Raw genomic sequence first — 144179 nt, forward strand, 5'->3', positions numbered from 1 at the left:
ACCAGCTCCACATGTCCAGCTAGCAGAATCCAAAATAAATTTAGGGGGCTCAGAATGGGGATATGGGCAACTAGCAGTCATTCTGCCTTTCAAAAGCTGTTACTCTACCTGTTGAGAGAATCAGCTCTGGAAAGAATAATATAATGTACAATTGGTGGAAATCAGTAAGGGGCAAATCAAATTCAAAACATGGCTTGCAGTTACAGTTAAGAGGGCAAGCCCAATTTGCAGATTTCCGGTTTGGATGTGATAATAAATTACAGTTTGCCACAAGCAAAGAAGTACATAATGAAGCAGAGATAAGGGGAAGCATTAGTCATTAAGTCAGACGGGGGTTTATGTATTACTCTAATTATGAGATTTGTATGGTTTTAGGGTAGCTGTGTGTGAATACACCACTATGGCTTGTAAGCCATGATTTATGGCCTCTTTGCTCTAAAGAATAGAACATGAGTCCTCTAACTATGGCTACATGCGGTCCACCAAAGCCATTACTCCAGCCCGCACAGGACCACGAGACTGCCCCATCCACATTGCTCCACCCATCCTTTGGCCGAGCGCTAGACTTGCCTTCATGATCCCTGTAGGCTGGAACTGAAAGGTAAGGCCAACAATTTTGGCCTGCAGAGACGTTCTGGAGGTGGAGAAGGTGAAAAATGGGATGCATGGATGCCCCAGGAGACCATAAAACAGGTGAAAATGGCACATTTCTGGCCAAAAAGTGGGTCTTTTGCCCATTTTTTTGCCTACAAAATGCTTCTGGAGGTGGGGGAAGTGAAAAACGGGGCACACAGAAGCTCCAGGAGGCCAAAAACTGGGCCCATTTTTCACCTTCCCCACCTCCAGAAGCATTTTGTAGGCAAAAAAGATTTATCTAGAAGATAGATAGATAGATAGATAGATAGATAGATAGATAGATAGATAGATAGATAGATAGATAGATACTGACAGACAGACAGACAGACAGAGACAGAGTGAGAGACAGGGAGACGGGAGAGAGAGACAGAAAGAGAGAGAAACAGAGACTTGTCGGTTTTAAGAATTGTTGCAAAACTGAGTTTCCTGAGTTTCCACTAGACTCCTAAACAACTGAAAAAACGATCTAGTAAAAAGAAAAGTCAACCAAAAGAGCAACATGCAAATAAAAGCAAATAAAACACCCCCAGGAGCAAAACAAATTAAAGTTTAATTTGTGTGCATTGTTTAATGGACTGTTAAATTGGCCACACTCACCTAGTCACATGACCTAGTCACGCCCACCCAGTCACATGACCACCTAGCCATAACCACCCACCCAGTCTGCCCCAACAGTCAAGGGACCATGAATTGGCCCCGTTTAAAAAGTTTTGAGGATCCCTGGAATAGAAGGTCTGCTAGACCAATATAATCACATTGCTGACACATATTCAGCTTGCTCTTTTCTCCCACCCCACCCCAATTCAGAAGCGCTAGCTTGTTTTCCTATGTTGTATGTGTATGAATTTGGACCAATGGAGGGGGGGTGTAGATTCATGTGGATGCTTTCTGATCAATTGACTAATTACGGTTTGTTTTTATTTTTTTTCCCTTTCAGATTAAGAATTACAGTGTGTTTCCCTGGTAGAGACATTTAAAGCTAGGTTTGCTGGCTCCCATAAAGAGTAAATGGAGGAGAAAAAGAGTACAAATGTTATTACTTTTATTGAGTGTACTTTTTATGTAGAAAAAAAAATAACGAGAGAAAGTAAAGCACCAAAGGAAATGGAAAACTTCATGCAGGTAAGACAACATTCACTCCTTCTCTTCTTCCCTGTCATCCTATAGAGGAAAAACAGAATTATTTCATTTCCCAAATTTTTACTAATCATAATGACCTATCAAAAGGAAATACCGTGTTTTGAGTTCTAGATTAGTCACAAATTTTTCTGAATTTTCCATCATAAAAAAACTCATCACAAAAAGAAAATTAGAAGCCACAAATGGTTTTTATCATCTTTTAAGTGAGAGTTTCCAAATAAAATTGTTTTAAAATGTGAGCAGCAATACACTGAAAAATGAAACACCCGGAGCCTTAGATAATACTATCTTTGATGTTGTATAGGTAGTTTCACCTGACTTAGCTGAATGTGCTGTTCAGACTTGAATGACCACTGGGGCTATATTAATAGGCAGAATGGAAACAATACTAAGTATAGGTAATCCTTGACTTGCAACCATTCGTTTATTGACTGTTTGAAGTTACAATGGCACCGAAAAACACGACTTATGAATGTGTTTCACATGGCCATTGCAACAACCCCACGATCAAAATTCAGGTGCTTGTCTATTTTAAACGTAAAAACAATAAAAATATATTACAAAAAAATTCAGGTGCTTGTAACTGGCAGGTATTTATGATAGCTGCGCTGTCCTAAGATCATGTGATCACTATTTGTAACTTTCCCAACTGGCTTTGAAAAATCAAGGTCAGTGGGGGAAATTAGATTCACTTAATGACCAAAAGATTCACTGAACAACTGCAGTCTTTCAACTGTGGCAAGAAAGATTGTAAAATGGGGCAAAACTCATTTAACAACTGTCTTGCTGAGCAACAGAAATTTTGGGCTTAATTGTGGTCGTAAGTCGAGGACTACCTGTAAGTTAATTCATACCAAATTTCCAGAAATGAGAGAATAAAAGGGCATTCTCATCTAGTGTAACTGTTAAGATATTGGGTCTGAACTGTACACACAAACCCATACATGTAGTATATGCATCTATGCCCACATGTAGCTGTATAAGCCTGTATATACATATGTGTATATAGACATATCAATTTTGTACAATTAAATGGCACTCTTTTCCTCCCACTTACTCACATGCCTAATCTCTCCCCTTGCTTTGAGAAATCCTGGTCCTGCCTATTAACATAAAACTTTAAGAAGTGTCAAACCTACTAATAAACGGTTGTCTCCTGTACCAATAAAGGAGAATATTTGCAGCTCAGAGTGTGAAATGAGGGGTCCTTAGTGCTCTCTGAGCTTGCTTGTTTTCTTGCAGACCTTTCATTACCCAAACTAGGTAACATCATCAATGCTTGTTGTCTCCTGTGTTCTAGATACCCACCAACTGATACAAATCTGTATCCTAATCAGGGTGATACATAGTGTATTGATTCTACTTGAAGTAGTTTTTATTATTTGGTTAGTCGGCCTATCTTCTAAAATTCTGTAGTTATTTTCTGTAGTTATTTTTTGTTAGAAAGAGCCACAACATAGTCATACTCCACTTTGTATCAAGGCTGCAGTTGTGGAGGTGGTATTAGTATCTGGGGGTGTAGATAACTAACAATCTGACTTGGTCTCTTCATACATTATCTTTAGTGAAGTGTGCAAACCAGCATTTGCCTGAGGTGGCGCAGTGGTTAAATGCAGCACTGCAGGCTACTTCAGCTGACTGCAGTTCTGCAGTTCAAATCTCATCGGCTCAGGGTTGACTCAGCCTTCCATCCTTCCGAGGTGGGTAAAATGAGGACCCGGATTGTTGTTGGGGGCAATATGCTGACTCTGTAAACCGCTTAGAGAGGGCTGAAAGCCCTGTGAAGCGGTATATAAGTCTAACTGCTATTGCTATTCCTGTGTCGGATGAGGAGAACATCCTGTTCTGGCCACTTTTTACAGAGGCACGATTGAGAAGGTTTTAACAAGCAGCATCACTGTTTGGTTTGGTGGCAGCAGAGCCTCAGACAGAAAGTCCATACAGAGAGTGGTAAGGACAGCTGAGAAGATTATAGGAAGCTCGCTTCCTGTCATTCAGGATCCTGCTTATAAGGGCTATGTGCTTAGAGTTTTATTAGAGACCCTACACACCCACTTCACAATTTGTTTGTTTCTGTACTCCACTCTGGGAGGAGTTTCGAAGTATTCCTAGCAGGACTATTAGATTCTGTAACAGTTTTGTTCCCCATGCCATCCATCTTGTAAATTGACAGGTTTCTTTCTTTCTTTTTTGGGGGGGGGGCATGGGTATGTGTTGTGACTCAGCAGAAGTCTCCTGTGAGTCTTTTCGGGATGCAAGAATAACAATGCAGCTGGGGCTCGTTAGTGGCGTCTTCTGGTGATAAAAGGACAGATGGTGCCACGCCTTGGTTGCAGGAGTCAACGTTCATTCAACGTTCATTGATCATTGGTCGTAGTTTGTGAGAGACACTTGGAGAAGTGATTTGCTTTCTGTAACCCTGATTCAAGGAGACACTTGGAGAAGTGAATTGCTTTGTAAGAGTTTTGTTTTGTATTCTGTTATCTTGTCAGAGACTTTATTTATGTTTATTTTTGGGCTCGCAGCCAGTCAGAGCTGAGGACTGATAAAGTTCTTTCCTTTTAAGTTTGTCTGCCTGTCATCTGTTAACGAGCAAAGAAGTGGGGACAGAACAGGTATGTATACTTTCGAACGAAACTGTGATGTTTCTCTTTGTCATATATGTATGTGTATGTGGGTATTTGCATAATGGTTATCGTTTGAGAACTGAATGCAATGAAATTTCATTTTAAGGTTTGCTGATTACTGTACATTTAAAAAGACAATAAAGTATTCTATTCTATTCTATTCTATTCTTCTGGAGATTTGAAACTGCATGAACAGAATCTATAATCTGCTTCAACATAATGTCCTTCAGAAGTTTTGGAGTGATCTCCAGGGAAGGTTCTCAGTTATTAGAAGACTGATTTGTCACAACATATGGAAAAGGATACCAACCTTAGGAAAAAATATTTCACTGTCATCATCTTCAAACTCCCGCTCCTAAAACATAAAGAATTTTCAATACATGAAGTAACATGAAACTGATCCATACATTTTTCTTCATACACAGCACTTTGTTACCCCTGAGCTGCCAGGAACCTCACTGCCTACAGGAATATCTTCGCCCACATGAACTTGCTCAAATTTTAAGACTGCAGTCCCTCCTGTTTAATCTCCAGTTAAATTAGCCCTGTTTGGTGAGACCTAAAGAACACATTACCCAGATTGCAGAACTAACTCTTTGGGAAATCCAGCCAATCCATTATTTGGTGCTTTTAAGCAGGCATAAATTTAAATAAAACTCCCAAAGATGCCAAGCATTAACAAATGAACAAAGAAATAATTGAAGATAAAGTATTTCCAGTTTTGCTGAGAGAGATGAAGTTTTAGCTGATACATATTGATGCTTTTTATAAACTTTATAAATTCTTTGACACTGAGACATCATCTTCTCTCATATGAAGAGTTGCCAAAATCATCAGTGTAAGCTGTTCATGTTTACAGCACAGGAGAGTGCCTACTGGAAACCTGATTTTTTTTTCCTAAGTGCATCCTGATATTAGAATTCTGTCCAAAGGGAGATTTGTTAGATGCTATATTTTGCTAACGGACAAAACACATCCTGTTTTTCTGAGCTTTAAAGTGATTTATTGTGTGATTTGAATTACAAAATGGTTTAATAATAATAATTTAATAATTTATAATAATTTATTTAAGCAAATGCCACAGCCATTAAGTTAACTCATTGTCTCCAATGAGTGTTTTTTTTGTCAGAAACTGAATGTTAATGTTGGGTTTTGGCAAAAAATCTATAATAAATTGTGGTCACATGATTGTGGGATGCCACAAATAGCCATAAATGTGGGCTGGTTGCCGGGTGCCCAAAATGCAGTCACATAATAGTGGAGGAACTTTGATTCTGGGTTGTTTGTACCTTATTTTTGGCTCCGTTGTAACTTCAAATGGTTATTAAGAAACCAATCATAAGTCAAGGACTACCTGTATACAAATTCTCATCTTTCCTCAAGAATATATTTAAATAGTTATCATAATTATGACTATCTTTAGAGTTCTACCTTTTGCTTTGCAAAAATGCTCCTGTATCATACAGTAATCTACGGCAGGGGTGTCAAACTGAAGGCTCAGGGCCACATCCGCCCCCCAAGGTGCTTAGATCTGGCCCGCCCTGGAAACAGCAAAGGACTGGCCCACAGTGCCTCTGGCAGTGAAAATGGTGCTCAGCCCAAGCTCTGTTTTAATTGGCAGAAGGTTGCAGGAGGCTGTTGCAGCTGGCAGTGGAGCTCACGAGAACTACAAGCAGCCCTCCCTAGCTCCGTTTTCACTGGCAGAGGGTTGTAGGAAGACATCACAGCCATAAATGGAGCTTGGCAGCCTGTTTTTGCTGGTGAACGCTCGGGCTGCCACAGGTGCCCCTGAAACAAGTGACATTGAGCTGGCCATGCCCACCCCAACCCCCCAAGTCCAAACAAAACCATGATGCAGCCCTCAATGAAATTGAGTTTGATACCCCTCATCTACAGTATTGGGAAATTGCCTTTCCCATTTTCATTCTGAGATGGGATTAAATACATTATAAGTACCACCCAACAAATATTTTTGTAAGACTCTCCTTCTTTTTTGGGTGTTTTGATTTGTACCAGTGGTGGGTTTCTACTGATTTGGACCAGTTCGGCTAAACCGGTAGTAGCTTGACGGCCTGGGTTGCTGGAACCGGCAGCAACCCAAGCCTGCCACGACCCTGAACCAGTTCTCCTGGCAGCACTGTAGGTGCCGCCATCTTGTTTTTTGCTTCTGCGCATGCGCAGAGCCATTTTAGTTGCACAGCATGCCTCAAGCATGCATGTCGCATTCCTGAGCAAACCAGCAGTAGTCTCTGCTGTAACCCACCCATTTTGTACCCATTACATCTGCCACTCAGAAAGGCCTCCTTTCCCCACATCCCACCAAGCTTCCTGTTACCAGTTGCACAGTTACCTTTTCTATTTTTAATTTGGCTTGAGCTCGCTCCCGGCGCCGGAGTTCTCCTTCAATTACTTCAAAGAACTCTCTATGCACTCGTTTCAAAACTTCCTGTGGCTTTTCTTCCTCAACATCTTCTTTGGCCTCTTCATCCTTGCCTTCCAGCTTGGTTTTCTCCTTAAGACGCATTTCACGGTGGCGTGCCTCCAGAATCTTCTCTCGCTTCGTCTCCCGTTCAAACATCTGAGATGCACATTGTTACGGATAAAAAGCATTCAACTAAATTCTGCCCATACTTCTATTCTACAGGGTACCAACGAAAGGTAGATAGTGGGAAAATTGCCTGTCTCAATAATATATTATTGAATGTTTGTATTCCACCAGCATCAGCACTCGTATCAATGGAAGGGATCTGCTGCTCACTTACTGCCTCATAAAGCAATAATTTGATGAAACACTGTTGCTTGTATACAATGGCTTAGTTCTTTTGAAGTACAGTGTTAACAGACTACCTTGGCCAGTTTATATCAGTAAAAGTAAAGGCTTCCTCAAGCCGAACTTGATACCTGATAGCCACATAGCATTTCCCCCCCCTTGGGAGCAAGATGGAAATGTTCATTTCTCTTCCAAATATCAATCAGCTCTGACTCTGTTTAGCTTTTTTTTTTTTTGAGATCCAATCCAGATTGGCTAGGGACTATCATATGTTATGGCATTTATGCTAACAAGAATATTTTTTTAAAAAAAATATGGATATAGAATACATAGATGGAAAACTAGAATTCAACCCAGAGAAGGAACAATCTCACTCCAGTTCTCAGAGGTTTGCTTGCCTGGCACTTTGCCCATTTGTGACAAGCAGGAGATACTCACTGCTGAGGCCAGGTTCTTCTCATTCCTTTGCAGAGTACAGAGGCCAGAAGAAAATTCCAGAAGCGTTACGGTGCCCAACTTGGATCCACAGCCAATAAAACGCCCATTATCTTGCAAACGCAGACTGAAGAGAGGCTCATCGCAAACCTGGTGGGGGGTGGGGGGACCAATCCAGGAAGCAAAAATATATATATCCACGTCAACTCTTTCGCATCTTTAAGACAACATGCAGATTTACCATAAAATATATGTACAGGGCGGGGCATAACCTTTTTCTAGGGGGTCACAGCAACACTTGTAATAACAACACAAATAATTCATACACCATTCGAAAGCCCATCAAAAACTGAGTTTATTGACACGATTTAATAGTCAGTATGACCACCATTAGCCCTTCGAACAGCATTCAAACGAGGTGGATAAGAACATAACAAATCTTCAAACAGTTCCGTTCGATTTTCCAGATTTTTCAACACAGTTTCCAAATTCATTCTCAAAGTTTCAACCGAAACAAATTTAACATTTAATAGCTCATTCAATTCAGTTTTTTATGGGCTTTAAAATGAGGTGTCGCGGAAGTTGTAAACTGCTGTCGATCTTGCTGTGACCCCCTAGGAAAAGGTTATGCCCCGCCCTGAAAATCGAACGGAACTGTTTGAAGATTTGTTGTGTTCTTATCCACCTCGTTTGAATGCTGTTCGAAGGGCTAATGGTGGTCATACTGACTATTAAATCGTGTCAATAAACTCAGTTTTTGATGGGCTTTCGAATGGTGTATGAATTATTTGTGTTGTTATTACAAGTGTTGCTGTGACCCCCTAGGAAAAGGTTATGCCCCGCCCTGTAATTCTCATTAGAAGGAGTCACATGGGCCATTGAGACCAACTTCCTACTCAGTGAAGGAATCCTAATTAAAATTATCCAGGCTCTGTTTGTGTCAGACCTGGAAACCATCTTTTACATTTGGACCTTCAGGCCTGGCACATTTTCTACTGTGGGAAAATGGGAGGGGGGATTATAAGGAGTATGGGGGATATACAGCCATAATAACATTCTTTCTCAGAAAGTCAATGTCGACTGGCCCTGCAGATGGTGCCTGATTGGACCATGTGATGGACATGTGGGTGCTGGGAAAACCTGGAAACTTTCAGATTCGGGTTTTCCCAGATGTGCCGATATGACATTTCTAATAAAATGGAACTTTGAAGAAACTCAAACCTCAGAGTCTTCTTTCATTGGGGGTGTTGCTTAGAACCATGACAGTTTCGAGATATCCAGCGAGGGATAATTCACCACCTTCTTAGGTAACTGACTTGATATTTGAGTAGAATTTGACTTTCTGTTAACTTTAGTGCACTGAGTACTAGAGTGCAATTTCAACCTGTTTTGAAGACCTCGGATCTTATTCTAATTCAATTGTTAAACAAAAGGGGTTTCCCTCCCCATATCTTTCTTCTATAAAGTTGTTTTTTATATTATCTTTTGATAGTAAGATGAGTGGCATATACACTTAATAAATAAAATAAATAAAAATAAGGAAAAAAACCCACAGATTTATAAATTGACATTTCTATTTCAGCAGTGATTATTATTCTTTGCAAATGGTCTTACATTGAAACTTTAAAGCACGCACACTAAAATATGGATTGGGGCTAGTTTCAGTTATGATGATGCCCACTGGGCTGCAAAATTTTCAGGATCCAATTTTGCTGGGACCGGAAGGTTAGTCTTTTGAGCTTTTGCACTTGTACTGGAGCCCATCTTCAGAGTCTGAAAGATTGGAAGACTACAACTTGAGTCCTGGTGACTGACCAAGATAGGATCCTGCAACATTATCCTGGGACACATATATTTGCCTTCATTCGTGCAAAATTTCGCGTCAATGAGAAAGTGGCAAATTGTATGATTGACATCCTAGTACAGCAGCATCAAAACAATTGTACTTGGTATGAATCCCTACAGAGCCAGCAAAGTGACCTCAGTAGTATGAGTTGATACATCAAATCAGAGAAATCTTGTAATTAATGCAACTTAAGAGACAAGATCTTACAACAAAAAGATCGGGATACAGAAACTTGTGGGACAAGGCATGTGTCATTGTTTCCATGTCCTTAAATTACCTTCAAGTTGAGTGTAGGATCATTTTGTTTGAAAAGGAAGTCCCAAACATCAAGGGTCCCATCCATTTTAGTAGTGAAGAAGACAGCTGGTCGAGTTGTGCTCCAACACCCATCTGTGAGATAAGCCATATGGTATCTGCCGGAAAACATATTGTGTTTTTTTTGTGTGCTAGTCTCCCTATGAAGATCCTACTTTGAAAGATGGCCTAGAAATACTCAAAATAAGTAAATGTTTGTTCTCTTCTGTTACAAAGGATTCATTTAAGATAGCTGCAACTTGTAAGTCCTTTTGTACAAAGTACATAAATGTTGAGGTCTGAGCTTGAAATACCTGCATATTGTCCTTGACTTACAACAGTTCATTTAGTGACCATTTGAAATTACAAAGGCACTAAAAAAGTGACTTATGACTGTTTCTCACACTTAATGACCATTGCAGGATCCACATGGTCATGTGATCAAAATTCAGACACTTGACAATTTACTCATGATTTTTGCAGTGTCTCAGGATTTATATGATCACCTGACAAGCAAAGTCATTGGAAAGCCAGATTCACTTAACAACTGTGGCCAGGAAGGTCGTAAAATAGGGCAAAATTCACTTAACAAATGTCTCGCTTAGCAACATACATTTTGGATTCAATAAGTCGAGCATTACCTATACCAAATACTTCTATAGACATTTCTTTATTTCTGATATTTATAGCTCTCCTTAATCCTAAGAGACCCTGCAGCAAATAATGGCAAATATACATTGTAAAAACTAAAAAGGTAAAATTTGTAACCAAAATCAACTATCAGCCAAAAGGCACATTTAAACAAGATGGTTTTAACTTGTTTATAAAAAGCATGCAGGTTTGGGATCATCTGCTTTCCCAGGAGAAAAGTGGAAGATATTCTATTCATTCTTCCTTTCATCTAACCAACCATATATGGTACGTGCATATGTATATCATCTATCCGTGTGGATATGAGAAAAGTGAGAGAGAGAATGAGGCAGATCATGCTAAATAACAACCACTAAATTCTGTAATACCAAGTGGGAGCAGGGAGGAGAGAGGTTTGGATAGAAGGGCAAACCATTACTGCCATTATTTCTTCCTAATTGGAAGTGTTGAAATTTATGTAAAACAATAGCCTTCCATGTGTTTTCAGTAAACAAAAACATTTCTGATGGAATAGTTGTAAAAGTTCTTCATCCAAAGCAATGAATGTCTGTAACCCGAGTTTCAATTCATGAAATCAGCCAAATGGTTAGCTTTGATTTGAAAGGAAACACCCCCCCCCCCCCCCCCGTCAGCCTGGATTTCTGGTTTCTAAATAGAGGATTGAAAAAATGGTTGCCATAGGGATTAGGTTTCAGTCAACCTATGAGACAATGGACCAGTGTGAAGAAGATACAAAGTTGGAGACTTCTGATGGCTCTGAGCCCAGAATGTACTCTGATAAAAAAAAAAAGAATTAGGATTATATGGCTACTGCTCAGACAAAAGGGAAGCTGTTTTGGGGCAGTGAAAAAAAAGAGATATGATACCATCTCCTAACACAGGACCTTCTTTTTAGTTACTGTAATACAGGATGAGGGGTGGGAGTAATGAAAAAGCAGAAAGTATCAGAAATAGAAAGAAATTAAGGAATGTGAGAAATAGAAATGATCTCTTCTTTACCAGCTCTTTTCTCACTATAATTAATGTGTTAATTACTTTTGCAGATTTCACTTTGTTATTGTAACACATGCTTGTGATTTTTACTTAAAGAAGCATTTCTTTATTTAAATCTAACTTGGCAGATAGAATCCATCTAAATTTAATTGCCAGTCTCACTGTTCCATTTCCTACCCATGAAGAATTTTCAAGTGAAACTCAGAATTGACTATTTTTTTTAAAATAGTTTCTTCATTTGCTACATGGATTAAGCTGGATACTTTGCTTTGAACCTCCACGTAATGCCCCTTCTTCCCTTTAAATAGGAATATATGTAAAACAAAGTTATGCTATCAAGACAGTGGTGGAATTCAAATTTTTTTACTACTGGTTCTGTGGGCATGGCTTGGTGGGCATGGTGTGGCTTGGTGGGTGTGGCAGGGGAAGGATACTGTAAAATCCCCATTTCCTCCCGATCAGTTGGGACTCGGGAGGCAGAGAATAGATGGGGTGGAGCTAGTCAGAGATGGTATTAACTGGTTCTTTCAACTACTCAAAATATCCGCTACCAGTTCTGCAGAACTTCTATTAGATGCCTCTACTATCAGAGCTGGAAACCCCAAAGGATGAGGAACTAATGAGGTGGCTGCATTACTACAGACATCCTCCATTTGTTATTCCCATTTAACTGTTTTTATAGTTTTTAAAATGCTTTTAATATTTATTGATGAAATTTATTTTAAATATTTATTGTTTTAGCTTTGTTATATGCTGCCCAGTGTCACTTGCACGTGAAATGGGCAGCTCTATAAGTTAGATAAATAAAGAAAATGTAAGGACTACTTCACTTTGCTCTTCAGTGCAAGCAGTTCCCCACTTTTTATTTAATATCACATTACATTTTATATGAAACACATTCACATATGAAGATGCTAATAACACCTTTGTGGTTAAAAATGTGTCATTACATATGTTTTTGCGAATGAACTTCAATCCATTTTATCAGATGGGCTGTGATCCACAAAAAACTATGCAAGAATAAAATGTTAAGACCTCTTTGATATTCTTATAGAAAGTACCGGTATATGAAACAAATATTTTACTTGCCTTTTTGCTTTCTGTTATCAGTATTATTGACAGGATCTAGGAAGAGGGCCTTTTATGCTGCTGCCCCTGCATTTTAGAATACCTTGCCCTCAGAGGTGAGGAAAGCCACCAATTTCTTGGCCTTCTACAAAGGGGTCAAACTTTGGCTGAGTAGCCTTGCATGGGGGACACAGTGGCCCACACAACCATAGGGATGGTTGGCCCCATGAGAACACCTCCCCCAAGTACCTGTATTCTAATCCCCCATCTTGGAATACTTCATCTTTTAAATGTTTTAAAATGTTTTATAATTAAAAACAATAATAATCCTAAATTTTTCTGATTGTAATGTATAATTTTACTGATTAAACTATACATACCCAGAGCCGTTCTTCTAGGAAGAGGGTCGGTTAAGAAATATGAACTATAAATAAATTAAATGAAAAAGAATGGCTTTGCAGAGTTACCTACTTAGTCCACATGATGCATGATTCTTTACTCTCTTCTGACCAAATGCGTGCTGTCCAATCCCCAACGGTCAAAAAGTTCTTGGGGTAGAAAGGATTTCTTGACAGAGAATAGATGGGGCCGTGGTGGCCACTGAACGTGCAGACAATTTTTTCAGCAGGTGTCTTTGCCTTGCGGTTACAAGAAATTACAATCCCTTGCTCTGTTCCCACCATGAATTTGGTTGGCTGTGAAAGGCCAATGAAACGTTACAGATTATTTACATGTTTGGAACTTCTATTTGCTTGACAAATAAAACTTCCTAAAAAGGAACAAACTGCCCATCTAAAACCAATATAAGCAATGAGATATTGGTGGATAATCAAAATTTGAGATGACTGACTACTATATCACACTGCTAATATATTCTAATACACCTTTAAAACCTTAAAATACTATAAGATATTTCATACTTTATAGTCAAAACATTTTTTCTATTGAGCTTTAAGATATTAGTACACATATTGCTATCCTTAGTTTCTGATGCTATAAACAAAAAACTTGTGGGAAGGACCGGGCCTGAGAGATTTGGATTGAGTAAAGACTGGACCATACAGATGTTTAGATTTACTGGAAGTCAAGTGTGCTATAAAACAGAACCTTGCAGGATCTGAATAAAATAAAGTTGAGATGAGGCCTGAATTGGAGATTTATTTAAATGAACTTGAAAATCTTTCTTTGCAAAGTCAATGTCTAAACCAGAAATTGCTGTAAAGACTCCATATCTTGTTTCTGTCTACTGAACAGCAAGATCACAGCAATGTAAATAAAAGCATGTGGTTTATATTCACATGAGGATTTGGTAGACAATATTTAATCAGAGAAATATATATGTTGAAGTCTGAAGGTAACATATCTGCCTTTCTTTATAATTAAAATGAACAAGTGAAATATATTTTAATTTATAGTACCTCCATCTGACCATGGATGAATACTACATTTGCTACAATATATTGGACTATACAATACTAACAGACAGAATGAATATTAAGAAGAATTTACATTGCTGTTGCTAAATTATGTTTAATGGTGTGTCAACACTGTGAAATTACCTTTTTCATATTGTTCTGTAGGACTCTAATATTGTGTTATTTAATAGAACATTAAAAATACAAGTGTAATTTTATCTTCCTTCAATAACTTTGAAAGCCTCAGCTTTGCAATACTTCTCTCATAAGCAATCCATACCAGTTCATTGGGGCATTGTTCTATCCTGCACTTACGTTATTTTTAGTTTTAACTATCACAGTCCGAACAAGGCAAATTGAATGAGGAGGGTTTGGAAATCAAAGACAAACCAAACTAGATTGCAGTGCTTCTTTTGATTAATCTTGCTTTGCAAGATTACACAATATTCTTTATTGTATGCATGCTATTCTTTATTATGAACACAATATTCCTTATTACAAAATCATGATTTTCCGTGACTTGCTACCAGTTCATATATTTTTATTTTATTTTAATCTTAATTCAATTTTATTTTTTTTCAAAGGAAAAAAGAACAGAGCTTTCATTATTGCAATTTCACTCAAGGTTGATATATATATATTTCCTGTTCTAGTCACCTATGCTTTTACTACAAACTAGGAATTATGATGGATATTCTACTGGCATCCAAAGCTTAAGAACCAATGAAAGATTTCAGAGAAAACAGAGAATATCCAACAAATACTTACCATTGTTGGCTCAAACTCCAATGCAATGGCTCCTAAAGCATTTTCTAGGATGCCTTTTCTACTGATATCCATAACAAGTGTCTCAGTGGGCTCAGATAGTTTACGAATGTCCCACCACAAAACCTGGCCAAAGAGAAATGCATGTTAACTGCTATTGGATTTCTTGAATTGGCCCATGTTTATGTGCGTAGCTTAAACTGAGGCGGCAACAATGTGATTGCATGAGAATTGTTTGCTATCCTGTACACACCTATTGATTTACTCAATTTTACACCTGGAACTAGGTTGAAAGCTGAACTTATTGTAGCCTATTGCTTTTAAGGTTGGTTTAATTATTTTCTACATGACTATCATCATAGATATATTTAAATTCACATTTTCAGCAGTCTAAACTTTAAGGAATATCGACTGTATAAAACTATGTCCTAAAATGTCCAATGTGGCTTTATATCCCACAATTATTCTAGAGTATTTTATGTGCTTAACAATTACCCTAGTTTTTACTTTAATTCTAAATTCTGCTATTATTCTCCCAGCTCAGAGCTTTGTGTGAAAATTTAATGTTTCATAGCTGAATAAATATGTGATGGATAAAGACACAGAAACTTTATTTACTGCACTTGGTGTGTACAAATCAGCTAGATTCTCCTAGACACTGGTATTGTAGGTAATTTATCAAATTATAATCAAATGCTGGGATCAAATTATTAACAAATGTCATTTGTCACCGAGTTAGCCAAGACTATGTAATGAATAATAAGTGCACAAGCTATTTTTAAAACAACAGAGCAAAGAGTCAAACTATTGCAAAGCAAAATGGCTCTTATTTCTCTGAGCTCTGGAACCATTGTTGCACATATTTTCTGATTAAAAGACTACCAATTACGTTACAGGTAATTATGACAAGCCACATGATCTATGCCTAGCTTTCTTCATTGTAACCTGTCCGTCAGTGGAGCCTGAGAAGCAATCGGTTCCTGTTTTTGATTGCAGCCAGATGGCATTATACACAGGATCTCGATGACTAAGCTCAACTGCAGTTAATTCCACGGGTAGTGATCCTTTCCGTGTGTCCCAGTAAGCTGAGGGATAATGAAAAACAATTGAGAAACATTATTAGTGTTTCATTTTTATTTTATTCATTGCAATTATTTTTAAATAAAAATAATTGAAAATTGCTTACAAGTAATACAAACAATTGCAGCTAAAATTGCAGTAAATAACACAGTAAATAGCAATAGCATTTAGACTGATATACTGCTTCACAGTGCTTTCCAGCCCTCTCTAAGTGGTTTACAGAGTCAGCATTTTGCCCCCAACAGTCTGGGTTCTCATTTTACCGACCTTGGAAGGATGGAAGGCTGAGTCAACCATGAGCCAGTGGGAATCGAACTCTTGGCATTGAGCAGTGAGTTAGCCTGCAGTATTGCATTCTAAGCACTGGGCCATCACGATTCCTCACAGAAAGAAAAATCCTGGAAGCGTCCTCTTCACACAGCTTTGAAAATAGCCTGATGGATCAGTAGCAGTGATGATGGCATGAAGAGCTCAGCTGAGCAGACTCCAGGAATGATCTTCACCTTTCTTCTCTACTCAATCCTGTTATTTATTTCTTAAATTTATATGCCACCCATCTCGCCAAGAGGCGACCTGAGGTGGCTTATAACCAAGTAAAACCAGATAAAACACTAAATATTAAAATAAGAAATATCAACACTAAAATTTATTTTAAATTAACAAAGATTGCAAGGAAGAAAACAGGGTGTAAAAAAAGCCGTATTAAAGCTGCCTCTCAGCTATCTTCCTTTAAAAATTATATTAATACAAGTGTCAGGGCTGGAAGCCATCTTTTGCATTGGGCCTTCAGGCCTGCCACATTTAGTTTGAGGGAAAATGGGAGGGGGGATTATATGGAGTATGGCAGATATATAATCTAAATAACATTCCTTTTTCAGAGAGTCAAGGACATCTTGCCCTGCACCTGGAGTGGTGTGACTGGGAGGCATCTCCAGTTGGGGCAGTGCCTGATTGGATCATGTGATGGACATGTATCTATTGGGCAGGGACTTGAATTTTCATTTGGGTGAGGAAAACCTGGAAACTTTTAGATTCAGGTTTTCCCAGATGTGCCAATATGACATCTCTAATAAAATGGAACTTTGAAGAAACTCAAGCCTCAGAGTCTTCTTTTGTTAGGGGTGTTATTTGGAACCCTGACAAGAAGTTTATTGCATCTGATTATTTCAGAATAACTACATCAAAACATGGAATGAAGTTAAAAAAAAAAGTCAAGATGGGACGGATAATTGTCACTGTTGGAGAGAATTTATGTGATCAGGTTGAATATTTTACCTAGTATATTACTTTTGTTTCAGACAATACTTGTTTTGATAACTGATGTACCATTTAACCAATGGCAGAAGGAAAGATCTATATTTGAATGGCAGTGGAACAAATCCTGACTTAAATATAAGTTACTACAAGTTGCAAAGGAAAGAAGAAGATTGTAAAATTTTTGCATTAGAGGTCCTCTTTTCTGATGTATGTAGGCTGGGTTTCTGCAGATGCATCGTTGAAATACTTTTGCTGTCTGCAGCTTATATGGCATATAGTTTGGCAACTGGAAGCGACAGAAATCCTTCTCATTGGGCTGTTACTGATTGTGTGGGGAGATCTATGAAGAATGAAGTAAAATCATCTCTCTGTTCCTAATGTCAACAATAACTTTATAAAATGTGATGGCAGTTGAACATGGCAAACATAGGAGCCATCTTTAAGTCAAAAGCCACATGTAAGTAAAGAATTGGATTGAAATAGATACCGTATTTTTCAGAGTATAAGACACATCTTTTTTCCTCAAAAAAGAGGCTGAAAATCTGGGTGCGTCTTATACATTGAATACAGCATTTTTTTACCTCCTGAAGCCCCGCTCCCTTCACAAAAATAGCCGTGCATATCCTGATGAAGGCTTTCAGAGAGCTCCTGGGGGCTGGGGAGGGCAGAACTGAGCAAAAATGGACTGTTTTTTGCCCCCCCCCCAGCCGCCAGCAGCTCTCTATAAGCCTCCAAAAGGCTATGCATGCAATTTTTTTGACAGAAAATGGGCCCGTTTTTGTGAAAAATGGGCCATTGTTTGCTCATTTTTGCCCCCCCCCCCAACGCCCAGGAGCACTCTGCAAGCCCTCCCTATGGCTATTCATGCCTTTTATTTGAAAAAAAAAATGGGCCCATTTTCACAAGAAATGGGAGGTTTGCAGAGTGCAACAACTTTTTTTTTCCTTTTGGAAAGCTCTTTAGTTAGAATGGTTGATGAGAATTACATTGCTCAAGTGCTGTGCCAGCAGAAACAAGTCTTAGGTGCTGCAGATTGTCAGTGATCTCCTTCTCCAGCACATGGATAAATACACCTGGAAATATCTACCTACCTACCTACCTACCTACCTACCTTCTCTCTCTCCCTACCTACCTACTGTATTTATCTCTCCCTCCCTCCCTCTATCTACCTACCTACCTACTACTCTCTGTTTCTACCTACCTACCTACTGTATTTCTCTCTCTATCCCTCTACCTACCTACCTACCTACCTACCTACCTACCTACCTACCTACCTACTCTCTCTCTCTCCCTACCTACCTACTGTATTTCTCTCTCTATCCCTCTATCTACCTACCTACTTTTTTAAAAAAATTGCCTCTTCAAAACCTTGGTGTGTTTTATACTCTGGTGCGTCTTATACTCCAAAAAATACGATACATCAAATAGGGGGCAATTCATCCTGTTTTCAGCAATTCATCAACCAAGGGTACAATTATTTTTTTCTTTAAATTCATTATCAGACTTTTCTTACCGATCTGTCCATTGTAACATCCTCCAATTAGGATATGTGAATCTTTGGGGTTGTACTCTAAGCAAACCAGAGGTGAAGCAGGCTGGATAACCATATCTGGTTTATTGGGGACTTCTAATTAAAGAGAGAAAAAAGATAGATATATGAAAAAAAAGAAACAAGCATAGCATAGTTGTCTCTACGTTTCCAATTATCATGAAATGGGGGATGAAGTATCTATTTTAACTTCCTCTTCTCACATTTCATCTTTCCTTCCTAGGTGTTATAGGCAATCACCTCTGTTCCCCAGTCTGCTTGCACAAGAAAATAGGGAAAAGTCATCTGAAAAATGAATGTACTTCAAAAGGCAGAAAAGAAAGGGTGAGACTGGTTTGCATAGCTTATTAGATGAGTTTTTACAGTACAGGTAGTCCTCGACTTACAACTACGATTGAGCCCAACATTTCTGTTGCTAAGCAAGGCAGGTGACTTTTGCCCCCATTTTATGACTTTTCTTGCCACATTCCTTAAGCGAATCACTATAGTTGTTAAGTTAGTAACATAATTGTTAAGTGAATCTGGCTTCCCCATTGACTTTGCTAGGAGTGTGGTGGTTCACGTGGTAAGGATTAGGAGGTTACCAAGCTTGTGATGGAGACCCAAGTGGTGCTGTGTGGCGTGGTAAGCTCCTGTCACTTGCTCCCGCTCCTTGATGGGGACATATAAGGAGCCCTCACTGGCATCCCCCAGAAAACAGTGATGTCACCAGCTAATCTTTTCAACCCAGAAGCACCTCAAATGGTATCTCCAACATGATGGGATGGAGATTGACTTTGCCTGTCACAAAACAGGACACTGCAACCAATATAAATACATGCTAGACCATAGGGATGCTGCAGCGGTCATACAGTAAGTGTGAAAAATGACCATAAGTACCTTTTTCAGTGTTATTAGATGGTCACTAAACAAATGGTTGTAAATCAAGGACTATCTGTATATACAGCCATAAAATCAATAGCTGGTTGAGAAGTAGCATGCATTTCTGTACAAGCAAAAGAAGTATCCAATATGGAAATTGGGATATCAGCCTCTAACAGGACTGTTAAAAAACTGCCTTCTCCCAATGGAGCTGTGAAAGAGGGATGAAGTGATCCAATCCCTCCTTGCCTCTTCTATTGCTTTTTGGAGCATTGGTTACAAAGAAATATTTCCCCCTGTCCGCTTTCTTCACACCAGGTAGGGTGACCATAACAAGAAGACAGTATTCATTCCTGGTAGCCAGAGGTACTACTCAGCAGGTTCTGACCAGTTCTGGAGAGCCGGTAGCGGAAATTTTGAGTAGTTCGTAGAACCGGTAAATACCACCTCTGTTTGGCCTGCCCCCATCTATTCTCTGCCTCCCGGGTCCCAGCTGATCAGGAGAGAATGGAGATTTTGCAGTAACCTTCCCCTGGAGTGGGGAGGGAATGGAGATTTTACAGTATCCTTCCCTTGCCATGCCCACCAGGCCATGCCACGCCCACCAAGCCATGCCCAGAGAATCAGTAGCAAAAAAAATTGAATCCTACCACCGCTGGTAGTGAAGGAATGGCTCAGTAAATTTAAAATAAAATAAAATAAAAAAGCTGTATAATTTTTTAAAATACTGTATACAAATCATAACCGCAGTGTTTTCACCACTTACCAAGGTCCCATATATATGAGTCATAGGACATATCTTTTGAACTCCGTTGGAACTCAAGGTTGGAATAAGCCACAGCCAACTTCCGGCTTCGGTCAGGGTGCCAAGAGAGGTGAGTGGCAGTTCTTTTAATTGGGTTCGGGTCCCTTTGATACAAAAGCCCAAAAAATACACACTGAAGATGCATTCATTTGGTAAGATAAATTGTACTGTGACATTTCTCTGGGAAATGTGTTTCATATACATCTGTCGTAGCAGATCATGCTTTAAAAAAAACCCCAGGAGTACATTCAGTGGGGAAAAATACATTAAAATGTCCTTTTAAAAGTCCCAAATGCCTATAAATTCTTACCCTGAAAAGAAATTATTTAATTACTTTAAGACCACAGGACTTGAACATAGCATGCTGCCATATAACATAAGAATATTGATGTATTCTTTTTGATATTTTCTATATGCTGCCAACAACTCTTTTATGTAGTCTACATTGAATAAATATATATGAGATTTTCTATTGCAATAAATTAGCACAAATAGGTGCCAAAATGGAAATTTTCAAAAAGCAGTAAGAGAAAACATTACGAATGGAGTTTAATATAATTATCTTGAACAAGGGAACTTTCCTTAGGAGATTATAGTGCAAAACAACTGAATCATAGTTTAAGGATAGAACAGCTGAAGTACAATTGTCCAAAAGCTTCAGCTCTGCATTCTAAGAGCTAAATTAAAATAATGCAGAGTTATCCCACTGCATGTGTCAATTAGTCTTTCATTTCAATACAAGACTGTAACAGGATACATGCTCCCACTACTGGCAACCAAATGTCAACATGAAGTTCTAAAGCAAGAAGTACCTTGTACCCTCATTTTCTTTTGCAACCAATATTAAAAATATGGCCTCTCCTACTTGGAGGTAATACCTAGGCAATTTGACCAGTAAGCTATTATTTTTCTAAAATGTGTGTGATCAATGTGCTTTTATTGATTATCACTATTAAACTATCTATTTAATATGCTACTATCTGTTCTTTCTATATTTCATTTTCTTCTGGCCTCATTCATAATCCATCTGGGTGGCAGCAACTAGCTGATCTTGACTGACCCGGAAAAGCTAACTTGGGTCAGATCTAGTAGTATTCGGAGGATGAATCACCAGGAATGCCCAGCTGGACTGGGAAATTGAAAAAAAAAAACATGGAAGAAGGCAGTAGATGGTCTATATCATTGCTAAGAGAACGACATGGATTAATTCATGCAGCCACCAGGAAGTAAGCTCAGCTTGAGGGAAGGTTTATCTCTCACTGTTCACAATTTTCTCCATCCCTCATACATTCTGCTGTCTGTTTGTATCTATAAATAAATCAGACTGTGAGAGCTCCATGCATCTATAAAAATTGACCTCACAAATGCTTGTGCTACTGTTTGTTCATCTGTATAGGGTCACTTTTTGGTTACAGTAGATTAGCATGGGGCTCTAACCTTTTAAAAGAAATAGCAGAGATTCTTCAACTTTATTTATTTTATTTTATTTATTTAGTTTGTCAAATAAGTACAAGATAACAGGTATAAGTATAAACATGGACATGAACACAGGAAATGGGTACAAATAAATGGGGACAATAGGGCAGGGACGGTAGGCACGCTGGTGTGCTTATGCACGCCCCCTACAGACCTCTTAGGAAAGTGGTGAAGTCCACACTAGACAATTTAAGGTCAAAGTTATGGTGATTTGGGGATGTAACAACAGAGTCGGGTAGTGCATTCCAGGCATTGACCACTCTGTTGCTGAAGTCACATTTTCTTCAATCAAGTTTGGAGCGGTTTACCTTGAGTTTGTATCTATTGTTCTATTTAGTTCTATATCAAAAGTTGGAAGAAGGATAAATGAAGAATCAGTTTTTTAGTATGCCATTTTTTTATCTTCCTTGGTTATTCTGAATTATTTGCTAGTAAAAAGGATTTCCAACTCACATATCCTTATGGCATGGCATTTCAGAAAACTAACAATTTGAAGTAACTCGCATTCTACGAAGAGTCTCTCTAGATAATTTAGTATGATCAATGTCCACTAACCATATTAGAACAACAGTCTGCTGCTTTTTTCATGATATCAACAGCTATAACAATCATTCTAGCAACAGCTTCTCTGATGGGATTAAAGCAAAATTTGAAAACATGTTTTTAGCCGTTACCTGAAAAGATTAACAGTTTTTGCTGATGGTGCCTCATCGGTAACTGCTGCTGTCTCCTCCTCCTCAAAATATTCCTCGTAGATATTGATGGCATTGTTCTGTTTGATGCAGTGATCCATCAACTATTTTAATAAAGCAACAGAATCAATCTATGGATGGCCGTGTAATTATTTGGTAAATGTAACAGGAACAAAGATGGAAAAGAGGATAAAATAAAAAAGGCAATATTCAAGGTTTTTTTTAAACAGAGCAATACATAACTAAATGGAATCAAAGATGCTTACAGTGCCAAGTTGTGTAATGACATTAATATAATTCTCATCCTTTTCCACTTTTTTCCGGAAACGAATGGTCTGTTCCATTTCTAGTGGGTTGACATCTTTAGGCCAGCCACCTTCCAAGTGATTAATACCTCGGGTTTCCATTTCAAACCTTTCTGTGTTAACCTAAAATGGAAGAAAGTCAAAGCTATTGGAGTTGTTTTTATATTTCATCATGAAAAGCTTCAGATCTAAAACTATTATAAATTATGTTAGTTAACACCACTAACATATTGCATATCTCCAGTATTTTTGCTTGCTTTTTTTACAGCAAAGCTTTACAGTGATTGTTATAAATGTTGCAGCACAAGTGGAACATCTTGATGGCTCATTGGATTTTCCATGCATCATACGTGGAGAAGGAACAGCAGTGTATAAAGAATGAATTATGAAGTATGTGAAAATATTAGATGCAACCATACAGCACATTGCAAAAATATAAAAACATCTGTTTATCAATGATTATCAAAACTACCTTTCATCTTACTTTATACTTAACTATTTTATACATACTAATATTCTATAGGCAGGTTTGTACCCAGAAATGGCTGTTTATTTTTGGAACCTGACTTTCCAAAATAATGTCTGGAAAGTGTTTACAGAGGGTTTAGCATGGAGTGTGTCAAATAAAGATTATTTCATTTCCTGTCTGAAATTCTTTAATAAGTTCTAGCACAACGTATATAAATGCCTAGTATATATTCGGCTTCAGAACTAGGGGTTCTCTCCAGAGATATGTGATGTACATGGCTATGGACAGCTATATGAATGAAAGGAATCTAATGAGGAAAACAAATAGTCAGTTCCTCCAAGTGAACATGTACTATATGCTCTTAAGAGGAATTTTATTTGTGTTCCTCTCTCTGTGTTTTTGTGTACAGTATCAATGAGCTGGTTAGTTCTATGAACAGACTAGAATCATCTCGCTTCTCAGATTTTAGTAGTTTTATAATGCACTAAAGTCCTACACTATGTACATTTGAAAATGGAATAAAGGACAACACAACAAATCCTCTCATCTTTAAATGTCATGAAACCATAGTCAGCTGTAAGAATTTACATGGTAAGGACTGAAAATAACACCTTTGATTGGATTTAATCTTTTCTATGACTGCATAAAACTTCACGGTATGAAAGTAAACCTTGAACTTGCTTCTCTATTTTTTCTGTTATAGATGGACAGTATATAATGATTATGCTTAACTATTAATACTAGAAGAGAAAATATAAAAGCAATGAAATCTTATGTGATTGCTTTTGTTCAAGCTATAGAGAAAAAAGGAGTATAGTACCTTGAGTTACTTATAAAAATAATCAAGTCGGATAATAAATAAATAATGTCTATATTATGGGAGCCTATTCATATACAGTATGGCAGATAAATTCAACAAATGGAATTCTTCTCAGTTCTGTGTTAGAATAAGCTACATATCTTGAAAGTATTTTGACCATTTTCTGTGTTAAAAGATATTCTTAATGATCATATAGGTAGCAAAATCCAGCAGGGCAAGTATATCCTTAACTTTCTCATCTTTTCTCTTTTCTACAGTTTCAAACGTTCTCAAATGGAGTATCTTTCTCATCTTCACAGGCCGTTTCTTATAGGAATAATAGCCACACCACCTACGGTAACAGTTACTTGCTGTTTTTGAGGGTAGCTACATGGCTTCATTATCATTGAATTCCAGTCTAGATATTATATCATTCCCATTCTTCCTGGAAAAGTGCTTCTAGATGAAAACTGTTTCTCCAAATGGACACTTCTACATATGTGGAACACCACTCTTACAATCTCATCCTACATTTAGTCTACAATATCTGGAAATTATGGAAAACCATCATATCTATGAAATGCCTAGATAGGGTTGATCAATGGCATTAAATTATCTCCACATTTATATCAGATGGAAGGTGGATGGAAAAACACATATTTCTGGATGATAATGTTGCAAAATGTTGCTATTTATTAAGAAGGCTAATAAAGGATTCGAATTTTCTGGTCCTATCCTTTGAATAATCCTATTGCTTAAAACAATAACAACAACAACTCACATTGTACTGTCGGCAGAGTTTACAGTGCATAAAAATCACTTTTTTAAATGGAGAAAATCTATCTACGTGGTCACTAGGAATTGAAAACAACTGGATAGGATATACTCAATCAATTTTACATGCATGGGTGAACAATAACCTTATATTTCTTGCTTATACAAATTATGTAGATGAGATTAGCTCTGGATCTTGTCAGATGATTTCCTTTGAGACAAAAAAAAGGGAATTGGAGAAGTTACTCATTCAAGATCAAGCAATTTACCTCATGTTCTGACATGTCACTAGCACATTGTACTCCCGTATCAATGGGATCTTTTTCAATAAAATTTGCTGCTAACACTGGATCTGGCTGAATGTCGACATTGATCTCTGCTGCCCGATCGGAAAAGCTGCATTGTCGACCAAATTCACTGCGCTTCTTCAAATAAACATAGACAATCTCCATGCTGCTCACTTCAAACAAAAGAAAAAAGTTAAATGTTTTCTGGTATTACTCAGATAATTTTCTACCTCAAAATTTGTCAATTACTGAAGTATAGGAAGCTTGGCTTCAGGTTATGGTAAAAGCTGGATCAGATATGAGATCAGTATAGCATGTTATCTTGACTATTTTTATGAAATTATTTGAAATGGTCACAACACAACTCTGAGCATCATCATCCAAGACAACATTTCTGTTAAAGTAACTTTGTATTTTCCCAGCAGTCAAACTACAATGTTTTGCTACTAGGAAACAGCTGGAGAACCAATTAATCTAGCAATTTCCAAGGGAAAAAGTAAGTTATTTGTAGGCATCACCTGGATGATGATTACGACTTCATTGGCAAATAATGATGCAATATCTTTAAAGATGTTCCTTGAATACTTACAAGAGTACAGTACTCTTGGGAAATTAAGAATTTTGATAGTAGCTGAGCAAGTTGATTTTTTAGTCTAATATAAAAAAGAGGCAGAACAGAAATAGCTAAAGCAACTAAATCTCCTAATATTCTTATCTTTTAACAAGATAACAAATGTAAGAAACAGTATGGTAGAACTTGGGGGCAGAGTGAAAAAAGGAATCAACCTAGAATCCCTATGTAGCCACAAGTGAACTAAGCCCAACCCTCTCCTCCCAGTGCTATTGACCCTTATATAACTAAGGTGCTGATTGTTAGTTGAGAAGATTCCCATGCATAGGTTTTTAGCAAGAAATCAGCTATTGAACCTACAGTGCATGCATGGACCTGGTCTTTTGCACCTGACAACAAAGGAAGAAACAATGAAAAGGAACAATGCTTTTTTGTCCCGGAGAAGAGCAAATCAGGCTAAAAGTCCTGGAAAGAAAAATTTCAAATTTGGACAGGTTTCTTAAAACAAAGCTTTTCAGAGAGGGTCACTAGTTTTCCTCTGTTAGCAATGGCAGTACCTACTTTGGAACTGTTACCAAAATAATTATATGGATGTATTCATAATTCAGGAGGAAAGTTAACTTGAAGATTTATTATAGTTATACTATCCAGTTATTAAAACTTCTATAATCTTCTGTTTATGTGCCATAACTTTTGGTGGATCACTTCATGGGATGAAAGTCCATTACTCCATTTAACAGACTGATCGTCAGAAGATTATTTCATACCAAAAGTAATATTTAAAAAGCCATAATATTGTACTTGGGTACAGAAATCTGTTGTCTAGTTGATTCAAACATTATAATGTATAGGATACAAAGCTAAACAATATTTAAAAAAATCATTGAAATGTGGTATTCAAAAAGTCTAACTTCAAAGACCTATGTCATATAAGTTAAAATTCTTGTAGTTTTGGAATTATTTTGTCAAAATAATTATACAAGATATATCAGGCTCAGCAGTGAATAAACTTTAAAAATGAAATATAAAAATATAAAATAAAATGATAAAAATTATGTCTATAAGCGTAGTTTAGTTCATCAAATTCATCATGATTCTCAAATACTGTGAGGAAGAAATACTTTATCATTATCTGAATGCAACCTTCCAAGGGAAAGAAAAAAAAGATAAACATTATATGGATATGTGTGTGTCTATACTGTGTTTGTGTGTATCGTCAGGCTTAGAAGCCATCGGGGGATAGGGCCTCAAGCCTGCCACATATTCAAACTTAGTTACTATGGGAAACTGAGAGGGGGGATGGTAGGGAGCTTGGGCGATGTGTAGCCATAATAACATTCCTTCTCAGAAAGTCAAGGTCATCTTATCCCTTGCACCTGAATGGATGTGGATGGGAGGAATCTTCATCCACGGCAGTAACTGATGGACTTGCGGGTGTTGGGGCAGGGTTTTGAATTTTCAACTGGGTGGGGAAAACCTAGAAGCTTTCAGATTTGGATTTTCCCAGATGTGCCAACATAGCTCTTCTAATAAATTGGTGTTTTGAGGAACATTAAAACTATGCTGCTTCATTTGCAATAGATATGGCTTCAAAGCCATTGCATAATGGCAATTTCCTATAGTGTACTGTTCGGTAATCAAGAACAATACAATATTTGAATTTTCAGAGGCCTTAGGTCCTCATATTTTCAGCTCTTGGAGCTTTCCAATATCATGCTGCCAAATTACCAAATAATAAAATTTCCTGCCAATTCCAGCAGGAAATGCAATAAAATTAATCCCCCAATAGATCCAATGCATCTTTTATATCATAAATAGGCCCCCAACTTCCATCCTTTGCCCATTCTCAAGTGACATCACATAACCTCATCTGCCCCTTTTGACAAATTTAAATGCACTCGAGGCCCAAAGGATAAGGAAAAGTGGCAAAATTAGTTTAACAATTCGATAGAGGTATGATTGCACAGGAGGAGGATTGGGATTTAAAAAAAAATATTGTAATCATAATATAGTAGTATCCTGTTTCCAGCCATGGTCTGTCAGACAGATGCCTTGGGAAATATACAAAATGGCAATGATGCAATTGCTCTGTTTTTGTTCATCAGCATCTGATGTTATGAGGCATAATTGCCTCAGCATGAAGTTCTAGTCATGATTCATATACGTGCTGTAGTAGGCAATCAAAGCTATTTTGAATTTAGAATATTTGATGAGCAACTCTAATAAAAGAACAGCAGAACAAGAAATGGAGGGATTAGAGAATTGATCCTGAAAAAAAATGACCGAAGGCTACTGAAGAAAAAAAAAATCAAGAGCGTAAACAAATGATTTGTTGGGTTTCTTTTCTTCAGAATTTCAATTATTATTATTGTTAAATGCCTGACTCAATTTTGAGATGGGCAACTATATGAATCATATATATATATATATATATATATATATATATATATATATATATATATATATATATATATATATATATATATATATATATATATATATATATATATATATATATATATATATATATATATATATATATATATATATGTTCCTAAGCTTCCTGTATTGTTTTCCTTAATTATTGTGGGTACTATAGGATACTGTCATCATGCAATGATCTTGAAGCTATAGCTAATGTGAATGAAAATATTATAAATCTTACAAGACCAAATCTAGGTTGGTCACCAGGACCAGAGGTTTACTCTTCCACAAATCTTAATTTGAGCTAAGACTCCCTTGAAATTGAATTCTGGTTATTTTGTTTGTTAAAGATTAGAGTTTATCTTTGAAAGATAAACTTTGATGTCCTTAAAGGATAAAGTATCAGATAAAAACAGTATCCCCTAAGTATATATGGAGATTCTCAGTCATCCAGGTCATGGTTACCCCAAAGGTGCTTGCCCCCCACTTTAAGAGGCAACTGAACTTTTTGGTTTTTCTTTGAAGATGTTTCCCTTTTCATCCAAGGATAAAAGAGTCAAAAATAGGGCCGTGAAAATATTTACAGACCCCTCGCATCCTGTACATAAATTGTTTCAACTCCTACCCTCAAAACGACGCTATAGAGCAGTGTTTCCCAACCTTGGCAACTTGAAGATGTCTGGACTTCAAGTCCCAGAATTCCCCAGCCAGCGAATGCTGGCTGGGGAATTCTGGGAGTTGAAGTCCAGACATCTTCAAGTTGCCAAGGTTGAGAAACACTGCTATAGAGCACTGCACACCAAGAGAACTATCACCCATCTCCTCCACTTATGACTTCAGGACTGTAACTTTGTGGCTTGTATCCTTATGATTTATATTGATATTGTTTCCTGATTGCTTATTTGTACCCTATGACTATCATTAAGTGTTGTACCTTATGGTTCTTGACAAATGTATCTGGTCTTTTTATGTACCCTGAGAGCATATGCACCAAAGACAAATTCCTTGTCTGTCCAATCACACTTGGCCAATAAAGGATTCTATTCTATTCTATTCTATTCTATTCTATTCTATTCTATTCTATTCTATTCGAAGCAAAACGTCTTCAAAGAAAAACCAGAAAGTCCAGTTGCCTCTTGAAGGGGGGAAAAAGCACTTCTGGGAATACCCCCTAAGCCTGTACAGAATCCACATCCTTCCATCACACAAAAACTGGAATCAGCATCCTGGGATCAAATTTTGACAGGAACAAGATCTGATCCTGGAGATCATCCCAGCTAGCAAAAACCCTGGAAGGAGGGAGGAGTTTTCGGGTGGAAGGAACCCAGTGGCAGAGGCAGCGAGAAGGTAGGAGCATGTTCCCTTCTCCGGGATCAAACCCTCCATCACTCCCGCCACCCCGGTTCCCGCCTCCTTACCCCGTTCTTCTCCCAGACAGTCCAAGTTTCCACCTCGGGGAGGTAAGCGTTTACTCGTCTCCTAGCAACGGATTCTTGGGGTCACGTGACAGTGACCATTCATTTTTCCTTAGAAGCAGGGAGAAACCATTTGCAAACCCTAGCAGGGGGGGGAATGAACGAAACGGAAGAGAAACAAGACATCACACACCCCCTCTTGCCGCCCAAATCAATCCTCTCTTCAAATGTGGCCATCGGGGGGGGGAGAATAGAGACTCCCAGATCCGATAGGCAAGAAGTTTGTCTTCTGAGTAAGTGCAGAATACGTTAGCGCTATAGCCCAAGCTCTTAACAGCAGAGAATGGGGAAATGCATAATCAGATTAAAAAACCCACAGATATTTTGTAGCGTTACCTTTAGCTTAGTGCCCAGGCTTATTGCAAATATTAGGACAACCACCAGTGTACAGGCTTTTTGTCTCACTTTTTTTTGTCTTTGCCTGGTTATTGCAGCCCCCCCCCCCACTCCCTCATTACGTTTTTAGAATAGAATAACAGTTGGAAGGAATCTTGGAGGTCTTCTAGTCCAACCCCCTGCTTAGGCAGGAAATCCTACATCACTTCAGACAAATGCATATCCAACATCTCCTTTAAAACGTCCAGTGTTGGAGCATTCACTACTTCTGGAGGCAAATTGTTCCACTGATTAATTGTTGTCAATGTCAGGAAATTTCTCCTTAGTACTAAGTTGCTTCTCTCCTTGATTACTTTCCACCCATTGCTTCTTGTCCTGCCCTCAAGTGCTTCGGAGAATAGTTTGAGTCCCTCTTCTTTGTGGCAACCCCTGAGATATTGGAATACTGCTATTATATCACCCCTTAGTTGTTCTTTTCATTAAATTAGACATACCTAGTCCCTGCAACCGTTTTTCATGTTTTAGCCCCCAGTCCCCCAATCATCTTTGCTGCTCTTCTCTGCACTCTTTCTAGAGTCTTACCATCTTTTCTACATCGTGGCTACCAAAACTGAATGCAGTATTCCAAGTGTGGCCTTACCAAGACATTATAAAGTGGTATTAACACTTCACGTGATCTTTTATTCTTTTCCCCTTCTGTCTCACAGAAATATGGAAGGGAAAAACAATGCCCAACAAAGTGGGGACAGAAGAGGGAGCAACACTGTGCAAAACTCACAATTAGCACAATCTTCCCACCTTTACAAAATTTATTAACAGCGGAAACCATCAGATTCCTTCGAGCCTCAGCAAGCGGAACGAATCGTGGTGTCTGATTATTTTGTCTCACGCTGCAGACAATTTTTTGGGGGTAGGGGAATGACAACTTTTGACAACTTAAGCAGTGAAGTTCTGCTTAATAGAACATCGCACTTGGACTGTTCTCTGTAGAAAGAGCCATTTCTGAAATAACTACTATTTGCAACAGAAGAGAATGTCAGAAGCTCAGGGTTGAAATATGGAGTCTTTGGTGCTTTCTGAGCTTGGTAATTCGCTTGCAGACATTTTGTTACCCAACAAGGTAACATCATCAGGGACTAAGTGCAGGACTAGCATTGATAATGTTATCTAGTTGGTAATGAAACAAACAGGCATGAAGCTCAGAGGGCACCAAAGACTCAACAACCCTATATATTCTTTTCTATATTGTTCTGGTACAAGCCAGAATGTCATTGCATTCTTATGCAATGCTATTGACAACTGCATTTGTTGAAGGATTGTGTGTGTATATGTTCGTTTTGTGATATGATCTGGTTGCAGGTCTATGTTGTCATCAAATCCTGTGAACAATTAATATAATTGTTGGAATGGACTACAGTTTATTACAGATCACTGATAAGTAACAGATGACTGATAAATCACCTTTTTTTCAAGAGTCTTTACATGTCCAACCGGGTTGAGCAGAATGGGCATGCTATGGATCCTATCGGGTCAGGCCAAAGAATGTCAGTTGGCTGTGGCCAGAAGATAAGCCTTTTCAGCAATGGCTCCTGCTCTATGGAATATCTTCCCTTCAGATATCAGAATGGTCCCAATTCTGTTAGCCTTTCATAAGGCCTTAAAAACCTGGCTATGTTTCCAAGCCTGGCGTGCTGAATGTGCCAAGAGTCCTGTTTCCTGGCTATATTACTAATTGGCCAAGCCAGTCACTGATAGAAATGGGCAGCCATAGAAATTGAATGATTGTATGTATGAATGAATGAATTTATTGGAGCTTTGTTTGGAGTTGCAAGGGGATAGATTTTGTGTGTCATGACAGAATCAATAGGTGGAAAGTGTGCAAAGCAGATTTTGGTTAATACAGTCAAACAAAATTCTTGTTGGGAACTTGATGTTTGTGAACTTAATTTTATTCCTGAAATGTTTCATTACCAAAGTAGAGAACGTTGAACAATGCCGACATTTACTTTTGAATTGTATGACCTAATAGATTGTCATCTCTACCTTCATCATCCCAAAGGATTGACTCATCCTGACCCTGCTAGTTTTTATTTTTAAGAAGGCTTTGAAGATGTGGCGGATCCTTTGGGTGCTGAGCTAGGATGTTTAATGAGCTTTTCCTGCAAGGTGTAGTACAATATATTGCCAAAAGTATTCGCTCACCTGCCTTTACTCGCATATGAACTTACTGTAAGTGACATCCCATTCCTAATCCATAGGGTTCAATATGACGTCTGTCCACCCTTCGCAGCTATAACAGCTTCAACTCTTCTGGGAAGGCTGTCCACAAGGTTTAGGAGTGTGTTTATGGGAATTTTTGACCATACTTCCAGAAGCGCATTTGTGAGGTCACACACTGATGTTGGACGAGTTTATGTGGCCTACCACTTTGTGGCTGTGTTGCTGTCGTTCCCAAACACTTCCACACTCTTATAATACAGCTGACAGTTGACTGTGGAATATTTAGGAGCGAGGAAATTTCACGACTGGATTTGTTGCACAGGTGGCATCCTAATAGTTCCACGCTAGAATTCACTGAGCTCCTGAGAGCGACCCATTCTTTCACAAATGTTTGTAAAAACAGTCTGCATGTCTAGGTACTTGATTTTATACACCTGTGGCCATAGAAGTAATTGGAACACCTGATTCTGATTATTTGGATGGGTGAGCGAATACTTTTGGCAATATAGTGTATATATTGTGATTTTTTTTAAAAAAATGTGCATATTGTAATTCTGTTTTTATTGTTGCATGGATAATATGGGCGCAAAGACCCAGCAGAGAACTTGTGAGAGATTCAGATTTAGATGGAAAACTTACATTTTTTTTTTTACTGCTTTTTGTTCAAAGTAAAACAAAGAGTTTAAACATCCTTTGATTAGTGTTGTCATTTAGCACTATTGTGTATTGTTATTTCCATGTGCTTTCCAAACCACATTCCCATGGCCCCTATCTCTGGAAAAAGAATCACATTACCGTATTTTTCGGAGTATAAGACACATCGGAGTGTAAGACGCACCAAGGTTTTGAAGAGGCAATTTTTTTAAAAAAGTAGGTAGATAGAGGGATAGAGAGATAAGAGAAATACAGTAGGTAGGAAGGGAGAGTGAGAGAGTGTGTGTAGGTTGGTAGGTAGGTAGGTAGAGGGATAGTGAGAGAGAAATATATGTATAGAGAGAAATACAGCAGATAGCAGATAGGTAGGTGTTTCTGCTGGCACAGCACTTGATCAATGTAATTCTCATCAATCAGTTAAAGAGCTTTCCAAAAGGGAAAAAAAAGTTTTTGCACTCTGTAAACCTCCCAAAAATGGCCCGTTTCGTGAATTTTTTAAATTTTTTTTAATTTGGTGAATATCATTCGTTTTTTTCCAAATAAAAGGCATGAATAGTATTGGGGGGAGGCTTGCAGAGTATAGTGCTGCTGGGGGCTGGGGGGGACGGCCCATTTTTTGCTCATTTCTGCGCTCCCCAGCCCCCATGAGCTCTCTGAAAGCCTCCATAAGGGAATGCCAGTTTGAACTGAGATAATGGAAAGCGAAGCAACTGACAGTTGGAACAGAGTTCTTTTCAGGTGGGAAGGGGGAGTAGAACTCCTTAGCATCAGTGTGTGTTAATTAATGTATAAGAAATACTAATGATCTGATGGTCATTTTGAAAAATACTTTCTTAGCGAGCACCTAGAAGCCAAGAGGAATATATGTGCCAAATTTCAAGTTTTAGGCTGTACGGTTCTGAAGATTTCATGCTGACTGAGTAGTACTTGGCTTATATATATATATATATATATATATATATATATATATATATAGATAGATAGATAGATAGATAGATAGATAGATAGATAGATAGATAGATAGATAGATAGATATAGATAGATAGATATAGATATAGATATAGATATAGATATAGATATAGATATAGATATAGATATAGATATATATATATATATATATAGATAGATAGATAGATAGATAGATAGATAGATAGATAGATAGATAGATAGATAGATAGATAGATAAGCAATAAACCCCAGCACGGATGATGTTACCTAGTTGGGTAATGAAATGTATACAAGCAAACAACTAAGCTTCCATCAATACATCAAAAAGGTCAGTTGATGTAGTAGGGGTTTGTTGTCATCAAGAAACTAATCACATATTGTCCATTTTGGACAAAGCTAGATGATAGACTACACATGCATATTATGCTTTTAGCAACAATTATTGGACCCAGTCAGGACAAAAACTGTACAGGATCTTGCTTTTAACCCCTTTCCCCACTGTACAAAAGGTATGTTTAACATCTCATTCCAGTTGGGGTTGGGAAAAATTTTTGTTTTTTAAAAAAGTTAAGTACACTAAGTAATGCCAGGTTGCTTTAAGAAAACAGAACGAGTCCATTTTGAAAGTGTAACACGTGACATTCTTGGAAAGCCAAATTAAGACACAGTAAATAGCATTTATCAAGCTTCAATATTAGGAAGGTGAGTATGAAGGTCATGAAGTATAATTCAAATATTTCCAATTTGAGATTTAAATTTTGCTGCTCACTGTAAATTTTCTTATAAAACAACAGAATAATTCTAATGTTCTATTGTTGTCACCAAAGTATATTATGATATTAAATTGAGAGTCTGAAAGACAATTAAGACTTGCTGATTGTTAATTTATGCTCACTATAGTTTTAAACTACCATTTAGCATACTATTTTCCAAATCAAGGCAAGTCTTTTTTTGCTAGGCCTTGATTACTGTATAAATTACACACACTGCAGATATCTTCTTAAGAAGCATCTGCTCTGCTTATATATGCTTGCATTTTCAGGTTTTCTTTCAGATGTATAACACCATATACCATAATACTATTTTATTTAATAATGTAATTAAAATAATGTGTGCATCTACATACAGTGGTTTTTATTTTTGCCATCTGTAGTACTTAAAATACATCTAATAATAACTAATCCCAAACACAAAGCTCTGCATTGAAAACAACTGAAATCAAACTAAACTAAAAAAACACAGGAAAATGAAACTCATATTTTTAGTATGTGTTTATTATCAGTTTCCCAGTCAGTACATATAAATCAGGCACAGCTCTGAAGTTGTCTGTGATAGTTAATTCACATGCATTTTGTTTGTTGAAAAAAAACAATTTTAATTGTACTCTTATCAATAGCATTACTCATAGCATAAAATTAAGATTCTCTTCTCCCTCTGCCTTAAAAATGTAGCCAATCACATATAAGATGGATATATAAATTATGTCGCCATAAATGATAGGTACAAGTTATCCTTGATAGAAAGACACAGTATGTAATTGTTGTCAAGTAATTAAAAATCTCCATGTCACATTATGCATCTTGGAGGCAACTCTCTACCTATGCAGTTGTTAACACTGTAGTGGTTGTCAGTGGCAATTTTGAACAATGTGCAAATTGTCCAAATATTATGTTGACACCACTGGAAAAACGCATTTTCAGCAGCATGTGAAGATATTCTGAGTTCTTTGAATTTAGTTGAGGAAACCCACCTGTTTTATGTTTCCAAGAAAGTGCTCACATATTGCTTTCACTTCCAAGTATGCCTAAGTATAAAAAGGTAAGCATAACCCAAGAAAATGGAACTTGTTAACTTTAAAAGGAGTTGCTTTTGGCAAAAGTTAAAATCACACCAGTAAGAGGCTTTGATACTTCAATTTGACATACTCTACTTTGATTTCCTTCCTTCAGTGCTTCTCATCTCCTTGGAATGCCTTCTGTCGAAATGTTTTTATTTCTTTTACTTTCTCTCTCCAATAGAAGATACAAGAATCGGATTCTGTTTCAGAAAAGCCCACAAGATCTTCGTTACCTGAGGGAATGATATGACGGTCTCTCCTGCCCGTGATTGCTCATACAAATGGTGACTAGACTGGAAAATAAATCTTAACACTGGTAGTCCAAAATGGCTGCTGAGAGAAAGGACAAACCGCCTGGCACTGTTTTAACCTCCAACACTTTGTCATTGCTCATCTCCTGCTGGCTGAGATAAAATGAGAGCCAGCAGTTCTCAGGGCAACATACGTCAACAGCTGTTCTACTTCAAGGACACGAAGAGCAGGATAAAAAACAGTGGGAAAGGCAGAAAGAACAGCAGTGGCTATGAGAAGGAAACTACATCTCACAGTGACAGAGAGAAACTGACTGCTTACAGCAGTCTGGCTTCAGTTTAGTTTGCAAGGAAGAATCTTTTAAAAAATTAGACTGACTATCTGAAAGACTTCTGAGTTTAGGCCTGATTAGCAATCTCGCCAAGCTGTGTGAAGCAAGGGATTTCTCTTTGGTCTTGATCTGGGGAATCTGAAACTTGCCTCACAAGGCCCAATGATAGGACTTGTCCTAACAAGAGCCAAATGTGTGCAAGTAACAATGTAAGTTATGAACGGTTCCTAATTTCATGATATTGCAGTTCTTTCATGGATGGCAAAAGCAAAACATTATTCGGAAGAAACTGTACTGTCACCTTTTCAAGGTTATGTGTGTATTAGAGTAGCCAATTCAGCCCAATCCAACGTACCCTGGTATTTTTGATTCCCTCACATAGTAAGAAAAATGTATTTTTGAATATGTCAGCATTTGCCATACAAATACATTATCTTGGAAGGTTAATTTTTGCCTATACTTTTAATTCCCCTTTGGGAAAAAAAAAACAGTGCCAAAATCAGAAGTTGGCTTGCAAAGTACATAAAAAAATTGTAATCCTTAATAACAGAAAACTATAAAAACAGACACAAAAATTATGTCCTTTGGATAGCTAATATAAAACATAGACTTAAAAAAATAGCAAACCAAATAAACAGGAGTTGGTGAAGTTCATGTCAGTTCTTGATGCAAAAGAGTGACAAGTGGTAATATTGTGCATGGACTTTTGTATCACAAAATGCCAAACAGGTTCTATCAAAAAGGATGATGGATGATACAGTGCCAAGCCAACAGTAAAGTTATGTGCAGAGGCCTCTTCAGAGGACACTAAAAATTCACTCTTCTGTCAACATTGCATGTGATTCAGGAGTGAGGAGCATCTTCTCTCATGGCAAGCCCCTGCTCCCTTTCTCTGAGGTTAGCATTGTACACCAGGTGTCAAGTGTTCACTTTACTTGTACAGTGTACTGGTCTTATTATCTGCCTTAATAAAACAAAAAGGAAGACGGAACCACCCTATCAGGGATGAACAAAACTGCCCTGAAGTTGGTGTAGAAGGAAAGGAAACAGGACTTATAGCGTTAATTGCAAACCCGTGGCAGGCCTTATTCTAATTTCACATCTCCCGGCTTCCCCCAATATAAGAAAACAAAGTTTGGGGAGGCCACTGTAGTAGTGACAGGAAATGAGCAGGAAATCAATAGACCTCTGACCCTTAGCTCATTAGATGGAGGATCCGGGTACCATCCTGGGTCTGCAACAGAGGAAGACATAATATTGGAAGAAGAAAAGCTGCCAATCAAGCACACAAGGATAATCCTTGGAAGAGTACCTGGATTGCCAGCAGGGGTTTTCTTCAGCTGATCTGTTTTCAACACCTTTGAACACCTGACCAGTTTGCTAGGGAAGCAATCTTATTCCCAGCAGTCTATGTGCCTTCAGTTATTATTGGGTTTCACTATAGCATTGTGGGTGGCTTCTTCTCTATGATTTGAGTGCTAGGCTGGAAATTCGTTGCTAGGCTGTCGCCGGAAATCATCATTAACCGCAAGATAGGTGGCTCGCATACTTGGAGAATACTAGGCAGAGGAGAGAAAACGGGAGAGAAGTTATATGTTGTGGTTTCAATAACAAGCATAGGATTTTACTGATATAAACTACAGGAGATGAAATACTAGCTCCAGAACTAACCAGAAATAAATGTGCTGATGATTTTTGTACCATCAGGAACAGAAGAACATGCTTGACTATTAGCAGCAGAGGTGGAGTGGGATGAAATGACAATAGAAAGGCAACTAGAAAGCAAATGTTGGCAAGGCCTAAAGATCTTGTGATTCCAATGAGAAACTGAGATAGGCATCCAGCTGCTATTTTCCACTACTGGGATACAGAAGTAATGGAGAGAAGGAGAATCTTTCACAGGAAAGTTGTGAGTTGATTACACACACACCAACAGCAAAGTACACATTAGACCAGTATTGAGCTTTGTACTTTTTAAAATTCAACAAAAAGTGTAAAAAAAATTCTTTTCCATTATAGATATAGAATATAGAAGGGACCTGGGCGGTCTTCTAGTCTAACCCCCTGCCCAAGCAGGAAACCATATATCATTCTGGACAAACGGCCGTCCAATCTCTTCCTAAAAACTTCCAATGATGGAGCACCCACAAATTCTGAAGGCAAGCCTTGAAGGAGTAGAGTAGAACAGAAACAGAATAACAGAACTGGAGGGGGCCTTGGAGGTCTTCTAGTCCAACCCCTTGCTCAAGCAGGAGACCCTATACCAATGATGGTGAACCTTTCTGGCATTGAGTGCTCAATGAAACGCACGTGCATGCATGACAGAGGGCCAGAAACCCGAAGACCAGTTGGCTGGTGCACATGCATGTGCTAGCCAGTTGGTCTTCGGATTTCTGGCACACATGTGTGCTGGCCAACTGGTCTTCGTGCACATGGGAGCAATGGAAAATAGGAGGCCAGCTGGCTGGCACACACAAATGCCTGTTTTTGGCAGAGGGTTTGCCCATTTTCAGGCAGTTTTTCAGCTGTTTTCGGGCCAAAAATGGCCTGAAAATGGCCTGATAGATTTTGCCCATTTTGGGGGCAGTTTTCAGGCACTCCGGCACCCGCAAAGACCAGGTAGCCGGTGTGCACGTGAGTGCCCGAAACCAGAAGAGTAGCTGGAGACAGTGCATGTGCCCACAGAGAGGGCTCTGCGTGCCATGAGGTTCGCCATCACGGCCCTATACCATTTCAGGTCATCTCCAGACCCATTATCAAGAAAATGATAATCTTTAGGGAAGATGATAGAATTAAGTTCTTTTCACTATTAATTTCCCTATTCCTCACTACTATCTAGACGACCTCCAAGGAGGAGAGGTAAGAGTTGGGTTCATTAATACAGACAGTGATGTGCGGTGAGCTTTATGGCTGGTGAGGCAGCTTTTTAGACTTGTGGACTTCAACTCCCAGAATTCCACAGCCAGGCATGCTCAGTTCCGATTTAAAGCAACAGCATTTTCCCCCCTTGCAAAATAAGTTTTCCCATTCTTTTTCTTCTCCCTTCCCCTCCTTCCTCCTTCCCCCCTCTCTCAAACAGACACACACACAGAGAAGTTGGATCCCTCTCTCACTCACCCATTCTCAAACAAACACAATCACAGAAGTTGGATTGGATATATTTTCCAAAGGCTTGAAAGCAGCTCCTCTGCCATACCCCCCCCCTTCCCCTGCTGCCTTCCGATCTGAGCCTTTGGTTGCAGGTGAATCATGTTGCCTTTTCAAACTTGTAATCAGTGAAGCTGGGCTAATATACTTTTATCCAGCTGTGTGTGCGTGTGTGTGTTTGTGTGTTTGAAAAGGCAACGTGGTTCTGCATGCAATCAAACTTTTTGAATTTCTCCCCCCCCACACAAGCACCTTTTCCAGCTGTTTCAGAGAGGATTTCAACTCTGCTTTTGCCTGCCCTCATGAAAGGCCAGAGCTATGAGTCAGACTGAACTAGTTGCTCCCAGAGAACTCTAAAAAGCCTCTAAAAATGCCCTCTACAGGAGGCGAGAGAACACATGCCTCCTTTGCATACAAAATTTTTCGCTTTTTAACCCTTGCTTAACTCTTAAAAGGCGAAAAATTGCTTATGCACAGGAGGCCCCTAGTTCTCTTGCCTCCTCCTATAGTTAACACTAAGCACTGTTCCAAGTCACTATGACTTGGAATCTGGCAGCAACTACCTTGGCTTTAATTATTTTAAAATTCTTTCCTTTTCCTCATGACTGGTGAGGCCACGCCTCCCCTGCCTCTAGTGACTACACGTCCCTGAATACAGACAACCCAAAAAGTGTTAGGAACCCAATGGGATCACAAATTTCTGGTATACTGGAAATGCAATGCTAAAGAACAACTGTGTGCCTATTTACACACACTTTTCCTAATTGTATCAATGACTCATAATAAAATTAGAGAACAAAAACCTTCCCTAAATCTGTATCCTCCAAATGAGTTACAATCTGTAGAAATCCCTCCTCCCACCCAATTGCTGTACGGAATGGGACAACTCACCATGACCAACTTATCACAGCCAACTCACTGTTGCCAATTCTCCATGGGCAATTCAATGCAGCCAATTTGCCACAGGACAACTCGCCATGGGACAATCCAACAATTTTATTTAATTATTTAAAAGAATTTAAAACTTTTGCTCTTAAGCAAGTTGGCCCGCGGTAACTTGGCCATGGCGAATCGTCCCATGGCAAATTGACCATGGTGAGTTGGTTGTAGTGAGTTGTCTTAGACCAGGGGCATCAAAATCAAGGCCCAGGAGCCAGATCCAGCCCACGGGGTGCTTAGATCTGGCCCATGGGGCTGCCCTAGAAACAGCGAAGGACTGATCCACAGTACCTCTGCCAGTGAAAATGGGCTCCAAATCTCATTTTTTGCTGGCAGAGGGTTGCAGGAGGCTGTTCCAGCCGAAAACGGTGATTGGGAGCCCATTTTTGCTGGCAGAGCACTTGGGCCAACACATGCGCCCTCAACACAAGTGACGCCAAGCTGGCCACACCCACTCCCCCCCAGGTCAAACACAACCCTTTTGCAGCCCTCAATGAACTTGAGTTTGACACCCCTGTCTTAGACCCTTTCTGTAGTTTCAGGATATCTGGGGGACATTAGATTAGAGAATGCAGGCCTGGAAAATATAATTGGTATATATGAGTGCAAGAATTTATTATGAGAAAGTTACGTCTTTTCAGTCACAGAAAATTATTCACAGATTACTTTTCTGGAACAGAATAAAACTTGAAAGTGTTTCCTTAAGTCATTTAAATCTTATTCAAATTGGACTACTTGCTATATGGAAAAGAGCTACATTTAATTTTACCATCATCTTTGAGGTTTTTGCAATAGCAAATATCTGCAAGAGTGAAATTAAAGCCTCCAAAAACTGACACAGCCCCAACATTTAAATGCCCAAAATAGAAATAGTTCCTTGAATATTCAAACAACTGTTAGGCTTGAAAATAGATTGTGGCAGCTTGTAATACAAATATCAACTACCATATTTTTCGGAGTATAAGACATACCTTTTTCCCTTGAAAAAGAGGCTGAAAATCTGGATGCGTCTTATACAATGAATACAGCATTTTTTGCCTCCCGAAACCCAGCCTCCTTCACCAAAATGGCTGTGCATAGCTTGTAGGAAGCTTTTAGAGAGCTCCTGGGGACTGGGGAGGGCAGAAATGAGCAAAAAACGGCCCATTTTTTGGCTCAATTTTACCCCCTCCACCAGCCCCCAGGAGCACTCTATAAGCTTCCTAAAGGCTATTCATGCCTTTTTTTTCAAAAAAAGGCCCATTTTCATGAAAAACAGGCCATTTTTTGCTTGTTTTTGGCCCCCGCACCTCCCAGGAGCACCCTGCAAGCCCCCTAAAGGCTATTCATGCATTTTTTGGGGAAAAGGGGTGGTTTGCAGAGTGCAAAAACTTTTTTTTATTTGCCTTTTCAAAACCTTCGTGCGTCTTATACTCTGAAAATTACGGTAGTCTTCTTAATCATTCATCAAGCAGGCAGCCTTTCTACATATTCTTTCCACCTTTCAGGTTGATTGATATTAATTTTAATAGTTCACAACACAGGACAATTACTCCATGAAGCATATACATTTCTCAGAATAGTATACAAATTTGCAAATTTGCATTTTTCTAGGACATTGCAACATAAACCTGAGTATGCTTACACATTGGATGAGAACCCAGTGTCAGTGACTATGCAGAATGCAAGAATTCAGTTGTGGCATTAAAAGAGCAGCTGTTATTCTGTTTACATCCTAGTGGCTGAACTAAAATGTACTCACTTCTCTGTTTTATGACGCATGCAAAGTTCATCCATACAGAATGATGGTGAATGGCTTAGGTTTTGTCTGTCTAGGAAATCACTTGTCTCTGGAAAACTGGTTCCATTAACAGATCAGCAGCTTCAGCTTCCTGAGTGATAGAGTAGGATTATTCTGCTTTGTCACCTTAGAAGAGAAACTCAAGATCTTCCCCATTTGTGGCCGAGAGGGCCAGAGGCAATCTTTCTACATTCCTTCTTGAATAGCCTCTCCAAATGTACAATAGGTACCAACTCTGATCCATTTCAAGAAGGCTATTAAGACAATATTGCTCCCCAGAGTTATTAATAGCTAATTTAAATGTCACCACTGTGATGTGATGTTAGTAGGTGGATATTTAATTTATTGTAACTGTTTCATTCATTTGGTGTTTTGTTTTGTGTAAACCACTGGCAGTCACACCTAGAATATATAAAAAATTTAAATAAAGTGTCACCCTTTGCGGTTCCTTTGGCTAGTTCTTCTTTGGAACAGCTAACTCACCCCTCTCATATTTATTATCAGAACTGTTAAGACACGAATTAACCACAGAGGCATAATTTGTATTTGATGTTTCATTAACATTGAAGTCTTATTTTTAATAACTTATGAGAGCCTGGTCTGGGTTCAGTTTAGTCAACTACTTTGGTGGTCTCTGCAGCTAAATAGCAAATGACTGATTCACACATGGGGTTGTCATAACGTGTTTGGTTTATGGTTTATCATGAATTCATGGTTATGGTCTACACTCCATGCTTTTGCTATTGGGATGGATTCAGACATCATGTAAAGCCAACCCTTCCCTCCACTCCAACACCCCAGGAAAGAATTCAATGAAGTAAGGCTGTTTTTCAGGGCTCAGGAAACATGCCTACTTTTTGCAGTGATCTCCCCCCAGAGATTCATGTGGCTCCTACTCTTGTATCATTCAGGAAACTATTAAGACCTGGGTGTACTGATTGGGGACAGGATAATTTTGTCCTTCCGTTTTACTGTGTTTTGAATACTCTGAACTTCCAGTTAGTGGTATCTTTTATATGCTTTCATAGATCAATTAGTTCATGGTTGTAAACCGCTCAGAGTCTTTTAGGGCTCAGGTGACCTACATATTAAATAAATAAGAAGAAATAATAATGTGGCAAATGACAACTTCAGATAGGGACATAGGAAGTGGAAAGACATTGGAGTTTTCCATTTCTTCTGTACTTTACATATGCATCTGCTCTAGTTTATTACTTATCAAAGGCTAGGGACATATTTTACTCATTATGGACTAAATTGATGAATACCCTTTCCAATAATTTTCCTGTTCTTTTAATTCACGTTTAGGGCTCATTGATGTAATTATTCATTTTTATGGTAGTGTTGAGCATTTCCATCATCAGCCCAGAACTGACTGTAGCTTGGTTGTTGTTTTTTTAAAAAAAGAAACACAAGCTGTTCAGTGCCTTGGGTCCCTTTTTGTGTCTTCCTTGTAAACATCACTTTCTACTTTTGTTCTAAGTGAAACATTTTAATCCAATGGAAAAGTAAGTAAGGTTTGTACCGAAAGGAGGGAGGGAGGGAGGGAGGGAGGGAGGGAGGGAGGGAAGGAAGGAAGGAAGGAAGGAAGGAAGGAAGGAAGGAAGGAATTTTAATTTCATGGTGATTGATATTGTACTAACACGATGTCTTCTGAATTAGAACTAGATTCATGGTAAGCACTATTACCTTCAGTTGGCAGTAGAAGCTTATGGGGGGAATGTGATCAAGTGAAGTTAGGCCTCCACCATGCAAGAAATAGTCAAGAAATGAATGCAAAAGTAATGCAATCCAAACAATAAGAGATATCAATTAATATATTGCTAGTCCTATCTGTAACATACATAACGAGATAGATAAAGAGATAGTATTACACTTTTCAATACTTACCAAGTCTTAATCTGTGCATAAACACGTAAATAACTTCTCCCTTCAGAGCCTCATACTTTATCATGAGTTTTTCCACAATATTTTAATAGGAAGGAACAATCAAATTTACTCTGGACACCTTTCACACAACTACAGAAAAGCAGCAATCTTCTCTTGCGCTCTGCCTTTGTAATATTCCCCCATTCCACTTCTCTATACAGATTTGGGAGAAATACTTCTTGTAACTGATGAAGTGCATTGTAATTTCCAAAGTTGTAGGCTTTGTTAAATCTGTTTGGTTTCAAAGGCCCCTACTAGTTTGATGTTTTATTGAAACATGGCTGTCCTGTGGGAACTTTCCGAAAGGAAATCTCCAGCTGAGTAAACCATAACAGTAACAGACCATTTGGAAAGCTCACAGCATCAAATTCAAGAGCTTTTACTTATTGACTATTTAAATCAGCATGACTGGAAGTCTGGAATAAACTTTTTAAAAAATGTTATTCCCAGCATGGGTTCTCAGCATGAAGGCAATTGGGGAAGCAGCTCTACTCAAGAGGGTTTTTAATTTTGCCCATTTGAAACACCACACTCAATCCATATGCAGCATGCATTGTTATGGGGAAAAGTAAATAAACTGAAATTACCAGAAATTTCCCCCATGATTCTGCCCTGCAGAAACCTTGAAAATGTCTCCATTGTCAATTAACATAATCCACTCTGCTAAACTTTTTCAAAATATGGCATTCTCCAGATGTGCAGGGACTGCAGTTCTATGAATTTTCAACCAGCAAGACCAAATGCAGGGACTTATGGACGTTGCAGTCCAAATACCAATTCGCGGAAGGAGGCAGTGAGTCTAAATGCAAACTAATGGCAATTTTGAATGCCCACAGTCCATAGATTTTACAGTATTTGTATATTGGAAAGTTGGGGGTATTTACAGCACAGGGAAATCTCTTATGAAAAAGTGGGGTGGGGGAGGAGGAAAACACCTCATCCCTCCCAAGATATTTTAAAAATGCAAACACCTTAAAAGGCAATATAGCTCCAAAACAGTTGATTGAAAAACAAAACAAGGATTGCAAGCAAGATTTTTAAAAAAATCTTATGTTAAACAAAAAAAGTGATATGCATTATAACATTATATATTTGAAGAAAAAACATTTTATAAAAGTAGAATAAGATGGGGAGAAAGTTAAAAAAAAGATGCCCACTCATTTTCTAGATGAAACAGAAACATGCAATTCTTGCCTCCACATACAAACAACATGTTAAAGATGCAGGGGAAAGCCAATTTGATCTCGCGATTAAGGGACCAGGTTAGAAACCAGGAGGCTGTGAGTTGTAATCCTGCCTGAAGCATGAAAGCCAGCTGGGTAAGTTTTAGCCAGTCACACTCTCTCAGCCCAAGCCACTTCACAGGGTTGTTGTTATGGGGAAAATAGGAGGAGGAAGAAGTATTAGGTATGTTTGCTGCCTTTGAGTAATTTATAAAAATAATAAAGGTGGGATTAAAAAAATATATCTAAAAAAACCAACTGAAATATATAAACTGTGCAACATGCGTTGAATAACACAATCACACAAGCTATAGAAACAACAGCCAAAGTCTGCCAATGTGATAAGAATTGCAGCACAGTCTCGCACAGCAGTTTGCCTGAGTGACTAGCAGCCAAATAGCAATGCAATGTAATGCAACACAATGTTTTCTGCTCTTTCGCTATACAGCTGCCTGAAGCCAACCAGAAAGATGCCATCTTAGTGGGAGATATATTCTACACTGCGTCTCATTGATAGAGCTAAAACAATTGTGGGAATAACAATAACAACAACAACAAAATCAGCTTCCAGAGGGCAGCAATTTTCATCTTCAGATAGCAGTCTAGATTCTGGATTGTTGTTCCATTGAAAAGCCTGCATTTAAATCATATACTGCCTGTTTCTTCATCTCTAACATCAAGGAGGGGGGGGGGGATCCCATAAACTAGTATTTCGTATTTTCTGACAAAAGCCGGAGGGTTTTTCATCCCCGTTTTTAAAGAAAATGTGTTTGTTAAATTGAACAGGAGTGTTAGTAAAAGCAGGGGTGGAAGGGGGGGGGAATAAAGGGTTTGTTATAAAAATGATTTAGCCTCCGGAGCCCACCATACCGTGGGGGGAGGTGATCCTCTTCCAATCAGGGGGACGTTTTCATATCGTGGATTCCCACCAAAGAGCACAGCTTGGTTCCTGCAGGTAAAGAGGAGTCAGATCAGGAGGACAATCTATTAAAAGGAAATCTCTTATGGGCTACGAAATATTCCTGACATTCTTGCAGAAGCAGGGGATCATTGTTGGGGGCAGAAGACTGTGGGAGTGGGGGAAAAGTGGGAGTGGGGATACACTGGGTATTATTCACGCTCATGTTTGTGTCCGAAGCACTTATGGTGCTTCCAAGTTGAAACAATTAGCGAGTGACATCACTGTTGCTCGGGGGACATCTGGTTGGGGGTTCTTTCATGTCCTCATTAATGTGCCCACAAAAGTGGTATCTATCTATCTACTTGAGATTACATGCTTTCGAACTGCTAGGAGGAGCTGGAGCGAATGACGGGAGCAAGCGAATGACGGGAGCTCATCCCATCACGCAGCAGCACTTGGATCTCGAGCCATTTATTAATTTTTCTCCTTGCAGCACATTGAAGATATTTTAGAGAGGGAATCATTAAGCATCCATAAATGCCCTGATCACAAGTCTTTTTTGCCTTGGTACTCTCCAGATGCATTACATGGGAACTTACATCATCTCTAGTTCAATACTCAAAGATAGAGCTGGCTGGGGAAAATACAAATGTTACTCCCAAGACATCTGAAGAACGCCCGATTGGGAGAAGCTACACCAGCTCTCATGAGTTGTCTCCCTGATCTGTAAAACACCGTGGGGAAGGAATTCATTCTGGATCAAACTCCTCTACATTCAATGAGCACCATGTACTGCAAAGAAAAACTTGAGCCTTGAGAACAATAGCAAAGGACATGCGTACCCCCTTTCTTTTATGCGCAATGGTTGTGAGAGGAAGGACATCCAGAAAAGGCACCCAGGGACAGATTAAAAAAACAGTAGTTAACATTCTGCCCCTCTGAGGCCTAGCAATGCTCCAAGTTTATTTTGCAACATCCTCCAAAGGAGAAAGAGGATGAGAAGAATAAGATGATGACTGGTTTATCAAGTCAAAATTTAAGGCTGACCCATCCTTCTGAGGTGGGTAAAATGAGGACCCAGATTGTTGGGGGCAATAGGCTGACTCTGTAAACCACTTAGAGAGGGCTGTAAAAACACTGTGAATTGCTATATAAGTCTAAGTGCTATTGCTATTTAACACAACTTTTCCTAAATGTTCTTCAGACATCTGGGCCTCCCATTCCCATTATCCCCAGATGGTAGGGAATTTGGACATGTAACCAAGGTTACTAGGTGAAAGGCTGGCAACTCAGCAGTTTCATTGAACTGTGCAATCACAAGTAAGTGTGAATATAGCGCAGGGCATTCAAGGGGTTATATTCCAAGTGGGAAACCAACTTTTCTGCAAATCGTCTTTATATGGCAGAATTTATATGCCTGTGAAAATCTCTTGGTACTCCGCTCAGGTAGATTTTAGGTAGCGTTGTTTCCCTCTGAGGATTTACTATAATGTACAGTATCCAAAAGAACAGTTTTGAATCAGCTTCCATTTTTAACCCAGATCTGGAATCAGCAACTAGGTATGTTTCTGAGGTCGCACAATTTTTCTGTCTTCCTATCTAAATTGGAGTCATAAAGGCGGGCAGAACAATGCACCCTTCTTCATCTCTATGACTGGACAGAAAAGAGACAACTTGTTTGATTGCTGCTTATCAGAAGCACTTTTGATTTCTAAGTTTTTGCAGCAAACAGTTCAGAGAACTGAAGGGAGAGACCAGATGGTTCCCACCAGAAATGGAAAATCTGCTCCTCGACATTTTGGATGGACTTTCTCCTCCAATTAGATAGAGCCGAGGTAGCGCAATGGTTAGAGTGCAGTACTGCAGGCTACTTCAGCTGACTGCTAGCTGCAGTTCAGCAGTTCAAATATCACCAGGCTGAATGTTGACTCAGCCTTCCATCCGTCTGAGGTGGGTAAAATGAGGGCCCAATTGTTGGGGGCAATATGCTGACTCTGTAAACAGCTTAGAGAGGGCTGTAAAAGCACTATGAAGCGGTATATAAGTCTAAGTGCAATTGCTGTTGACCTTTTCCATTGTTAAACCTTGCTCAAATTCAGTAGTCAATTCAACGATAACACCATCTCCCTGAAGGAAACACTAACAATTTATGAGGATACTGAAGATATGGGTTCAACAGCTGCCTGAAATCCAAAGTAGGATTAAGTAGTACACAATACACATCTGCCTAGTGACAGATGGGATATGATGCCATCTCCAGAGCTTCCCCACCATGCTCCTTTCTGGTGGCTGCTGGCATCTACAGCCAGAGAATCAGTACTGGAGCTAGAAGTTACTAGATTTTCACCGAAAAAATGGCAGCAGCTATGTATATCTTCTCATGCATAGATGAAAAATAAAGATTCACTTGAATCAAAATAAATTCCTAATGAATTTATGTACATGCCCATATATTTTGCTTGACCAAAATATGTAAATGGTTGTCACTGTCTTCAAGATTTAATTTTCAGCCTAGCCTGCAATCTTCAGATTTCTTAATAATCCCGCATCCTAAGCAACTCTGACAATGTTTGACTTTCTTTGACATCAAACATTCCCCCAATTTTTCTTTTTATTGCTATCCATTATTTCCTTCCAAGCCAAGTCATAGAAAGGTGCAAAAAAGGAAGTACCATTTATACTTGTAGATGAGCTGAGAATTTTGGGTTTCAAAATATACTCCCAAAATTGGGTTCAGGTTATCTGCAGACCAGTCTGTCATGGCTTTAAAAACCATAGCTTTATAAACGCTGACATAACACTTTCAATATTCTGTCCACTGCTGTGATTAAAAATTCAAGGATTGACTTATCCACGGGTGACCCATTTTTCATGGCATTTTGGTTGAAATTTCAAGGGTTGGTTTATCTGCAATTATAAACGATAAATGGGCAATACTTTCTCCCATCAAAAGTCAGCGCATTTTCCAGCCAATCAACCAATAAATATATTTAAACAAAGATCTTTTCATAAAAGAACATGCAAATGTATATGACAACTCAACAAGGGAAAAAAAACTCCTCCCGTGTTAAACTAAAGGATCGCACCACAGTAATTAACAAATAATAAAAGATGCAAAAAATAGGACAACAGCTTGTTTCACACATCTCGTGGGATATTTTAAAAACTGCATCTAGGCGTTATTTTTAAAAATGTTTTCTCCAACATACAGTTCAAAAGTAGAGTTTCTCAACATTTTTCATCTTTAAGGCTGTCTTCTTTCTATAAGAAGGCAATTGCTAGAGTTTGAATAGCTAGCAGCTGTACAAAGCTGGATTTTGCATCTCGTGGCTGGGATGTCAGGACTATGTGGGGGGGAGCATGGGTTGACAGATATTAGGTTGGTAAAATGGGAAAACATCATGGTTTTCAGAGAAAGATGGAATGATGGAAGAAACAACAAAAGTCAGAACAAATCTGAACAGGGCCACAGTACCAAAGTATAGTAAGTTAATGTAAAGGTTCCCCTCGCACATATGTGCTAGTCGTTCCCGACTCTAGGGGATGGTGCTCATCTCTGTTTCAAAGCTGAAGAGCCAGTGCTATCCGAAGACATCTCTGTGGTCATGTGGCCAGCATAGCTAAATGCTGAAGGTGCACGGAACGCTGTTACCTTCCCACCAAAGGTGGTTCCTATTTTTCTACTTGCATTTTTACATGCTTTCGAACTGCTAGGTTGGCAGAAGCTAGGACAAGTAACAGGAGCTCACTCTGTTATGTGGCACTAGGGATCCGAACTGCCGACCTTTCTGATCGATAAACTCAGTCTTAGCCACTGAGCCACTGTGTCCCTATAAGGTGGAGAACACCAAATAGCAGAGGTTATCTCTGTTGCCACCTTGAAAACTTCACAGGAGAGAATGTGGGCTTAAGTACTGATTACCGCTTAACCTCTGCGTCTTCTACTAATTCCATGCATACTTACATGTACTCAGACACTGGTGCATTGGAGATGGTCTGGGCAGGAGGCTGAAGGCTTGTCTGACTGCCCAGGCTGCTACTGTAGCTACAGAAACTACGGAGTTGCCCACGGTTGGGATTGTGGGCAGCAATACGTCGAGCCTGTGGGTTGAAGGGGTCTTCTTCGTCTATGTCATCATAATCCCGATCCCTAGAAGGAAAAAAAACCCAACAACAATGGTCCCTCTTAGAAAATAAAATAAAATTGGAACGCAGAGGATAGTTACGAACAAAGTGGCAAGTGAGAAGATGTTAACACTCATTCCTGGAGGGATGGGGTATTCCAGTTGCTTCAAGTATCCCTTAATTTTAAAGTTTCTTTTGTAATGTTAGCAGAGACCAGGAAAGGAACCATAGTATCTGAAAAAAGAGAGCTTTTGTTTCACTGTAGAAAACCCAACCCTAAGGGACAGTTTGATATTAATCAGGAAGCAGGGAGAAAAAAAAAGCAGAAAGAATGGATTGTGTCAGTGTAGTATTCATGAACTGGAATAGGGCTTAGTAACAAGGTCAGCCTATGGGAGTTGAAACAGTTTGAAGCCTGGGCGTGGGTTAGCTCTGTAGCTCTGAGTCTGTGCTGAGCTCTAAACTAATCTGCTGCTCTGAACTGAAACTGTACTCTGCCTGTGTTTGTTTGTATTTACTACAACATTGGAAAACCTGCCTTTTGGTATTGTATATTTACTTCATGTGTTATATTATATATAAAGAAAAATTAATGAATCCTGCTGAATCAATTACCTTTGTGTGCTTTCTGGATGAGATTGCTACTGCAAACTCTGACAGATTCCTTCACCACTTTTAGGTAATGAAAGAAGAACGAACATACAGAAGTTATCCAAAAATTGATGTTTTGATGATCAGGAATGTATTATTTATTAAGTTTATATGCTACCCATCTCAATTGTTGAGTGACTCTGGGGAGCTTAAAATTAAGGAATGCTAGAGACAGCCTATACGTGATGCTAGAATAATGGGGAGAATATTCTTTTGTTGTGTTTTTCTCTCTCATAGATGAATTGTCTGATTCTCTCCCCCTCTTACTGTTCTCTGCATCCTCTCTCAGAAAATTAAGGGTGAATATGAGAAACCCGGAAAGACACTAAAGGTTTAACTATTCAACAATTGATGAATACATTCTGTTAAGTGACATTAAGTGACCATAACATTACTAAATAACCTTATGCTATGCTATTTAGTCAATATCGTCCATCGCATAATCTCTAGAATGCTTCTTTAAGTTTGTCAACATGCATAGCTCTCAATGAGGAACAGGACAGTAGAAAGATCAGCTCATAACTCTGCAACTTTATTGAAGGAGAAATCAGACTGACGTTCTGGTCATTGCAGAAAATCACCCGTTTTTATTTTATTTATTTTCAAACACATCCCTCTGTCGTCAGCAAGGTTATTTTGACTTTGTGGTATCCCTGGGAAATGTATTCTGTTTTACCTGCTGGTTAAATGTTTCCAGGCTCGAGGCATGGCACATATGATGGTGGAGAAGGATACAGCAGCCATCAGAGAGAAGAGGGTGAGGTAGAGCAAGCCTTCCACCCCATCGTAGCAGATCCCAACCAAGGCATCCAGGTAATCCTTTAGTGAAAGGAAGGGGGGTGAGGGAGAGAAGAAAGGAAGCGTCTTGCTCTCGTGCTATGAACACCTTTGTCCCCAAAGTAGAGTGTGTCCTATGCTGCTTACCTTGTGAAGGCCCCTGCAGTCCAGCATGGCAGTCAGCTGGTGGAGGTTGATTTCAGAGTAGTTCAGTAACTTCTGCATATCAAGCAGGTCTTTCTGCAGCAAGGGCAAAAACTATCACAGAAGGGGCATATATTCTATCGGAAAAGGAACGGTGTTCACCATACCTAGAATGACTGCCCAGCCATCACTGTGACTAGATACCTACTGTACTGCAGTCGTAGCCTATCCTTTCCGGCTGGCATACACAGTACCACTGCCCTGATTTTATCTTGTGATATCAAATTGGGCTGAGAAATGGTGAATGGCCCAGTGACTTTCTCTGGCTGACTCCAAATTGGACCCGTTGTCCTTCTGATCTTAATTTGACTATTGCTCAGCATTGGTTTTATAGAAACATGGATAACTTTAGAGCTATAGTGGTTTTACAAAACCTCATGAAGAAGAAAAGGGCTTCTTCTCTTGGTTCTGCTATTTGTTAGTACCAGGGATTCTCTATCATTTGATTAAACGATAAAAGAAAGGAAAACAGAACTACCTTATTGTTCACCTGTGGGCAATAGATATACACAGAAAGTCATCTCACTTATGCATGGAGGCATTGCTTGATTTCAGATACTTTTGCCATGGAGTTGGCAAAACTGAGGAAGCAAGGACAACCTAATTTTCAGGAAGATATCTGTAATGTTTGTCTGAGATAACATTTTTTTAAAAAAACAATCAGCCACAGTCATGGCAATTTATTAATTTGGAGTTTCTTTGAAACACTTACTTCTCACAACTTTCAAATCGGGACCGTTTGGCCTCTTCTCAGATAAGCCAATGACTTCATCCCTTGCTCACAATCTCTCATAATGCTCTTGGACCGTGATGGCAAACCTATGGCACGCATGCCACAGGTGGCAGGTGGTGCCATATCTGAGGGCACGCAAGGTATTGCCCTATGTCAGCTCATGCTGGCCAACTGATTTTCATGCATGCGCGCAGGCCTCACTGAAACCTCCGGATGTCCGGTAGGCCCGCTGGGCCTGTTTTTCGCCCTCCCCATGCTCCAGTGGCTTCAGGAAAGCCTCTCCCTTCTGCTTCTGGAGGAAGGCAATAAATGGCCCAACGGGCCTATTGGAAGTCTGGAGGCTTCAGTGAGCCCTGTGCACATGCACAGGGGGGGGGGGAGGGAGGAGTGTAGGCGCACAACCCCCCATGTGCCTGAACCTGAGAAGCCTATGCGGACAGACACACCTACCCTCTAAAACCAATATTACACTTCATTTCACATGGCAGACAAAATGTGACCATGCATACGTTGTTCGACTCCAACCAATAAGCCTTTGCTACGGTTTGCAGATGCTCATCCATGTTACACAGAACATTGAATGACATTTCCTGTCAAAAACCAGTTTGTTAAGCAATTGGCTTTTTTTATCTAGCAGAAGAAGGCTTTGACATTTCATCTACATCTGAAATATACAAATAGAGCCCCCAATTGCTAATTCTCTTCTGTTCATATAAAATGTAATTACATCTGTTAAAATGGCTTCCAGTCACTACAGTCCTCTGTCCTTTATATTCTCTGGATATGTTGGGAATACAGCTCATAGAATTACTACCTGGAGACACCAAATCAGTGAAGACTATGATTACAGGGGATCCTAGACCCTGTAACCTCTGTTACTGTATCGTCATGGCATCTGTGTCCCGTCAACCATAAACAATGATTTTCCTGCTGCTTGCTTTATCTTCAGGTACCGTGTTTCCCTGAAAGTAAGACAGTGTCTTATTTTCTTTTGACCCCCGAAATAAGCACTTGCCCTTATTTTCGGGGAGGTCTTATTATTTTTGAGGTGCAGGAAGCGGCGAGTGTGGTCACCTCATGGTTGGTGGTGTGTTGCAATATTTTCAGGGAGGGCTTATTTTCGGGGGAGGGATTATTTTAGCGCATGCACTCAAAAGCCCGATTGAGCTTATTATCTGGGGGAGGTCTTATTTTCAGGGAAACAGGGTAGTTCCTAAGAATATTCAACATTTCCCTGGTTAAATATGTGCCCATATTTTGTATTTGCCAAATACTGTTTCTGAAGCAGCAGGTGGGACCCACTTCTAAATGTATGTAATTCAGAAGCTTCCATCAAAGAACGTTGCCTGCTTCCAGGGGAAAAGACAACATTGTGCAACTTACTTTGGCTGTAGGGAAAAAAGGCACTGCAAACTGCACAAGACCCTGAATCTGGATCTGCATGGTTGTGAGAGAACGCTGGTAAATAGTCAGGGCCTACAAATAAAGAACACATCATGCAAGGTATTAGCCATTTTTTTTCTACATAAATCTTGGGGTACAGGCAATCCTTGACGTACGACCACAATCGAGCCCAAAATTTCCATTGCTGAGCGAGACAGTTGTTACCTGAATTTTGCCTCATTTTGCAACCTTTCTTGCCAGAGATATTAAGTGGATCACTGCAGTTGTTAAATTAGTAATACAGCTTTACGTGAATCTGGCTTCTCCATTGACTTTGCTTGTCATAAGGTTACAAAAGGTGATCATATGGCCCTGGGACACTGCAACCATCAATAAATACATGACAGTTGCCCAGCGTCTGAATTTTGATCACTTGGCCACAGGGTGCTGCAATGTTGGTAAGCCTGAAAAATGATCCTGTTACCTTTTTCATTGCTGTTGTAACTTTGAATGGTCACTAAACTAATATTTGTAAGTCAAGGATGTCCTGCAAACAGATTAAATGCTATCCTCTTTCAACCCTTAGGAGTCAGTCCACACTCTTTTACATCAACATTCAAAACATCGGAAAGCTTTCTCTCCCTGGAAATCCAATGAAACAAATGGTTCTCTTACCTACATTTCATAATTAATACCTTCTAGGTAGAGGTCCAACTTGCCAGGACTTACTGAGATTACAAAAGCCATAGGAGACATCAAGGCTGGATCTTCCAAACTAACAAACATGTTCAGATAAGGATGTTTCCTTACCTGGGGAGAGCCCAGTGGTGTAGTAGTTGGAATGCAGTATTGCAGGCAAACTCTGCCCACACACCAAAAGTTTGATCCTGACAAGCTCAAAGTTGACTCAGCCTTCCAAGGTCAGTAAAATGAGGACCCAGTTTGCTGGAGGCAATAAGCAAACAATGCTTCTAGACTATAAACAGACCAGAGAGTGCTATAAAACGCTATGGGGCAGTACATAAGCCTAAATGCTATTGCTATTTTTATGGAGAGTAATGCTCACCAATTTTCCCTGCCCTATTACTGAAAGCAAGCTGATTCTTGGAATAAAGAGCCATGCTTCTCTTTTCATTGCTGTTGGGGGATCCTTTGCCAATGATGTACAAAGGCAAGCAAGTTCTTACCTGTTGAAAGGGGCTGGTCGGACTCTGTCTACAATACAGGTAGTACTGTACGATTTCTACAAAAGCAAGGTTCAAGAGGAAGAGAGTTAGTTATTGATTAAAGTGTGACACTTTTAGCAACTTGTAAACCACACTGGGTCAACACTGATCAGCATCAGTTGAGACAGCACTGTATGGGGTGTCTCAGTTTACAATGCTGGCATTGTCTAATGTATGTTGAAAAAAATAATGCTGCAGAAAAGTTTGTATCTAAAGGTTTTGGCAGACTTTTGACATAAGCAGAATGAGAAGCAATACTTGAGTAAATCTATTTTCATGTGCCACATAAATCATAGCCTGCCATGAATGTTTCAGCTTTCATTAATGATAAAGCTACATCTTACACCATATCTCATAAATACTGTCCATAAAAGCAACTGCTAAGGATATCTAATAAATGATTGGTTCACCAAATCCCTACCTTACTTAACCCTTCCTCACTTGATGATTCTTCCAAAGCAATCTCCCCTCCTAATCTGAAGTTCTGTCTTAGTATCTTAAGAGACACAGCAAATGCCAAGGATAATTAGTAAATGGTCACTTCACATAATCTCCTATCCCTACTAAACTTACTTAACCTTTCATCTTTTGCAGATCCTTCAAAACAAGTTGGAACAACTAAGCTGTGGTTCTACTTTAATAAAAGGAAATAAAATGAAATCTGAGTCCCTAGTTTAAGAAAAAAAATCTCAGAACTTCGGCAAACATTAACAAAGGGGATGTTTGGGCACAGATTCTATAATCGGGAGTATTCTCTTATTGCCTCTGTTCACTGGATATGTTAAACTGGTTTTTACCTCAAACAGCCAGGGGACCCTTGTGGGGTAAATTAACTCTACTTACTGTATTTTTCGGCGTATAAGACGCATCTTTTCCCCCTCAAAAAAGAGGCTGAAAATCTGGGTGCATCTTATACATTGAATACAGCATTTTTTTGTCTCACGAAACCCCATCCCCTTCACCAAAATGGCTGTGCATAGCTTTTAGGAGGCTTTCAGAATGCTCCTGGGGGCTGGGGGGGGGCAGAAATGAGCGAAGAGCGGGCAGTTTTTTGCTCAATTTTGGCCCCCCAGCCCCCAGGAGCACTCTATAAGCGTCCTAAAGGCTATCCATGCCCTTTTTTTTGACAAAAATCGGCCTGTTTTTGTGATAAATGGGTCATTTTTGCTTGTTTTTGCCCCCCCGCCCCCCGAGCACTCTACAAACCTCCTAAAGGCTATTCATGCCCTTAAAAAACGGGTCTGTTTTCGTGAAAAACTGGCCGTTTTGGGGAGGTTTGCAGAGTGCAAAAACGTTTTTTTTTTTAAATTTGCCTCTTCAAAACCTTGGTGCATTTTATACTCTGGTGCGTCTTATACTCTGGTGTGTCTTATACTCCGAAAAATATGGTAGTCAGTGTTCTCATAAGATGGCAGTTCATGGACACTTAAGATTAAACTAGAAGACCTCCAAAGTCCCGTCTAACTTTTTGATTCTATGATCTTTCCATGCTACCAAATCAGAAGTAAGTTTTAGAATGACCCAACAAAATTGGTCCCTCTAAGATCTACTTGTGTGCTCCTTGTTTTTTTTAACCCTTCCATACATAGTCACAAAGTAGGTTGGAAAAGCACAATCAGGATTCTGAGCACTTTCCACATAAATATGCACATTATCCCTCAATTCAAATGTGGTACCTTAAAATCTCTGGATTTTATATACTGATGCTTATCTATGCAGAGCTGGGTCTAAGGTTTACATCAGTTTTATTTCTCTTCTTTCAATTTTCACTTAAGGGGTTGTCCTCCACTACTCAAACGATGGCAAAAGCAATATTTTTACCTGCACTGAGGTCACTTTTTGTCATATTCAGAATGAATTTATCTGGAGACACGCAAAAGTCACTGGTACCCTATAAGAGGCAAAATTTTATTTATTTATTTAGTATAATTTTTATTACATTTTTTTAAAAAGAAGACAAAATTAATGTTTTTAGAAAGAAAGTTATCATTACTAGAACTTCTACTTAAGGAGGTTACATGCTGAAGAGTTAAGAAATTGTTTCTACATATCCCATCATTGCCAAGTGAATGGATAGACTGCACAGGTAGAATGTGCATATGAATTTAAGATATGAAACCTTCCTATGAATATGCATTTGTTTTAACTTTTATTCTTCTATGTTGAATATATACACTAATTATATCTATATGAAAACAATGTACATGTAAAAATCAAGGTGTTCATAAAAGTAGACTTCTCAGATAACAAAGAAACCAGACCAATAAGGATGCTGCAATATTAAATATCTCATGCTTAGATGAAATTTACTTTCTGATACTACCATCTGTCAAAAAATTAGAATAACCAAAGTTTGAAAATATAACATAAAGGAAATCATTTAATCTCTTCCTGGCTCCCCTTGAAATCTAAATTGGCAGTGCTGAAGATACATGGCAAATTAATTTTTCTCTGCCTGAGGAAGCAGAGCAGGCAGGCAACCAAGCAAAACACCTTCAAGATGACATCTGCTCATTTTAAATAACCAATCTCCTTGTTGCTCAAAATTCCTCTTGCTAAGTATGCATTGTGCTATGAGAAGGTATGATTCTGGAAACACAAAAGCAGGAAAGGCTGCAGGAAGCAAGGCAAGGAAGAACAAAAAAAGCCTCCCCAACAAACAGGCCTTTTAGCTGTCAGAAAGTTGGAAAGAACAGTTCGGCGGCCTCCGGTGGTCAGTGACCGGGACCTAAGGCATCACAGTAAACTTAGTACACTGAGCCCTTAAAAACAACCACAGTTTGACATTAAAGAGACAGAAAGCTCAAGTTCAAGTGTCGGGCTTACCACTGCTGCTGAAACATCGGCTGCAAAGGAAGCCCAGCTGAGACAAAGTGTGAAAAGTCCACAGCACAGCATCCTGTGGGCAAAAAATAAACAACCAAGAGTCAACAGGAGACTTCAGAAAGGTGACAGCAAGACTCTGCACCATCGGTCTGAGCGCTGTAACAGGATAGAGGCTTATGTTGCCATTGTTCTTGCTCCTATAACAGCAAACCTTTTCAGCACTGAGTGCCGAAACTGGAGCATGTGCATGGTAGAGTGCTGGAAACCGGAAGAGCAGTTTCCCAGCGTGCACGCTTGGGAGCGCCGGAAACCAAAAGAGTAGTTCCCCGGCGTGCGCACCAGGAAACTAAGCTTCCAGTTTCCTGGTGCGCGCATGTGTGCCAGGGAGCTGCTCTTAGGGTTTCCAGTACTCGCATGCGCGCAAAGATCAGCTGCCTGATGCACATGTGCGTTTTGGAACCCGGAAGAGCAACGGGTGACGGATTGCTTGCCTGGAGAGATGGCTCTGCGTGCCACTTCTGCCAAGCGTGCCATGGATTCGCCATCATGGTCCTATAACATGTTCTAGGACAAGTTTTGATTATTTCTATCACAGAGATGCAAAGCATAGCCAGATGCATGGGGAATGTTGCCTGTAAATCAAATGGTGCAGGTGGGAACTGAATTTAAGAATCTGGAATCCAGTTCCAATTAATCTGCCTGCACAAACTGATTGTCCTGGGTATTTTGATCCAGATCATCACAGCTTCCAGTCTTACTAAAATCTATCCCCTCTTGGACATAGAAAGCTCTCTCTCTCTCTCTCTTTCTCTCTCTCTCTCTCACACACACAGAAAGAGAAAGACACAGACAGACGGATACCTGCACCGGAAAAGATATGTTTAAAATCAATACTAGGACAGATATCCAAGAAACCAGTTTTGTCTAACTTACAATTCTGGTAACTTCATTCATATTAAATTGGTGTGCTTTTCCTGCCTGACTGGAAACAGCAAAGTCCATATGGAGTGGGAGGTAACAAAAGAATTATCTTCAAACACAAGAAAACATATTAGTTTTTGCAGACTCAAGCTGGCTATACGCTAGAAAAGCTATGCCATAAAAGAAAGCAGCTATCTATGGTAAGACTATCAATCCCCCACGGAAAACTATTATCCTTTATTCTGTCTTTCTATCTTGTTGCAATTGCTTGTTGTGGTGTGGTCACTCTAATGAAAAGGAACACTCAGAGGGGGAAAAGAGAAAGCTATACATATCCTATATCACAACTACAAGGCATTCTGGAAACAATTTGTAAAATTTCGATGGAAAATTGCTGATTGATGTTTTCATCCATCAAGTGTAGTCAGGTAGGGTTGTGATAGGTACAATAGAATCAGTGGTAGGATTCAATTTTTTTTTACTACTGGTTCTGTGGGCGTGGCTTGGTGGGCATGGCTTGGTGGGTGTGGCAATGGGAGGGGATCCTCATTCCCTCCCCACTCCAGGACAAAGATACTGTAAAATCTTCATATCCACCCCACTCTAGGGCAAGGATACTGCAAAACCTCCATTCCCACCCCACCCCAGTAATCTGCTTTCCAGCTCTGTTCTCCTGTGCAGGACAAGAGAAGAAGACCCAGCCAATCAGCTAGGATTCCGATCAGCTCGGACTCGGGAGACAGAATAGATGGGGGCGGGGCCAGCCAGAGATGGTATTTGCCGGTTCTCCAAACTGTCCGCTACCGGTTCACCAGAACTGGCTGAATACCACCTCTGAATAGAATGGGATGTAGGCAGGATGGAACTCTTTGATCCACGTCAGCCTACCAATTCTAAGAAACCCTCCCTAAATCCCACAAGCGGAGACCTTTGCCAGGTGGTTTTTCTTCAGGGAGGACTCTCTCTTAGGGCCCAAGATCAGCAGACTGCATTAAAAGATACCTTTCCTTCCTGCCCCTCTGGTGAAACGACTTTGTGTACTCACGTAATGAGCAGACATCTGGAGTGCTTAGTCAGCCCCAGGCAAGCAATAAGGCAAATCACCAAGTCCAGAATGAACAGCAAGAGGTAAGAGAGCCATCTGGAGAAAAAAAAAAGAGAGAGAGAGAATGCGTGGGTAACTCATACATCCCTGGAGAAACATAGGAGAAGGAGGGATGGTGAAATTTAAGCAGGGCGCTTTGGCAGCAACACCTCAGCAGAACCATGGAACAACAACAACATGGCATTTCTACAAATTATCCAAGTTTATGAAGGGCAAACTTCACTTCCTCTAGAGACTTGAAGACAGAACTGCTGAAATGGAAAGGGAGACATTTACGGCTAGCAAAATGAAACAGATTTGAGAAGCTGGGACTTCTGCAGTACAATCATATTTCCTTGGGAATAAGCTACACTTACTTTGAAGCTAGCAGGCAGGTGATTATAGGTAATAATCGGCACAACTGTTCATTTAGTGACCGTTCCAAGGTTACAACGGCACTGAAAAAAGTGACTAATGACCAGTTTTCACACTTAATGACCGTAGTAGCATCCCCATGGTCATGTGATCAAAATTCAGATGCTTTGCAATTGACTCATATTTTTGACGAGAGGGCGATGTGATCCTCTTTTGCAACCTTCTGACATGCAAACTCAAGGGGAAGTCAGGTTCACTTAACAATCGTTTGACTAATTTAACGACAGTGATTCACTGGACCACTCTGGCATGAAAGGTCGTAAAATGGGGCAAACTCACTTAACCAATGTTTCACTTAGCAACAGAACTTTTGGGCTCAATTGTGGTCGTAAGTCGAGGACTACCTGTGCTTTCCTTTCAAAATCACAAATAGTGACAAATACTGGGCAGGAGAAAGCATTACAGGTAGCTACAAAGCTAATTGGGGTGGGTGGGGGAACAAGATGAATGAACTAAGCAAGGAATAAACAGAAGGGCAAAAGAGGATATGGGGACTGTATGCATTTATCTTATAAGGTTTTATTTTTCAAAAAGAATACTTTCAAATGTTCTCATGGTATTCCAAGTACTGGCCTAATGCAGTTTGCCTGCAGTCCCACTTAGAGTGGGGTGGGACAAGTGATTATTTTTTTTGCCTCCTGCATGAGAGAGGCTCTCCCCAAACAACCCAAGTGTCTAGGCTAGCATGTTTTTTTCATTCAGACGTTTCTGTGAAAACACGGCTTTTACAAGATGTGAGTAGAACAATTCAATAGAACAGTTTTAAACTATGTTATTCTGGAGCCTCTGTGCTATAGAAGGTGATTTTGAGAATCCCTGTTTTTAAATATTTGAGCTGTAGGTGTGTTGGAAATGCATGATGAAATTTCAGGAATGTGTAATTCATGTAAATCAAACCATTTACCTCAGCTAAGAAAATGCAACACTGTATATATTTCTGGATATAATCCAGTGGTGGGTTCCTAACGGTTCGGCCAAACTGGTAGTGGTTTGGCGGCCTGGGTCGCTAGAGCCAGCAGCGACCCAGGCCTGCCACACCCCTGAATCAGTCCTCCAGGTGGCGTCATCATCTTGTTTTTGCTTCTGCGCATGTGCAGAACAATTTTTATTTTACACACACACCAAGGAACCGGCAGTAGTGTCTGCCGGAACCCACCCCTGATATAATCCTATTTAGTGGTTATCTGGCTTGCTAGTGTTAAAATGACACCTGGTCAGTAGGGATTCTCCCACCTGCGATATAAAGCAGTTTGCACAATGCTCGGTGTGTTTTGTGCTTGCACATGCATGCGATTGCCTAATAATCCATGTAGCTCATTCCTGGAGCACATGAACCAGAGTTGTCTTTCTGCATTTTTGCCAAAGGAAAGGTTTGTAATTGTTCCAACCTTGCGGGTACTATTTTCTTACGGATTTATTTACAGATAGGGTTTTCTGCTTCAACAATATTAGAGACAGAGAGGAAGAGCAAGATCTCTATTTTAGTTAGTGTCTGAACTAAACTGGAATCCGATTAAAATTCTTCCACGTGTGGCCAAGAGCTAATCACAGGCAAGCTGCAGCTTTTGGTGCAACTTCACTACTCCCAAGAGAATTCAGAAAAACTAGGGGGAAGAAAAAAACCAACCACCACTTTTTAGCATTCAGGGCAGTTCTGATTTCATTTTGCCCTCCGAGCAAGTTAAATAAGCAACTATATCTATTTAAAATAAACTACGTTAAGTATAGAAATTAGATGTGCAAATGGGATGAATTTGAGAAACAGCCCATGAAATAAATCAAGTGCATATTCGTTTGCTGCAGAACGATGTTTATTTCCAGAGTGTGATGATACCTTACACTAGCTTTACCCTGACCCCACTGAAAACTCAAGCGTGGACATTAATTCTATCAGAATTCTGCTTCCATTTATAACAAATATTCAGCAAAACCATGTTGATCAGAATGTAGACATTCTGAACTTGGTGCCTATACAACTTTTCATGATGAAGCTGGACCATTCCAGAGTTGCAATCATAAGAACGATAAGAGAATCTTTACCTCTAGCATGCAGCGATATTGTGGAGATGTTAGCATTTTAATCATTTTCTTATATACCTACATAATTTGATTTGATTTTTTAAGGAAAGCTGTCTCATGCTGGAAAGAAAGAATTAAGCAAAAATACAGTCACTTGACCAGGATGAAGTACCTCCTCCTATCTGTCCAATCACTGCTCTCTTGGAACCTGCTGTAAGTCAGAAAGATTTTAGGCTAAGGCTCATTCGTTCCATCAGGGGTAAAAGAAAAGGAGAGACAATAGCAATAGCAATAGCACTTAGACTTGTATACCGCTTCATAGTGCCTTTACAGCCCTCTCTAAACCGTTTACAGAGTCAGCATATTGCCCCCAATAATCTGGGGAAATGAATGAAAGAAGCCCTATCTCTGTAATTGTGTAATGAAATCCACAAAGGGCTATTTTAAGGAGTCAATTCATTGGTACAGACAGGATATCATCTCTGCTGAACAGGAGTAATTCTGCAGGATATCAGAGCAGGCACTTTCCCCCAGCAATTAAACTATGGAGCTACTGTAGCTTCAGAGGCCTGAATGGAAAAAATCCCTTTGAACTTTCAAGACTTTCCAGATTAGCTCAAACAGTTTCTAACAAGAGACCTCAATCTTTCTCCAGCCGAGGGCCTCTTAAATATATTGACTTCATTTTCTGCATTTCTCAGTCAGGAGTCATCCTGAGTTGGGAACATGAGGAGGAGGAGGACATCCAGCTTGGGGAAGGCTGAAATCCACAAACTCTTCAGTAAGTCCTTACTGGCAATGTATGCCTCTTGCTACGATGACTATGCTGACTTACCTATAATATTCTACATAGCTGACATCATTGGCAATCATAGACAAGTCTACAGTGACATCACTCCACACGGGAAGCCCTGATAGTTGCAGCACGATATTGTCTGCCATCTGCTGCATGAATTTCAGCGTTTGTACATATTCACTGTGGGTTGCAAATATCTCATTCAGGCGGGCCACGTGCTGCTCCAGAACTATTTTCATCTGTGTCCTAGTGCCTGAGACCTGCCAAAAGACAATAAGCAGACCACTGAGAACCAGCAGGCAGATAGCTTCTAATCGCTTGCCCAGCAGAATGAATGGCCACAATGACCTCGGCTTATATAGGTAGTCCTCGACTTACAGCCACAACTGATCCCAAATTTTCTGTCATGTGAGAATTCATTAAGTGAGTTTTGCCCCATTTTACGACATTTCTTGCCCCAGTTCTTAAGTGAATCACTGCAGATATTACGTTAGCAACACTGCTAACACTTCACTACGTTAAGTGAAGCTGGCTTCCCTGTTGGTGTTGCTTCCGAGAAGGTTGCAAAAAGTGATCACATGACCCTCAGACAAAGCAATGATCATAAATACGAACCAGGTGCCGAGTGTCTGAATTTTGATCATATGACTGTGGGGATGCTGCAAAGGTTGTAACTGTGAAAAATAGTCACAAGTCACTTTTTTCAGTGCTGTTGTAACTTTGAACGGTCACTAAAGGAACTGTTGTAAGTCAAGGACTACCTGTATATTGATCTGGATAGGCCAAGTCGTCTTATGCAATCATCACCCCAAGAATAAAGACAACACAAAGGGGATGGTGACTAGCTTTCTTCATGTATACATACTATAATCTAAAACAGCTTTCCTCAGGCTGGTGTTTTCCAGATGCATTACATATCAATTCCCATGAATCCCCAGTGAAAAGGCTCTTCTCACAATAGCAGATAATGAAATTATCCTTCTCAAAAGCAAGTTAAGTTAAATTAGCACCATGTTCACAGGCTCATCTTTCAGCTATCCTCTCATCCATATTTTTGTTTATTAAATGCACATTGGGAAAGGAGACCCGGGAAGAAAGGAGGGGCAAAGCAGCAACAAAAGGACATGAATCTTGCAGGAACCCAGCAAAGCAGTGGGTGAGGGCTGGATCTCCCGTCTCCTATTAACACTGATTAGAGTAGAATAACAGAGTTGGAAGGTACCTTGGAGATCTTCTAGTCCAACCCCCTGCACAGGCAGGAAACCCTACATCATTTCAGGCAAATGGTTGTCCAATCTCTTCTTAAAAACTTCCAGAGTATTCACAACTTTTGGGGCAAGTTGTTCCACTGATTAATTGTTTTAACTGTCAGAAAATTTATCCCCAGTTCTGGGTTGCTTCTATCTTTGATCAGTTGTCCTTCACCCATTCTTTTGTAAATTTACTTGTACGTTACAAAAGAATGGGTGAAGGACAACTGATCAAAGATAGAAGCAACCCAGAACTGGAGAGAAATTTTCTGGGTTCCACCACAAATGCGCGAACGACAAAAGCGCGCCTGACTAAACCGCGGTGACAAAACCGCGCCGACGAATGAGCGCTGAAGCGCACCGACAACAGCGCGCTGACAGAAGCGCACTGTAACCTAACCCTAAAAATAACCCTAAACCTAACCCTAACCCTAACCCTAAACCTTACCTTAACTTAAATCGTGCTTCTGTCGGCGCGCTTTTGACATCGCGGTTTTAGCGCCGCACTTTTGTCGGCGCGCTTTTGACGTTCACGCTTTTGTCGGGTCACGCTTTTTCTTCAACAATGGTAAGTCACCTAGACCCTGAAGCTGCAAACCATTCCCAAACCATGACATTATTACCACATTTGACAGCCAAAATATGGGTCTTCTTGTGGAGCATAGTGTTTGTTTCTATTAGTCATGAACACATCTGTGTAACCTGAGATGTTTTACTTTTGATATTTGTTTACAGAACATTTTGCCAGACATTTAAGGAGTAATCAATGGGGGGTTGGCGGGTTCCTGATAAACCTGAGATGAACCTCACTGTTCATAGTGATTAACAGCACTCAAAGTATTAAAACTATCATGAATCCTATTTTCATTCAGTGCGTCTCTGATAATAGTCATTAACACTAAATTTAGCCAAGTTGAAAAATGCCTGCATATCTTCAAGACATTTTTATGGTTTCCTGAACAATTTTGCTTCAATTTGCTTGATTTTGACAACCCTCTTTAAGAAAGTGCACTATTACCACAATTTTCCTCATTGCAAAAATGTTTCCGATTGTGTGTCTGGAGTCTCAACTCTTGAGAAAAGGTTTCAAAATCTCTCCCCCCCCCCCCCCCCCGCTCTGTGCAATTAATAGGCAACAATTTTGTTGAAATAGCAATCTTAACAGATCAGATTTCTTTTAGTGGGGCATGGCTTAATTGAGACATATGAGTGGTGACCTCTGTGACGAGGCAGCCAAAGTTAGTAGTGTATTTATTTAGGATTGAGCTGAGTCAAACCAGCGCTGATTATTTAGTGACACAATTGGCCTTAGTTATTCTTTAACTGAATTTACTGTTTCCAGTGAACAATACTAGAATATCACATTTTTGGATAACTCTATGAAATAAATGAAACAAGGATCCTATATTTGTCTTCTTCCTTCAGACTCCTTTTATATGTCATGGGGATCCACATGATATCATTTGTTGGCAAAGATATGTAAAATTAGAGAAAATCCCAAAGGGATCCTATAGCCATGTAGCAAAAGCAGGATGAGACAAATACAAGGATGTTAACTCATCACTCATGGCAACATTCCCACTCACTCATATCCTTTTGCCCCTCTCAAGGCTTCTTTGTTCAACAGTGTTCCCCCCACCCTTCTGTTTCAAGCAACCCTTTTCTCAGACAATATGTTTTCATGGGTTATCTTAGCCCAAATCCTTACACTATGATCTCAGCTCCCTTCAACAGCAATAAAATAACTTCAGATAACTGCTCTGAAGTTAACCAGAGCCAAGGCATTTCTTGATAGTACAAAAGTCCATTTAGTCCATTTTACTGACTAACCAAAGTGGACGTTTCCAATCTCAAATTCAGATTTCTGACTTTCCGTTTTTGCAGCCGATATGCCTTCCGGAAAAAGGGAAGCTATCAACATTGCTTATATCCAACAGAGACAGTATATGATGCAACTACCTCTTTCACATGATGCCATTCTGAAGTACAGATGATAGTAGCTTCAGGGGAAAATATAATGATAGACTGTGGAATTGTTGATATGAATCGATTCTTTGTCCAGTACTTACTGTCAATTTCACCTCACCGAAAGGAATGAACTACTTAGGCAAAATTGCAGGAAATCTATGAAAACCATGTCAAAGAATTTCAGCAGCTGTAATGATTCAAGAGCAAGCCTTATTTAAGTCAAGGGTATTCAAACCCACTTAGATATAATTTTCCTCCCTGCACTCTTCTCACTGGCTCTCTCTCTCTCTCTCTCTCTTTTTGTTCAGGTTGGCTTATCTTCATCTGCCCTTTATTTTACGACTGCCCAAATTGCTATTAACTTGGCTATGAAATAATGCATTTCCTTGATCAAGTCTGGCAGCTTGATCAGACCAGTCAGAGAACATTATCTTCAAGGCCCACACCTATAGGGGGTGTGACCTATAGGAGGTGGTATAGGATCTCCTGCTTGAGCAGGTGGCTGGACTAGAAGACCTCCAAAGTCTCTTCCAGCTCTGTCCTGATTGACTGACAACAAATACCGGAAGGTGGACATTCTGTAGCATTCTTTTCCTATTGGAGTAGCTTACTGGTAAGATAGCCACAATTCTTATCCAAAAGATCCAAAACTTATCCAGAAATGTTAACATTAAACTTTCCTAAAGGGTTATTTGAGACTGATTCTAGATCCATCATTATAAAATTTCCAGACGTTCTTAGCAGGAAAGCTATGAAATAGAGGAGGGACCTCCACAATGGTAGGCCTCTTGGTATTAGCTATTCCAATGGATGACCATTCCAATGGAATCTTATTCTCAAATAGCTACTTCAACTTCCAGCACTCCACAAAACCCATCTAAGGCTGTTCCCCTCAGAAGAGAGGCCTTACCAGTGAATCAACCCCTGAGAGGGTATGATTAGCATTATCAAGGGCGTAGATCAGCTGATAAATCCCATCGTTGGTTTCACTGTTGCCATAAAACCCAATGCCAACAGCCGCACTAGAAAAAAGAGAGGAAATACAGAAATGTGAGTAAAAAGAAAAAGTTACAAATCAGAGCCATTTGATTGTAGCAGCATCACCAAGGTTCAGACTGAAAATCATTAAGGTGTTCCATCTATTGAAATAAAAAAATCCTTCAAATCTTTCCTATAATGGGGTGGTCTCTCTCCTCTCTCCGTGTGTGTGTGTGTGAGAGAGAGAGAGGGGGGGGGGGAGAGAGAGAGGGAGAACACCCCATTATAGGAAAGATTTAATACAAGGTTATGGATTAACAGGAAAAATAACTGCTTTTCAGAAAGAGGTGATATTCCTCACTCTCATTCTGTGAAACGGACAGCTTGAATTTGTTTCTTTAGATGTTTATTCTGCCCTTCCCTGACAAACAACAGCAGACTTTTCTTTCAGTTCTTAAACACCAATGGTAATAAAGGCCTGATGAATCTGTGAAGCCCCATAAAGGCTTTCTGTACGCCAAACTGATTAACTATTTTCGCAAATTCAGATTCTTGATATGTTTACTTAACGGAATGTACTATTTCACTGTATTTTTTTAAAAAAGTCAACACATCATTTCTGACTATTCTCCGAGTCATTTATAAATAGTTGCGAATGGGAGTTGATTAACTCCTTTCATTTAGCTTAAAGAATGGCTTATCCTGCAAGTCAAATATCTGACTCTTCAGGAAATTCAACAGGAAATTCAGAAAAGAATTCTACCTCTCTCTAGCCAGGCATAATCCCAGATTGTGTGTTTAGATTTACAGTTAATATATGCACATATGTGCTAGTCGTTCGCGATTCTAGGGGGCGGTGGTCATCTCCCTTTCAAAGCCGAAGAGCCAGCACTGTCCAAATACGTCTCCGTGGTCATGTGGCTGGCAAGACTAAACGTCAAAGGCGCATGGAACGCTGTTACCTTCCCACCAAAGGTGCTCCCTATTTTTCTACTTGCATTTTTTACATGTTTTCAAACTGCTAGGTTGGCAAAAGCTGGGACAAGTAACGAGAGCTCACTCCATTACGAGGCATTAGGGATTTAAACCGCTGAACTGTTGACCTTTCTGATTAACAAGCTCAGCATCTTAGTCACTGAGTCACCGCATCCCTTTGCGGGTTAATACTACCATAATTAAATCACACAAATTATGATAGCACTTTTACCTCTGAGGATGGGTTTCTTCTTGATTAACTCAAGGGAAGCAGAAGAGAATCTCAGAGTGCATGCCACATTTCATCATGTAGGTCCACAATGACAATTGTTCTCACTGGGGAATGGCCTGTATCCCACAGGAAGACAGCTTTGGGTTCTGCCATAGTAAGATTCTAAATGGCAGAGCCTCCTGCTTGCTGTATCTAAATGAGAGCTAACTGCTTAAGAGCAAGTTACTACATAAAGGACCTTCATATAAATTTTAGAAATCAATCAATCAGTTCATGCCATACATCTCATGAAAGTTCCCTGAAAAGAAGCTGCTAAAAGAAGGGAAGATGGAGAAACTAGCTTTTGGGAACATCCGTTCAGTCAATGCAATAATGAAAGTAACCTAAAGAAATTCTTTCTTTTTGCCATGATATCCTCACTTGATACAACTTTTTAAAATTACAGATCCACCCCTCCCCCTAGATATTCCTATTAGGGAATATTTTGGGGAGTCTGCCATTATTATCATGGGAAATCTATATAGTAAGCCATTTGGATCGAAGACCATCTTTACCTCACCAGATGGATTCAAGAATCTTGGATACATTTCATATCTGACCTTAAATGCATACAATTTTCAAGTTTATAAAAAAATAAAAAATAAAGGTTATGCTTATGTGATATCCATATGCATATTACGCACACACATTATTTTTTAAAAGGTAATCCTTCATGGCCTATATGTAAAAAGAGATGCAAAGAAAAGTACAAGAAAAATGAAACAATTGTCAGATACAACAATTAAAAGAGATCTATTTTGGTACAGATGAGCAGAAGAGTGTTTTTTAAAGTTTGTTTTCTATCTAATTTTCAGCACACAGTGCACTCTGTGAAATACTTTGCTTTTAGCTGATTTAATTTTTAAATTCTACACATATGGGAGAAGGAGAAACAAGAATACGCCCCCTCTTTTTAAAAATAAATCAATATGTATACCCGCTGCAAAGCAGAAAGCTAGGCTGCATTTTCCAAGTTTTCTTATTATCACTTCTCATAACTCTTTCAATCCGAATTTTGCTGAAGGCCTTCTTCAGGCACAGTTAAGAAATTGATCTCTATCTAATTTTTACATTCACTCTTTCTACTTTTTTCTTTTGTAGAAGGGAACAATAACAGCATTCTTCCAATTGTCACGCACACATGCAGCCTTTTACACAAACAAGCTACATAATCACTCCATAAACCAGTCTTTCTCAACCATGGCAACTTGAAGATGTCCGGACTTCAACTCCCAGAATCCCCCAGCCAGCATTTGCTGGCTGGGGAATTCTGGGAGTTGAAGTCCAGACATCTTCAAGTTGCCAAGGTTGAGAAACACTGCCATAAACAAACTACATTCATATTTTAACATTTTTTTCAGTAACACCTGCCCCCTTTTTATTTTCAGCCTGCTCATTATGATTTCCTTTTCATCCATTTTTCTGGAATATTAACATTTACAGCATTCATTTCAAATCCATTTTTATACCACTTGCATTTCATATAAATCTCCATTCCTTCCACAATTCTCTTCCTTCAGCTTCATCCCAGATTGTAGTCCAACATTTAATTTTTTGCATTTACTCTCCTCAAGGCACCTGGTTTATGCCTTTTCACTCATTTCCACCAAAAATTGTTTGCAGCTTTTTCCTTTTTATACACATTATACCAGTGTTTCTCAACCTTGGCAACTTGAAGATGTCTGGACTTCAACTCCCAGAATTCCCCAGCCAGCGAATGCTGGCTGGGGAATTCTGGGAGTTGAAGTCCAGACATCTTCAAGTTGCCAAGGTTGAGAAACACTGCATTATACAATATAATTATAATTATCTTCATTTTTAGAGAACTTGCTCTCAATTCTCTTTTTTTCTTCATCCACAATCTCTTTCACTTCATTTCTTCAGGCTCTAAAGACCGGTCTCTTTGCCAAGGCCTTTGTCAAGGGTGATAGAAATCCTCTTTTCTTTTGTTCCCATTGGTTTCCTCATTTCTGCCTTCTTTATTCTTCTTTATACAGGCAGTCCTCGATTTATAACAGTTCATTTATGACTGTTTAGAGTTACAACAGCACTGAAAAAAAGACTCATGACTGTTTTTCACACTTATGACCACTGCAGCATCCCATTGGCCACGTGATCAAAATTCAGAGGCGTGGCTGACTCATATTTATGACAGTTGCAGTGTCCTGGGGGGGTCATGGAATCAACTTTTGCAACCTTATGACAAGCAACGTCAATTGGGAAGCCAGAATAATTTAACAACCTTGTTACTAACTTAACAACTGCAATGATTCGCTTAATAAGTGTGCAAAGAAATTTTGTAAAATGGGGCAAAACTCACTTAACATCTGTCTCGCGTAGTAACAGAAATGTTGGGTTCAATTGCGGACGTAAATCGAGGACTACCTGTACTTTCTTGTTTCCTTGTTTTTAAACAATTTTAACCATTTGCAAACCGCCCAGAGTTGCTGGGAATTGAGTGGCATATAAAGTTAATACACTTTTATTATCCATCAAACATCCTTTTCATACTTCTCATTATTGCAACCTCACACCCCCATACGGCAGTCCAAAATATTCTTTTTACTCCCTTCCAAGCCATTTCTACATGTTGTTTCCTTTCATCCACTTTCCATTTATTCTGTGAGGAGAGTCCAAAAGATACTAATTCTAAACAGTTTTATTGTCTGAAATGCTTTACAAGGAACATGACAAGGAAGGGATGAGAAACGGAGACATATTGAGCCAACATGAGAAATGGACTATTTTACAGAGAGCATGGATGGGCACTTGAAACTACCTACGATTCGTATAGTTTTGGTCCTCCAAAACAGGGGTCTCCAACCTTAGCAACTTTAAGACTTGGGGACTTCAACGCCCAGAATTCCTCAGCCAGAATTCTGGGAGTTGAAGTCCACAAGTCTTAAAGTTGCTAAGGTTGGAGACCCCTGCTCCAAAAGACTGTATGATGGACTGATGATCAACACAGTCACTTGGCTACTGTTTGGAAAAGGACTGCAGATTTTCTGCTGACATTAATGGCATGACACCAAGCAATCTAATTTCTGCCAGCTAACTGTTAATGTAATAGTAATAAGAAATCAGTGAACTGTTAACAGCTGGGAGAAAACTTCATTACTTTCTCTTTCTTCAGAGTAATTCAAGACAGCAGTACAAGGGAGGGAGAGGAAGGAGAGAGAGCCAAAGTGTCTCAGGGGAACTGGGTGGTGGAGCTGTGAAAGGATTCTAATCCGAACTGTTTCAAATTAAATATAAATCAAATCAAATTTTAAACATTCTGCTTTGAATAGAGAAGATCTGCCTTGAGTGCAAAACAGGCGGGTTTAAACATTTCAAATATGCTACAAGTTTGAATTGGATCTGTTACAGTAACAGTATAACACGAGTCAGAAGATACCTCAGAGGTCCTCTAGTCCAGCCCCCTATTGAAGCTAGAGACCCTAAAAAAAGGTAAAGGTAAAGGTTCACCTTGCACATATGTGCTAGTCGTTCCCGACTCTAGGGCGTGGTGCTCATCCGTTTCAAAGCTGAAGAGCCAGCACTGTCCGAAGACGTCTCCGTGGTCATGTAGCCAGCATGACTAAATACCGAAGGTGCACAGAACACTGTTACCTTCCCACCAAAGGTGGTTCCTATTTTTCTATTTGCATTTTTACATGCTTTCGAATTGCTAGGTTGGCAGAAGCTGGGACAAGTAACGGGAGCTCACTCTGTTACATGACGCTAGGGATTCAAACCACTGAACTGCCAACCTTTCTGATCGACAAGCTCAGCATCTTAGCCATTGAGTCCCTCAAGAGTCCTTATACCATTCCAAAAAAATGGATGTCCAATCTCTTCTTAAAAACCTTCAGTGATGGAGCACCCAAAACTTCTGAAGACAAGCCATTCCATTAAACAATTTTTCTCACTATCAGGAAATTTTTCTTTAGTTCTAGGTTGGATCCTTTGATAATTTTCCAACCATTGCTTTTCTTTCTTTTCTAGGTGCTTTGGAAAATAGGTCAACCCTTTCCTCTCTGTGGCAGCTCCATAAACATTGGAAGACTGCCATCAAGTCACCCCTAGGCCTTCTTTTTGTTAGACTAGACCTACTCAGTTCCTGCAACCGTTCCTTGTTTTATCCTCCAGGATCCTAATCATTTTTGTTGCTCTTTGCACTGTATCTAGAGTCTCAACATCTTTTTTTGTATTGGGGTGACCAAAACTGGATTCACTATTTCAAATGTGGTCTTACTAGTACAATATAAAGCGGTACTAATACTTCACATGATCTTGATGCGATCCCTCTATTGATGCAGCTTAGGACTGCATTGGCTTTTTTGGCAGTTGTAGCACACTGTTGACTCATACCTAAGTAGTTATCCACTAGGACTCCTAGTTCCCTTTCAGTTACTGCTGTTGAGTCAGGAACCACCCATTCTATACACGTGCATTTGGATTTCCTTGCCTAAGTATAACATCTTACTTACCTCATCACTGAAATTTCATTTTATTAGATAGGACTCAGTGTTCAAGTCTGTCAAGATCCTTTTGAATCTTGAGCCGATCTTAAATGTTCGCTATTCCCCCTCAGCTTGGTATTGTCTACAAATCTGATGAATTCTCCTTTTATTTCCTCATCCAAATTGTTTATGAAGATGCTCAAGAGTACTAGAACTAAGAGAGAACCTTGGGGGATCCCACTGCATCCTTCCCTCCATGTTGATATAGTTCCATTGAAGGCTATATGTTGTGTGTGGTTGGTCAGAGAGTTATGAATCCATCTGGTGGTTAAATGGTCTATCCCACTTTTTTCTTTCCTACCAAGAAGTAGACTGTGGTCTACTTTGTCAAATGCCTTATTGAAGAGTGATATTTCAACAGTGATATTTCACTCCCACCTGTATTAGTATTATTTATGTTCACAAATACTTATTTAATGTGCTATTATATTAGCAGAAATATTTACAGTGCAATATATAAGTCTAACTGCTATTATGCTTGATTAATATGCCCCTTCAGCTTCAATGGGCAAAGAGGTGTCTCCCCCCCCGCCCCTTTCAGAGCACTTCTTTAATCATACAGTTTGAGGTAAATAAGCAATGTCCCAAAGTATTACTAACTTTATCAGAATTCAGTTACAAATTAATTTTTAATAACTTACATAGGATTCAGCTACGAAACAGCCATGAAATGGCGAATGAACACAGCAATTTAAGCACTTAAACCTGCGTAGAGTTTCAGACATTTTAAACCACTGATTTTATGCATGCTTGCTTTTGCACAAGTCTGGGATGTAAATGATATAAACATTTCAAATTTCAACTGTCTACATTTATCTTTTCCTGAGTATTTTCTTTGGATGAGGGGTTTCTCTATCCTGGATTATGGTATATTACGATATTATCTGGATTGTGTTATTATTATAAGAAGTCTGTTGGTGTTGTGAATATATAGTGCCTTTGGAATAAGAACAAGCCCTTTTGTACTATACTAGAAAGGGTTTTTCTACAACATTTCACTTTTAAGTGACCTGAGGCAGGGGTGAAATGAATGTATGTTCGCTACTAGTTCGCAAATGTGAGTGCATGTACCCCTCTGCGCATGCGCAGGACCTTCTGCGCATGTGCAGACCAGTGGTGGGTTCTGGATCCTGTTGCATCCGGTATGGTTGCAACAGGGCCCGGTATGTACCACATGAATGTATGCAGCACACTCATGCGTACCTACCTCTTGCGATGCCTCTGCGATGCTCCAGCTGCTCAGCAGAATGTCACGCAGGCGCCATGTGCCAAAGAGCTCAAATACAGGTAAGGAGCTCAGGCGGGTGGGTGAGCCCTCCGGAGCACCGTACCGGAACGGTATCTGGTGCTCCGGGCAGGCACTGGTATGCCCGTACCGGCGCGTACTGTCTGCAACCCACCACTGGTGCAGAGCGTCAAAAACGGGATGTGATGATGTCCGGGTGGATGGGTGGAGCCTTCCGCCGCCAGCACTATCGGTTCGCCCGAACCAGATAGAACCGGCTGAATTTCACCACTGACCTGAGGTAAATCCACCATTGAAAAGAATAGAAGACAAACAAAAATGATGACCAGCTTGTTACTAACAACTAATGTGTAGATAGTAACAGTTTCAAAAATAGATTGGATGAATTGAATAGTTCTATCAATTACAGTATCATCCAAGAAAATATGTTTGCTATGAACAGAATGGTTTTCTACATGCATGCACTTTGGGAGGAGATGCAGTTTACATATGCATCAATGACTGTGCAGTGGATTAATATAAAAGTTCAGAGACTTTACAGAAGTCAGCATCAAGCATATTGTGTTCTTCTGTTTTTTTGTCTGAGGATAAAACCTGGCAAGTTTTTAAATCTTCTTTACGATTTTCCTACTTTAAAAAAAAACAAAACTATTATGGCTAATTTTTAGTTTCCTTGGGAGAAGAGAAAAAAAACTCCAAAGCTTCTGAAAAAGCACTTGGTTGCTTAGGAAGACAGAGGAAATTCAGGAAGGTGATGCCATGGTTAATTACTTAGCAATAGATTATACGGGAAAGCTATTTAGTTTGTGACTCCTGTTCAACTATCCTTGGTGCCTCAACCAATAAAAATGATTCATGCTTGCCAGCTTTCCTTTTATTTTTTTAATGATTTCCCTGTTTCAGATGGGCTGCACTGTCTAAACTGCACTGTACAGAAGAGTACTCAGCTCTGGCGATGTTTATCTCCTGCTTATTAAACATTGATGTCAGCTTTGAATTACATTCCCCACACAGAACATTGTTTTAAGACTTCCCGCGTGGAAGTATGTTGTAGGAGATTACAGACCATTATAGAAAGCATCCCTGGCAGTTCCTCTCTACTCTTCCACAAAAAAACAAGCAATATTGGCTTGGAGACGCTACAGGGCATGGCCTATACATTCGGTTAATGCATCTCACATGCTGGTTATAATATATAATATCTCACACGCGCAGAGTCAGTGACACGTAAGAAAAAATTCATGGTGAATCATAGGATACTTACTGAGGCAATTTTTAACCAGAGGAGTAAATTCTGTTCTTCCAACCTCCCCACCTCCTGGGAAAAATTGGTTTGTTCTCTTTTCTACTATAATTACTTTATATTTTAAAGTAATTTCACCTCAGTAACATCTGAAATCCCTACAAAACAAAGCCCAAAGTGGCAACAAAAGTTACTTTTTAATTAAACAAAAAAAAATTAAAAGAACTTGGATGTAATCATATTAAATGTAATTAATTAATTAATTCATGTAATCAAAAGCAGGGGTCCCCAACCCCCAGGCTGTGACCTATCTGGAACCGGGGCACATGAACGGTGGGCTGGCAAGCGGTGGGCCACCACACATGCAAATGAATGGTCCCATCACCCATGCAAGTGATGTGTGGCGTCCCACTGGTCATACAGCCCACTTCCCCTCCCTACACTCCCCCCCCCAATCTAAAGTATCTTTAATCAACAGTAGTTTTTGTTCTGACTTTGAACACATCCAAAGTGTGGTGTTTTTTTAAAAAAAATAAAAAAGAATGTTGGTCTTACCTGAACGTGTCTTTTCAGTAGAATAGAGGGAAGGGTTACGCGTGAGTATTGTCACAGCCTGATTGGTCCATAGACTGAGGGAAATTTCTTTAATATTCCTCCTTTCCCATTGGCTCCCAGTTTCCTCGATGTCGATGGACCGCACCTGTAAAGATACAAGAAAGACCAGCGACCTCCCGGCCCTCTCCATATACTAGCTAGGGTGGGTCGTAACCCCTCTATTCTACTGAAAAGACGTTCTTTTTCCAGTAGAATCGAGGGAGGGGTTATGTGTGGGACATACCCAAGCTTAGTCCCGGGGGGGGGGGGAATCTAAGACCCAGGGGGAGGGGCGGCTGCCACCCGTTGCGGAACCCTGCGACTGAAGGACGCCTCCGTGGAGGCGAATGCGTCCAGACGGTAGTGACGGATGAAAGGGGTTGAGGATGACCAAGTGGCCGCCTGGCAGATGTCCTCAAATGGGGCTCTGGTAGCCCACGCCGCAGTGGTAGCGGCACTTCAGGTGGAATGGGTGGTGATCCCTGCTCGAGGGGCCTGACTGTATGCCTCGTAAGCCATCACTATGGCCTGCCACAGCCACCTGCCAATGATGGCCGAGGATACCCTGGCTCCTAAAGACCCGGGCTGAAAAGAGACAAAGAGAGCCTCTGATCTGTGCACACCTGCCATCCACCTGAGGCAGATGCGTAAGGCGTGGCAGATGTCCAGTCAGTGTGAGAGACACTCCCTTTCATGTGAAGGGGCCAGACAAAAGTTAGGTAAAATGATCTCCTGTGCCCTGTGGAATGGAGTGTTCACTTTCGGGAGGAAGGTGGGGTCCAGACGAAGGACCACCCTATCTTGATGGAATTGGCAGAGATTGTCCTTGGAGGACAGGGCGCCCAGTTCCGAAATACGTCTGGCTGATGTGACTGCAACTAGGAAGGCCACCTTGAGGGAAAGTAATTGAAGGTGGACCATTCGAAGGGGTTCAAATGGGGCTTCCATCAGAGCCTGGAGGACAAAGGGCAGGTCCCAGGTTGGAAATCTATGTATAGGGGAGGTCTGAGGTTCACCGCCCCCTTCAGGAACCATTTAATTAGAGGGAGGTGAGATAGGGCAGAGGGGCCCTCCCCCCGAGAACGGAGGACAAAGCTGCCACCTGACAGCGTAGGGTGTTGTGGGAGAGACCACTGTCCAGACCCTTCTGTAGGAACTTGAGAATGTGGGCCACCGAGGCATCGGTGGGGTTGATACTTAATGGGTTACACCACCTGACGAACGCCGACCAAGTGGAGTTGTAAATTCAAGTAGTCAATAGATGCCTGGAGACCTCAATGGTTGCTATGACCTTGGAGGACAGGTTAGCGTTCCTTAGGAGTCGCCGTTCAAGTGCCAAGCAATCAAGTGGAGCCACTGGGGCTCCGGGTGGATCAGGACCCCTTGGCACAGGACAATCTCCTCCCGAGGAATCCTCCATGGGGGGGATACTGATAGCTGGACGAGGTCTGCAAACCAGGGCCTCCTTGATCAATAGGGGGCCAGCATGATGACGTGCGCCCGCTCTGTCACTACCTTCCTGAGGGTCCCCGGGATAAGGGGGATAGGGGGAAAGGCATAAAGGAGGCCTGGTGGCCATCTGCTCCTGAGGGCGTCCGTGGCCTCCGCAGTTCGGGTCTGGAATCGGGAGAAGAACCTTGGCAGTTGTGAGTTCGCTGGGGTAGCAAATAAGTCCACCCGTGGGGTGCCAAACTTCTGGCAGATCTTCTGGAATAACTCAGGTATGAGTTGCCACTCGCCATTATCGAGGGTTGCTTGGCTCAGCCAGTCTGCCTGAGGGTTGGATGTGCCCAATATGTGTTCCAACACTAGTGATGACAAGTGTCTCTCTGCCCATGAACTTCCAGCTTCCAGCTATAGAGCCCAGGAATGAGTACTCCCCCTGACGGTTTATGTGGGCTTTCATGGCTACATTGTCTGTCAGGGGAAGTACATGACATCCTACAATCAAGTTCTTGAACTGTCAGAGGGTCAGACGAGCTGCCTTCAGCTCCAGCCAATTGATATTGTGGCGGGGATTTGAAGCTGTCCAATGACCCTGAACCAGCCTGGAGTCCATCAAGGCCCCCAACCGAACAAACTCGCATCTGTTGTCACTGTTACTCTGTCCGGCTCCCAGAAGTTGCAACCCCGCTGAAGGGCCGGGGATAGCCACCACTGAAGGGACAGCCAGATGTCTGCCGGGAGACAGATAGTTCGGAGGGAATTGCTCATCTTCCTTTTCTGGAATGGGATTAGAATCCACTGGAGGGCATGTAAGTGCAGGCGGGCCCAGGGAACTATCCCTATGCACGAGACCATCTTGCCAAGTAACTGAGACAAGGTCAGGATGGAAACTGACCGACTTCTGCGAACCTTGATTGCTAGCTGGCGGAGACTGACCAGACGGTCCGGAGAGAGCTGGACTATCCCTGCCACTGAATCTATCACTGTCCCTAGGTGTAATATTCGTGTGGATGGAGAGAGGTGGCTTTTGGGGAAGTTGACAGAGAACCCCAGGGACTGGAGACACTGGATGGTAAGGTGAAGGTCGCTGAGTGCCTGAGAGTGTGACCCTGCCTGAACTAACACGTCGTCCAGATAACACTAGAGTCTCACCGGGGTAGAGCAGAGGTGAGCCGCCAAAGTCGTGAGGACCTTCATGAACAGAGGTGGGTTCCTGCCAGTTCGCACCTATTCGGTAGAACAGGTTCGTCAAATCTACCGAACCAGTTAGAAGAGGTTCCACCAGTGGACCCGGAAGCAGGCCACGCCTACAGAAGAGGTTCCAAAAATTTTTGAAACCCACCACTGGTCCTTGGATATGATTATTCTACACTATCATGCTCATATTTATAAAACTCAGTGTCTCTGTTAAATGTAAGGATGATTACTGCGTTTGTGGTGAAATCAGAACATTGCATGTGTTGAAGTTGTTTTAACGCAAACCAAAGATGCCTTTTAAAAAACAAGTTTACATCATATTCTTATGCATGCCAGTGATGTGTGTGAGGTAATTTAAGGTGGTTTTGACAAGTGTCGTCGGCATCTTCATATCTGGTCACATGAGTGGCAAGCCACTCCCATCCGGTCACATGGGTGGCAAGCAACTCCCACAAAGGAGGCCACACCCACAGAGTAGGTTTGAAAATTTTTTGAAACCCACCACTGTTCATGAAGGTATGAGGAGCTGAGGCCAGGCCGAAGGGAAGAGCGCAGTATTGATAGTGGAGGTTCCCGTGTGAGAACCTCAGATACCTGTGGTGGGCTGGCAAAATTGGAATGTGAAGGTAGGCCTCTGTTAGGTCTACTGAGGCCAAGTAATCCTCCCGACGGATCCCCTGGAGGATGGATCTGAGGGATGACATTTTGAAGTGCCTTTAAACTAAATATTGGTTTAGGCGCTTGAGATCCAGAATTGCCCTCCAGCCCCCCCAGCTCTTCGGAACTACGAACACGTTGGAGTAATGGCCCAACCTGCGTTCCACCGGTGGAACCGCTTCCACCGCCTGAATGTCGAGAAGATGCTTTATAGCCAGATTCATTAGGCGTCGTGTTCTGGGTCCCGGGAGGGAGGGAATGTTCTGAAGAGCTGTGGGGTGGTGGTGGAGAGGAACTCTAGCCGCAGGCCGAGCCTGACGGTGGATTTGACCCAGGTGTCCATGGTGATCCTGTCCCACTGGTCTGCAAAGTGAGCCAGGCAGCCGCCTATGAGAAGATCCGGGTTGGAGTCATTTCCCCCTGCGGAAGGGACGGCTGCCCCCCACCCCCGCGAAAGTGCCACCTGCACTGACCTTGGTACCTGCTACAGTCATGGTAAGACGGGCGTTGGAACTCTATGTCTGATCTAAAGGAGTTGTATCTTTGTTGGTGATTGTGTTCGGGTGCTCTATAAGAGGGTCTCCGATAGGGGGCAGGACAAGAGTCTGCCTTTTTGGCATTAGACAGAAGGACCTTCTTCTTATCCTTATTTTCTATTAAGATAGGAGCTAGAGCTTCCCCAAAAAGATTAGTGCCTGTGTAAGGAGCCACCACCAAATTCCATTTGGCCTTGTTGTCCATCTGCCAACTGCGCAACCACAACAAGCGTCTGGAGGTTACTGACGTGGCTAGAGCACTGGAGGCAAATTTAACGGTGTCCAGGGTTACATCACCTGAGAATTGAGAGGTGGCTATAATTTTAGTTATGTCTTGATGCAACCGCTCATCCTGAATCAGAATATGGTCCTGGAGTTGATGGAGCCACATAACGGTCATGCGGTTAAAGTAAGAAGTCGCCGCTGCCAATTTCATTGCCAAGGCAGAGGCGTTAAGGTTCTTACGCAAGGTAAGTTCCGCACGCTTGTCCTCTGGCTTCATCTTATCAGCCGCATTCCCAGAGACTACAGGGGAGGCGGCAACCAAAGCTGCTACTGGTGTATCGATTGCTGGCAATTGCGGGGCCTGGGCAAAAGGCTGCTCCACATTGTAGAAGCGGCAATCGTTTCTCCCCAGATTAGAAAAGGTGGAAGGACGGGCCCACTGGTTCTTTACCACCTCAAGGAACAGGGGGGGGGGGAGCAGGAATCTCCTTGTTTGTGGCGGTGTTAGAAAACATAGCCAGATTGGGGTCCCTAGGCTGAGGAACCATCGGATCCCCAGTTCTGATCTTAGTGGTTTTCCTGCCTTTGTGTAAATATGGCTGGTGGAAAGAGACCCGGAAAGGCAGGGGGATCTGGAGGAACTGAATCCTCATCCTCTGAGAAGCCCATGTCGTAGTGATTGTCCTCCCCCAAAATGGAATCTTCGCTGACCATGGAGGGGGATGGGGGCCTGAGATGCTGCTGCCTATGAACCCCTGGGGCCCTGCCAGGGTGAGGGGCCCTGTCTCTCTGGGATATGCTGGCGATGCCTTGTGAGATGGCGGTAGAAATGAGTTGTTTAATACTTTCAGGCAGGAGATCTAGGTCTTCAAGATCCTCCTGCGACGGGCCTGGTAATGGTGGATCCTGGGGGGCTAACCCTGAAGAAGTGTGGTATGACCTAGAAGGGCTCTCTAAGGGGTCCGCATCCCCACCCCCAACGGCTCTGGGAGAGATAGAAGGGGAAGGGGAAACTCCTTGCCTGGAATACCTATGGGATCTAGAAGGGGTGAAACTGAAGGGGAAGAATGACTAAACCCTCTAGGGGGAGAGCCCGAATGAGTGGATGAAGGCCTGATGGGGGACCTGGATCTGCTGGCCGAACAGGGCGTGGCGATTTGGGCCTGCTTTTCTGCTCTGGCTATGGTCTTCTCCAGAGTTCTCTCTCTCCTACGTTCATCCCTTGTTGCTGCTCTGGAAGGGCGCTGAGCCGCCATAGGTTTGGAGGCCGCAGCCCTGGTTCTGGGTCTATCTGTTTGGTCTTCCCTGCCTTCCTTGGAGGCCTCTAAAGGGGCCTGCGGAGGCTCAGATCTTTCTGCCATCGCAACACTCACGTGTCCGGATTCAAAGGTCACTGTAGGTTCCACTAGTGCCTGGGCCTGCAGGAACTGCGAATCTGTATTCAGGGCAATGTCTTGCCAGCCTCGATTAGTGGCCGTGATGCAGGGACTTGAGGGTGGCCACACGGTTCTTCGGGTGGCTTCCGCATGTGACACAGCGTAAATGGCCGCCGGAGCCTCCAAAAGCACTGCCGAGAAGTATGGAACGATCGCGGCTTGCCTTTTAAGTGCCGCGGCTTGTCCTTAATCACCTCAGCCCTCTGCTGATCTGGGACAGCACGGCAGAAGGCAGCAATTGAGTTAAGGAGGACGGCGCTGGGGAATCTCAGTGCGCTCTCAGCACCGGAAAAAAAGCCGCGGAGTCTCTTTTTAAACTTGCAGCTTGCAGCAAGCTCCTGGGAGCTGCACTTCAAAGTCTGTCACCCCTGCTGCCCCGGGGGTCAGAGCAGGGCTCCTGGCCCGCGGAGTGGGAGGGCAATGCCCCAAAGGGCTCTCCCAAGCCGCACGAAGCAGAAAGGACTGCTCCTGGGGCCGCAGCTGATATAATTTGGAATTTAGAGAAATCAATCAATCGAATCAAATAATCAATTATAATGAATTTATAAATTTTTCCTACCTAAGAGCCAAAACAACAGTGCTTGGACCAAAAGACTGTGAGGAAACTGGGAGCCAATGGGAAAGGAGGCATATTAAAGAAATTTCCCTCAGTCTATGGACCAATCAGGCTGTGACAATACCCACACGTAACCCCTCCCTCGATTCTACCTGAAAACATACAGTTTCTATTACATTATTGCAAGTTACAATTTGTTCCATTTTCAATATGCATTCAAAATTACAGCCCAATAAAACCAGAGGTATAGATTAAAGGCAGGATTGTATACAGAGTATTGTATCTATACTTGAGGTCACTGCATTTGTTACCACTTGGCTTCCTGACACAATTTATAAATCCCACCACAGTGTAGTGGGAGCTTAAGTGAGTGACTCTTAATCAAGCAGGTTTCTGTCTGCTCAGCTAATTCTCTAGAAAGAATCTGTTCAGAATCCCTCCTCCAGGTGAGATGCAAGCAGTTTCGGCTAGAAGTCAGACCTATAAATTTAGGAAATGCGTCACCTCAAGTAATATGAATGACCTTGACTCTTTTCTTCTTCTGGAAGGCCTTAAACACTACATCCTCTCCTTTAGCGACTGCAATACATTCCTTATATTGGAAATGATCACTAAATGTACATGTGACTGCAATATTATGTGACTATAACTTTTCAATAAAATAAAACTAGCTCATCTGGTGTTGTTTCTTGTCTGATCTACCTTGAAGGGTGACATCTTGCAAATCTGGAAGTATATTTCTCCCCGTTTCCTTTGCAGCCTAAAAAACTGGGGAGTCCTCTTGTCCCACCCACATTCTGAGTCTCTTGCTCCACCCAGATTGCTGCTGTGGGTTCAGTTACTTTTTTATCTAACCCTATATATCCTGTCTGTCAAGATCAGGAGTGTCAGACCACGCCTACCCCAGCTCTGCAAAGGCAAAAAACATCATGATACGTCACATGATGCGATCAGGTTTGACACCTGTAGTCAAGATCACTCCCACATATCATTACAGGGCCCTCCTGGGAAGAGCCGACTTGGAGGTTTTTCTGCAAGTTTGGTGTGAGGAAAATGCTGGGCATCTGTTGATTCTGCTTCAAATTGGACTCTAGCCTTGGAACTAGAGTGGTGGCTGGAGTTCAGTATGGCTTGGTTCTTTAGGAGCAGCTTGATCCTGATGAAGTAGACAGGGCACTCGAAACTAATGCACAGCTTGCTTATCTGTACATTAGATCCATGCCCCTCTTGGTTGGCTAATGGTGGTGAATTCTTCCTTGAGATGGGGATGGTTCCACCATCTTTTAAAAAGGCAGTGGCTCACCCACTCAGCGGCCCATTGCCCAAATGTATTGGATAATTTTCATTTGGTCTCCAACCTTCCCTTTTAAGAGAAGATGGTTATATGATAGCTGGTGGATTATGTAGATTTGTGAGATTTATATCAGCTCTCCCTGACAAATCAGTCAGAAAACACAACTAGATGAACTAATTCTATATCGTAGAAATACATTATACAATGTAACAGCCCATTGCCAACTGTATTGGATAATTTTCATTGGATAATGTAAAATACATTAACAGACTTTTGTAAGTGTGAAAGTACAAACTTCCAACCACAGTTCTAAGTGTTTTATCCACTTAGGCAAGTCCTTCCTGTTTCTTTCCCTGACTATTTAGTCAACCTTATTGTCTGTTTCTTAGGTAACATCTCTTCCCTTTGTCCCTCAAGGTCATCCACACGTTACATATAGAAAGGCAAGTCTGATTCATATACTGGACTGCAAAAATCCAGATGACCACTAGATAGGAGCAAAGTATTAATATGTCTATACTTTTTTGCTGCCATCTAATGGTTATCTAGGTGACTCAGTGGCTAAGATGCTGAGCTTGTTGATCAGAAAGATTGGCAGTTCAACCGTTTGAAGCCCTAGTGCCGTGAAACAGAGTGCATTCCCATTACTTGTCCCAGCTTTTGCCAATGTAGCAGTTCAAAAGCATGGAAAAATGCAAGTAGAAAAATAGGAATTGGTGGGAAGGTAACAGCGTTCAGTGCACCTTTGGCTTTTAGTCATGCAGGCCACATGACCCACGGAGACATCTTTGGACAGTGCTGGCTCTTCGGCTTTGAAATGGAGATGAGCACTGCCCCCTATAGTCAGGAATGACTAGCACATATGTGGAAGGAGAACCTTTACCTCTACCTAATGGTTATCTGGATATCTGTAACCTAGATATAACAACTGTTCACTCAATTGTAAGTAGGTTAAGGAGTAAACCTAAAAGAATCTTGTGTTTCTCATCTCCATAGAGCAAATAAATAAACATTATCAAGGGCCAGCTCAAAAACAAAAAGAAAACAAATTGTGATAGCAAGTTATAAAGCAATGATTCATTTAAAATCTAACATGTCAAGTCAATGGAACTTTAAGAGAGGATTCATGCCAAATAAAAATTTAAGTTTGATCATATATCAAGACTCCCCACTGATGTTTCTAAGCACATGGCAAGAAGAAAGTAAGACAGAGTTAGGTATATGACATAATATGTATAAACTTCATTCAGACTGTCTTTGCTATTCATTTAAAAGTCAAAGAACCAGATTTCAGCTCCTTACACTAAGCAGCTGCAATCAAGGCACCCTAGGGAACTTAAAAGTACTTAGGTATTTTATTTCTCTGCTTCCTCCCCATCTTATTTGTTCAAAGTTCATACATTTATCTGATTCCATGGAGATGGTTTTGCAAAGTTTTTAATCAGCCCGAAGGTCTGGAAATCACGTGCTTCTGTTCTGGGGAAGGAAGCAAGTCATGGGAAGCGCATGCTGGTTTAATCATTATGTTTATTCCTAAATACAGATAGTTCTATTCAGTAAAGAGAATTAGAGGGGGGTGGGGAGTGGGGAACCCTCCTTCACCTTTGGAGGCTCAGATGACTCTCAAACAATTAAGAACTAAAATCCTTGTAAGCCTTGGAACAAGTAATTGAATGATCTAATTGAGAACAGTGTTTATAGAAGAGCAACCAGTAGAATCCAATGAAAATCCATCAGAAAACACATGGAAGGAAATATATGAAGCACATATGCGGATGTCATTTCCTCTGTGCTTTTTGCTAAGATTAGCCAGATGGTGAAACAGAACACCTATTTCTAACATTGCAAGTTCTTAAAAAGACTAAAAACCAAAACATTAGCAATAAAAGCAACAAGTAATCTGACTGGCCTGGTTTACTTACTGTGCTCAACTACCCCATAGTTTGTTTGATTTTTATTAAAGATGTTATCGGGTTCATGTTTTCACACAACATGTTTACAGGCTTTATCTGCTGCTCCAATAAGAATCAATCCTGAGCAGGTTAATATATAAATTTGGGCAGTAAACATAGTCAGAATAATACATGGAAATGTACGAAGCTAGCTACTGTTTGAACGTCTCAAATAGCAAGATAAATTTAGGGCACATCTATTACCAGTCTTTTATGCAAAAATGTGATAAACAATTGAAACATCAAATCTGCTTGGAACAGGGCAGCATAGAAATAAAGTAATTTAAAAAATCAATGATGAAAGAAAAGAGTTTATTTTCTCTAATACACCTATAATTAATGTTCTGGCTATTCTTGCATAAAAAGTGATTATTTCTCATTGGTGATATGGAGGAAATGTCAGACAAAATATTCAAAATTCAGCTTTCCATGACAGTGAACAATTCTTGCCACTTTATATAATTTCACAAAAGGCTTCCCCAATTTGCAGCTCTTCAAATGTTTGACTACAACCCCTATCAACCCTAGCCAGGCCTAAATGTCTATGGAGATTCTCAGTCATCCAGATCACGATTTTCCCAAAGGTGCTTTTTCAAGAGACAACTGGTTTTTCTTTGAAGACATTTCACTTCTCATCCAAGACTCTTCAATAGCAATAGCAATAGCAGTAGACTTATATACCGCTTCATAGGCCTTTCAGGCCTCTCTAAGCGGTTTACAGAGAGTCAGCATATTGCCCCCAACAATCTGGGTCCTCATTTTACCCACCTCGGAAGGATGGAAGGCTGAGTCAACCCTGAGCCGGTGAGATTTGAACCGCTGACCTGCTGATCTAGCAGTAGCCTGCAGTGCTGCATTTAACCACTGCGCCACCTTGGCTCATCTTCAGAAGAAGCAGCTTCTTGGATGAGAAGCAAAAAGTCTTCAAAGAAAAACCAGCAAGTCCAGTTGCCTCTTGAAAAAGCACCTTTGGGACCTAGCCAGGCCTATTATTTTGCTACTTAGAAATGACAGCTGTTAAGTAACTAAACATATCCAGAAGACATTCTTCGTTGCCACTACTTGCAAAGTGCATCACTCTTCCATGATTCTTTCATCCTATGTTTCTGTATTCTGCTTTACTGTAAAGTATAATGCCAATCCAGACAAGAAATTGCACAGAATAACTGGTTAGTGTTGGTCCAAAGCAGCCAACATAGATGCGTAATACGCCATCCAGAAATAGGGAAGGAATACAAAGGTAAATTTAAAAAAGGAACAGAAACACTCATTAAGTTCAGTGAGCTATAACTGTGGCTGTCTTTCATCATTTGTTTGCTTTCAAGAAAGTTGCAAAAGTGGGTTAGGAGAACCAGGTTGATTAGGGGTTGAGGGGGAGAAGGCCTACAATTGTGAATGCCCCAACACTGGAAGTCTTTAAGATGTTGGATAGCCATTTGTCTGAAACGGTATGGGGTTTCCTGCGTAGGCAGGGGGTTGGACTAGAAGACCTCCAAGATCCCTTCCAACTCTGCTATTGTATTGTATTGTCTTATTTCTGTCTGGACTTTGTTTAACTCTTCCTAATCTTTAGCTTTTGCTGTAGGCTTTAGATGAACTAAATGCCTTTTGGCAATGTATGGCCTGGGTGTTGGCAATGATGCACCTGGAATATAGGTGCATCAATTTATAGGTTGCTGAGTAAAATAAGATCAGCTGCTTAATGTTTTACATTTAAACTGACCCACTACAAAGGAAACAGAATGATACTATCAAAAGGCAGTGGAAGCTGTTGTTGTTTGCATATGCACACACTTGGGCCTTAGAAAGCAACATTTGACCCCCATTTCTATGTAAGTTTAGGATGAGAAATAGTCTTGTTTATAAGATGGTAAAATATTCCTTGATCTTGCAGAGCATGTAATGTAAGATTTGAAGATCTTCTTTTTCCTCAGCTTTCTAAACATAAAAATGAAGATATCCCTATGGATGAGAATGTGATTAGGAAAATATTAGAATGTGTGGAAATAAATAGGTTAACACTTGAAATTAAAGAGAAGGAACAATCTGATTATTACAATATATGGGAATTATTTTATCAGTGGCTAGAGAATAAATATGAAAAGTGGAAAAAAGCAGAAGAGTGAAACAGAGAAAATGTTTTAACAAAGTTAAATAAGTTAAGAAGAGGATTGTTATAGTATTAGGCCTGGTATATATCAGTATTACTATTAAGTTAAGAATAGATAAAATAATAAATATAGCTGTTAATTTGTAATTGTTATTGTATAAAATATTAGCACAAATATATGTACCCAGACAACACACTGCTTAATGGAAGATGATGTTTAAAATAAAATAAAAAATGTATACAAAAAAAAAAGATTTCTAAACAGAGCAAAACAAAATTCAGTTGTCTGTTTCCAAGTTTAAACTGTTATGGATGTTCAGGTGCTGAAGAAGACTAGGTCCTATTTATATAGACAATTCCTATGATATAACCCTGGTTTAACCACTTAGCTTTATCAAAGGACTGATAGGATTACTTTCCCATTTTCATAACTTGGTTTAAATTAATCATGAGGATAAGATTTCCTATCATGTGCAGCGTCTATGGCTATAACCGTCTTATTCAGGGGGATGGTGAAGACGGTCTCACACAGACAGGAAATGTTTAGATGAACATATTCGAGTCCAGGAGACGAAGATATAATCTCTCTTTCCTGAGGCTCCCAATTTCATTCTCCTCTAATTCAGAGCCTTATATGCAAAGATCATATGACCCTTGGAAACCAATTATGCCATCCCTTTGGAAGAAAAAGTAAAACAGATCCCTTCAGTGTTTGATTTCTTTTAGCCTCTAGGAATTTTCTACAAGGGAGATGAATACTGGAGTACAATAAGACTTCTCGGCAATATTAAAGGAAAACTTAAGAATCATATGTGAAGCTTTGCGGCACCTACAAATGCGCCTTCTTCTCTGAGTCAGGCATGGAAGTGAAGCCAATGACTCTGTGCTTTACATGGGTAGCAGGGAGAAAAAAGAACAGGTAATCAAGCACTTGGCTAAGAGAAAGATAGTGAGGTGAACCATTATTATCATTTCATTTACAGAATTGGGAAGACAGTTTCTTTGAAAGCATTGAAATGTTGTGGTGAATTGATTATCACCATAAATGGATGAGCTCATCTTTCAGGTCAGATGCCCAAGATAAAAATTGTTTCTTGGACCACTTACTTCTTGGTGATCAAAACTTGCGGCCTTTCTGAAAAGCATCCTCACAAAAACATAAAAATAAAAAACTTTAAAACAGGCACAAGCACAAAGAACAATATTGCTAGGGAAGTGATGGCTAACCTTTTTCTAAAGGTATGCCAAAATTATGTGCTATCGCGTGCACGTGCCCGCCCACCTGCACATGCACACACGACCCCCCACCCATGCATGTGAGCGTGAACCCCCCGTGCATGTGTGTGTGTGGGGGGGGGAATTTTGCCCTCTGCAGGCTCCGGAGGTTTTCTTGAAGCCTGGGGAGAGCGAAAACTGCCTCCGCCGGCCCTCTGGAAGGCCGAAAATTAGCTGGCTGGCACGTGCATGAGCAATGGAGCTGAGGGTTGCCGTGCCGGCAAATATGTGTCTGTGTGCCACCTGTAGCACGCATGCCATAGGTTCGCCATCACGGTGCTAGGGTATCTCTAGCCCATGGAACAAGAACTACTAGAGGCAGAAACCAGATTCAGGGTAGGAAGCACTTGAGATTGCATTGTTAACATTTGATGGGTAATGGAAGAGGCAAGAGGGTTCATAAAAAGAGTATTTATTGCTTTTTCTGCTTTTAACTGTATAGATCAAGGGTGTCAAACTCAAGACCCGGGGCCCGGATCTGGCCCGTGGGGTGCTTAGATCTGGCCCATGGGGCCGCCCTGGAAGCAAAGGACCAGCCTGCAGTGCCTTTGCCAGCAAAAACGGAGCTCAGGAGGGCTGCGTGCAGTCAAATGGAGCTAGGGAGCCCGTTTTCGCTGGCAGAGCACTCGTGTCAGGCCTGGAAGACATCTTTTGCATTGGGACTTCCAACCTGCCACATTTAATGCTGTGGGAAAATGGGAGGGGGGATTATATGGACTATGGGGGAGATATATAGTCATAACAACATTCCTTTCTCAGAGAGTCAAGGACATCTTGCCCTGCACCTGGAGGGGTATGACTGGGAGACATCTCCAGTTGGGACGGTGCCTGATTGGGCCACGTGACGGACATGTGGGTGCTGGGCAGGGGTCTGGACTTTCACTTGGGTGGGGAAAACCTGGAAGCTTTCAGATTCGGGTTTTCCCAGATGTGCCAATATGACATCGCTAATAAAATGGATCTTTGAGGAACTCCAAACCTCGGAGTCTTCTTTCATTGGGGTGTTACTTGGAACCCTGGCAACTCGGACCACCACAGGCACCCCTGACAGGTGCATCGAGCTGCCCACGTCCACCCTGCCCCCCCCAAGGTCAAACACAACCCTGATGTGGCCCTCAATATAATCAAGTTTGACACCCCTGGCGTAGATGACAAGATATCATTGATAGCTGTTAAAAATAGGATGGTACTAAATGATCACATCTGCCTATTGAACAATGTACAGGCTGATTAGGAAGCAATCAAAGCAAATGGAGCAAATAAATATTCCCAAATGGAGGAGTGACTGACATTGTTTTATTGCCCCCTTATATTCTGCATATAAATGAAATAAACGTGACACTGGAGTAAAGGAAATGGAATTTCAAATTATAATTCTAGAAAGAAATTTCAACAGCATCAGATATGCTAATGATAAAACTTTGATGCCTAAAGAGTCTTTTGTTAAAGGAGAAAGAGGAGACTAAAAAAAATCAGTCTCCTTCTGAATATTAAAAGAAGTACATTATTACAAAGCCAAGCCCATACAAATAGGCAGAGTAGTAGAATAAGAAATAGATTTTATCTTTCTCGCTAAGAGGATGATAACTTTATCCATGAAATAAAAAGTTATTTGCTGCTGGGGAGAAACAGTATGATAGATCTACTCAAAAGATTAAAGTGAGGAGATATGTACTGACAACAAAGCTGTCAGCCTCTGCTTCGCTTGCTTGCTTTCGGCTATCATGGGAATGGGGAGGGGGGCATGGTATTTGGGGTGGGAATATATGGTACAGGGGTGATAGTCAAAAAGGGAGTTTTGTTCTCACCATCTTCTGTGCATGCTGATGGCCAATGTTTGGACTTGGTCAAGGCCTCACGTAAGCTTACAGAGACAGACAGGAGATGGGCCATATGGGAAAAGGAAGCTTTTGCTGTCAGATGGGCTTTGATGACCTGGCAACACTTCCTAGAGGGGGCGAAACACCCTTTTGAAGTATGGACTGATCATAAAAATTTAGAAGCATTGAAAACCCCGCGTAAGCTGTTGCTTAAACAAGTGTATTGGGCAGAGCACTTCAACCGTTTCAACTTTACAAGGGGGGGGGAGAACTTTATGGCTGATGCCTTGTCCAGGCTTCCCTAGGACAACAGCTCTAGGCTGAGCGTGGCTCATCCAGTCATCCCAGCTAAAAATCTGGCTGCCCAATGGTTACTAGGAGCCAAAACCCAGTGACTTGGATGTGACTATGGACCTAATGAACAAACTCAAGGAGGGCCTTGAGTCCGATGACTGGTTCAACAAACATTCTGATGAATGCACCATGAAGGATGGACTGGCTTGGGTAGGTTAACTGGCTAAACTGTATGTTCCTGCTGACCTGAAACCTGTTGTTCTTCAACGGGCTCACAATTCGAGAATGGCGGGCCATTTTAGATTTGTAAAGACTTTGCATTTAGCAATAGCAATAGCAGTAGACTTATATACCGCTTCATAGGCCTTTCAGGCCTCTCTAAGCGGTTTACAGAGAGTCAGCATATTGCCCCCAACAATCTGGGTCCTCATTTTACCCACCTCGGAAGGATGGAGGGCTGAGTCAACCCTGAGCCGGTGAGATTTGAACCGCTGACCTGCTGATCTAGCAGTAGCCTGCAGTGCTGCATTTAACCACTGCGCCACCTTGGCTCTTGGATTAAGAGACAATTTTGGTGGCCTTCATTGAAAAAAGACATTGAGTCCTACATAGCCAGTTGTCCCGTCTGTGCGGGAGCAAAAAGTCCACCGGGGAAGCCCCAAGGTCTCCTACAAAGTGTTGCCTGTCCTGAAGCCCCATGGAAGGAGATATCAATGGACTTTATTGTCGAGTTACCAGAAAGTCTAGGAAATATCGTTATCACCGATCTGTTTTCCAAACAGGTTCATTTTGTGGCTTGCTCCAAGATCCCATCAGCGAAGTCATTGGCTAAATTGTTTATTTTACATCTATAAAGGTTACATGGAGTGCCTAAACGCATTATTTTGGACAGGGGGGTTCAATTCACCTCCCTCTTTTGGAAGGAGTTCCTGAAATTGATTGGCTCCACCCAAGGGTTAAGCTTCGCCCACCATCCTCACACTAATGGGGCTTGTGAACGGAAGAACTCGGTTTTGGAGCAGTACCTCCGATGTTTCATCAATTATAAACAGGATAATTGGGCTGAACTGTTGCTGCATGCAGAAGTGGCATACAATAATTCTGTTCACAGCAGTACTGGCATGACTCCTTTCAAAGGTGTGTTTGGTCAGGACTTTGTACCGATTCCTGAATTGCCTCAAGAGAAGCCGCAAATTTTATCCTTATCTGAGTGGAGTGATCAACTTTGCCAGTTTTGGCCCATGACCAATATTCCCTCTAAGCTGCGCAGCCGCACACATGACAATAAAATGCTACACAACAGTTTCCAACGGCCGCGCAGTGATTTTTAATGACAAGCAGTAGGCGGGACGCTCCAACACAGTTGGGGAAAATCAGGTGCTCAGGCATGAAAATGTGCTGCTCAAACACTATACTTTTCCATGCACATTGAAAAAAAATTGGAGGGAACATTGCCCATGACCCGCAAAGCATTAGATGCGGCTCACGAGGCTCACAAAAAACAGGCGGATAAGAAAAGGACTAAGCCAAAAGAATACAAAGTTGGGGATAGGGTGTTTTTGTCCACCAAGTTCCTACAAACCACCCCAAAATCAAAGAAGCTGGGCCCAAAGTACGTAGGTCCGTTCCCCATTGTGAAAATCATAAATCCTGTATCAGTAAAATTGGAATTGCCGAAGAACCTTAGAATTTATCCTGTATTTCATGTGAACCTGTTGAAACAGGAGCACACTTTTTCCGTTCGTCCGCCTCAACCTTCACCTCCAGTCCCTCTTCTTTTGAGGGAGAGCAACATTTTGAAGTTAAAGAAATCTTAGATTCCAGAAAACATAGAGGTTGCATTCAGTATTTGGTGTCCTGGAAACATTTTCCTCCTTCCCAGGCTGAATGGGTCAACAAATCTCATGTTAGGGCTCCCAAGCTTTTGCAGAAGTTCTACACCAATTATCCCGATAAGCCTTGATGTTAGGATAGATGTAAATATTTATATTGTTATTTTGTATTGGGTTTTTCTCTCTCACTCTGCAGGGATGATATATCTTTCTGAAGGAGGGCTGGATGTCAGCCTCTGCTTCATTTACTTGCTTTCGGCTATCATGGAAACGGGGAGGGGGACATGGTATTTGGGATGGGAATATATGGTACAGGAGTGATAATCTAAAAGGGAGTTTTGTTCTATCTTCTGCGCATGCTGATGGCCGATGTTTGGACCTGGTCAAGGCCAACCGTCCTGCATACCAAACTGATGATGGTTCTTGGAGATGCAGCCCACATGACACCTAAGGGAGTTGCAGATTGGGCAATGGGGTGGGGGTGGTTGGAGGGAGGGGGCTGGGCAAATGTTTGATATGTATGATTTTGCACTTTTCTGACTCATACCTTGCTTTACTTCTCTGCCATCTATTCATAACCAGTAAAAGTACTTTTAATTGCACAAACAATGGAGTTGGAGGATTTCTTTCTTGGTTACTGAAGGAGGCATGCCTGACAAAAGCCATGCATTATCAAGGCCTTCATTGAAAGTTGGACCATCAGGAAAGCCGAATGGAAAAAAAAATTTTTTGAATTATGTGGCTGGAGAAAAAAAAATTAATACTATCTTAGAATGCAGAGACAAATCATGAAATACTAGATACCATACAAATAAGGAAGCAAAAGCTTAAATAACTTGGAGAATCACAGGAGAAGAACCTTCAAAACAACCAACAGAAGACAAGATGGTTACATATTCACTAATGATAAAAGCATGGAACAAATGCTTAATGGAACAAATGTTTACTTCTTCATCAGAAACACTGTAAGTTTTTGTTCAGTTGCCAGACCTATATAGGTATTATTTGACTTACAACCATTCATGAAGCAACAGTTCGAACTATGACAGCACTGAAATAAGTGACTTACAACTGTGGCTCTTGCACTTACAACTGTTGTAGCATCCCCACAGTCACAACTATGGTTTGGGCGCTTAGCAACTGACATTTATAGCATCCTAAGGTCATGTGATGGCCAATTGTGAGCTTTCTAGGTGGCTTCCAACAAGCAATGGGAAAACTGGACTTGCTTAATGACCACTGGAAAAAAGGTCATAAAATTAGATTTGGAGACATGATAACTCACTTAATGACTTCATCACTTAGCAATAGATGTTTCATACCAATGTGGTCATCAGTCAAGGACTACCTGTATAGTAGCTGACATGAAGTGAAACTTCATGTTGCTTCTTTGTATTGAGGTCATAGCATGTGATGTAAAAAGTCAGGAAAGTACCGTAGAGTGAGTTATGGAAACTTATTATTATTATTATGTTATTATGAAGTGTTAATATTACTTTATAATGCCTTGGTAAGACCAACTTGGAATACTGCATCCAGTTTGGGTCGCCACAATATAAAAAAGATGTTGAGACTCTAGAAAGATGTAGAGAAGAGCAACAAAAATGATTAGGGGACTGGATGATAAAACATGAAGAACAGTTGCAGGAGCTGGGTATATTTAGTCTAATGAAAGCAAAGACTGGGGTGACATAATAATAATCTTCCAATATTTGAAGGCTGCCACAAAGAAGAGTGGTGGTCAACCTAGTCTCCAAAGCACCTGAAGGCAAGACAAGAAACAATGGATGGAAACTAATTAAGGAAAGAACCAATCTAGAAAGGAGAAATTTCCTGACAGAACAATTATTTAGTAGAATGCTTTGCTGTCAGAAGTTGTGAATACTCCAATCTGGATGTTTTAAAGAAAAGACTAGACCACCATTTGTCCAAAGGGCTCCCCTCGTCCGGGACTTAATTTTAGACGAGAGGGCAGACCTGGCATGTATTACTGAAACCTGGCTGGGCCCGGAGGGAGGAGTCCCCCTCGTAGAGATGTGCCCAGAAGGATTTCAGGTGCTTCATCAGCCGAGAGCCCAGGGAAGGGGTGGCAGTGTGGCTATTGTTATCCGGGAGTCTTTAGCACCTCGTAGGATCCCTGCTCCGGAGCTTGTCGGGTGTGAATCCCTGCTGGTGAAGTTGGACCTCATGGGTCAAGTGGGTTTGCTGTTAATGTACCTGCCTCCCAACAGCGTTGCAGCAGCCCTCCCCTCGCTCCTCGAGTCGGTAGCCGAGCTAGCAATTGAGTTCCCCAGGCTTATGGTGCTTGGGGATTTCAATTTGCCTTCGCTCGGTGAACACTCTGATGGGGCGCAGGAGTTCATGGCTTCCATGACAGCCATGGGCTTGACCCAGGTAATTCGGGGCCCAACCCACTCAGCGGGTCACATGCTTGACCTTGTATTCCTCTCGGAGCAGTGGATTTGTGATCTTGGTCTGAGGGGTAATGAGATCATACCCCTGTCGTGGTCAGACCACTGCCTACTGAGGCTAGACTTCCGGAGACCAAACCCCCACTGTAGGGAGGAGGAACTGACCGGTGGTTCCGCCCCAGGCGACTTATGGACCCCTTGAGGTTCCAGACGGAGCTTGGGGTTATTCCTGACACTCTCGCCCACAGTCTGGTGGAGACTCTGGTTGCTGCCTGGCACTCGGCAGCATCGGAGTCCCTTGACCGGATTGCGCCACTACGGCCGCTCCGAGGTGGCGGATCCCGGAGGCCCCCTTGGTTTACCGAGGAGCTCCGGGAGAGGAAGCGCCGGAGGAGATGCCTAGAGCACCTATGGAGGTCCGATAAATCCGAATCGAGCCGAGCACTCTTAGCAACTTGCACCAAGGAGTAAATCAGGGCACTTAGGACAGCAAAAAGATCATATATTGCCACCTTGGTTGCGTCCGCTGAGTCTCGCCCAGCCGCCCTGTTTAGGATAACCCGTTCCCTCCTAAATAAGAGGGATACAGGGGACCCCTTGCAGGGTAGGGCTGAAGACTATGTCCAGTTCTTAGCGGACAAAGTTGCTCGGTTTCGGTCGGATTTGGACTCCACCTTTGCAGATCCAGCCGAGGCACAGGAGGACAATTTGGCAGACCATCGCTGGGTTGAGTTTCAGGATGTTGCCCCCGGGGACGTGGACAAGGCCATGAGAGCTGTGAGTGCCTCCACTTGTGCACTGGACCCGTGTCCCTCCTGGCTGGTTGCCAACAGTGGAGAGGTGACACGGGGCTGGATCCAGGCGGTGGTTACCGCCTCCCTTCGGGAGGGGATCTTCCCCTCCGCACTTAAAGCGGCGGTGGTGAGACCCCTCCTGAAGAAACCATCTTTGGATCCAGCCGTTCTTAACAATTATCGTCCAGTCTCCAACCTCCCCTTTGTTGGGAAGGTTGTTGAGGTGGTGGTGGCCTCCCAGCTCCAGCGGTCCTTGGAGGAAGCCAGTTACCTTGACCCATTCCAGTCCGGCTTCAGGCCTGGTTACAGCACAGAAACCGCTTTGGTCGCATTGACCGATGATCTCTGGAGAGCCAGGGATGGAGGCCATGCCTCCATCTTGGTTCTCCTTGACCTCTCGGCGGCTTTTGATACCATCGACCATGGTATCCTTCTGCGACGACTGCGGGAGGTGGGGGTGGGAGGCACTGTTTTGCAGTGGTTCTCCTCCTACCTCTCGGACAGGTCGCAGTCGGTGTTGATTGGGGGGCAGAGATCGACCCCTAGGCCCCTAACATATGGGGTGCCGCAGGGGTCGGTCTTGTCCCCCCTACTATTTAACATCTACATGAAACCGCTGGGCGAGATCATTCGGAGGCACGGGATAAGATACCACCAATACGCGGACGATACCCAGTTGTATCTGTCCGCCCCGTGCCAACTCAATGAAGCGGTGGACGTGATGAACCGGGGTCTTGAAGCCATTAGGGACTGGATGAGGGCTAACAAGCTTGTACTCAACCCGGAAAAGACCGAGTGGCTGTTGTGTTTCCCTCCCAATAATTTGGCTAGTGTTCCATCACTCAGGCTGGGGGGCCAAATATTATACCCCTCAGACAGGGTTCGCAACTTGGGAGTCCTCCTGGACCCACAGCTGACCTTTGATCATCATCTGTCGGCTGTGACCAGGGGGGGCATTTGCCCAGGTTTGCCTGGTGTGCCAGTTGCGACCCTACCTGAACCGGGAGGCTCTCACAACAGTCACTCGTGCCCTTGTGACCTCTAGGCTGGAATACTGCAACGTGCTCTACATGGGGCTGCCCTTGAAGAGCATCCGGCGACTTCAGCTAGTACAGAATGCGGCCGTGCGAGTGATTGTGGGTGCACCTCGGTTCGCCCACATAACACCTATCCTCCGCGAGCTGCGCTGGCTACCTGTTGATCTCCGGGTGCGCTTCAAGGTGCTACTTACCACCTATAAAGCCCTCCATGGTAGTGGATCTGGGTACTTGAGAGACCGCCTCCTGCCAATTACCTCCTTGCGACCTATTAGATCACACAGATTAGGCCTCCTCCGAGTTCCATCCGCCAGTCAGTGTCCACTGGCAACTACGCGGAGGAGAGCCTTTTCAGTAGTAGCTCCGACCCTTTGGAACGATCTCCCCGTGGAGATTCGTACCCTCACCACCCTCCAGACCTTCCGCACAGCCCTCAAGATCTGGCTATCCCGTCAGGCCTGGGGTTAAAGATTATAATCTGTCCCCTCCCGAATGATGAATGAATGTTGCTTTTATTTTTAATTACGTACTGTTTTTATATGTCATTGTGTGTACTCCCTTCCCTATACGTTGTAAGCCGCCCTGAGTCCCCTCAGGGAAAAGGGCGGCCTATAAATAAATTTATCTACATCTACATCTAAATGTTATAAGGTCTCCTGCTTGAGCAGGGGGTTGGACTAGAAGACCTCCAAGGTCCCTTGCAACTTTGTTATTCTTTTGTCACACTTCTTTCCTTTCAAACTATAAACTAAAGAAGCAGAGCACTTTGTTTATACAACATATAATTTTAGTATATAATACTATATAAATGCTAAATAAAAATAATACTATGAACTCTCACTTTTATAATAACCATCCATCTTAACATTCCAGAAAAAAAAGTAGAAAAGCAATGGTAATAATACTCAGTATCTTATTTTACAGTAACTTCAAATCCATGACAGCTTGGGAAAGTTTCCTTGCACACAGATTTTATACTCTCTGTTTTGTTTCAATCATATACTATTACACAAGAACAGGTGAAAACTCTGCGGAAATTTATAGCATCTTCTTCTATAGATATAAAAATGGCTGTGTGTGATCCAGCATAACTCTGGAACGCCTCGAGCAATTTCAACCAAACTTGATAAACAAATGACTTACTCTCTGGAAAAAAATACTGTGGGGGTAAGACACCCCTAAACCCCATTGGTGTATGTGTGTGTTCTTTTAAGATACAGCCTGTTGTGCCTTAAAATGACTTCTACTGTACTGCCATAAAATGGCTTCTACTGTGCAGCGCTCTGGAGTTAGTTGCAGTGGGAACAGCTTCATGGTACTCCCCAGGGGGGCTCCCTCTGGTAAGGGGGAAAATCCAACATTAGAAATTAGTTTGGTCCGGACATTTTCCCTATAAATAAATACTCGCGCAACGTCATGTTATCGGCTAGTTTAGAATAAAAAAACAGTGGGTTTTCCTATGGACTCACTTTTTAACTGAATGCTGTACTTCTTGAGGAGAATCAGCCCTCAGGATACCAAGGCTCTTGAGTTACAACTTTTCATAGAGGATACTTTTAAAAGCTGTCACTGAAGGAAGCTTTCAAAGCTTTCCCACACCCTTATTACAGATCAGACTGAAAAAAAACTCACCAACACATGAGAGCAGCTACCACAGCAGTCCAGGTGATGCAACAAGAATTGGGCTTCTTAGTCTCCGACTCTTCCCTCTTCTTGCAGCAAGATAGGCAGATGAGATAGATGCCAAGGAAAACCAGGTTGAGACCCAAGAATAGAACTCCGGTCAGAGCCAAGAGGATCAAGGACTATGAGACAAGAAGGAGAGAACTTGCTTTAAGCCTCTGTTTCTAGCTTTAAAAAAAAACACAAGTAAAACATTTTCCTGCCACCAGTCAAAACATTCTGTATATTTGATGCTAGAACCAGAGCTACTAGCCGTAATGCTGATCTCTAGCTTTGGTCTTACCATAATTTCAGAACGAAAGACTTACTTTTTATCATCACTTGACTCTTGTAAACAAATGGTCAAAGGATGGATAGAAACAGGGGTGGGCTTCAAAATTTTTAGCAAGGGGTTCTCTGCCTGTTCGCTGGGTGTGTGTGGCCATGGTGGGTGTGGCCTAGTTGGCTTCCTGCACCACAGCAGGATGGGCATTTCCCCCCAGGCTCCGGAGGCCTTCTGGAGGCCAGAAACGGGCCCATTTCCAGCCTTCCCGAACTTCCGGTAGGCCCATATTTCGCCCTCTCTGAGCCTCTGTGTGTGTCTTGCACTTACCTGCATCCAAAACAGGCTGCGTGGGGACTCCTGGGAGGGGAGGGGTGGGCGAGGCCAGCCAGAAGTGGGATTTGGAGGTTCTCTGAACTGCACAGAATCTTAACTAGAGGTTCTCCCGAACCCCTGTGAACCCCCAGCAGCCCAGCCCTGGATAAAAAGATTCAGCAAGTGGACTTCTTATACACCACAGCATATGAAGTTAATTTAAAACTAGCCTTTTTAAAACGAAGTTTACTTGGAATTTGTCTTGCTTAAACTACTGGAAAGCAAAGAAACAGAAAAGATCTATCTATGTGTTAAGATCTATTTTCTTTTTCTTTTTTAATATTATTTTATTTTATCAATTTCATATATACATTCACAATTATATGATCTCATAACTGTTATTAATAATATGTATTTATAACAATTTTTCCCTACTGTTGACAATATACTTGAAGATTGCTTTTTTATCATCCCATAGATCCATCTTATCTTACAACGGTCCTACTTCTTCTTCCCTCCCTCCCTCCTTCCTTCCCTCGTTTCTTCTCTCCTACTCCCCTTTCTTCCCTCCCTCCTTCCCCTTCCCTCCTTCTCTCCTTCCTTCCTTCCCTCCTTCCTTCCCTCCTTTCTTTTCTCCTTCTCTCCTTCCTTTCCCCCTTCCTTTCCTCCTTCCTTCCCCCCTTCCTTCTCTCCTACATTCCCTCCTTCCTTCCCTCCTTTCTTCTCTCCTTCTCTCCTTCCTTCCCTCCCTCCTTCCCACCCCCCTTTCTTCTCTTTCTTCTCTAAGATCTATTTTCATCCACATGCCAACCTGCATGGTTTAAATTTGGCAATTCGCCAACTAAATTGTTAAAATTCTGCTACAGCATCCACTTAAACAGCTATTTATTTACTACATCAAATATATACTTCTCTGGTAATTAAACAAACATGGCAAGTTAAATTTCATGAAAATGAAATAAGAATCCCTGTAAACTCAGAAAGTCAGGAGGTTAAAAATGATCCTATTTCATTGTGTTTTTTAAAATATTTTATTTTATTTATTTCTACCCTGCCTTTCTTATTTTTACAAATAACTCAAGATGGCGAACATATCCAGCACATTTTTCTCCTCACCTCCTCCCTATTTTCCTCATAATGACCACCCAGTTACGTGGGTTGAGCCAAGAGAAAGTGACTGCCCAAAGTCATCCAACTGGCTTTCCGGGTTAAGTCATGACTAGAACTCATGATCTTCATAAAAAATGCTCATATTTCAGACCTTAAGACTTATTACATTTGCAAATATGCATGTGTGATAAACACAAATCACAAATATTAGCGATACTAGCCACTACCAGCTGTATGCCCAACTGTATCAATCATTTGTGACTTGAGTAGTTGAAAGGGAAAATAATTATGAATCATCAGCTGTTTTCCAAAATCGTAAGAACTGGTCTTACTTGCTGGGCATAAGTAATTAAATGACCATTAACAAGCTTTATGTGCCTAAACAGAAGTGCCATTCCCCTATAAGAGGTAATTCTGCCTCAGGCAACTTTACCATTAATAGCTGCACAAATATAGGCCAATTCAAGGACCACTTATGGCTTGTGGTGGGTGATGCAAATGCCTATTTACTGATTTTTAAAAATGTTTTCCAACCCATCATCCAGTTAACTCTGTAACACGGAAGTGGTTTTAGTTCTGCAGGCAGAAAGCACACTACATTTAGAGTGCCTGAAGCCAGCCAAATGCTCTACATGAAAGATGGACTTCTCTTACCGTGGGAAACAATTTTTGGAGTTATAAACCATTCTGCATTTGTAGGATTGCAAATGGACCATAATAAACATTAAGAAAAGTGCAGTGCTAAAATGCAAATGAAATCCCCAATTAAGCAGGGAAAAAAAATAGGATGGCCTCTGATAAATCTTTAATTTGTTCCTTAATTCGTTCTACCATGTTAGAGCTCACATCCTTCTCTCACAATATGGTGCCTATACACTGTTATTATCTCTTGAGCCATAGAAATTTTAGGCTATTCTGCTAAAATTCTTTCTATGTTTTGTGATTATTAAAATGTCGGTTCTTTATATTTTAGAAGAGTTGGTTCCAGAAAGCAGGATCAGTCATGTCTTTCTTTCAAAGGTAATATTTGATAATACTTCCAATTTTTTTTCCAAAAGTCTACCCATTTTTGCAGAACCTTTGCTTCCATCCACACTTTTATTCAAAATATATTGTTTATTACAATATAGTATTGGTATGAAGGGGACACAGTGGCTCAGTGGCCAAGACGATCAGAAAGTGGTTCAAATCCCTAGCGCCGCATAACAGAGTGAGCTCCCATTACTTGTTGCAGCTTCTGCCAACCTAGCAGTTTGAAAGCATGTAAAAATGCAAGTAGAAAAATAGGAACCACCTTTGGTGGGAAGGTAACAGTGTTCCATGCAGCTTCGGCGTTTAGTCATGCTGGCCACATTAACCCAGAGATGTCTGGGGAAAAAAAGAAGAAGAGAAAGCTGGCTCTTCAGCTTTGAAATGGAGATGATCCCCTAGAGTCAGAAATTACTAGCACATATGTGCGAGGGGAACCTTTACCTTATAGGTTTGAAGCATGTGGAATGTTTTAGCTTATGCCACTATTAAATTTCTATACAAAGTAGATGTTTTATTAATGGAAACACCAAGATCGGAGAAAAATCTTATTGCTGCATAATACAGTTTAGGAACAAGATATATAAACTCTATTCTGACTCAATTGATTTACTTTCTCTTGAAGGCTTTGAACAAGATAAACTGTTATGCAGAATGTACAGGTACTTCTCGACTTACAACAGTTCACTTAATGACCGTTCTTATTTACAATGACATGATTTATGACAGTTTTTCACACTTATGACCATTGCAGCATCCCTGTGGTTATATGATTTACATTTGGGTGCTTGACAACTGACTCACATTTATGACAGTTGCAGTGTCCTTGGAGTCACAGGAACACTTTTTGCAACCTTCTGACAAGCAAGGTCAATGGGGAAGCCAGATTCACTTAACAATTGTGTTACTAACTCAACAACTGCAATGATTCCCTTAACAAACATGGCAAGAAAATGGGGCAAAACTCACTTAAAACCTTTCTCACTTAGCAACATAAATTTTGGGCTCAATTGTGGTCATAGGCTGAGGACACTTGATAATAGATTGGCCCATCATGCACAACATTTTTTCAGATGGGTGATTTCCAGTCCTTCCACCTTCATCTCTATTTTTCATAGAAGTTGCATTTCCTTACAGGTAATCCTTGACTTATGTACGACCACCATTGAGCCCAAAATTTCCATTGCTAAGTAAGACAGTTGAGTCAGTTTTACTGCATTTTATGACCTTTCTTAAGTGGCACCCCCATTGACGGTGCTTGTCAAAAGGTTATATGACCCCAGAAACCGTCATAAATATGACTCAGTTGCCAAGCGTCTGAATTTTGATCATGTGACCATAGGGTTATGCTGCAATGGTTGTAAATATGAAAAATGGTCGTAAGTCACTTTTTTCAGTGCTGTTGTAAGTTCAAATGACCACTAAATGAACTGTTAGAAATTGAGGACTACCTGTAATGTAGCTGGCTGAGAATAATGAACTGTTCACTGTTTTCTTTCATTTATTGTTAAATTACTACGGCTAATGCCCTTCCCGGTGGATATACTTTATGACAATATCTTCGGCATCTTTACAGCTTCCTGCACTCTCTTTCAAGTGTTTCCTTGCCAGGATATTTACATCAGAACTATTTAGGACATTAATGGAATTTATACTACCTGTCTTCCAAAAAAGAGTTCAGAGAACTTAGCGAATAACTTTCCAGATACTCATCAGTTAAACTACTGTGCCAGACTTCATTAGTTATTACAAGGAAACTGTAATACTTCCCGTGCAAGATTAGAGGTCTCAAAACTCAAACTTTCAGCCTTGTTGCCATGATTTCACTGTCAGAGGGGTTTGCATATGTTATGTACGTGTACCGTGCATGCATTTATTGTTACAACATAGCATATGCTTTCTAAGAGCGCAGGTGAAGTGCAGATTCTTAAGTGGTGGGATTCTAAAAATTTTACTACCAGTTCTGTGGGCGTGGCATGGCTTGGTGGGCGTGGCAGGAGAAGGTTACTGTAAAATCTCCATTCCCACCACACTCCAGGGGAATGGTACTGCAAAATCCCCATTTCTTCCGGATCAGCTGGGACTCGGGAGGCAGAGAATAGATGGGGGTGGGGCTAGTCAGAGGTGGTATTTACCAGTTCTCCAAACTACTCAAAATTTCCACTACCGGTTCTCCAGAACTGGTTAGAACCTGCTGAATTTCACCTCTAACATGGAAGCTATTTAATGACTATAATATGTACTCAATTTTTTCAAGCCTATCTTCAGAGATGTGGACTATTCAGAAAAAAAAAAGATTTTACAAGAGCTTTTTAGAAGCTTACTTGGACTGTTGTGGTATATCCCATAAATTCATTTTAAACATAGGGTGTATTGTCTTTGCATACTATACAAATTCCAGTTTTCCATCTATCCTTGCAAATTGAAATGTTCCAATCTGATGGACTCTGTCTTCCCTTGTTAGGTTGCTAATTATATTTTTTTTAAGCAAAGCAAAGATTTTACCGGGAAAGCATAAGGGTGGGAAAGTTTTAACTCCATCACATTTAGTTTCTCGGTCTTCCTAAGTGTTGAAAGCCCACCCACTGAATCTGAATTTTTTCTCACTTTTCATTATCAGAAAAAATGTGCATAGCAACTTCACAGGTGTTGCTATTTTAATCACAGTGCTTTCCACTCTGCATATAAACATATCCCTGTAGCTTTAGTTTCTGATGACATGTTTGGAAGCAATATGTCACCCAAGAGAGTCAGATGAATGTTAAGAAACATGGTACCCCTTGTCTTGGCAACTGGATACTCATAGTCTTGACAAACACAGTTGTGTTTTGGCTCAGGCCAACAATAGCCTCCCTTGGAGTCTTTGGACAACATGTTTATGCTCAACCCAATCTACGCCCCTTCTCCCTAAATTTCTTTTTTTAAATAGGAAGAGGGACTGCTATGCAGGCTACTTTCAATTCCTAGAGAGAATCAAATTAAGAAAATGTTCATTTCAGAGCCAAAAGATAGTTCGGCTCCAAGCACAGAAATAAACTGAGAAAATAATGGCAATGGCAATAGCACTTAGACTTACTGTATATATCACTTCGCAATGCTTTACAATTCTCTCTAAGCAGTTTACAGAGTCAGCATATTGCCTCCAACAATCTGGATCCTTATTTTACCGGCCTCGCAAGGATGGAAGGCTAAATCAACCTTGAACCAGTCAGAATTGAACTGCTGGCAGTTGGCAGAGTTAGCCTGCAAAACTGCATTCTAACTACTGAGCCACCACGGCTTTTGCAGTGAAGAATGAAGGGCCTTGGAGGATATAATTCACAAAAAAGGGTATTTGTCATAGGCTGTAAGAGATCAGTCTCTCCCTACAAGTCTCATAGGACAATATAGAACAGTAGCAGCCTCCATGCAAAACATTTCTAACAATGTTCCATGTTGACAATCATTGCAAGACAGCAGTAACTAGGCAAGTGTGAATGAAGCTGCTGGGAGGTTAGGTCATTCTACAATACCAAACATGCATTTGTTCTAATCTCAATGAAGGGCACTGGATTTGAATTTTAATGCCATTATAGTCTGCAATCTGGCTACCTAAAGACCTGCACTCACACTGTATGAACTTAGTGGGACTTTTAAGACGTCACCATTTTTCTTTGACATGTTGAAGCAGACCAATTCATCAAATATCAGAGCAAATTTCTCTTTATTTTTCTAGAGTACCATCCTTGAGTAAATTAAACGAGCTGTTTTCTGCCTGCTTTAAATGCATTCCAAAAATAATATTTAGGTTTTATTAATGTTTAGAATGGTTTTCAATTAGCCTCCGTTCATTCCATTGTGATAAAGGACAGTTCAATAAAGATGTTAACAATGGTGGGCAAGGATAATTGACGCGAAAATACAGCCTCTCATTATCAAGACAACCCCTGCCTTCTCGAGGTGCCCACCGTTTCCAACAGAAGGGGCTCTGTCGACTCTTGGGCCCGGCGAGCTCAAGTAGTACTTAGCCTAGAATCATGGATCCCGTTCCGGGATGCATGCGACTCTACAGCGAAGGGATTGGCGATGCCGTACCGACGCTAAAGACTTAAGTCAAGTCAAGTGTTAACAATGTCCAGCACCGGGCCCTCAGTATCAAAATACTGTAATCAGATGGACCAGATGTTCTTAGCCAAATAAAGAAATGCATAAGATTTTATTTATTTATTTATTTAAATGTATTGGCTGCTCATAGGGACGTGGTGGCTCAGTGGCTAAGATGCTGAGCTTGTCAATCAGAAAAGTTTGGTGGTTTGCATCCCTAGCACCGTGTGACGGAGTGAGCTCCCATTACTTATCCCAGCTTCTGCCAACCTAGCAGTTCGAAAGCACATAAAAATGCAAGTAGAAAAATAGGAACCATCTTTGGTGGGAAGGTAACAGTGTTCCATGCACCTTTGGCGTTTAGTCATGCCAGCCACATGATCACGGAGACGTCTTCGGACAGCGCTGGCTCTCTGGCTTTGAATGGAGATGAGCACCGCCCCCCAGAGTCGGGAACAACTACCACATATGTGGGAGGGCAACCTTCACCTTTGCCTTTATTGGCCACTCATCTTGGGCAGACTCTTTAATCCAGTAGCAAAGAGGGATTGTATTAATGGATGCATTAAAACAGTTCTCTCAAGAAAAATAAAAGCTTTCCTTTTTTCCACTGACTGCAGAGGCTTTGGTACTGCTTCTCATCAACCAAGCCTTGTCAAATAGAGAGTCTTGCATGACACCGGGGCCAAGCTGGAGTTCCCAGCAAACAGCAATTTGTTTAAAACTAAATCACAAGGATTGCTTCGGACACAGAGCAGCTTTTTTGTTGCTGAAACCCAGTTGCTGTCAAAAGGCATCCCTTGACCTCATTAGGACAGAAGTATGCTTTGTCGGATGGTGTTAAGACCCGAGGTTCCCATTCAGCACCTTCCGATGAATGCTGGAGCAAAGGGAAGAAGGGAACTGCAGACACACAAATCCCTTAATAGCACAAACATCAGCCAGGATGACAAAGGAAGTCAAAGGAACTCTACACAAAGGAACCCTACATAATAAAGGCATTTGTAAGGGCACAGTTGGGGAGGGAAGAGATATTTTTCACAGAATCAGTGGTGAAATTCATTTTTTTTTTAATACCGGTTCTGTGGGCGTGGCTTGGTGGCAGTGGCAGGGGAAGGATACTGCAAAATCTCCATTCCCATCCCACTCTGGGGCCAGCCAGAGGTGGTATTTGCCGGTTCTCCGAACTATTCAAAATTTCCACTACCAGTTCTCCAGAACCTGCTGAATTTCACCCCTGCACAGAATGCAGCCCCAACATAAAACAACCGCAAGAATTTATTAACCAAAAGCCAGCTTTCTGTGGCAAGAAAAAACTTATAATTCGACGTTGAAAGAAGAACAAAAGTTTTCTCATGGTCAATGCAGTATTTTGGGCCTTCTGGTGTGAAAACCTCCAAGTTCCTCACAGGAAACATCAGGAATGTGTAATCTTATGACTGCTTCTTCACTCCACATCACTCTGTTCAACACACCTCACTTTAAAATATTTCAGGCCATCTTCAAAAGGATCCAAGTGGCAGTAAAAAAAAAATCCAGACGGAAGGGTTTTCATCTACTCTTGCAAGAACATTTCAAGGTGACAAAGAACTCATTATACTTTAGTAATAACTGAATGTACGCTCTTTAAAAAAAAAGAACAGAGTAACATAGGATGATGATAATGTTTCAATAAAACATATTTTCAAAAAACAGATGGGTAGAAACAGTGACATGTATTAATCACCTTTTAAACACTGTAATTTGGTAACTAACTGAACATGAATTTTGTCAGCTTCACTCATCAGCTGTCTTAATTACAAAAGTTTGGCAGTGGTATTTTAAAAACTAATAATAACTGAAAAGAATCTTCTATGAAACAGAACTTGTTTTTTTTTATTTGTAAGGAGGTAGTAATCCAAAAGCATAGTCATTCCACTGGATTCTGAACAGCTTCAATTCCATTTTAAAACGAAGTATATTTTTAAACCATTCTAATGCAATCATTTATTAACTTTATCTTCCCCATATCAGACAAACAGGAACCATGTGAGCAGAAAAGAAGAAAGATCCATGAAGGGAGTCCATGTGGGGGATAAGGGTTGGTATAGATGCTGCAATGCCAAGGAAAATCACAGAGATGTGGTGTCTGAAATTTCCATGGTCTATTCAGAAACAGGCCTCTCACACACTGATTACTGTATTTTTTGGAGTATAAGACGCACCTTTTCCCCTCCAAAAAGAGGGTGAAAATCTGGGTGCGTCTTATACGCTGAATACAGCATTTTTGGCCTACCGAAACTCCGCCCCCTTTGCAAAAATGGACGAGCAGAGGGCTTGGGAGGCTTGCAAAGTGCTCCTGGGGGCTGGGGAGGGCAAAAACGAGCAAAATACAAGCCATCTTTACCTGTTTTTGCACCCCAGTCTCCAGGAGGACTCTACAAGCCTCCCAAAGCTCTGCATGCCCCTCCTTTTTTTGGCAAAAAATGAGGTGTGCAGAGGGTTTGGGAGGCCTGCAGAGTGCAAAACCTTTTTTTAAAAAAATTACCTCTTAAAAATCATGTTGCGTTTTATACTCCAGTGCATCTTATAGTCCAAAAAATACAGTACTTAGGGTGCTAATTTGGAATCATTGTTCAGCTCCAGCATCTTTACAACCAAAAGTAGAACCATCACTTGGAAATTGGGGTTGTATCAAGTAAAGTTAGGCTAACAAAAGCTAGGCTGCCATCTGATCCATTGATTCTTCATAGCTATCTGCAGAATATTTAGAGTAGATAGATGACCAGCAAGGCCAAGGTTAATAATGCTCATTGATGCATGTAAAGACCCTTTTCGACATCAGTTCTTCTAGAAAGTGTTTTTGTTAATAAGTAAACCTAGGTTAGAGGTCTGCATGGAATTACATACTTGCAGAAGATGCCCATGCCAATCAAATGCCAATTCTGGGACTGCAAGGGGTCAACGTGCAGAGTGTGATGGTACTGGAAGATCTCAGAGTGTGCGTGAAACAAAACAAAAAATTGTGTTTACAAAGCTCTAATCACTTGGCTTGACAATAACTAGATTTTAATAAGATGTGATGCTCTAGGGAAGGGAAAACAAGGCTTTTACTTTTATCAATACACATCTTGGAGACATGTTCCTTTGCAGAGTGTAATAGCCTGCCAGAATCAGAGCAGCAGACAAAGGATGCTTGATCATGTGAACAGGGGCTTGTCATTGGCAACCACTGTCACCATAGCCTACATCTTTTGCCTGCAATGAAAAGTATGCAATACACATTTCCCTGTCACCATCAAGTGCTCTTGAGATGAGAAACAAACATCAGAAATCCCGTAGAGTGGGCAGCTGTGCCATGCACCATTGTTCACTTCTTTGATGGCGTAAATCTAGCCAAACAGTGCCAGGTTTCTATGAGGCAACAATCCACAGCCTGGGCAGTATCTGCTTCTCCTTGGGTAATTTCCAACCCTGAGGTCAGAGGAGTGTGGGAGGAAGAAGAAATCATTCTACTTCCTTCCCAAGCCACCAACTTCACATGCTCATAAATGGCTGCTCAGTCTCATCTTGGCAGGATGCCCCTTAATGCATGGTCAGCGATGCAATAGTACTGCTATCTGTTATCAGCCAAGACAAGACCAATTTTGCAAACAGCATCTCTTACTCACTCTTTCCTAAACTTACAGTCACCACAAACCTCAGTAAGAGAACAATGATGTACCATTAAATGAACTATTCAGCCTACCAATGAAATGTATAAATTCTGAGCCATAACTTTTCTCTCCTCTACTTTTTTATTTTTAATCTCAGTTGTTCTGATCTAGGCTTCCTGATACAGTAAAAAGCACACGCTTAGTCCCCAAAACCCTCTTTTTATTTCAAAGGCTGTGAATTATGTTCATTAACAGCCCGTAATGAGACCCAAATAGTTTGTAAAAAGTCCAACAGTAGTCTGCCAAAGTCTTTTGGGATAAGGCTGATAAGCACCCACCTTTATCTTCCTTGAAACGCTGCCAATGGGCAATTAGCTTGCAAGGCCACACGGAGCAAAGAGTCAAAACGGAGCTTCAGAATTTAAACCAACCAGCACAAACAAAGTTGCTTCCTGCAAAAGCTCATGTGCCTTTGCTCCTCCTTTATGTCCTATGGAAGGGACCCAATCACCTCCAAGCCTTACTCCCGAGTCCTCCCTTTTGTCTTAACTGTTCTTGCATTCTGGCTGCTCTGTGCATGCGTGCGCTGGGAACAGGCTCCCCCTGTTCCTCTGCCTCGCTGATGTCTGACTCTAGAGGCTCCGGAGGAAGCACAAAACTCCCAGATGGCCCTGACCCCCTCTCTGCCTCTGACGCAGAGCCCTCGTCTGAGCCTTCCCCAGACTCCAGGACTGTCCCATGTTCTTCCCCAACCTCCTCACTGTCTGACTCTGCTGGCAGCTCCACAGGCCACCAGCGGACCACAACATCAGTAAAGAAGGAAGAAAATCAGAATTAGCACTATTTTTTGTTAACTCGAGAAGGAAGAAATGTCATTCACTGTATCGCAGGAATATAACCTGCATGCTGACTCTCAATTTTGATTGTAGATTAGTATCAGTATCAACCCAACTGATGTGATTTGTTAAACCAAGATTAATGGCAGAGGAATACAGCTACTCCATAGTTGAGGGTAACACTTGGCATTTAATTGCATCTCAATGGCCATATTCTGAAAGTAGTGACAATGTCAGGACAGTAATTTGTATTCAGTTATAGTTAAATAAAGTTTATATGATTGCTACCTACTTAGGTACTGAATAATGTTTACCTTCTATTGCGTTGCAAATTCCAGTTCAGTAGTTTTGGAATTTGGGAGGTTATACTGTCAATTGTTGGGGGACGTTAGGCCTCAGGGTTTCACCTCTAATTCAGGGCTTAACATTAAGCATAAGATCAGAATTTAAAGTGAGCCAGACCATTGACACTTATTCAGTACACCATCGTTAAATAAACAATGGCTAATGCATTATACAAATCCTACCACACAAAGTGATGAACACATTGGCTTGGAACAGACTGAAATGTGATGTGACACAAAAGAGGGTCCGAAATCTGACATTTAGGAGCTCACATAAATTGGTCTGCATGAGGATTACATACTGAAAATGGAGACATTCAGATTGAAATTTATTTGATTCAATAAAGACATAGAAAAAACTCTGAGTATGCAGCCTTCATGGTGGCTTTAGAAAAAAAAAAGAAGCAATTCTTTCTCCAGTCCTGTTTATTAGATGGAATGTTTGACAAAGGCCAGAGGAAAGGGGAAGTAAGGAAACGGGAAATTATAACTATTTGGAGCCAGGGTGTACAATGCAGGCAGATGTGCATAATTAAAAAGATTTTTCCTTTGATGCCTCTCCCTTGTACCTCCTCACAAAGTTTTTGAACTGTGCCTTTTACTAAAGTTTAAAATAGGTCTGCCCATCTGTCATGTGTAGAAAAATAAATAGATTCTCGAGAATCAAATTAAACTAAAGTATAATCCTGTGATTTTTTTCAAGATTCAAAAGGAAACAAATCTAATATTTTTCTAATATTATTCTAATACGTTGCAAAGTATTCAACTCTTGTATTATGAAGAAAAATCCCTAATTCCAGCTTCATCAAAACGTGTGTGTGTATGAAATTTTTATTAATGTTTTTAATTAAGTTTAAAGACATTAAGAAAGAAATACATTTGAATTCTGGATCATCCAAAGCTTCCTTCCATCTTATTGGGAGTGAAGAGTTATTACATTTGTTCATAGCTGTGATGAAAAATTAAAATTCTTAATAAAATTATATTCTTTCCTTATACCATTAAATGCTAGATACATTATTTGGACAATAGACAGAAGAGACTAATCAGCTCTCCCATCATGTTCTAAACCTGTTTTTTAAAACATACAATTCTTAGAATTTGGATGTTTATTGCCTGGATGTGTTCTTTTCCTGATTTTATTGTGTTATTTGGGTGTGTGTGTGTGTGTGTTTGTGTGTATTTAAATGCTTCCTTATTTGAAAAACTCTGAAGTCAAGTGTTAAGAGAAAAACAAACATTTACTTATATTACATCCTTGTCCACAGCAAATTTCAGCTTTTATTATGGGATATAATTAGAAAAATTCTGAGAAACTCTCCAGTTATGATTATGAAAAATTCAGACATTTTGAAAACAACAGACTAATAAACTTTTTCATTTCTAATTATAATACTGTTGATCGCATACAATATGGCAATCGTTCTGAAAATCATGATAATTTTAAGGACACTATTAATAGTTTCTAAATCTTCAGAATGTAAGCTGTGGTTTGTTGTGATATGCAAAACTGAAAGAAGCTGCAATAAATGAAGGGTTTAAAAGCTCCTTCTCAAACTTACCGTATTTTTTGGAGTATAAAATGCACCAGAATATAAGACGCAGCAAGGTTTTGAAGAGGAAAAATTTTTAAAAAAATTGCACTCTGCAAATCTCCCAAAAACGGCCTGTTTTTCCCAAAAACTGCCCCCCCTTTTTTTAAAGGGCACGAATAGCCCTTAGGAGGCTTGTAGAGTGCTCCTGGGGGGAGCACAAATGGGCAAAAAAACAGCCCGTTTTTCATGAAAAATGGCCCATTTTTTGTCCAAAAAAAAAAGGGCATGGATAGCCTTTAGGAAACTTATAGAGTGCTCCTGGGGGCTGAGAGGGGGGAAATGGGCTGTTTTTCACTAGTTTCTGCCCTCCCCAGCCCCTAGGAACTCTCTGAAAACCTTCTAAAAGCTACGCACGGCCATTTGGGTGAAGGAGGCAGTGTTTTGGGAAGCAAAAAATGCTGTATCCGGTGTATAAGACGTACCCAGATTTTCACTCTCTTTTTTGAGGGAAAAAGGTGCATCTTATACTTCTGCTTTTAATTTACTCAAAGCTTCCCAAATTACCTGAGTAGGAATTATGATTAATATTGATGAGAGTTAATTCTGAAGCACAATTCAGAAATCATTTTTGGAATGGGCCTATTTGAACTATCATTAATACAGGTAGTCCTCGACTTAAAACAGTTCATTTAGTGACCATTCAAAATTACAACAGCAGTGAAAAAGTGACCGTCGTTGCAGTATCCCCATGGTCATGTGATGAAAATTCAGATATCTGGCAATTTATGATGATTGCAGTGTCCTGAAGTCCTGTGATCAGCTTTTGTGACCTTCTGATAAGTAAATTCAATGGGGAATCCAGGTTCACTTAACAACTATGTTACTAACTGCAATGATTCACTTAACAACTATGGCAAGACAAGTCGTAAAAATGGGGCAAAACTCACTTAACAAATGTTTCACTTAACAACATAGATTTTGGACTCAATTGTGGTTGTAAGTTGAGGATTACCTGTGGTAGACAACCCATGACCTTTGGGACATCATTTCATAAATATTTCCTTATCAGTTCCTTAATTCCTTCAACAATGATAGAGCTTCTAAAAAAGTAGTGTTTTCACTGGGGAAATTATTAAAAATTCAGGGAGATATTCAGAGATGTTTCTGCCTTGAATAGCCCATATTGAACAGCATAGCCCTGTCATAGATCAGGAGTTGATCACAGGAAATATTTAATGACATTTTGTTTTATATCATAAAATGTTCTATGATCATGTTCATGTCATAAAATGATTTATAAAGTTTGCCAAAATTTCAATTCCATGGGAGTCATAGGTTTTGGATGTATTTTATAAATTAATCCATTTGTAGTAACTTGATGCTTGGTGCTGGAGAAGACTCCTGCAAGTCCCTTGGACTGCAAGGCAAACAAGCCGATCAGTCCTAGAGGAGATCAATCCTGACTGCTCTTTAGAAGGTCAAATCCTGAAGATGAAACTCAAGTTCTTTGACCACCTAATGAGAAGAAAGGACTCACTGGAGAAGAGCCTAATGCTGGGAAACACTGAGGGCAAAAGAAGAAGGAGAAGACAGAGAATGAGGTAGCTGGATGGAGTCATTGAAGCATGAGCTTAAATGGACTCCAGAGAGGACAGGAAGGCCTGGAGGAACATTGTCCATGGGGTCACGATGGGTTGGACACAACTTTGCAACAAACAACAGCAAAGTAACTTGGTGGAAAGGGTTTTGCCATATGATGTCCATTTCGCCCAGTTAAAGGTAGATACAAAAAAAATTAGTAGCGTATATCATATATTACTATAGCTAGCATAATAAAACATGACTGAAAACAGGCTGATGAAAAATTGACAAATTCTTTCCCCCTCTTTCAGGAGATTCTTATGGAGGAGTAAGAGACTCTGAAAACCTACCACAAAAAGCCATCAAGAAACATTTATTAAATTCTTGCTTTAACCATAATCAGATCCAGAATTCTCACTATTAGAAATGTTGCTATAGTGTGCCCATAAAATAGATTAGAGTGATTTGTGCCGTGTTTGCTTTTCTGCATATAAAGGCCATTAGATGGTTTTCCAGGTGAACTCCTAAAGAGTGGCATTTAACAAAATATGATTGAATCCATTTTCCACTGTTCTGATTCTTTCCTCTCCAGACCTATTAATGACACTTCTCTTTACCATCTGTGGCACTAACTCCCGGCATATTAGAGACGTGCAGGTCTCAATTATATGGGAATTATTCAAAATCCTGGACTCAATTAATCCAGTTCTAATTCTTCAGACCTGCCCACACAATGGGAAAATTTTCACCCACAAGCCACAAATCTCCATCATGGTATTTTGAAAAGCGCAACCACGATGGCGAACCTATGGCACACGTGCCAGAAGTGGCACACACATTCATCTCTCCGGGCACACGAGCTGTTGCCTGTTGCTTTTCTGGGTTCCGGCACCCCGGTCAACTGATCTTTACGCACGTGGGAATGGCGGAAACTGAGAGAGCCGCCACCCAGTACATATACATGCACCGGAAACAAGAAGATCATCTTCCTGACATACAAATGTGCACTGGGTGGCTGCTCTTCTAATCCACGCATGCACATGGGCCAGTTGGTCTTCGCATGCTGTGCGTGCCAGAAACCAGAAGACCAGATGGCCAGTGCATATGCGCACGCCAGAAACTGGAAGACTGCTGGTTTCTGGCATGTGTGTGTGCTTCCATTTTGGCAATCGGTGCCAGAAAAGGTTTGCCAACACTGATATAAGCTATGCAAAGGATCAAAATTATGATTCTCATTCTCACTCCATGGTGAAACATATCCAGTTCTCATGGATAGTGTTGCATTCAATCAATGTGGTGTATAAAAAGGACAAAAGGGTATTCACCCTCTACATTTAGGTCAGCAATTTCCAGTGAGGGGGAAAAAAACCCACACTTAGAGGAACATTCATTATCAATTTGTCCCCTGATGAAAACAACCTACTTAGGAAAAGAACTTTGGTTAGAATAACATTCTTGAGTTTGAAGACCAAGATCAGAATATTGGGATTCTCAAATGATGAATCAGGAAACCTTCAGAGATTACAAGTGACTTTTGGAAGGAGATTCAATTTTTTAAAAAACCAGCCTGATCAGACTTTCCAGCCAAAGTGGCAGCACTGTGAAAACTTGCTCTTGGTAGGTAAATGGCTTTACTACAAAAAGTAAAGAAGACTCTTGTGTCAGTGTTGACTCATGGTAGCTGCCTGGACAAGTCCCTTCATGGTTTTTTTTGACAAGAATTTGGATGTGGGTTGCCACTGCCTCCTTCCTAAGGCTGAGGGAGAGTGATTGCCCCAAGGTCACCCAGCCAGCTCTGGGCCCCAGGCAGGACTAGAATTCCTGGTCTCCTGGTTTCTAGCCCAGTGCCTTAACTACTACACCAATTGATTCTAAGGACTTCGTGATACATGCATATAGAGATACATATTTAATCTCCTGCATTTATTTATGAAAGCTGATTGTACAAAATTGCTTGTGACATTAGAGGGTTATGGAATTTGTAATGGTACAAAATGAACACAGCAGATACACTGAGTCAAACACAAAAGGAACACCGATGAACAATTCATGGGTCTTCTGGCCAAAATCATCTTGTCCCAACAATGCTGAGATCCTATATGCTTTTTAAAAGAAAAACATGGCTATTATATATAAAAAAACAAGCTGTAGAAATCTGAAATGAAATAATAGGGGGGAAAAAATCAGGTAAAAGCAACGACTAGAGGGGGGGGGGATTGAATGATTCAGGGAGAAAAACATGTAACTTGCAATGCTCGCGAGAGATTTATAGAACATGATTGATTACAATATATCTGGATTTCCAGTAAGCATCTGACAATATATACTGAAGACAGTAAAATTACCATATTTTTCGGAGTGTATGACACACCCTTTTCCCTCAAAAAAGAGGCTGAAAATCTGGGTACATCTTATACACTGAATACAGCATTTTCTGCCTCCTGAAACCCCACCCACTTCACCAAAATGGCCATGCATAGCCTTATGGAGGCTTTCAGAGAGCTTCTGGGGGCTGGGAAGGGCAAAAATGAGCAATTTGGCCCCCACCAGTCCCCAGGAGCACTCTATAAGCCTACATAAGGCTATGCATGCAATTTTCTTCATGAAAAACGGGCCGTTTTTTGCTTGTCCCCCCCCCCCCCCGCCCAGGCTATTCATGCCTTTTTGGGGGGGGAAATGAATCCGTTTTCGTGAAAAATGGGCCATTTTGGGGAGGTTTGCAGAGTGCAAAAACTTTTTTTTCCCTTTCAGAAAATTCTTTAGTTAGAGTGTTTGTTGAGAATTATATTGATCAAGTGCTGTACCAGCAGAAACAAAGTCCTAGGTGCTGCAGATTGTCAGTGATTTCCTTCTCCAGCATATGGATAAATACACCTGGAAACATCTACCTACCTAACTACTCTCTCTCCATCCCTACCTACCTACTGTATTTCTCCCCCCTTTATCTACCTACGTACCTACTCTCTCTCTCTCTCTCTATCCCTCTACCTACCTACCAATCTACCTACTCACTCTCTCTCGCACTCTCTCTACCTATCTACTGTATTTCTCTCTCTATTTCTCTTTCCCTTCCTACCTACTGTATTTCTCTCTCTCTTTCTCTCTTTCTTTCTATCCGTTTATCTACCTAACTACCTAACTACTCTCTCTCTTCCTACCTACCTACTGTATTTCTCTTTCTCTCCCTCTACCTACCTACCTACTTTTTTTTAAAAAAAAAAGCCTCTTCAAAACCTTCGTGCATCTTATACTCCAAAAATATAGTAGTAATATTGTTTGAATGTCTATTTTGTAAGAGTTATCTGTATTTTTTTAGCAAAGAAATATATGGAATGTCCATTTCTTAAAGTGAAACTGTATATGTAAAAAGAGCAGGATAGGAAGAGTATTGGTGCTTTTGAATGTTGGAGGAAACTTCTCAGAATATCACAGTCAGTCAAGAAAACAAGCAAACAGATCATTGAACAAAGCAACCCACAGTTCTTACTCAAGGCATTAATGATCACGTTCACATTACCCTAGCTAGCTCTCTGGAGTAGCTCTCTAGAAAAGGCCCTAATGCTGGAAAAGATGGAAAGAAAGAGAAGAACAGGATGAGCAGGTGATTGGCACATCTTTAGAAGAAGATCTAAAGGACCAGGTTAGGGACAGCTCATCATGGAGAAAATTCATCTGTCTGGACTTGATGGCATATATGGTAATGTTCATATCTACATTCTCATAAATAAAATGCCAAACACTTAGTCTGCTGAGCAAATTAAACAAAAAGATGGATAAAATTTAAGCTCTCTAAGGCCCTCCTAACTAAATGAAGGGTTGGCAAACTGTATTGCTTTTACGGGTCATTCCTTGAGAGTCTACCATCTGGGGGCCAATTTTCACAAAGTGATGCCAAACACATTGACCTGTTTTATCCCCTGAGTCATACTGTGAGGCATAAATTTATAACCAAGTGCAGATCAAAGAATTCAACATCAACTCCTAAAAACACCATACAATCTGTGGGCAATTCAGTTATATGTCAATCTTCACTACCGCATTGCAAAGTAATCATTGATTCCCCCCCCCCCCCTGTGGTAGTAGCCAATCTGTTTGGCAGAATGAACTATGAAGATATAATAGTATAATTTTAGCATGCTTATAATACTAATCTCAAGAAGTAGCAGAAATATCAATATATACATTTGGGCTCTCTAGAATGTACTACATGCTGCAGAATAGACAGGAAAGGAAACGTTACAGAATATCTACACTATTTTAAATGAGTTTACATTTCCAGGACCAGGTAAAAATGATATCTCTGGGGGCTGAAGAAGACGGAACAATTTCTATTTCTAGGTTGTGTGTGAGGATTTATGGAGTGTGATGAGGTGGGAGGATAGAAAATAGACAAATCACATAAATGATCCCAAAAAATTTCAAACCAGTCTGCTTGTCACATGTGCCCTGGGTTCTTCTTTGGAAGAAGCGATGTCAAGAGAGTGAGAATGAGGAACCAGGTGATCTATTGTGGCCCAGAGTTGAGGACATGTCGTGAAACCAATTGATCAGACACTGCAGCTCTAATCCCTTTTTTAAAAAAAATAGTTTTTATTGAACATATAATCTTTAAAAACAGAAAGAAAAACACAACAATAAAAAACAAAACACAAAATGTACATAACAATGTAAAGTAATTATACAGCTGTATAATTACTTTGCAGCTCTAATCCCTAATCAACTGTCCCTGAGCAGAGGAGCACCAGATTCCAGGGTTGGCACGCTAGGAGAAATACAATAGCCTCCTTGGGACTGTAGGACAGGATGTGCACCAGTTTGGCCAGGGGGAGAGGGAGGCTGGGACATTTATGGCACTCAGCATCAGTTGATTACTGGAAATAATACTCCTTTAAGAACGGCTACCATAATTTGTTTTCTTGGATATAGCAACAGCTGCTACCTGGAGTGTGACCTCTCTCCTTGTCTGACCCCACCGTGGATCCAATATAGATAGTCCTCAACTAACAACCACAACTGAGCCCAAAATTTCTGTGGCTAAGCAAGACAATTGTTAAGTGAGCTTTGCCCCATTTTATGACCTTTCTTGCCACAGTTATTGAGTCACTGCTGTTGTTAAATTAGTAACATGATTGTCCAGTGAACCTGGCTTTCCCACTGAGTTTGCTTCCTCAGAAGGTCGCAAAAGGTGATCACATGACCCTGGGATACTGCAACTCTCCTAAATACATGCCAGTTGCCAAGCATCCAAATTTTGATCACATGACCATGAGGATTCTGCAATGTGTGAAAAATGGCCATATAGCACTTTTCCCCCACTGCCATTGTAACTTTGAATGGTCAGTAAACTAAGTGTTGTCAGTCAAGGACTACTTGCATATAATAAATTAGGACCCACAACTTGTCCAAATAACTCTTTGCCTATAGTGTCTCTGATTTACTAGGACTTATCCATGACTATCCTTTTGATCTCTGGACCTCCATAGAACAGAACAACACTTAGAACCAATGACTGAAGATGCAGAGAAATAAATCCTGGACTAATTATTTGTCAAGAAAGCCTAGAGGTAGAGCTCTCACCTCACAATCAGGAGGTTGTGAGTTCAATCCTAGGTAGAGGCAGATGTAGGGTCTCCTGCTTGAGCAGGGTGTTGTTAATCTGTTAAAATCTGTTAAATTGGCTGACCAAGACACAGTTTGCCTCAATATACAATGGATCCAAGGTTTCCATGTATCAAAGAGTGGAGGCTCATCTTTTAAGAATGTTGTCGTTTTATCCCACATTATAGATCTAGCATAGAGCAGGAGACAAATCAGACGTGTTCAAGAATCCTTCCAATTTTATGGACCCACTTAGGCAGCAAGATGACATGGGGGGGGGGGAAAGAACCAAAAGGATGCCCAACTGGGGAAAACTCAGAGAGGAAGCCCACTGCCCAGAAGGATTTCTAACATACATTTTATCCAGATAAGATAAACTTTGTTTTATTTTTGTAACTTCGAGGAACAATCGATGGGTACCTAGTTTTAAAGCAGCTAACAGAAAGCTCAGCTGCCTCCACCTTTTTTTCCCACCAGGCTCGAAAATTTGGACTTGGACAACTTAGAACTACGGTCTGACCTAAGCTTAGTACACAAAATTATCTACTACAACGTCCTATCAGTCAATGACTACTTCAGCTTCAACCGCAATAATACACGAGCACACAATAGATACAAACTCAAAGTAAACCGCTCCAAACTCGATTGCAGAAAATAGGACTTCAGCAACAGAGTGGTCAATGCCTGGAATTGGATACCACGCCAACATCAAAGCAGAAAGGGCTAATTCCCTAGCAACCAGAAATGCGAAAACGGCAAAATGTTACACGCCAGCACTTGAAAGAAAGAAAGGAAGGAAGGGGGGGGGGATCACAACCATTACTCGACTACGCCAACAAGCCAACCGGGCAGAAAGTACTCCAGACTTCACCACGCTTAATCGCGTCGCCGATCTCGAACCATTCAATGACCGGCTGGGCTGGGTAGAGCCAGAATCGTACAGAGAGGGTTACATATATACATACATTTATTTTATTTTATTTAGTTTGTCACTCATGTACAAGATAAGAGGAATAAGAACATAGGAAATGGGTACAAATAAATAGGGGACAGGACAGGGACGTTAGGCACGCTAGTGCGCCTATGCACCAGCATAATTGTAATTACATATTATTTTTATATAATTATTTATATTTTTATATAATTATATATCTAAGTATTTTAGTTTCCCAAACCCTCCTCCTCGGTTTATCATGGGGGAGCAAGGCAGACCCGCGAGGACGGAAAGGGAGGACGGGGGAGGAGGAAGTTGGAATGTCCCTTGGCTAAAGATCTGTTGTTCCCCCCACAAAAAAGAGGAGCGATTTTACCGACACGGACGGCGCAATCCGTCCCGTTTGTAAAGGCGCAAACACCGATTCTGGGGAGGGAAACCTAGGGCTCCCCTTTCAAGATCTTAGCTGGAGACCCGAAGGGGTGGAAGCAAATCCGTCTTTCATTACGGATAACAAGACCAAAGATCTGGAGAACATCCGGAGGGGGGTGGGATACGAAGAGCTAGCAAACGCCCGAAGCTTCGTTGCAGCCTCCGGTTTGAGGGAAGGGGGCAAAGCGGCCAAGACCGAGACGGCCGAGGATGCTGCCGAAAGCCACTAAAGCGCACCTGCTGGTAGTCGTCGTCCCTCGGGCGGAAGGCGTTGGGCACGGGTCGCAGGCTGAAGCTCAAATGGGGGAGCCCGTGTAACCACGACGTCCACCAGGGCGCGAGATACTCGGCCCGCGCCGCCAGCAACATCGCTCCCGTCCCTGCTGGCAGCAGCGGGCCCTCCAAACGTCCGCTCGCGCCGGTTCCACTCCCGCACGCCGGCCGGGGGCCCTGCCTCCCGCGTGCCGCCTCCTCGCGGAGCTCGCCCACCAGGCCCCGCCCCCCTTTCTTTTTCTTTTCTCTCGAGCGGCAAAAGGGCACGGAAGCTTTCAGGGTTGCAGCCGACACCCCCCTACAGGATGTCGGAGACGGTGCTCAATAGAATTAGAATAGAATAGCAATAGGAATAGGAATACAATACAATACAGAATAGAACAGAACAGAACAGAACATAATTCTTTATTGGCCAAGTGTGATTGGACACACAAGGAATTTGTCTTTGGTGCATATGCTCTCAGGGTTCATAAAAAGACAAGATACATTCGTCAAGAATCATAAGGTACAACGTTTAAAGATAGTCATAGAGTACAACTAAGCAATCAGGAAACAATATCAATATAAATCGTAAGGATACAAGCAACAAAGTTATAGTCCTGGAGTCATAAGTGGGAGGAGATGGGTGATAGGAACAATGAGAAGACTCATAGTAATAGTAATGCAGCCTTAGTGAATGATTTGCAGTGGTGAGGGGATTATTTATTTAGCAGAGTGATGGTGTTTGGGGAAAAACTCTTGTTGTGTCTAGTTGTCTTGGTGTGCATTGCTCTATAGCGTCATTTTGATGGTAGAAATTGAAACAATTTATGTCCAGGATGCGAGGGGTCTGTAAATATTTTCGTGGCCCTCTTTTTGACTTGTGCAGTGTCTTCAACCCTCAATGGAAGGCACATTGGTAGCAATTGTTTTTTTCTGCAGTTCTGGTTATCCTCTGAAGTCCATGTCTGTCTTGTTGGGTTGCAGAACCAAACCAGACAGTTGTAGAGGTGCAGATGACAGACTCAAAGGGTTTCCCTGGCTTGGAGCTATTTTTGTTTTTTCTGCCAATAGAGGGCACAAAGGGTTGCTTACCGGTCTCCAGGCGAAAAGAAAGAAGGTTACTCCCGCCTGGAGGATGTCCTCCTCACCTGTGGGAAACTCACTCATGCCAAGTTATGTGGATGGCACACAGTATTTCAAGGAGGTTGTGTGTGGGAGGAACAGAGGGGATTACTGCTCCTGCCACTCCCTCCCTCTGAAATAGAATGCAGACTTTGGAACCATCCTATGGATCATGGTTTTTTCTTAAATATTTCATTAAAAGTAGTAAAACACACAAATTAGAATGTTTTCACTATTAGTATTAATAAGTTATTTCAGGTTTCTCACATGCTCCTAATTACTGGATAACTCTTCAGTGATAAAAAAAATGGAGAAAAGGTTATATTGACATGGAATGAAGTGGAAATAATTTAATCTTATTCTTTAAAGGGCTCTGGCAAAAAGACCCATTTTAGTTCCTTCAAGAATATGTTCTATTACCTGAAAAGTGTATACTCTGGTTAGCTTGTCCTGTGGTGATTCACTGTGTTGTCATAAATACCATGAAACAACGAAGGAAAGAAAATATATACATGGACTCGTCTTATTACCACAATTGAGCCCAAAATTTCCATTGCTAAATGAGACAACTGTTAAGTGAATTTTGCCCCATTTTATGACTGAGTCACTCAGTTGTAAAGATACTAATGTGATTAAAGGAACCTGGCTTCCCCATTGACTGCGCTTGTCCGAAGGTTGCAAAAGGTGAGCACATGACCCTGAGACACTGCAACTGTCATAAATACAGGCCAGGTGGGAAGCGTCCAAATTTTGACAAGGTGACCAAGGGAATGCTACAATGATCAAAAGTGTGAAAAACGGTCATAAGTTATGTTTTTTCCAGTGCTGTTGTATCTTTGAACAGTCACTAAAAGAATGGTTGTAAGTTGAGGACTACCTACGGTGTTAAACACGTATACTCCATTCACCTTTTCCATGAGGATTTACTTTGACCTCTTCCCCATCGGGCCCAGCTATTTCACCACACATCTTGTCTGTGGTATCAGCTCCAGCAACAAGGCTGAACTATGGACAGAGATGCGTATAAGGGAAAAGGAGAATTTGCAGACACAGCTAAACAATTTGTTTTTCCCCCCATGAACCAAGATAGAAGAGATGCTGATTATTCACTGCCAGGTCCTCTTCATATTCTTTGTTTGCCTTTGAACTGATCAGTAAGAGCTCAGGCTGACAGTATCCCTCAGTGGGCCAGGTTTCACCAAAGGACTCCCAGTTGTAGCGCCTCACTGTATTTATTTAAATTTTTTAAAATTCCAAATGTAATACAATACATATAATTTGTATGATTGCTACCAGTCCTCTCTCTCCATGTCTAAATTGTGTGCTATGGAAATATCCCTGTAGGTAATAAATCATATGCAGATTTCTTTTCTGGATCAGTACATGGAGTTCGGATTTGCAGTTCTTCCCTCTTTTCAGTGATGTTCACTCATAATTTTTAGCATGATAAGTATAAATAAATATAATCTAATAAAAGAAATAAGAAATAGGAGCCTCTTGAAACACTAAAGCACAATGGATACACCCATCATATTAAGCTAAAAACCATTGTGTTATTTGGTGTATTGTGTGCACTCCAGTTTCTTTCTACCAAAACTTCTTAAAATAAATTGCAGAGATTCAGCTGGATCTATATGTTTATACACATACAGTTATGTGCAAACGTCAATCAGGACAAGCTTATCTGATTGCTTCTAAATCACTGACAGCATTATTTTTAGGCACCATCAGTACACATAGGATTTTATAGAATTGTACAGCAGCAACAAGAGTCAGATGCTTAGCCTCTTCACAATAAATCTGAAGAGGAGAGTGAAGAATGAACTTAAAGGCTGGTCCTGTAGCCATCAAGGCCAGCACTATTTTCATTTCTGTTGTAACTGTGTAAAGGGAGATTTGTTCTTCTGTCTTACGATAAGTGAAAGGATAATCAAAAAATAGATTTAAAAAGAACTGCAAGAGACATTTTTTTGCAAGAAGATACATTTTATGAAGACAACAACTCCATTTACTCATACAAACCAAGCTAGCTGAAAGCTATAGACAGAAGTAAAATAATAATCAGGGCTTACTGAAATGTGCTATGAACAAGAGACTAAATTTTGTGTGTAGGGACTGGGTTATTCTGCTATGCAGTAAGTGTAAAGCTGCCCTTTGGAATCACTTCCCTCTAAATAAGGGCAGTAATCTCATAACTTATTTAAGCACCATACATAAGTGATTTTCTGGGTCTAGTGTCTGTTCATCAAGCAGGCTGCCCTTTCATCTATAGAAATTTAGCCAAAGGAGATGGAGAAGGGCCACAGAATCAACCAAAGTTCCTATTGCCTGCTGCCATTCTGGTATTCAGCAAAAACAAACAATGGTAAAATATGTCAATGGGCACTAATGGAATGAGGAAACCTGGAAAGGCCAATTCATTTTCATTTAAGCCATCTTCAGGAAACTGCAGGAAATTTCTTTTTGACTTTTGGAAAACGTATGTGTGGAAATGAATGCCAACGCAACTTAGTTAAATTGACCTTAAGTGGTTTCTTTAGAGCTGGTCTTTTACTAGAGTACTTTCCTAAAAGGCTTGGCAACTGTGCAGTTTCCTGAGAATGGAATACCTGGACCTGCATGTTGGTTGGTTATGTGCCATCAAATCATTTTTGACTCCTAGCAGCCACCATAGATAGATTTTCTTCTATCCAACAGGTCAGGTAGGTGTCCCAATTGTATACTCATCAGTACCATAATAGGGCTGCTGGCCATTCTCTTCTTTTCTTTCCTTCCACCTTTCCCAGCATTAGAGCCTTACCTAGAGAGCTAGGTTTTGCATAATATGTCTGAAGGAGGATAGTAGGAATTGTAATTTCTACTATCTAGTTTTATAGTAATCTAATTTTAGAAATGTTTATGGTTTTTTGGTTTTATTGACATTTGTAGGCCGCCCTTTTCCCTGAGGGGACTCAGGGCGGCTCACAGAAACCAAGGGAGGGGGAATACAGCATTAAGACGACAACATATAATAAAATCAACACCATACATTCAATATTCGGGCGGGGTAACGGTCCTTATCCCCAGGCCTGACGGGCGAGCCAGTTCTTCAAGGCTGTGCGGAAGGCTTGGACGGTGGAGAGGGTACGAATCTCCACGGGGAGCTCGTTCCAAAGGGTCGGGGCGACTGCTGAAAAGGCCCTCCTCCTTGTAGTTGCCAGCCGACACTGGCTGGCCGATGGAATGCGGAGGAGGCCCAGTCTATGCGATCTTATAGGTCGTAGGGAGGTAATCGGCAGAAGGCGGTCTCTCAAGTATCCAGATCCACTGCCATGTAGGGCTTTATGGGTGAGTAAAAGCACCTTGAAGCGCATCCGGAGATCGACAGGTAGCCAGCGCAGCTCGCGGAGGATAGGTGTTATGCGGGTGAATCGGGGTGCACCCGCGATCACTCGCGCGGCCGCGTTCTGCACTAACTGAAGTCGCCGGATGCTCCTCAAGGGCAGCCCCATGTAGAGCACATTGCAGTATTCCAGCCTAGAGAGCACAAGGGCCCGAGTGACTGTTGTGAGTGCCTCCCGGTTCAGGTAGGGTCGCAACTGGCGCACCAGGCGTACCTGGGCGAATGCCCCCCTGGTCACAGCCGCTAAATGGTGGTCGAATGACAGCTGTGGATCCAGGAGGACTCCCAGATTGCGGACCCTCTCTGAGGGGTATAAAATTTGACCCCCCAGCCTGAGTGTTGGAATGTTGGCCAAATCTTTGGGAGGGAAACACAACAGCCACTCGGTCTTTTCTGGGTTGAGCACAAGCTTGTTAATCCTCATCCAGTCCATAACGGCCTCAAGACCCCGGCCCATCACGTCAACCGCTTCATTGATTTGGCACGGGGCGGACAGATACAATTGAGTATCGTCCGCATATTGATGGTATCTAATCCCGTGCCTGCGGATGATCTCTCCCAGCGGTTTCATGTAGATGTTGAATAGCAGGGGGGATAAGACCGAACCCTGCGGCACCCCATAATTTAGGGGCCTTGGGGACGATCTCTGCCCTCCCACTAACACCGACTGCGACCTGTCCGAGAGGTAGGAGGAGAACCACCGTAGCACGGTCCCTCCCACTCCCACCTCCCGCAGTCGTCGCAGAAGGATACCATGGTCGATGGTATCGAAAGCCGCTGAGAGGTCAAGGAGGACCAGGATGGAGGGATGTCCTTCATCTCTGGCTCTCCAAAGATCATCCATCAATGCGACCAAAGCGGTTTCTGTGCTGTAACCGGGTCTGAAGCCGGACTGGAAGGGGTCTAGATAGTTTGCTTCCTCCAAGGACCGTTGGAGCTGAAAGGCCACCACCTTCTCAACAACCTTCCCCAAAAAGGGGAGGTTGGAGACCGGGCGATAGCTGTTGAGAACAGCTGGATCCAAGGATGGTTTCTTCAGGAGGGGTCTCACCACCGCCTCTTTCAATGAGGCGGGGAAGTTCCCCTCCCGAAGGGAGGCGGTTACAACCGCCTGGATCCAGCCTCGTGTCACCTCACTGCAGTTAGCAACCAGCCATGAGGGACACGGATCCAGAACACAGGTGGAGGAACTTACAGCTCTCATGGCCTTGTCCACATCCCCGGGGATAACGTCCTGAAACTCAACCCAGAGCTGTTCTACTTGGTCCCCCTGTGCCTCGGCTGGAACTGCGGGTGTGGAGTCCAAGTCCGACCGAAACCGAGCAATTTTGTCCGCTAAGAATTGGGCATATTCTTCCGCTCTGCCCTGCAGGGGTTCCCCCGTCTCCCTTTTGTTTAATAGGGAGCGGGTTATCCTGAACAGGGCGGCTGGACGGGACTCAGCGGATGCAACCAGGGAGGCTATATATGATCTTTTAGCTGTCCTAAGTGCCCTAGTATATTCCCTGGTGCAGATGGTTACCATTGCTCGGTTCGATTCGGACTTATCGGACCTCCAACGGTGCTCTAGGCATCTCCTCCGGCGCTTCATTTCCCGGAGCTCCTCGGTGAACCAAGGAGGCCTCCGGGATCCGCCGCCTCGGAGGGGCCGCAGTGGCGCAATCCGGTCGAGGGCCTCTGACGCTGCCGAGTGCCACGCAGCAGCCAGAGTCTCCACCGGACTGTGGGCGAAAGTGTCAGGAATAACCCCAAGCTCTGTCTGGAACCTTGATGGCTCCATAAGACGCCTGGGGCGGAACCACCTGGTCGGTTCCTCCTCCCTACAGTGGGGGTTTGGCCTCCGGAAGTCGAGCCTCAGCAGGCAATGGTCTGACCACGACAGGGGTATGATGTCACTCCCCCTCAGACCAAGATCACAAATCCACTGCTCCGAGAGAAATACAAGGTCAAGCATGTGTCCCGCTGTATGGGTTGGGCCTCGAATTACTTGGGTCAAGCCCATGGCTGTCATGGAAGCCATGAACTCCCTCGTCCCATCAGAGTTTTCACCGAGCGACGGCAGATTAAAGTCCCCCAGGACCATCAGCCTAGGGAACTCAATCGCCAGCTCGGCTACCGACTCGAGGAGCGAGGGGAGGGCTGCTGCAACGCTGTTGGGAGGCAGGTACGTTAGCAGCAGACCCACTTGACCCTTGAGGTCCAACTTTAACAGCAAAGACTCACACCCGACAATCTCCGGAGCAGGGACCCTACGAGGAACTAACGACTCCCGGATAACGGCGGCCACACCCCCACCCCTTCCCTGAGCTCTCGGCTGATGCAGCACCTGAAATCCTGCTGGGCACAGCTCTACAAGGGGGACTCCTCCCTCTGGGCCCAGCCAGGTCTCAGTAATACATGCCAGGTCTGCCCTCTCGTCTTCAATTAAGTCCCGGACGAGAGGAGCTTTATGTACAACAGACCTGGCATTTAGCGACAACAGCCTGAGGCCAGGGTCCTGACTACTTGCGCCATCTGGTCTTGGAGTGGGACTCATAGGGCCGGAAGGAGGGATCTCTGTAATATAGCGAACCCTCCTTCCCCGGTAATGGCTTGCCCTAAAGTCCCCGCCGTATCTGCCTCTCCCTGTTACGACCGCAATACCCCGACCCTCTCCCGTGTCTCTGGTCCCCTCACCCACCCCCATAGCCCCCGCAACTCCCGGCAGGTCCTCCGAAGCACGCATACTCATGCACTCTCCCAAGCAGTCCCCACGTAAAGAGTTAAAAAACACAAAATTACAACAATATAATCATAAAAGTGGGACATTCACTCATCTCAAACATACCTCATGCATAACCCATACAAAGGAAGAAGAAAAAGATGAAAGAAGAGTAAGAAGTTATAGGTTGCGCAAGTTAATTAATTTAAAGTGCGAATAGTCCTGGGAAGGTCCAAAAGAGTCCAAGGTGGTTAAGGAATAGAGATAGAGAGGGTCTCCTATATGTTGTAAATACCCCCACTCGTCCAGTGGTGGTGCTATCTGTGGTAGCAGGTCCAAGGCGGCATCAGACCACATTGGCCTTAGCAGATGGAAATGTTGATAATGGGACAGATGAAAATATAGTCCAAAAGGTCCAAAGGACACATTCCAAGAAGAGTCTAATCTTAGCCAGCATAGGGCCCTGCGATGACAGCAGCCCGATGGAGGGGCGAATGTCCCAACAGGGGAGGCCAAGCCGAAGGGAAAAGAATGGGGTTGCAACAGCGGGAAATAAAGACCGCCTCCCATTCTTTCCCAGTGATGTCTCAGGCTAACCGCCTTCTCCCTGGGGCAATAAATAATCCAATACAGTCCACAGCAACCAAAAGTACAGACGAGGCAGAGTAACAAAAAGAGGGGGGGGGACTCCTTCAGCCGGCAGGGGGAGGAGGGTCTAGGCTCTCTCAAGTCCACCGGATCACAACAAATCCCAAACAATACTCCAGACCGAGGTTGCCCAGTGTCTCCAGCCGAAATGGGTCGCAGCGCCTTCCACGCGGCCCCCGGGCAGTGTTTTTAAATGTCTCTCCAACTCAGCTGGGCCGCGGCGTCTTCCGAGCACCCCCGAACGGTGTTTGGCGTCGGCGCTCTTTGCAAGGCTAAAGGCAGCCTCGGAGAACAGTACAGATTCACTGAAATGTACAGATTCACTGAAATTTATTTATTTTACTGGATGTATATGCTGCTGTACCAAGTGTGATTCTGAGCAACGTACAGAACAATAAGATCTAAGAACTCCCTAGAACCAAGGAGAAATGTCCTGAATAATTAATCAGTGGAATAATTGTTAATAATTATTAATAATTAATCAATGGAACTGCTTGCCTTCAGAAGTTGTGGGTGTTCCATCACTGGAAGTTTTTAAGAAGTGACTGAAAAGCCATTTCTCTGAGACAGTATAGGACAGTGATGGGGAACGATTTTCCTGTTTGGGTGCCAAAAGGGCCCGCACATGCCCACACCATAATGCAATGCCCTCCGCCTCACACATGTATGCAATAGCAATAGCAATAGCAGATTTTTATATACCGCTTCATAGGGCTTTCAGCCCTCTCTAAGCGGTTTACAGAGTCAGCATATTGCCCCCAACAACAATCTGGGTCCTCATTTTACCCACCTCGGAAGGATGGAAGGCTGAGTCAACTCTTAGCCGGTGAGATTTGAACCGCTGAACTGCTGATCTAGCAGTCAGCTGAAGTGGCCTGCAGTACTGCACTCTACCCACTGCGCCACCTCGGCTCTGCACAACCCCCCAGCCCCCCTGCGCATGCACGCATTCCTCACTGAAGCCTCCAGACTTCCGGTAGGCCCATTGGGCTGTTTTTCACCCTCCCTAGGCCTCAGGACAGCCTGTTCTAAGTAGATTTATGAAAAGGACGTATCAGAAGGAACACTGTTCTACAGAAAGAATCTGTAACTGAGAAAGTCTAAATCCGAGATTCCTACATACAACATTCCTGTGGGGATAGGACCTTGTCTGGATCTCAGAGAAGAAACAGACTGGCCCTGCAGATAGCCAGAATCTGAATCATGAAAGATGTCTACTATCAAAGTGAGTTGCCCTTGGAAACAAATGATGCAGCTCTTGAAAAAGTGTACATTGACATAGCAACAGCAATAGCACTTAGACTTATATACCACTTCACAATGCTTTACAGCCCTCTCTAAGCGGTTTACAGAGTCAGCCTATTGCCCCCAACAATTTGAGTCTATTTTATCCCTCTCAGAAGGATGGATAGCTGAGTCAATCTTGAGCCTGGTGAGATTCGAACTGCCAAATTGCAGGCAGCTGGCAGTCAGCAGAAATAGCCTGCAGTACTGCACTCTAACCACTGCACCACCACAACATATTTTATAAATCACAGTCTGAGATTGCATTTGGATTGGTTGCCATTTCTAGGCAGTCTTCAAGGATAGTAAATCAGTGAGATAATAAATTAAACTTGATTGATTGTCCAAAGGAGAGGAACAAACTTTTCCACTATGTAGCAGCACATATAAATCCTGGGATAGATTAGTAGATCTAAATTATAAAATACTGTTAAATATTATCCACAATTCAAGGAAAATAAACTCATTTGATTATCAGATATGTGTTTCAGATCCCTGGATGCGTAATGGTATCAAGGGACAGTTTGGCGAGGAAGAGTACAAATTACTTGTGACTCTGGGCAAGATCAGTGATATTTTTGTCACTAAACCAATGTTCTTTTTAAAAAAAATATCCATTTTATTATTTTTAAACAGGAAAAAAGATTTAAATTATGCTTAAGAAGCAAGCCACAATTCATTTCCATATATTATCTAAATAGCTTAAATCTGAGCAGTGATTTATTCTTAATGAGGACCTTTTCACAATTCTATCATATTTTCTCCCACTTCAAAGGAGAATTACTCTACTAATGTGAAAATATACTTTTTCTGCACCTGTCTCATTTGTGAAAAGGAACTTCCTTGGCATTTAAAGACTTGCTTAAAGCAAATTGTATGCGTGTAAAGCTTTTTCAAAACTTTCATTTGAAAGAGAATATTTTGGTGGGGCAACAAGAGGAAATTAACCAGACAGCTTAACAGACTATTCTTTGTAGGCTCTATGAATCATTGTACCAATGGTTTGTATTTATAGCTTCCAAGAATTTATATTCTTTAGTTAATAGAATGTATAAATCCCAAAGATTTTCCAGTCTGAGGTCATGACTTCCAGCCTGATGCAATTAATCTTTAACATCTAACTGAAGGGTCCTTTCAGGGTAATGGTAATTAGCACATGATTGGAATGCTACATCCTATGATGCTAGACAAGGAGTCTTTACATGCATAGTGGTAGGATTTATGTTCCATTAGATACTTTAGGCTTGTTTAAAAATAATAAGAGAACCTGAATCCTTCAGGTTTCTTCTCTCTTCAATTGTATGTTCCTTCCTGATTTCGTATGTTACATTTACATTGCACACATTGTTCTTGTCTATAGACTAAAACTACAAATCAGTTCAAGAAACTGAGCAAATAAGGAAGTTATGTAACAGCCATGATTTTCTCCCAAGATTTGTCATTACCTCTGAACCTAACTATAGCAACCCCTAGTCTTGTTATTGTCAATTCATATATCTTTGTATTCTTTTGTAACCTAATGTGGTCTGAAATAAAATGCCACCTATGCCAATAGATCTGTTCCATTTTGATAGAATTCTTCCGGGACACAGGAAAAGAAATACTGACAAACTTTAATGCTTAATCATTAAAATATATATTCTAGGGTATGATCTGAAGGGTTAATATGCAGAGATTAACCCACTGAATTCAGATGTCAAACTGATTAAAAAAGTAGTTATTTCTTCCACAGTACTGTGCAATTATTGTTAGTGAAGACAGAATCTTGTATGGCAAAGCTACTTGAGTTTCTTCTCCACTTTCAGTGGATTTTCTGAATTTAATAATATTTTGGGCCCCAAGTTTCATGAGCTGAACTCTTTTCACAGGAAAAAATCTCCTTCAGTTAGGTGGAGATAGCAGCAAAATCACTATTCTCTGTGTAACCTGCTGGAAAAAAATTTTTTTTGTTCCTCTGCTGTATCTGTACCTTTCTATTTGTGGAAACGGAAGTCAGAATCAAAGCCATGCCTTATTTTAAAAAGTATGAAGAAGTGACTAGCAAAAATATCTAGCTATAACTTTCCTCTTGGATTTAGATGAATTGTCCTAAAGTTATCAGTTTGTACCGCAGATGAGGACTACAGCCAAATTAAAAGACGCTTGCTCCTGGGGATGAAAGCTATGGCAAACCTAGACAGCATACTAAAAAGCAGAGACATCACCCTGCCAACAAAAGTGCGTATAGTCAAGGCTATGGTTTTCCCAGTTGCAATGTATGCCTGTGAAAGTTGGACCAGAAGGCTGAGCGCCAAAGAATTGAGGCCTTTGAACTATAGTGCTGGAGAAGACTCCTATGAGTTCCTTGAACTGCAAGGCAATCAAACTGGTCAGTCCTAGAGGAGATCAACCCTAACTGCTCTTTAGAAGGACAGATCCTGAAAATGAAACTCAAGTACTTTGGCCACCTAATGAGAATGATATAATTCAGTCTTTTTGCAAATACACAAGATGGGAGAAATGCTACTCAAGGATGTAATTCAAAATGATGCTTAATTTAAAAACAATGTTTAGAGAAATTGATAACTCAAGTACATATTTAACATCTCTTCCTGCAGGCCTGACAAGTTCTTTGCTGATTCCCTTTTTATGCCTATGCAGCATAAAGTGTTCCATTCATTTCTACTACTGGAACAATGAGCACAACCAACAAATGTTAAATTTTCACAGGCAGATAAAAAGCTTCTAGTCTTTTTCTGACAAACAATTCTCTAGTGTAGAACAATATACAGTAGGAAGCACTGTTACCGTGTCAGTGACAATTAGAGACCAAGTGAACTGACCGGATATGAATTGTAGCTGAAGCTTCCAATGCATTACCTTCCTGCTTGATTTTATACCATCCATTTGTATTTTACAATATTGAGAAATTCATCTCACAAAACTTGCACTAGGGGCTTGTTATTGTAATACTGAATGTATAATTACAATTCTGAGGCCTGGGATTTTTATTCTTTTCCCTCTAGGATGATGAGCCATCAAATAACATTATATATTGCAAGTTGTTATAATTCACAAAGGAAAATTTGTTGTTAAAACAAGACCTTATTCATACTACTACATTTTACTCATTTAATTGGGTTCTCTTAATCTAGTTTTAGGATTTGTGTAGAGACAGATCAATTTTTTAGGTCATATTTATGCAGAAATATTGGAAATTCAAAAAGGTTGACAAACACTTAAGCTTCAGTGTATTTTCTGTGGCAGAAAAGTTACCAACCTTTATTGTACTGAAAGATACCCAACGCTACCATATTCTAATCAAAATGCTAGCCTGTACCTTTACAATTAAGATGCTGGAGTATATATATTCAAAAATAGAAAAAAGACTTAGGAAGCCATTATTAGAGCTTACTGCATTTATATGTTTCCTCTGAAGCTATAGAATTGTTTGTATGACTGGGCAGTATCACCTCTTATTTTATCCCAAATACCCCGTCAGATAAATCAGGCTAAAATCAAGCAATTTAACACTCGTGAGCTCCATAGCTAAGTGGGAACTTGAATCTAACCATCCCAGTCTAATACTTAACCATCTCATTAGATAGGTAAAAAACTACTCTAGGATTAAATTACAATTTGGCAGACACTCCCTATGAAAATCATATCATCCACATCAGTACTGTATGGCCAGCAAACTAAGGTTTGTTTCTTAAGTCTTTTGCATTCTTAACACAGGATATTTATAATTTAGACAACATATTAAATAACAGTTGTCCGCTATTGTGTGGTATGTTTGTAATGATCTAGAAATGTAACAGAATACATTGAAACAATTTTTCCTAAATCCCATTTTATTTTTGTAATCCAGTATGAAAAGCCCAGTTTTCAAGAAAATTCTTATAAACAGATGCCAGTAGGTCTTAACCATTGATCTGGTAATTATGGCAAGCAGAAATTCCATTGGACATTAGGAGGATGTTGAAGTATCATTACTTAAAACCTCACTGGTAAACTAGCATGAACACTGAGGTTTCATCTCAGCTGAACAGTTTTTCGGAGCCAATAAACATCTTCCACATGGTTCTTCCTCCGCAAGACTCTGCTATCTGAATTTACCTTTATCTTTCTTCTGGACAAGGAGACATACCTTGAAATACAGCATTGCTAGTTTTATTTTCCGCCTCTGGGCTTGGTGAGTATCAAGAAGCATTCTTGGAAATAAAAATGCTAGGGGCATAAGCTCCGTAGCATGCTGTTTTTTATTTTAAAAGATTATGAAAAACCTCTGTACAGCAAGAAGTCTGACAGCTGCAAGAAAATTATTCGTAGGTACCTTGGCGCCTGTGGGCATCACAGCATATCTTAAAATGCATCTCTTCATTATAAGATTTAGAACTCCTGCTTGCCATGATGACCAGATCAGTAGTTAGAATCAAGATTTAGCTATGGGAAGAAAGCTGGCAGTGGTCGATGGAAACATACTCTTGATATACTGAAGACCATCCCCTGCATTATTAATGAATATCGTCGAGAGCCAACAAGAGGCTTTCAAAACAAGACCTGGAATGAATGAATACCCCCTCTGCAGGTTGCATGCTATTAAAACAGAACACTTATACTGACAATTCTGACTATTATTAGTGTTTCAGCTTTCGAAAAACAAGTGAGACCGAGATGCCTCCTGATTTTGGTTTGTTAGAACTACCTCCCTAGCCTGGCCTACGCAGATGTACTGAGTTAAAATTCCCAATATATCTAAATATGCCTGCTTTGGAGAAGCTATTTAAGGAGGCTTCATGCCAACTTGCATCTTATTCCAATATTCAAGAATTGTATTTGCAAGAGGCCATCTCAAGTGCATCAGAACTGTAACCACTCTAGACCAGAACTGCAGGTGGGAGCTGCACAATGCAGTACCCAAATCAATCCTATTTCAAAATTAAGAACAGACGCTTTTTGTCCATGCCTATTGATTTCACATTATGGAAAGTCAATGTTTGCTAGGCCAGTTATATTTCCTGCCAAGCTACTCGCAAATATGACACTGACAAGAGAGAAAGTTCATTCCTTTATTACAATCCACCGGCCAAATTCCAAAGAGGAGAGATTCACTTCAGTTCTTTTACTGCCAAACCTGGAGAAAAAAAGAGAAACACATACTGAAGAAGAGCAAAGAGGCAATATTCTCATTATTTCTGTTTGTAAAACTTTCATTTTTAGCCATTTCCCCAAACACAAGTTGTCTAACTTTGAAAGGAGACCTTCTTGAGCAAGTGCAAGAGCATAATTTGCAGCCGCATAGTTTTTAATTGGTGGCTTGATATAAATGTCACTAAACATCTAAAATTATCTATGTTCTTCTTCAAAATGACATCTCTTTATTCTATCCAGCAGGGATGTTGAATCCGATGGCCTAAATGCAGCCTCCCAGCTCTACCATATTTCCTATTACACAAGTGACATTTAGACACAGGGTTTTAATGTCAGCTTATTAGGCTGACATTTCATTTGTATCTTGCTGCAAAACTCAAAACTCTCCCATTTGCCATATCCTTTGATAGATATTCATTACACTGCTTTTCAGTCATTTCCCTCTAAATCTGTTCTGTATGGTTAGCGCCACCTCCCACCTTGTTGTCAATTCTGAAACAATACTGGTGCTCATACAAAATATGTATTATTTGGATTAATCTACTACAAATCTACTGCTTTCTTCTTTTTAAAAAAATGTTTTTTTCCATAACCACTCTTACATTATTAATCTTACAGTGTATCATCTGGATACAAACCTACTGCTTTCTGTGTTTTCATTTTATTCAGTCACCTTATATTTTTAACACGAACTAAACACCGCGTTATTGTTTTCCTTAAATCTGAGTTATCCATTAAAAACAAGCTTTCATTTTGATATCAACAAGGAAAATATATTTCTATTTGTTAAGCAAACAGCACAGTAATTTAGTTTACAACGCAATGGAATTTAAGTGATTAAATCCCACTAACTTTGAAAGGATATGCTATATTCATTGACTGAAATCAATGGAAATTAAACTTCCTTAACTATAGTTTTCTTTTCAGGGGAAAAACACTGTCCTTCTAAGAGATGCCTAATTAATTCAACAATATCAAGTGACTTCAGCCAGTTTATAGATTCAATTTTTTAAACATTTTAAAGTGTAAAACTGCCTTTCAATTTTAAGCTAATATACCTGCAGATTAGGATCAATTTCAAATTAGTTTTGGGCATATAGTTTGGTTCTTGTTGAATGAAGAAAATGGTTTTTCAATTTATCAGTCACTAGTGTGTGGCTAAATGTTTCATTTTATTCATATCATCTAACAGTTCCATAAAAGTGTTGGAATAGTTCATCTTGAAATTTGCAGTTTGTGTCAAAATACAGATAATATTCAGACTGATTCTTTTACAGCTTCCCTAGAATTAGATCAAGAGATCCAATACCAATGCCTGGGTATGAAGCAAATCACCAAAGGAGTAACTCAACTGTGACAGAGGCATTTTTATTTAGTAATGCTGACTTTGGAATAATAATTTAATCAATGCTGGATAAAATAAGCAAATTTAGTTCACAGCTCAGCAGTTTCCCTGCACTTGGCTTTGACCTCAGACAAGAGCTGTAATCGGGAATGCCTTCATCCATCTTAGGTGACTAGTGAGAGAAGATATGGTCAGAATAACTGATGCCTTAATACTCCACATCTGGAAGATTGCAATAAGCTGAAAATTATTTAGAAATAACAAGAGCCATATTGCTGTAGCCAGGTTCTTAGAGAAATTCCACTTAGGAAAATAGGACTACTTTATCTAAATTGTTTCTAGGATCAATTCAAACTGCTGGCAATGATATTCAAAGTTCATTATCAACTAAAATATCTATAGGGCTGTTTTTCCTACCCATGACTACTTTGCTGGCTTCCCCTTCCCACTTCTTGAAGGTATCAATTAATTGACATTAAAAGGAGGAACTTTTAGCAATTCTGCCGGGCTCTGGAAATTCACATCAAGGTGGCCTCCCACTTTCATCTACTAAGGAGAAGTTAGGTGGGGGCTCCCCATTTTCTTTGATCTCTTAAAATGAATGAATCATCTAAATCAGTGGTTCTCAACCTTCCAATGCCTTTTATCCAGGTGTTCAGAGCATCTTATATAGTATCCTGTGAGACAGGATTGGCAAAAAGAGTGATCCAATTAGAATACCCATCATCTTATGAAAGAACAAATAGACAAAACTATACACTTAAAAACTCGCAATAAGGATCAACTGGCTAAAATATGGGACTATTTGCTTACTATTGATTTTATTGCATGTTACACAATTCCACTTATAAGTCAGTTACCTGGTGGCAGAGACTGCTTCAGTTTTTCAGCCTTTTCCTTATCTGTGATGACCAGGGTGTACAGATACCGGCTGCAACGCACCTTGAACTTTACATTGTCTTTATTCTTCTTGATCTTAACAGCTATTGTATAAAAATATCAGGGTTATCATTATTCATTGATTATACTAAAGAAAAAACTACCTAGTAAGGAACAGAATTTAATGTAATTTTGAGACAGAACATTTTATTAGATCCACTTGATCTCATGACAACAGAAACAGTTGTGAAGTAGAACTAAGTTATCATACCTTTTAAAAAAAGTTTTTGTTTAAATACCATACTGGAATAATCTTGAGGCTAATACTTGTTACAGACTCATACATATCAAAAATACATAAAAACAAGCCAAAAACTAGTTTCTGTGATTTTATTACTAATAACAAGTATAGGAAAGGCTTACAGTTTTAAGAGAAAATCTGTGAACCCTTTAGAATAATCTGTAAACCTGAAATATTGTGACCAGCAATGTGATATCAGCTTGACTTAAGGCCTATTGGTACCAGTAGATTTTTATACCCCAATAATATGCACTATACCTTTAAAGAACATTCTGAGGCAATATTCACTATCTTAGAGAAAATATGTGAAACCTTAGGATAATCTTACAAGTAAGATTTAGCTTAAGAGTAAGCTAAACTTAACTTAACTGCTCCAGGAATACAATACATTGAGATACTACAAAGAATCCAGGATGATGGCAAAAGATATGTAGGCTATTCTTACAATGTCCGGTGAAAATATTCATGGGTCTTCCATTAGGAACTATTCAATAAGTTACTGCAATAATTTCGATGGACAGAGAAGTCAAAAGGAATTTTTGGGGGAAAAAATAGAAACGTAATTTTTTGAGAAAACTATCACATTTCTGCAAATGATTCTCATCCCAACCAGCATGCCAGTTGTGCTATCATGATTTGGGGCTGCTCTGCATTTTCGGGATCAAGAGGGGAATAGTCTGGACTATACTGAGAAGTTGAACAGGAGTCTATTTGCCTATAAACTGTAACGTAAATGAATTTGGGTCATGCAGCACCATGATCCCAAACACACAAGCATATCTACGAAGAATGACTGAAGCAAGAGAAAGTTTGCACTTTGGTATGGCCAAATCAAAGTCCCAATTTAACTCAAATGAATTGCCGCATGACCTAAAGCCAAAAGTTTCAGGTAAGGTAAAGGTTTCCCCTGTATCCAACTGTGGGCATGGTGCTCATCTGTTTCTTAGCTGAAGGAATCCAGCCAGTCATGTGACCAGCAGGACTATTCGCCAGGGCTGTCAAACTCCACACTGACGCCCAGTTTAGCAAAGGGGGGAAAAGTCCCGATAGTCACATGATGCCACCGTGGCGACGTGAGTATGACACCCCTGCTATACACCAAGGTACATGGAAAACTGTTATCTTCCCACCGAAGTGGTACCTATCATAATTGAGTTGAAATAACTCCTTAAATAGGAAGAGCCCAAAATATCCCCAAATAAATTCACAGGATTAACAGGAACAGGAATCCCTTCCTTTGCTGAAATCACTGCTGCTTCAGGAAACATCACTAGTTATTATGTAAAGATTCACATACTTTTTCCATCAAGTGTTCAATTATGGATATTTCTAAAGGGCTCACAAGTTGTATGCAATTCTGCAGTACATTTCTAAGTTTCAAATCCATTATAAAGAAAAGCTTTGATTCAAGCATAACAGAATTCCCAATCTGTTTCTAAAATCAAACATGCATAAAAATATGTTTAATGGCAATTTCTTAGCTGATTATAATGCCCTAGAAATTTACCATGGTTAAGTAATGCCAATGAAAGCTACTACAAAACTTTATGGTTTTTAAATGACTCTAAATGACGTAAATTAAAACTGCTTTGGGGAATGTTTCACTATTAAGCTTCCAATCATTTACTTAATGATGTTTTATATATGACAAAATATTCAGAGACATCACTTAAAGTGTTGGCAAAAAGAGCCACTGCTTTTAAAACATGGACAGAAGGAAAGAGAATGCATGACTAGGACATGTCTCTCCAAACACAGTATTTGGGCAAGATCTGGGTTGCTATGGTTGCTTTTACAAAGTTAATAGTGTCCACAATTAATATTAAAGAATACCATTCTAACGTAATTGATATTATATTTTCAGCATAAACTAAAATACAAGACTAAATCACACCACCATTATAATTAGTGAAACAAAGCAAAGAGCCCCAATTGGTACTCACATTTTGCATCTTTCCTCCTGGCAGTCAACAGAAAATCTTTGATCTCTTCAATTTTTCGAGGCTATAATAAATACAAGAATCAACATGACTCTGGCATCTAGTGTATTGTGAAAATACATTTTATTCCTGCAACCAAACAACTTTCCCTTTTCTGCCAAGCCATTCTATTAAATAGAAAACTAAACTTTATGAACTCAGTTTTAGCAAGAAGTAATGTCATATAAGAAAGCAGACAGGAATGTTAGCAATAAAGAATATCTGTAGCTCAGAGCTGAAATGAGGGGTTGGTCCTTGGTGCTCTCTGAACTTGATCGTGACCCGTCAAAAGCGCGGACGGCAAAAGCGCGATCGACAAAATCGCGCCTTTGACGTCATCACAGCGCGACGAAAAATTCAAATAAAAATTAATAAAAATTAAATTAAAGCAAGCCGATTCACATAAAGGTAAGGGTTAGGTTTAGGGTTAGGGTTAGGTTAAGGGTTAGGGTTAGCTTTAGAGCGTTAGCGTTAGCGTTAGGTTAAGGGTTAGCGTTAGGTTTTTCGTTACTTTAACGGTTAGGTTTAGGGTTAGGTTTAGGGTTAGGTTAAGAGTTAGGTTTAGGGTTAGGTTTAGGGTTAGGTTTGGGGGGCTTAGGGTAAGGTTTTCGCTTTATTTTTACATTTTTCGAACTTTTTCGTCGCGCTGTGATGACGTCACAGCGCGCTTTTGTCGAGCGCGATTTTGTCCTACGCGCTTTTGTGGTGGAACCGAACTTGATTGTTTACTTGCAGATGTTACATTACCAAACGAGGGAACATCACCAGTGCTAGTGCTGGGACTAGCACTGATGATGTTCCCTAGTTTGCATAATGAAAAGCCTGTAAGTCAGCGGTGTCAAACTGGCATATAGGAACTTTCCCCCCTTTGCTAAACCAGGCGGGGGCGGGGCCAGCACGTGATGCATCTGGCCCACAGGCCGCAAGTCTGACCACCCCTGCTGTAAGTAAACAATCAAGCTCAGAGAGCACCAAGGACTGCTCAATGAATGTTAAGACATAACAACCCAGTGACTAAGAGAGATATTGTTATTTTATCTTATAAATTGTAACAGTGTAGGAAAGAAGAAATCTGAGAAATTCTTCACAATGTTCTGAGTGGCTTCACCTTAATGAGTTTGCTAATAAATGAGATCTTGGAAATTCCTGTTTCCATATTTGCTCCTAATACTAGCATTAAAGACATCTAACTGCTGTCTATGTAATTCTTGCCTGTTAATCTTGCTCACTATGACTTCAAAAATTATATCATCTGGACAAGTCTACTTCCCCATCCCTTTTCTCCTGAAGAGGATACAGGGGGATTGGTTGAATGCCATTTGGAGAAAACCTAGCAATTTTCCAATAAAAATGTCCATCATAAATTGTTTTTAAGGGTCAAGAGTCACTTGGGAGAAAACAGGCCTGACAACTAAAGGTAACTGGAGTATCTTCAAGCATGTCAAAAAAAACCCAGTCCATCCCCATGAAAAGACTCGCTGGGATAACATATGGAACATTTGTTGAAACTGCTACAACTTTCTTCAAGCTATAATTCTAAATCTTTCCTGTTGTTCCAGAATTGGAAAGGCTGATGGACTGATAGGCTTTTGATTAGTGTTTTATACAATTAAGACTTTTTAGCTCCTTTTGTAATTCCAACCTTTCACCTAACTTGGAATAAATAAAGTAACGAAGATCAATCAGAAGTTGGTGAAAGATTTCCATCTCCCTTTCCAAGTGGCATAAAATTTACCAAAATGAATATTCTATTCTGATTATCTACAGGCACATGCATCAAAGTATCTAGCTACAGCACAAAGGAAGATTGTTACTTTATTCTTTTAGCCAGCAAAGCTCTCAATCAAAAGTAGCATGTTTCAAAAAGGTAGTACAGGTAGTGCTCGACTTACAACCAATTAATTTCTTGTCACAGGGGTTAAGGGAATCACATGAGTTGCTAAGTTAGTAACCCAGCTATTTACTGTGAATCTGGCTTTCCCCACTGACTTTGTGTGAAAAACGGTCATATGTCAGTTTTCAAATGGTCACACATTTGAGGACTACCAGTATTTTCACACCAAACTGTGTTCTTCCAGTTTCTTCTCCCCCAGTGCTAGTAACAGTACCTTTCATACACTTTCCTTATAGCAAGCAGAGATGGTTTCTTTGTGGCTATGTTAACTCCTCTGGGCTCAGATACTAACAGGCTCAAGTCAGGGTTACTACATTGATGGGAAACTTCCAGGATATCCTACAGATACAGACTGGATCACTAAGCTGAAAAAAATATCCTGGAAGAAGGCAATAGCTAACCACTTCCATGGTTTGTCTAGGACAGAGGTCTTCAAACTTGGCCCCTTTAAGACTTGTGAACTTCAACTCCCAGAATATGCTGGCTGCAGAATTCTGGGAGTTAGCCCACAAGTCTTAAAGTGGCCAAGTTTTGGGACCCCTGATCTAGGATAACCACATGGCTTTACAGTAGTACTAAGAGCCAAGCTACATCCGAAAACTTACATTTTTTTTAGTTGCTTTCCATTACTACTCTCCTAGAATAACCCTCCCCCAGGTTTTGCTGCATTTAATATATGGAATGGAAATGAGAGAAATCGGATGTAATTATTTCTTACTTCATTTCCGTTCCATATATTACATTTAATTTAATGTAAAAAAAAAACCACAAATAAAACTATCCCTTATTTGTTTAAAAAGGTGTAGACGAAGTACGGGAACACATTTAAACATTAATGGAACATGAATGATGTTAGTATCAACATGCCCTTCGCGGAAAAAGGCATTTTTCCCTGTATCTTTTTCCAACCGACTTCTTTTAACTTTGGCATCATCAAAACAACCACAGATTCAGGAGCATCAGCCGCTTACCATGGTGAGGGCTTCTGGCCGCAGCTGCCTGCAGAACAGAAATCAAGAGTTAAGCGAGTTAATTGCCGGAATAGGGGGGGGGGGTTCAATCGCCGACTTATTTTACGCCCCCCCTTTTCCGCGCCCCCCCAACATTCACGGTCACACATTCGGCACTTTAACGCTCCTCCTCCGCCCTCTTCCCAGTTGCCCCCACCTGTATTCTCCAAGGATGCCAACGGATTGTAACCGCTGCTTACCGAGAAGCTCGAAACAACTGCAACACCACCCGCGAGAGAAAAGAACAAGCACTTCCGCATCCGGGTAGTTAAACCCTGCTTTGAGCTTAAGCTACGGGAGCCGAGGAAGATCACAATAGCTAGCGAGGCAAAACTAGGTGGAACTCGGTGGTGTTGGAGTGGAAGTGCGTGGAGCTTGTAAGCACTTTGTAGCTGGGTATTAGGGATGCCGTACTCATTGTAGGTGTCAAGTCAGTCTTGTATGTACGTGCAACTAGAAGCTTCAGACTAGAATTTGCTTACTTGTGACTGTTCCTACCTGCGAATTTAGCGCAAAGTGCGCACGCTATGAAAAGCAGCAGCGCGGGTACAATTTGCAGCAGCATGGATTAAATGCATACAAAATTAAGCAACCACCACCATGAAGATAAAAAAAAGTTTTCGCTGTCTTGTTCAATCAGAAGCAAAACAGAAACCATTCTCGAAAAAACCCTTAAACTTTATATTTATACTTTAGCTCTTACACTTAAAAAGAACAAAAGGTAATTGAGGAGAGGAGGGAAACAGCAAGCAGCGCTCTAACAGCAAAGACTCCTACAAATTTGCATATTATGCATGCTATTTTATTATCTTTATTTTTAAAAAATATTTTTTTATTTTTGTTCTCTATATACAATTATAGGTATACATTCACATAATTATTATTTTTTTACATTCATGGTTCTTATACATTTGTCATTCCATTTATAGAATAATATTCCATTTGGATTGCTTTGTTTACCATCCCTCGCCTGTTTTGACACCACCTTCTTCTCCTTTCTTTTCTCCCTCCCTCCCTTCTCCCTTCCTTCCTCCTTTCTCTTCCTTCTTCTCTTACCTCTCCCCTCCTCCTTTCTTCCTCTTCCCCTTCCTACCCTCTCTCCTCTCTTTCTCTCCTTCTCCCTTCAATCTTCCTCTCCTCACCTCTCTTCCTTCCCTCCTTTTCCTCTCATTTCCTCTCCTCTCTTCCTTTCTTTTTCTATTGTTGCAGGTGTCGCTTCCAGCTCTTAATTTATATTTTCTTGGGATAGTATTTTCACAAACCCAAAAATCGTTGAATATCATTTCTTGTTCCTTTTCCTTCTCTCTTTTTTTTCAAAAAATTTTCTTTTTTGGACAAAGACAGACAACACATAACACAGAACCTTCTTCAATCACATACAGCATGTTGTTTGATTGCAGAGTTTTTGTGCATCATTTCCATAGTCCTCACTTTCAATTTTATATAAAATCACAAATTATCAATCTAGTATATATGTATACATTATTATCATTGTACATCATTTATTTGACTATAATTATTATTCCTTCATTTTGAATGAAATATTCTAGGTATTGGATTCATTTATATTATAACAATTCATTACATCATCCTAAATCTATTCAATGATCATATACCTTTGTATTGTTACCTGTATTATTCTATTATTCTTATATTATAAAAAATTCCCAACGCTTTTCATTTCCATGTTTTTTTTATCTAACCACTGGTAAAATAAATCCCATACCTTATAAAATAGTTCATCTTCTTCTCTAATTTCAAATGTCAATTTACTCATTTCAGCACTTTCCATTATTTTCTGAATAACTTCCACCTGCGTTGGTATT

At 40.9% G+C, this 144179-nt stretch overlaps 3 protein-coding genes across 5 annotated transcripts; all 3 read right to left on the reverse strand.

Annotated features, from left to right (window-relative positions):
- Positions 1-1661: 1661 nt before the first annotated feature.
- DNAI2 (dynein axonemal intermediate chain 2) lies at positions 1662-29501 on the reverse strand. The gene is made up of 14 exons (XM_087710180.1): positions 29408-29501; positions 24977-25167; positions 22627-22788; positions 22343-22464; positions 20154-20296; positions 18491-18604; positions 15586-15725; positions 14644-14766; positions 12932-13155; positions 9732-9867; positions 7612-7758; positions 6754-6981; positions 4714-4758; positions 1662-1797 (listed from the first exon to the last, which is right to left on the reverse strand). Exons 2-14 carry the CDS (start codon positions 25157-25159, stop codon positions 1771-1773), a joined length of 1794 nt encoding a protein of 597 aa, XP_087566306.1. The 5' UTR covers positions 25160-25167; positions 29408-29501; the 3' UTR covers positions 1662-1770.
- A 5374-nt stretch (positions 29502-34875) lies between these two features.
- On the reverse strand, positions 34876-120873 carry TTYH2 (tweety family member 2). 3 transcript variants are annotated; one of them, XM_087710183.1, is made up of 14 exons: positions 120658-120873; positions 98676-98848; positions 67270-67381; positions 63181-63401; positions 59853-59948; positions 57887-57959; positions 56882-56951; positions 55022-55077; positions 53835-53927; positions 51662-51754; positions 51414-51556; positions 49926-50111; positions 45931-46009; positions 34876-37601 (listed from the first exon to the last, which is right to left on the reverse strand). In XM_087710183.1, exons 1-14 carry the CDS (start codon positions 120787-120789, stop codon positions 37521-37523), a joined length of 1608 nt encoding a protein of 535 aa, XP_087566309.1. In that variant the 5' UTR covers positions 120790-120873; the 3' UTR covers positions 34876-37520. The 3 variants fall into 3 exon arrangements, with proteins under 3 accessions (XP_087566309.1, XP_087566308.1, XP_087566310.1); XM_087710182.1 differs by having other exon boundaries at positions 51662-51772; XM_087710184.1 differs by lacking the exon at positions 45931-46009 and having other exon boundaries at positions 51662-51772.
- Positions 120874-134849: 13976 nt separating this feature from the next.
- Positions 134850-142635, reverse strand: RPL38 (ribosomal protein L38). The gene is made up of 5 exons (XM_014061352.2): positions 142511-142635; positions 142315-142342; positions 139414-139474; positions 137151-137273; positions 134850-134928 (listed from the first exon to the last, which is right to left on the reverse strand). The coding sequence occupies exons 2-5, from the start codon at positions 142315-142317 to the stop codon at positions 134903-134905; spliced, it is 213 nt and encodes a 70-aa protein (XP_013916827.1). The 5' UTR covers positions 142318-142342; positions 142511-142635; the 3' UTR covers positions 134850-134902.
- Positions 142636-144179: the final 1544 nt, after the last annotated feature.

This window comes from Thamnophis sirtalis, unplaced genomic scaffold (assembly GCF_051295495.1).
Source record: "Thamnophis sirtalis isolate CommonGarterSnake01/CBP01778 unplaced genomic scaffold, rThaSir2_p1.2 scaffold_3, whole genome shotgun sequence".
Classification (NCBI taxonomy): Eukaryota; Metazoa; Chordata; class Lepidosauria; order Squamata; family Natricidae; genus Thamnophis; species Thamnophis sirtalis.

Excerpts from the sequence above, each read along its gene's own strand:
- TTYH2 (XM_087710182.1), bottom strand. The coding sequence starts at position 120,789 with ATGTTGCTGGCGGCGCGGGCCGAGTATCTCGCGCCCTGGTGGACGTCG. Across the intron at positions 67,382-98,675 it reads GTAGCTGCTCTCATGTGTTG|TGCGGCTGTTGGCATTGGGT; the intron begins GTGAGTTTTTTT and ends TCTTTTTTCTAG. Across the intron at positions 51,557-51,661 it reads ACTGCAGGGGCCTTCACAAG|GATTACCTGGATGCCTTGGT; the intron begins GTAAGCAGCATA and ends CTTTCACTAAAG.
- DNAI2 (XM_087710180.1), bottom strand. The coding sequence starts at position 25,159 with ATGGAGATTGTCTATGTTTATTTGAAGAAGCGCAGTGAATTTGGTCGA. Across the intron at positions 22,789-24,976 it reads GTGACATGTCAGAACATGAG|GTTAACACAGAAAGGTTTGA; the intron begins GTAAATTGCTTG and ends CTTCCATTTTAG. Across the intron at positions 4,759-6,753 it reads CCAAATTAAAAATAGAAAAG|GAGCGGGAGTTTGAAGATGA; the intron begins GTAACTGTGCAA and ends TTTATGTTTTAG.
- RPL38 (XM_014061352.2), bottom strand. Across the intron at positions 137,274-139,413 it reads CAGGAGGAAAGATGCAAAAT|CTGTTAAGATCAAGAAGAAT; the intron begins GTGAGTACCAAT and ends TTTATACAATAG. Across the intron at positions 134,929-137,150 it reads GAAGCAGTCTCTGCCACCAG|GTTTGGCAGTAAAAGAACTG; the intron begins GTAACTGACTTA and ends TTTTTTCTCCAG.